A 144,179-nucleotide genomic window follows, 5' to 3' on the forward strand; every position below is an offset into this window, starting at 1 on the left:
AATAACAAAGACAACTTATAAGTATGCAGTCACATACTTTAAAGACAATGCTCTTTTATCTTCATGCTAGCAGATTATAATAGCTACCAGTTCAAATGAAAATGGTATCCAAATTTAAGTTATGCAGAGACACACAAAGCATACATCAAAACCTCATCAGCTAACTTTTTTGCTCTGTCTGAAGATAATTACTAGGCAGGCAAACAATTTTAAGGACCAGATGTTTGGATTCCTTTTATTAATTTCTCATCATACTGTACATAACTGGAAAGAATTCTAAACACAAAATTTAAGTCAGCTAAAGTTTCAGCAATCAACAACTTCATAATCATTGCTATATCTGTTACGGAAACAAAGCTGTAACTTTACTTACTCAAAAGGGATGAAAGTGATAGTTTACATAAATTCCTATCAATTATGGAATGCATTTCAACTCTGGAGGTTTTGTGATGACCATATCTTTTTTGGTAGCTACACAAGATTTTGTCTGGTTTTCCATGAAAATGAAGCATATGTGGTTGCACACTACTTGCCTATCCGCCCTGTTCTAATTACTTTTAAATCCATGGAGCAACCACATCTAAATTAGCGGAGAAACACATTAAAAAGTTTTTTTGTTTGTTTGTTTGTTTTTACAATTTTTACGGAGACAGACAGTAAATAGAAGGACATTCAGGTTACTGTCCATCTGAAGGAAACGTGTACAATTTTCATTCATTTGCACTTTGTTTAGTAAGCAGCTGCTGGCCAATCAGGTGATGCATGTACCCAGCACATCAGCTAAATTACTTGTCAACTCCAATAGTGCATGCACAGCTCCAGGTATAAACCGTTTTCTGCTTAGTGTAAGCATTACAGGACAGAAAGGCATGAGAAGCACAGAAAACAGGAGAAACAAGGCTCTGCTAAACCAAGTAGTATTTTCTAATTACATAATGAGGTATTCATGGCTCAAAATAAATATTCTTGTACATAATTTACCTGGTTTGGGGAGTTTGGGGTAGGTTTTTCTTGGAGGAGGGGAGAGGAGCTGAATTTTTAAGTAACACAGCTCTGATATTGTCATGGCTCTGGTTCTCTCAGAAAGCAACCACACACAACACTTGGAATAGATTGGACATCTTGCTAATGACAAGCTTGCAGATGCTGCTCAGCAAACCTCAGAATTAGACACAAGTTGTATGATTCACCCTACAGATACTTATATACTTTAAATTCAATCAATATGAAAATCATTACAGTAAGGCAATTCCAGCAAAGTTTCCTGAAAACAGTAATGTTGATCTGACAAAGCTGGAAAAGACATTTGAAATTGCAAAACTGGTGATCTGCCACATATATATTTTTTCGCACAGTTATCAACTGTGGTATGACTTTTCTGTTTTAAGTTTTCAAACCTACTTGCACTTAAGACTGCTAAATTGCAAATGGGCATTCCTGTCCTGCATGATGCCACCAACTATAATATAACTTCTGGTCTAAAATATCTAATCAAAAATTAATCTTCAAGAGGGGGTAATGGGTGCCATCAATTGATTTAAAAATATAGCTCCTCCAGTGTGCAATGTTTCCTAATACTCAGCTTTTCAGACACACACCTCTCTTCAGATTCTGCCAGCTATTAACCATTAGATTTAATAATAATCCTCATTACTGCTGCTAATGCAGTTTAAACAAATGTAAAAAGCTTCAGATTATCTTTCACTTCAAAAACCTAAGATGTCAAATGCAAACTTGTAGACCTTGCTGAAAGCTGACAATATGCATGCAAAAAAAGCAGTTAATCTCTTTTCCAATAAATAAATAAACATATTCCTGTTGTCTCCATTTGTGAGAAACAGATGACATACTCAGTTCAGAGTGTGACAGCAATAACAAGCTCTTTAACTGTCACTCTTCTAAGAAGACCTAAGATTCTTAAGTGATTTCTAATGCAGATAGAAGGGCTCAGGGAACACAGAACACAAATCTATCGCAAACTAGGCTTCACAAAACAGCATGTAATTATTGTGTTCTAATTAGATGCTGAAAGACATACAACTGTCCACAATTAATTCTTATTCCTGAAATGTTTTAGAGAACATTACAACTAAGAAATAAGTTCGAAAAGACCACAACTTGCCAAAAAATGCAAAAGTAATGCTAGGTATCCTAGCATTATCCATTATATGATCTGCATTATATGTACTGAAAACTGAAAAATTTATATTGTATAATCCTCGGAATTAATTTTAAACAGTCAATACCTTATGAACATAATTCATTACAATACTAGTAACTAATTAGTTACTAGTAATTAGCTAGTCTAGTAACAAAACTAGACAACTAGTAGTTTTAATAAACTAGTGTACTAGGTCTGGCTGGAATGTTAACTTTCCCGGCAGCAGCCCATACAGTGCCGTACTCTGTACTTGTAGCTGGAACAGCAGTGTTACCACACCAGTGTTGTGTCTACTGCTGAGCAGCAGTGGCACAGCATTGGGCCTTTCTCTAACCCTCCTAGGGGGTGGGCAAAAAAGTGAGGAGAGAAACATCACTAGGGCAGCTGACCTAAACCAATCAAAGGGATATTCCATACCATGTGGTGTCACAGTCAGCAATAAAAGGTGGAAACAGGAAGAAGAGGGGAGGGGTGGGCTCTCGTTGAGAAGACGTCGGTCCTTCTCTCGAACACCGGCTGCGTGCGTTGAGGCCTTGCTTCAAGGACGTGGTCAATCATCGCTCATTTGTGGGAAATAGAGAGTAATTTCTTTCCTCTGCACTTCCATATAGCTTTCATTTATTTTGTTTGCTTGTTTTCCTCCCTTTTTCCCCTTTTCCCTTTTACTTCCCCTTAGTTAAATTGTTTAGTTCATGGTAGTCTTTATTTAATTATTATAATTATTTCCCTTTAATTAAATTATCCTTATCTCAACCCATGAGTTGTTCTTTGCTTTACTTCTCCCCCTCCTCATCTAAAGGAGGGGGAGTGAGAGAGCAGTTGTGGGGTTTAGCTGCCCAGCACGGTAAAACCACCACAACTAGCCATTAACTTGTACATATAAGGGAAATAAAAGAAGAGTATATTACATAGTTTAAAGAATCATAACATTTTTCAGTTAGCACTAGCTTCTCTTTAATAACACATTATTCCATGAGCAAGGAAAAAATACAGGATAGGTTTCATGAAGTTTAAAACTAAAAATGATTCTCAGCAGAAAAACAGACATTGTTGAAAACTATACAAGTCTAAGAACCTTGGAGGGGGAAGGTATAAAAAAAAAAAAAAAAGAGGAATTCAGTATTTTACATTACACTGAACATAAAATTGGGAGAATATAGCCAATGCTTGTGACAATCTGTGCAGTAGTCCCATTTTCACAGATAAATTACACATCTGAGGCTGGATGTCTTGGCACTGTGATACTAATGCATGCAGAACATGATTACTTTTTCCTATATCGTTTACTAAACCTGCTAATTAATCTAGAGAGCCTCACCCAAGCATCAAACCCACAGATTAACTGAGATGGAAAGCAGTCAATTTACTTCTTCAACTAAGCAGGTGCAGAAATAAGGGAAAATAAATTTCCACTTCTCATTAGCTCAGATATTCTGTTCAATCCTGAGTGCTAAATCTCAGTAATTTTGACAACTGAGAGACGCAACATGTGGAAACAGACTCATCTAAAGGAACTTCCAGTACAAAAACCCCTTCCTTCAAAGAAGAAGTGCTTTACATTTGCGAATACCTTTAACCATAGTAGTTATCCCTCTGCCTCGACCTGATGTCCGTGCCCCTGTCCCTTTTCTTATGTGTCCCTTGCCTTATTTTGCTCATTTGCACATAAAGGTATCTTTTTGGTTTAAGATTTTGGTGGTGGTAGCTTTTGTTTGATTGGTTGGTTGTTTTTCCCCCCTCTCAGAGCTGAACTGGAGTTGGATGGGAAAGGGCTTGTTTACTTCTTTCTAGCTGGAGTTACTCTCTATGCTGACTCACTTTGTGGCTGGAAAAAATCCACTGAGAGCACAGAAGGAGTACCAAGCCAGAAGCAATGACAAGACAAAGCTGCCCCCTTTCAGCAGCAGCTTGCACTCAACCTTAAACACCATCATTCATCCCAAAGATTTCACAAATGCCCATTTCATCAATAGTGACTGAACTATATGGCAGTCAGCATTTCCTACCCAAAGAACACCACTACTGCATGGTTTGACAGATTTTGAAATATGAGGTCACTTAAAAGACTTGGATCTCCTCCTCTCTACTCAGATTATATCAACAATTTGAAAATTCAAATAAGATAGATCTATTTAACCATATACAAGGAAAGCATGATAATGCTAGTTTGAACAGTGATTTCTGATAAACAGCTTAGTACCACTTTACCTATTGTTCTCAAGTCAAAAGTGTCCGCAGAAGTGACTGAAGGGATCCATCAGTGAACAATAAAGGCACAAAAACCCACTGTAGCACAAGCTACTGAAGTGTTCTGAAGTGATCAAGAACTCTGCAGCTTTCACTGATACATTTTGTCATCTTTAGTTTTGTGTGTATGACCATAGCTCTTTGAACTGCATACACCTCATGAGCTACATTTATTTAGTTTTCATTTCACATTATGGACAGCGTGCAGGGAATTAATCTGTTACCAGCAAGATCTCTGCATTTATTGAGGCATCTGGGAAGAATATTCAGAACAACAAAAGGATGTGATGAAAGGATGGAATCACAGTTCAGTAACTTGAATGATATCCTGGTAAAATGGAATTGTATTTCTTCCTCCGACACAGATTTTATGTGATATTTACCAAGTCATTTAAACCTAATGTTTCACAACTGACCACTAAATGCATCTGCAGACATCTAATCTGAAGCACCTGATGTCCAACAAGCAGAAAAGCAGAATCTCTAATTTGCAACAGAAACCATCCTCAGTAACAGCTGAGTTATCAGTAAATAAAGAGTCAGATATGAAATACCAGAATACACTCAACTCTAGGCAGGCACTATTAAAAAATACCATTAACGCTAATATTGAACCATCTTTTGATGATTTATAGAAAAATAAGGCCAAATTATTTTCTCTTTTTTACAATATAAATTAAGTAAAGCCTTCAAAGACATCAGATAAACGATACACATCTTGTAAAAAAATAATTTTAAAAAGTTTGTATCACAGAATAGTTCTTCTGCAATAAATTAAGTGACATAGGCAATAAAGCTGTATTTCCAAGTATTCAAAGTAATTACTTTCCGTCTTGTAACTGCACATGACAGAGACCATGTAAAAACTGTATATAATAATTAAAAGTGCCATAACATGTACAAGGGGAATGAATAAAAATCCTTTCATGGCATGTCTCAGATGTGAACCCACCCCATCCAACCTGTACCACGCTCCTTGCTCTTTTCATCAGGTTAAAATCTTTAGTATAGGTTAAATGAGATAGGAATGAGAGGCTATTATCATCTTCACAGTTCACCGCACCACAAAAGACAAATTTAACACCTTGCTTTCACTGTGATCTGCTAACAGCAGTACAAAGGGTAACTATTCCTGGGTCTAAAAAAAATTTCCTGTAGAAGTTACTGATTTTCCCCCCACACCCAGCCTTATCTCCATTTCTTTTTCCCTCCTTTCAAAATTTGACTCTTTTGACACTCTAGACTTCACCAGGCCTCTGCCTTCCCTTAGTTCTTCAATCACATGTCCCAAGCCAGACCCTTTTGTTCCCTCATCCAGTTGCATTTATTTTTTATACCGTTTTCCCTGAACTACTCTTGCTTCATGGCTGTTTCCCACATTGTTTCCCCATCCCCTCTTCATTTCATGGCTCACTCCCATCCCACAGTAGCTAAGACTGACCTTCCCAATTTCCTAAATTCTGGCAGTGTTCTTCTACTCCTCATTATCTTGGTTCAGCATGAGATTTTTGAGAACATCAGCACGAAGAGTTTCTTTGTCCCTTGGTTGTAATACACATTTCTAGTATAATTTATAAGTAATGAGAAACAACTGCGGGGAATTAAAAAACAATTCCTTCAGTCGGGGTTTCCAGAGGTAATAATAGCTACTGCGTTTCAGACCAATGATCCATCTAGAAAAAGACTTTTATCCCTAAGCAAATGCCTAAGAACGGGTAAGAATAGGAAGTAATATATATACATGCTTATTCTACTACATTCTTTACCTTCAATTATTTTCAGCTGAGAGAATTTCTTGAACTTTCTTGTACTTCTGTGAACTTTTTCCTATGCTAACAAATTCTTTTCGACACAGAGGAACCCAAAGTGCCACATAATACATAATGCCACATTTCCTGAACTTAAATACTTTACCTTGCGTTCTCCCTTCCCTGGCCCCATTTTGCTGCTTTCAAGCTATGGGCCTGGAAGGCTGACTGCTGCACAGGAAGAGAGGAAGGAACCTCACCTCTTCCATGGAGTGGTATTCAGAACTCAATCCCTATCACATGATCTGTCACTGGGAGGCAGAAAGACCACCCAGCATGGAGCAAGTTAAAGCTTGGTGATTCTAATTGCCAATGGTGTATTCCCGCTCCCAGGACAATATTTACTGAATTCATCTGTCTGCCTGAAATAAAAACTTTTGAGAACACACAGAATAGTTTCTGAAAAGCCGTTTCACAGAGATTACTAAAGAGTACTCCTAACAACACTATTACCTCTCACCAAGCCTTAAGGTTTCATGCTAAAAGTCACAAGGATTTAAGCATTAGAAGATCACTTTTTTTTTCCCCTGGCATCATGAAATACCTCTCTCTCAAACAGCTCAGTATTTTGGTGAAATTCAGAGTTTTGAAATAGATATCTGGCATAAAAGACTAGAAACAACTCTATTATCACTATGAAAATAATATGCAACTTAAAACAAGAATAATTATTTAAAGTGCCAGGCACAATTAAATATAAATGCCATAGCTTGTATAAACTATAAAGCACTGAGAAAATTAAAGTACCAGTTTCCAAAACACTTAAATTGCTGATGAAAGCAATCTCAGCAGCAAGAAGGAAGTGAACCAATTACACTGCCCAGAATTAAAGGGATGAATAGTTTTATGACAGCCACCACTGACACTAAGATATAAACCTCACTGCCTGCTATGACTTGAGTTTGAGAAGGAACTCATTAAATGAAAGACAAGATTAAACTGGATAAAAATGTGTTCTACAGAGGGCAACTCTGTATTTTAAAAAGGTTACATGAGAAAATTCCTTTTTCCTTAAGATTATGTTGTGTATTTCAAGAAAGGCATTAAATTAGTCTAGCTAGGGTGATTCTAAAGCAGAAGTGAAGGCACAGTAAAGAATTCATTTCAATGCTATTTTAATACAATTTATTTAGTTTTGGTTTACCAAAGAATGTAAGAATGCATTTATATTTGCAAATATACCTCATAACTGGCAAAGGGTATTTACATACTCTGTGGCATTCTTAAACATTTCTGAAAATAAACCATGAACATATTTTGGTATATTCAGACCTAGTGCAGACACAAACAGAATCCTGAATCATCACTTAAAACCCTCCCACAGACACTGTATCTAAGGCTTTTGCTTGCTTTAGACCAGAGGAAAGAAAATAAAAAAGCAGTGCCAAGCAGTATGCTAATACAGTACTAGCTTCTAGAACTGAATTCTCCTGATAATACTGTTACTCTGATTTCAATGGGTAGAAAAGTAAGTGGAAAAAAGGTGCAATTGTGATTTACTTTATGCAAACAGTTGCGTTGATCTCACTGGGACTATTTTATGAGCACGTACGTGTACAGCTGTTTATACAACCACTGTAAATAAGAGTTCTACAATCATGCTTAAAGCACTTCCCTGTACTTTTGCAGAAGCATTGTTCAGAGATGTGGTAGTAAGCTAAAGCATTCACCAAAAGCAAAAGGAAGGAATCATCAATAGAAGAGATGCAGGTTAACTATCCAATTTTGATAGTACCATTATAAATGCTCTGTAATTACATGCAATAAAGTCCACTTTAGAGATGGCTTGGATAGTGTGAAAGAACAGTACTAAATTTTATTTGCAGCAAATTAGGCCCTGGACTGTTCATATTTTGACAGTATTTTGCACGGTCAGAATTTAAAATACATCAAATGTTCTGTGCTACAGCTTTCAGAGGCACAGAAAAACTCAGCCTGGCTAAAAAGGAGCAGTGAGCAACATAATACTTATCATACTCATCAGTATTGTACTATCATAGTGCTGAGCAATACAAGCATCCACTGAATTGCATTGCTAGTGAATTAACTAGACGAGCAAACACAGCAGATACGCCAGCCACTACAAACAAAACATATGTAAACCTGCACAAAATTAGAGTTTACTACATCTGACCTGGCATATTAAAGGGAATTATAAAAAGTATATAAAAACAACAAAATTTTATTCCCAAGGCTTTTTCATCAAAAACAATGAAATACTGTGTAGTGTCACTGCATGCATTGGTAGATTTTATCACCTACAATAGCCCACACCCTAAGTGGCTCCCTCTTTGCATTTAAGAGAGGGATCACTTCTGCCAGTAGGACTCACTACCACTCAAATTGTCTTAAAAAAATAAATAAATAAAAACATGCAAAACCCTATTCTTGCATTTTTGTGTTGAAGTACAATTTTCTGTCCCTCTTGGGATGGGCACGCCATCTCTTACCAATCAGGATAAGTCAGCTTTTTTTTTTTTTTTTTTTTTTAATATAATCAGAATTAAATATAGTAATTTGGGAAAGTTTGCAAAAGGCTATCCATTCAGAAAAAAACATAAAAGTGCATTCAAATTATCTGCGTATCACTATACTATCATCTGTATTACAGATGAACATGTCTGTCATGTAATTCATCTTCCAGTAATTTTATCTCAGTATTTATAAAACCACTACTACAGGGAAACAAAATGCTGTTTGTACGTACAAAGCACAGCATAATGTTTCTTTTGATAAAGATGTCTTAAAAATTCAAAACAAGCCATCACCAGCTTGACTGAAACATATTTTTTCTAAAATCAAAAATACAGTAAGACGACAAAGAGTGGATCTGGTTAAGGATAACTAGCCTCAAAGCACCAAGACACAGCTTTGATAACCTTCTTCTCCCACCTAGTGGCAAGAAGCAAAAAAGCCAAGGTCTTTGGGAGTTCAATCGTAAGATGTTTCCAGATACCAACTCTATAAAAATTCACAGACATGACAAGGAGAGCTAAGTCACATAGATTTGTGGCTTTCATGTTTAAGTTCTTAAGTATTAGGCATACCATACAAGGAGTTTAGAAATACACTTAAAAGATAAAATTATTGAAACAAGTCAAAGTTCTCTTTACGGGTATATTTATCATTCACCAAGCTCAGTATTTTTGTTTGCCAGGTCCTTCAGTCTGATCGTTTCCTAAGTAAGAGGTTGTAACTATCTAACTCTTTATTTTAACTTACAATGCCCAGAAATGTTTTATCAGAAAGTCTCATTATCAACAAAGCAAACTTTAAAATTGCACTGCAACATCCAAGTAATGTGTGCTTTGTCTTGAACTACTATTAAACAGGAGATATTTCTATTTTTTCTTACAAACAGCAAGACAAACAAAACACAGTTCCTTGTGCTTATTTTATATAAACATTCCTTTTCCTAAGCTTCTTACCTCAAACTAACACCAGCATATAACCTGCGAAATCTAGGCTCACCTCTGTAACCCCTTAAGTTCTACACACATTACCTATTTCCTAATTAAAGTCTAAAGGCAAGAGCCTGCACATACTACAGCTAAAGTTAACCATGCACCAACTTCTTCAAGGTTTGGGTGCTACAAATACAGGATAAGGGCTATGAGATGTTCTCTTTTTGCTCAATTTGGAGAAGCTGTAGTGAAGAATTGCCTCCAGCTGTTCATATCCACACACCTTGCAAAACACCTGTATCACTTGAGATTCTGCTCCTCTGCCTGGTTCAGCTAAAATTTGCTATTGGATTTAAAACTTTTGGTAGTGAAGTAGATGGAGATAACACTGCCAGAAAGGCAAGAAGGTAGCAATACCCCAACAGCCTAGTTTCCTTAGAAATTCTGGCTAAATACATCAAAATACGTATTTTAACTTAAAATTGTCATGACATCATTTTCACATGTGAAACTGTCATATTTGAGAAGTTTATCTAAAGTCTTTGCAGAGCTAAAACAACAAAATCAAACACCATGCAGCCAAGTAGGCATTCCCCATTTCTAAAGTAATAAAATTCCTGAATCTTAGACTCAGTATGCCACAGGATGTAACGAGCACAAAGCCAAACATTACCCACAGGAAATACATCAGACAGGTTGATTTCTTTTAAGAAACTGATGACTCAAAAGTGCTCACACAGCTGAAGTGTTTAAATCAATTTCAAAGTGAAATGGATTTGTGGATGGAGTACTTGCATAATCTATGCTTTCCATCATGCAGCTCTCCCTTTTAGCAAATTCATAGAATACATACAGTAGACCCAGTGTGACAATTTAGAATTTATCTGTACATATCAGATTCCTGATAGGAGTATGACATACATGAAACACCACAATGCTGAATGACTCTCACCACATACACATGTATATAGACACACTGAGATGGACTGAGTTGAATCACCACTTCTATACCAGGACTAACGATCAGGTACTTAAATGAAACTTGTGCAGAACACCATTTTGTCTTTCATTCATGTTTGCATGTCAGAAAAAAAAAAAAAAAAAAAAAAAGAGGAAGTTCAGGAAAGACAAGCTAGCAGTACCAGGCTCCACAGCATAAAACAAGGACTGTTTAAAAAACAGAGGAAGAAAGCCATGAACGAGCTGCCCATCTCAATGCACCCTAATATCCATCCCTGCAAAGACCTAGGAGATGCAAGATAGACTGGCAAGTATTGTACTGTCCATTGATAAGCTGTTAATTGCTACGTGCAGACTTTACATAAGACACTGCTTACATCTAACATATGCCTGATGTTGACATACTCTCCTCCAGTAAATATAGGATATATCTAACTTTAAACCTTTATTAGCAAGTCAGTGCACAAGTCTGATCTCTGCACCCCACAAACCCATTTGGAAGCCCGATGAAAGGCAGCAATTACAGTTCAAACAGACTCTTAAAGCTTTGAAACCTACAGGTGAACCTCCTGACAGCACTGGTGAGTAACATGTGCCTTAAATAAAGCCTGTGTGGTGATACCCATTTTCAGAAGCTTCTAGCATTATATTGTCTACTGCAGGGTTATTTTACTTCTAATTATTTACAGAAAGCAATCTATTCCCAAAATTTATAATCCGATAGTTGCATCTAAAATCAAAATTGAAGCTGTCAGAAGTGGGATTGAATGAAATGAAACCATTGAATAGTTTGATTTATTGTCTTACATACAGAATGCCATTCACCACAAGAAAACAGCCTTTGAGATAAAAAGCAGGAAACTGGTTTTAAACCTCTGTACACAATTTTGACAAATTATTTGAAGTCTAAAAGCATAGTGATTTTTGTTTGTTTGCTTTTGACTGAAGTTTCAAAAAGTGGTCTTCAGATGCTGACATCTCAAACATGTTTTTAATCAACATTTATTGGAGTACTCAAAATTTCAGACTATGATGTCATTCTTTAAAAAACTGAATATCAGTTGAAGGTAGAAAAGCCAAACAATTGAACGTACAATACTTCTAATTTACAACAGATGGCACTTTATAGCAAGGAATCTATAGTGTCTAATTAAAAGGACTGAAAGAACTGGATAGCTGAGTACGTTGGAGCACACTGAAATGCCAAAATCTGCATATGACAAAACTTAATCCTCAAATTTTAAAGTACAGTTCTACAAAAATGAAAGTACAAACAAGGAATCAAAAGCCAAACAAAAGAGCTCTAAAGAAACATTCCAATTCACAGAAATTAATCACAGATTTTCTTCATAAATGCAGGATATTCCCATCTTCTTTTCTTCAAGTAGAATTTCTAGATAGATTTGGATTTAAAAAGAGCACAGAAAACATGACCAGACTATGGCTACTACTGAATTCATGCTCAGAAAAGAACAGAGAACCCATTCCACTAATATACCTCACTGTGATAAGTGTCTGGTCTGTGTAGACATGAAATAGTGCAGGCTTGTGCAAAATATTACAGGCATTTTGACATCTAAATACAGATACAGGATTTTCAAAGGATGGGTTAAATAAGAAAGCTTGGAAACATTGCTGCCTATGAGTTACAACACAAGTTACACTTTATTATCTCAATGTTATCTGAAGAGAAGGTACTTACTAATGAGATTCACAAAAGGCAAACAGAGAATGACAACATGTAAAGAAGCCCATGAGGAGTTAATAATTATTTTCAGTTAATTAATCATTGGTTTTAGAAAAGAACGTCCAACTCTTTCACTGAGAGGACAAAAGGCAATGGACCCAAGTTGCTAAATGGAAAACACCTACACGTTTTCATTACATAGCTCATTGAGTATTGATAAAGGCTACCCAGATCCTGTTTGCAGAATTTTGATCTATGGAGTTAAGTAAAACTCAGCCCTGAGCAAACTGGCTTCAAGGACAGCTCTGCTTTGAGCAGGATGTTAGACTACATGAACCCAAGTCCCTTCCTGGAACTTGGAGGATTCTCAACTGTCCAGAAGAAAAAGCCGAACAAATGGTGGAGACCAAACACCACATCTCATGCATTAACTTCTGAAAGATCATCCTTCAATGATGCCATCATATGACACAGTCATATTCTCTCAGACTCCCAGAACAATCCTCACCCAGAGAACGTGACCAGCTTTCACCCTATGACGATGACACTTGAAAAGGATACAGGAAGCCTTCTTTCCAATAAAGGGATGAGAACTATGTCTTGGTGTAAATCTTCATTCTGAACTAAACCAAAGAGAATTTTGATTTTAAAGTCACCTACTTTTCAGGTGTGTGATCAGTTAGTGGAAAAGCTTCCCATTTTCTAAGGAACAGCTATGATGCCAGATAAGAAAGGAACATTTGTAAATCTTGTGAGAGTTCGCGAATTAGAACTTAAAATCTAACAGTATTCAGTACTGTTAAAATATTCTACCAGCATGGAGAAGTTTAAGCACTCCAAATTCATTCTCATCACTTAGCCTCTTCCAGGGCTAAGTGGCAAGCAAACAGTACTTGTTAGTCTGATATTTTTCATATGTCTGAGCTGAATCCTTAAGGTGACATGAAAAGGCCAGGCTTCTGTAGGCACACAATTATACCGAGGTTTTACTAAACACTGCCTTCCCCAGAAACTTTGCTTGGAGTGCATAAAACCTTTTGTAAATCTATCCACTGTACCTAACTAGCACTAGAAATTCCAAATGGAATTTGAGCCAGAGAAGTCTGCTAATAAAGCAGCAGATAGAGTTCCCCCTTTAGCAATATGTAAAGGAAAACTGCAAGTATAGGAAAGGGGCTGGCTAGTATTACACCTCCACAGCATCTTGCAGCGTGAGTACCAGGCTAAGAATCACCGTGACAGGTATGTTCTCTTCTGCTCCCAAAGGAAGCATTCTTTCTCCTGATCGCAACACAAAATTCAGGCATACAAGCTTTACATTTAGCAGCCAAGAAAAACAAGACAGTGAAAATCCTGTGGTTACTGCATTTCTGCTGTAAATGGATTCCAAGCCAGATAACTTGTCATGTCAGTCTTAGAGCACTCATGGAAACACAGTTGTAATTTTTGCACAATTTTCCCTTCATTGAAGGGGCAGATTCATCTCTGTTGTGCAGATGAAAAGCTCCATATGCAGATGAACTGAAACACAAGCAGTTGCGCATTTCACATACTTAGAATTAACTAACTGGTCCAGATACTTTACAGTCAATTTCAAGATTGATCAATGCTTTTAGTGTCAAGAAAAGCTTTACTAATCTTACATGTATATTTACAAACTCTGTTCAAAATGAACTTGTTTTCATACACCTTCATCCAACCGTAGTGCTATTGAAAACACAGGTCTCGATCCATTTTGCTAATTGGCGTGAGACTTCCAAATATCTGACTCAGGCTGCTTCCAGTCTTCTCCCATTAGTCTCTTCAGATTCAATTCTTTGAAAAATTCCAAACGATGACTGTAGAGAAAGGAAGAAAAAAAAGTTTTATATTATGCATCTTAAAAGTATCCTCAACAAGTTGAACTGATCTTTTTTTCAATGCTTCCTTGCACAGGAATGTAACCACTACTGTTTCTTGTACTGGAAACAGGACAAAATCCTCAGCTATGAACAAAATTCAGTTTGTGCTGTGGTACTTAAGTGCTCACCTTTAAATTATTTCAACTTATATTGCCTGGAACTCCAGTCAGATCAAGAACAAAATTATATCCTGTTTTATGACTTATCTGCACTCCAGACAAATATTGTTTACTACTCTTGACCAATTCAAGAGTCATATCACAAGGATATCCTCTCCTTACAATAAAAAGGAAGACAGAACAATGTAATAAAGCTAGTCTTACAGGAAAAAAAAATTTACTGTCTCATTTGCTTTTAAACATTATGAATTGCTTTTTGCTAAGAAGCTCTCCTTTAGGCTGCCACACAAAAACAATTCAGATGACAAATAAGCTAATTTCTAATTAATACTTATATTAAAAAATTGCCAAACAGTAAACAGTACATCTGACACTATTAATCATTTAAGTAGGTAAATGAAATTCTCTAAACAGGTAGCATCAATTTGACGTGTAAAGACAAACTAAGAGTGATGAAAACAACCTCTTTACATTAAAGCATCTGCTACCGATGTCTGAAAAAGTCTGGATTTTTCTTTTTTGAAAAGGTACTCTAGAAATAATCCCTTCCTGAAAAGTATCACAAGCGTTCTCCAGTATTGACTAACAAGTTTGCATAAGAACTATAGCAGTCCTCTAGACCTAGCTCCCTTACACAGACTGTCCACAAGTAGCAGCCTGTATAAAGTCATTTCAGCCTCACAGTTAGGAAATGAGCAGGCCCACAGCACAATTTAAATATCAAGATATTCTATTTTTTCTGTTGATACTGGGTATCCTTTTACTATACTTCTCAATTTCGTCTGCCTTTTCAAATTTTCCATAATATGGAGCCATCTGTAGACATGAGGCTGTTTAGAACAGTAGGGGAGAAGCAAAAGAGATTCACTTGAGATGTATCTGGTACAATTAACACTAACTGTCATTTCAGGAGGTGCTGTAGGCAAAGAAAAACCTGAAAAACCCATCTATGATTTAGCCAAGGAAGGTGATAACAGATGTGAATGGTGTCGAATGCATCATTTGCTATGCGCCCAGGGGATAACATAGAAATCAAGCACTAATTACAGCTATCTGGCAGTTCTTTGCACTAAGTACAGTGCCAATGGATGTGGGGCTAAGCAGTATAATTCAAATAGCACTGGCACTCAGTCTGAAAACTAAATTAGGTTTGTTGTACGAGTATTGGAAGAAGAATGCAACTATGTTACAAGAGAACTAATTTTATTCTTACAAATCTGGTTTCTGTCCTTCTTGAAGTTCACATCGAGGCACAGGATGAAGTGCTTCATATTTTCTCTGGTCTCCTGAGCCATGAATTGCAAATGCGTTAAACTTGTTAGTGCACGGTGGAAAATAATTCCAAGGAAGATGAGCTTTACCCTCCCATTTGGTTTCCATTCTGGTCACCTCAAATTCCAAGGGAAGTTCTTCCTATTAAAGGCAGAAAAAAGAGCTAGTTAACTTCTAATCAGCCAACATGCACCTAAAAGTTACTTTCTGTACATTATGAATGCACTTGACCACTTACTTTCCATACTCTTCTTTTGCCAGAAAGCAGCAACAATAAGTGTTGTCCATGACTGTCAAAAATCAGAGTCACAATTTTCTTAAAATGATGCCAAGTTATTAGTGCATATTTCTGCCACAAATTTGTACATCCTCCATATTGAAGTAGTTTCTGCACCCAGAGTTTTCCTCATGCATACATTCCACAAGCATTACAGCCAGAAATGCAGATTAGTATTCACAACTTTTTCCAGCATGCTGTACTTACGGACAAAGTTCAACTTCTAAATACTGTTCAGTTCTGTCATTCAAGAAAAATGCCTCTACAACTTTAAAAAAAAAGACACAGGCTGTCAATGCTTTATATTAGTTACTGATTTTATAGCATCCCAAGACTTTCACATCCCATTAAAACATTCGTTTTCATAATGGCTTTTGGCCTATGCCATTCTAGAAAAAAAAATCTTGTGCATCAGAAAAATGGCAGTTCTACTAAGTAGCATCAGCTCTCAGCACAGTAAGCATAGCACCAGCACAGACATTTCACCCAATATGCTTGCTGCAAACACTGTTAAGACAGAGATCGTGGCCAATCACACTCACAGCAGACACTCACCCTAAGGCACTTAAGGGTCAGAATCTTGTATTTGCTGGTAGCCTGAGGATTCAGAGCACCATACACAGCAGAACACCAAAAAGAGGAACTCAAAGAAAAGCACACAAACCATAATTAAAAAGCCTGCTCAGAAATATTAAGAAAGTAGTAGCTTTCAAAACACTCTGCTCAGTAAATAGCTGATCCTGTGGACAAGGAATTACTTGGTTTCAGATACACCTGAACACTAGGTGTGACTACTGAATCACTTTTTAGGACCATTAGTTAGAACTATAATGGTCTTTCTCACAGTAAAGATATGTTATCATAAAGCTTTAGTTAAAGTTAGAACTAGATATGATTTATTATGCTGTTTTACATTAGCCTACTTGGTATAATAGATATCGAAATGATGCTATTAATTTTCCAGTAGAGCTTAAATCAGATTATTTCAATAATCCGAAAGCAGAGAACTGTTAGAAGCATTAAGTTGCTATATTATTCAAAGCAACAGGTAAAAATGAAAGTATTGACAGGAAAGAAGAGAGAAAACAGCATTCCTGTAGGAATATTTCCCATTCTATTTGGGTGCAATTTTCAATAATATTATGAGCTCTACTTTCTTTGTTTCATACCTTCCTGTTCCTGAAATTGACTTTGGAAAAGTAAGCAATTAATAGACGAATGTTTTACCTATTGTTCTCTACTACTTAAAGAGAAAGTAGAACCTATATTTAGCATTTCAAATCTATTTACATACTGCAAATGTATATTTATATATGTATATAATGTATTTTTATATTTATGTACACGTAAGGTATATTTATATATACATCTCATAAAATTATTTTAATACTAAAATATGTCAAGCCTTAATTGTTCCACAAGTTATATCAGTAACCCAAAAGCCAAGTTTGAACATCCATACTACTGACATCAGGAAAAGTAAACCTCACTATTCTTGATACCCATCCTGTTTGCTGTAGTCCGTTTCCTTTATGTCCACCAAGTGACATAAACGTAACATTTTCTTCTTTTCCTAGTCATCTATATTGTTGCACTACTATAAAAACAGCCTTACTGTCAACAGTGTTTGTCATGAAAATAATTCACCACCTAGATAGAGAGCATCCCTCTTAATACATTTGGGGGTAGTTTATGGCTAGATACAGCATGACATTTACAGTTACTTAAGGAACTTCCTTAAGGGAGGATGAAGGTTACAAGGAAGTTCTTCACCAGCATTCTTTCCCAGAGCCCTCAAGATAAAACAGGAAGGAATTTTACTTTACATTTCCTATCTGGAACTTTAAAAACAGTACCGTGATCAAAGAAACTGAACTGAATTAGTAGATGCCACACATTCAACACTTCAAATTAGATCAGTTTTTAAAAACAGCCATCAGAGAAGCTTAAACAACAGCCAGGCATATTAAATACAGATGAACATCAGCATGTACACAAATCAGATAATTGCAGCAAAACAGTTACACTTACCCTCATAGTCCCACAAGTTTCTGAAGGGCTTCCCTGGTTCTCCAAGTGGTGCTGGAGGATCATTAAAGAAGGGAGCATTGACTACCATTAGCAGCCCTCTGTCATATGACTTCAGCCCAATTGTTACTGGCTTGTGGCTCACAGGTAAATCATCCCACGTGTGTTCAATTGTGAATTCCATTTTAATATTCTGCATTAGACAAATGAGAAAGGAAGTTTCCATTAAAGAGCCCAGATACCATTTCAGCACCAACTGTACTGGCCCCTTGGCTAAAAAAAATAAAAATAAAAACTTGCAAGTTAAGCATAAATGAAGCAGGACCAAGAGAAGAGAACTGATTGTTTTCCGTCCTATTTACGAATGAATAAAGATGGTCACTTGAACAAGTCAGTTTTAAAACTATTATTTTACTGAATTCTTCTATACAGCAATTTATGTATGACAAGTCAAAGTCTGTATAGTGTTAGCTAGATTCCTCAACTCAAGGCCCAAACAACTTTAGGGTAGCAAGACAAATCCACGCCTCCTCAAACGTCTCTGTTTGCCTCTTGTACTACAAAAGCAGCTTCCATATGTCAGCTGTGTAACCCAGACTCTCTACAGCTAGAGCTTTTGCCAGCAGCCCTGCCGTTACACAGATCAGCACAGATACAGACTGCTTAGAGAAACTCACCCCCATCCCGACGACTACGTGTACGCACACCCTCCTTAGGGCCACTCAGTTCTAGGACAAGCACGTGGCATCCCCTTGGAGGGCAGACTCCAAAACAGACTGGGGAGGAACTGCTCTTACACTCACCTATAGCCATACTTCTGCAATGCCAGATTATTCTGAAAGGGAGAACCATTTGTGCAGGCAGAAGTTAGAATATTCTGCATGAGCCCTTACCAACATAAGAACAAGTTACAGGCAAAAAAATAATGAAGCTGCATCAGTCATTTTGTCAATAACAAGACAGCTGCATCTGTTACAATCCCCAAATCATGTTTCCAGACAACAGAAGAGCTGAAATAGTTTAGCTTTATAAAGCAGTAACATGAATGCTTTTCATAGGCTTTTATACTTCCATGGTTACAAATGACTTTTAGAAGTTTTGCCAAGCTTAAGACATTTCACTGCCTACCTAAACACCTTCCAAAACCATCAAATATTTATCTAGAGAACAGATAAACAAAGCAGGCATAACTACATGCTGTTAGATGATTTTGTAATTTAAAAAAAAAACAGATTGACAAAAAAAATCTTCAGTGAATCTGAAATGCAAGACAAAAAATCTGCTGCAGTTTTGCTTGGCGGTCATTGAAAACCAGCCAAAGCAAAGGATTTCAAGAAAAACTGCAAGCACATTTTATCAAACAAGATCTGCAGAGCAGCAGAGAACGCTACACTCCAACGTTTCTTCCTTAGAAACAATTGCATGAGTCTCAAGAACAACCTTAATCTACAAGCAAAAGAATAAATGGAGCAGTTTCCAAGAAGTTTATGGCCCCTTATTCTTCTCCTCCACAGTATCAAGAGCTTCCTCACATTTCCACAAGAGTTCCACAACAGAACCCACTGAACTACTTTGAGCACTACTTTAACTATGGTGTCTGAAAGGAAAATTAGACACAACAGATGTAGCACCATACTATTTGTACATGTAGGACAGACAGATGACTTTACTATAAAAAATAAAAATAACTCCTGCAGTGACAGTTTATTGGGTAGAAACGTACAAATTGTAAGAATGATCCACGTTACCATACACAGACTTAGTGAAGTTGGTTACTAGTACGCTTCTCAATTATAACAAAGATAGCAATACAGCACAATGGTATGGAGCAATGGGGGTGTTTAAAGTAAAGAGGACCTTCAATCTACCTTTAATGCTATACATGCCCAGGAGGCTCAGCCAAACACCAGCACACCATACAGAAGAAGCTCTTAGCCACCTGCAAGTGCTCCCACTGCACGCCCCCAAGCTGCACGCAGCTCGCTGCACCCGGTTCAGGCACTCGCACCTGAGCTCCCCCAGCGCTCCGGGTTCCCTAACTGCCCTGCTGGGCCAAGGAAGCCGTGAAGGAGAGGGCAACTTCCACCAGCCGCCACCCCGTAGCTGGGCACGAGCCTCCCGCAGGAGCCCACCGAGGGGCTGCCCCGCACCCTCAGGCACCTACTGCGACCCTAACGGCCGAGGCTCCCCGGCCAACCGCCCTCCCCTCACGCCAACCGCCGCCGCGCGCGCACCCAACGGCCGCCAACGGCCGCCCCTCAGCGCCTCGCCGGCGCGTGCGCAGCCGTTAGCGCAGCGCCCCGCCCGCTGCAACCGCCGCTTCCTTCGCTACGGGCTCCGGCTGCCGGGGGAACGGCGTCGGTGAGGGGCTCGGGAGCGGGGACTCCGCCGTCTCCGAGGCTGCGGTGACGGCCCTGACCGCCGGCATGGCCGCGGAGCTCGGCGGCGGCGGGGAGCCAGGTGAGGCGGTCGGCCCCGGGGCTGCCCCCGGCCGCTGGAGGGAGGCGGCCCCTGGGAGCCTGGGGCGGTTCTTGTGTGGGGAGGGAAGGAGGGAAGGCTTCAGTCCGTGGGTGTAACAGCAGGAGGGTGTTTTCTGTGGCGTCTGCGGCGAGAAACAACGGTATGAAAACTTTTATGGCTAGCAGAGGACTAACCATTATAAGGATGTAATGAGGGTAATAGCCAGGCACGGGAATTTTTAGGATCGTGCCTCTTTATGTACGAAAATGTTACTCTGCTTAAGCGACACCTGGAAGGCAAAAAAACTGCCTTCTGATGACATGTGTGTTACAGACTGAAAGCTATACCTGTAAGTATGTGTTCTGTATGGTTTGGGTAATTTTAATGGGAGCGTAAAGCGAGTGGATCAGAGCATACTTAGACTGCTGAACACCAAAATAGTGACTGGCAAAAGATGCTTCTGCAGAGTTTATATTTCTAAAAATAGGGAGTTGATGTGTTGTCCCAAGAATGTTGCTCACCCCGCCATTGTAGTCTGTGTGGTGGGGAAATCGGGTAGCGTGAATGGACAGGATCACAGTGCAAGAAGTGCTGTGACCATGCAGCACACAGCTCAAGTTTTCAGTGGATACTGAACTTGTTAGGACAGTTTTGGATGGGCAGAGGTGGAGGGACAACTCGTGATTCAAAGGACCTCAACAGCAGAAAAGCTTTTGTCTGTACCACCAGTAACCTTGCCTCAGAAGCCTCTATATCTCTTGAGTTTTGCTCAAACATTTGTTATACTGTGACGTGAACAAATGGTTTAGGTTCAAAAGTCGTGAATTTCCTTTTTTATGTATTTGATGTGTTTGGGTGTAGTTTCTTATTTTATAATTGTGTGAGTCCAAATGGAGCTTAGACAATATACACCATGAAGTGACAAGAGTTGCCTTTTCTCTCAAGGATACCTCTCAGAAAAAATGCATCCTGCAAAGATGCTGAAAAAATTTTAAGTTATTTTGCATAGCAGTTGAGATACAAGCTATTTGAGGCCTGTTCTAAGTCGGATGTGTTTATTGATGTTCTACTTTTTTCATAGATGATGTCCAACTTCTAAAGTGTTGAATGTGTGTAATACACGGGGATTCTATAAGCACTATTAAATTCAGCTTTATAGCATAAATACTTGTTGCATTGTAGCTGTAACGGAAGTTCTCATAATGAAATGCTGTTCCCTGATACTAATCAGTTATAAATTCAGTTTTGGCTGAATTCATTTTGAAGTATCAGCAGCCAATCTTACATGTGATAGTTATCCATTCCATTCCATATTTTTGTGATAAGCTGCTAGGTACGTCTTTTATCTGAATGAACTTTATGATTACTATTGAAGGTGAATACTTCTGCAATTGGTGTCTAAGGTCTATCCTCCTTTTGCACCTATGTTCGTGTTCTGAGATTGCTTTGGCTGGTGAGGCCAGCTACTCTTCCAGGTCCTGTTTGTTGACATCCCCTTTATAGTCTGTTCTCTTTTTTTTTTTTTTCTGTAGATTCCTGTAGCATATTAGAACCACAAAAAAACATTGCAATGCATATCAAGAATAACAGGCAAGAAATTTTAAGTCAAAACAGTTGTATTGTCTTCCTGAGACCCTTTTTTTTTTTTTTTTTTTCCCCTCTGTCCATTTCAGTTACAAAGGTTTAAATCAGATTCTCATGGTTTGGCCAGATGGAAGAACACTATAAATGAATGGGAAGAGCTGCTGTTTTCCCTTTCCAACCTTTTGCTGATTCTTCCATTTGCAGCCTAAGTAGTCTTTGAAATCCCAGTAGTCAAAGTTAGATTAGTAGAGAAGAGCGATGCCTTAGTTGATGTTTATTTCTAAAAATGCAGATGCTTGCAGTCTGCATGTCTTTCTTGCTTGGCTTTCTTTTGGATATATGTGAGTGCTCAGATTCATGTATCAATGAAGTTCTTGTGACCTAAATTTGTTGAATATTTTTGTCTGTTATTTATGTGAATGCTTTTTTGAACGTTTATGGGTCCAGTTCCCAGCAACAGGTTAATTTTATATCATCCAGCTAATTGAATTGGCTCTGGTGTGATTCCTTGCATTTAGTCCTCATGAATCGTTAAGATGTTGTGTATGTTTATGGCTTTTCTAGGCAAAAAAAATAAAATAATTTCTAGGAGGTCATGATATGAAAGACGTCAAATTAATTATTTCTTGTTAGTCTTTGTATTTTTTTGAACTCCTACTTTCCTGAAAATAAATGCACTAAGTAGAATTTTATAAAGCATATTGTGTGCCTTCAAAGCACTACACCATAAAACATTTCTGACTACCAGTCAGGTTTATCTAGATAAACGTTCATGTTGTATGATCTTCTAACTTCTATTGTATTTTTCAGATCAGAGGCTAAATGTGGCATTTGAACAGTATGAAATGGATGAAATTTTGAGCAGCAATGCTGAGCAGGTATGTGAACTGAGGTATTGTGGTGGTTTTACCACAGGTATAGAAGTAGTTTAAAAAAAAAAAAATCTCAGTTTTAAGATATACGTCTTTGCATACCTAGAACATAGTCCACTTCGGTGTCACTTTGCCTTGAGCCCATTGCACATCTGCAGAGTTGCTTCTAGTTTTCAAAGCAGCAGCAGAATAAAACTGTCATAACAGCTATGAATTTTGCTATTTTTAGTGCATTTTAAAGTTTATCATATGCAGGAGAACACATCCCTGCAAAGACACTTCATTTCTGCAGAGTAGACTTTTTCACTTCTATAGGCTTTTTTGTCTCATGTGAAGATAGCATTTTGTGGTGAGTACCATAAGCCTGTCTGAAAATTTGTGCAGAACTTAGGGCATCAGCACTTTTCTGATGCTGGGATGCATGGAAATGAACTTGGCACTTGCACAGACTTGTAAGGGTTCTTTTAAGAAAGAGCTGATTCCCCATCAGATGTTGTTATGCTTTACATCAGAGCATCTCCAGGAAAAAAAAATCAATTGTATTTTTTTTAAATTGGGCCAGAGTTCAAGGATTTTTTAATGTAAACCTAAAAGCGATTGTATGGGATAATGTATATGCTTTCAGTACAGACAGAATAAACAGCTTTGTGTTGCATATTAAAAAATAAATAAATAATAGCTGCATGCGGTCATGTACAAGTACTAACATAAGATATTCAATTACAGAAAAATGTCTTTGGAGGTGATGGTATATCCGGATCCAGGATAATGGACCAAAGGTAACTGACTCCAAACAAGCGAGAATACTACTTCAAAAAAAAAAAAAATTGCTTTTAAAAGCGTTAATATCCAGTTGGGCCTAGTTTTATGTACGCTTACTTGCTCACAGCTCTGAGGACTTGTAAGGGGAAGTCTGCAAAAGTGTTCCTGTAACAGTTGTGTTTAAATAAATCTTCTGTTTATTCAGAGATTTAAATATGACTTTTCTTGCACAGTTTATAAAATAAAGAACAGGAGATGAGGAATAATCTAATGTAAATTTTAAGACAATAAAGTGCAGGTGAGGTTGCATGAAGTTAGGTAACAGGTGTTAACAGGTGTCTGTTAAACAAGTCAGGTGGGTATTTTTTAAAATGTTTGCTTGAGAAGGTGACTAACAGTGCACAAATAAGCTTTTCTATATGGGCACTAGTAAATTGTTTAATGGTCATTATCCTCTTCATGCTGTTACAAACTACCCTTTATGGTTGAGTTTTAAGGCTTTATCACTAATAAAGTTTTTTTCAGAGAATTACTGTAGTCTACAAAAATACTGGGAAGGAAGGAAGTATGCAAGTAAAACTGCATTTTTTTACATTATCTTATACGTCCTTTACTGCTGTATGTGAAAGCGGTAAGAAAGTCTAGTTTCTAATCTTTGGAGTTTTTTATCTGTGCATGAAATACTAATGCATTACAGCTCATTTACAATATTGTGTATTCTAATTCTCTCATACAGTAAGTCTGTGGTTAATTATCATACTTTAAAAGTAATTAAACTTGTTCTCTTGATGCTGGTGAATGTTGGTCTTGGAAGTAAACTGTTTTGTTCTGTTCTCTAGGTTAAGAATTCTGTAAAACTAGTTGATTATCAAAACGATGTTTCTGCATTTACAAAATGGTTTCTGAGCATGTTTTTCCAATTTGCAGCTTATCACCTCTAATTGTAGAGTATGATAAACACCTGGAAGAGATGAGGGAGCAGCTGCGGATTTATGAGGTATGTATATTGCCAACATTTTGCACTCTTTTAGTGCTTTACTGTATTAATATGTAGGCTACTATTTTTTGTCAGTTGAGGAAAGCATGCCTGCATCATGCTTCACAAAGTCCCAAGATCACAGCCTGTATCAAATGAATTAATAGAACTTTCTATGAAAAAGCTGGGAGGTTGTCCAAATTATGCCATTACTGTGTTTGTGGAAGTGGTGGTGCGAAACACAACATGCGTGTTTTTGTCTCTGGACATTCTGATATGATTGCATGGAATTTTCCTCGGTGACACTGAGACGAGGCAGATATTTCCATCTTTCCCTACAGGTCTGATCTTGGCCGTACAGTCCAGCTCGGTCTTGCAACTAGATGCACTCATACTTCTATGTTCTTAGTTGTTCAAACTCAAATAATTGAAATGTTTGATATCATGGAGAGTGGGGGAGAGGGAACTGTCTCTCTTCCTTTCAAACCGCAAGCAAATGAAACCAGTACTTCCTATGATTCCTGAAAAGTAAAGTGGTGTGCTTAATAATTAAATTTGCGGAGCAGAGATCAATTCTTACTTGTGATCTACATGCAAAAGCTACACTACAGTTTTGTTTCAGTGCACTTAATCTTATGTCCATAGTAGAGCATCCACAAATAGTCTTCAAACTTGGTTGATTGCAGAAGGCAATATAAGCCCTATGCTTCTGTGCACTCCTTCTGTTACAAAGCCGTTGATTCAGCTATTAACAAACTGACATTATTCCTTACATAGTTCCTAAACTTTTTTATTAACTCATCCTGTACACAGTAAGTATTTAATCAACTGTATCCCTAAAAGAACAGTATTTAATTAAAAATATATCTGTAAGAGCTATAGGAATTCCCAAAGCTAAGTTTAATGGTCATAACAACTTAGAACTCAGGTGTTAACTTTTAAACAGGATTTAGCAGCTGTTAAATTTATGTGGCATCTTGTGACTTTTGTTACAGAAGGAAATCTTACTTTCAATTACTTCATTATGTTGAATTATGTAGTCTGTGTTTTACAGTATCATTCAGAAAAAACATAAGAGCGAGTTGCTGAAGTTTGACGCTTAAGAGCTTACTTGTGCATGTTTTTGTATTAGGCACAGATGGGTGAGATGAGACGAAAATGTGAGCAAGTCACCAAGGAAAATGAAAGGTAAATAAGTGTACTGACTTGTTATTGCTGTTGTTCTTGATTTCTTAATCTTTTTTTTTCCTAAGACTTTGAAATCTTGTGAAGCCACTTAACAATTCAAGATTTCATGCTCGTGTACTTAATGTTAGTTGTTAAGTGCTTAATATATATCACAGAATCACAGAATTTTCTAGGTTGGAAGAGACCTCAAGGTCATCGAGTCCAACCTCCAACCTAACGCTAACAGCCCTCCACTAAACCATATCCCTAAGCTCTACATCTAAGCGTCTTTTGAAGACTTCCAGGGATGGTGACTCCACCACTTCCCTGGGCAGCCTGTTCCAATGCCTCACAACCCTTTCAGTGAAGAAGTTCTTCCTAACATCTAACCTAAAACTCCCCTGGCTCAACTTAAGACCATTCCCCCTCGTCCTGTCACCAGGCACGTGGGAGAACAGGCCAACCCCCACCTCGCTACAGCCTCCCTTGAGGTACCTAAAAAGAGCGATAAGGTCACCCCTGAGCCTCCTCTTCTCCAGGCTGAACAAGCCCAGCTCCATCCAGCCGCTCCTCGTAGGACTTGTTCTCCAGGCCCCTCACCAGCTTTGTCGCCCTTCTCTGCACCCGCTCAAGCACCTCGATGTCCTTCTTGTAGCGAGGGGCCCAAAACTGAACACAGTACTCAAGGTGCGGCCTCACCAGAGCTGAGTACAGGGGGACGATCACCTCCCTAGCCCTGCTGGTCACGCTGTTCCTGATACAAGCCAGGATGCCGTTGGCCTTCTTGGCCCACCTGAGCACCACTGCTGGCTCATATTCAGCCGACTATCCACCATCACTCCCAGGTCCTTCTCTGCCTGGCCACCCACCAGATTAGGAGGTTCAGCCATATCTGTGTAAAAGAACTAGATATAAAGCTATTTTAAAACTGTTCATTGTTTTTATAGAACAATATCTTAACAGATTTAATGTCAGATGTAGCATTATGTACAGATTAAAGGTACATAACTGTCGTGGTTTAACCGGCGCCAGCAGCTAAACACCACAGCCGTTTGCTTACCTCCCCCTCCCTCTCTGGGAGGGGGAGAGAAATGGAAAATGAAGCCCATGAGTGAGATAAAGACAGTTTAATAGACAGGAAAATAATAATAATAATAGTACTACTAATAATAATGTGTACAAAACAAGTGATGCACAATGCAATTGCTCACCACCCCGCTGACCGATGCCCAGCCTAACCCCGAGCAGTCCAGCCCCCTCCCCCGGCTAGCCACCCTATATATTTTTTAGCATGACATCAGATGGTATGGAATACCCCTTGGCTAGTTTGGGTCACCTGTCCTGGTCTGTCCCCTCCAGCTCTTGCGCACCCCCAGCCTGCCTGTTGGCAGGACAGAGCAAAAGGCTGAGATGTCCTTGGCTTGGTATAAGCACTGCTCTGCAACAATTTAAAACATCGGGTGTGTATCAGCACTCTTCTCATTCCCAAGCCAAAACACAGCATTCCACCAGCTACTAGGAAGAAAATCAACTCTGTATCTAACAGAAACCAGACAAGAACTTAGTGATTTAAAAAAAAAAAAATGTTAAAGAATATTTTGCTTAACTTGTTACTTTGAATTTCAGGCTTCATGCAGAGTTGAAAGAGGTTCTTGAGACACACTGGAGGCTCTTCCTTTCATGCCTCTGGGAAACTGATCTTCCTGCAGATGAAGGAATAGTGAGAAACCTTCAAGAACAACTACAACTGGCAAATCAAGTGCGTGAGACAAAACGTTTGTACTGCTTTATTTCTCTTGTGCCTTAGCAGATTAGAAGATGGTTTATTCTTGGTTCACAATTTGTTTATAACACTTCTTGAAACTATTTTGAGGCCTCTTGATTTTACATAGCTTAAAAAGGTATTTATAGTATGGACAGCAAAACCTGAAGGAAGTTTCTTTCTAGCTTCATACACCTAGGAAGTTTTTATGTTAATTTGCCTCTAATGTTACCTAGTTTACTTGATCTTTATGTTGATTTCCTGACCAGGAGATGAATAAAATATATTTTTCAATTCAAGTTACTGTGGTAGGTTGTCATTTTGATTTAAAGAAAAAAACATTGTAATGTGAAATGAAGAGGCAAGTTTATGTGGAATATAGAAAGTAACAAATCCAAAAAGATAAGCAAAATCTCATGAACTTGTTGTAGTGATATGTCAGTCCTGTTGCATTGGACTAAATTGAAGCTAAATTGACAGCTGAATTTTTGCATTTGACTATTGATATACCATAGTCCTAGAGTAAATACTTGTAAAAGTTTGTGTTTGACAGTTTCAGAACTTTAGTAGAACTGCTTTTCTGGAGAGAGCTACAAAATTGTGCAAAACTTCCAATTCTCATCTATGTATAATTTGAACTCACAAACATCTTTTTCTACCTCTGAATTTGTTGTTTTGTCTTTGTGGTTGTAATGTGTACAAAGTACAAAAAGACATTTCAAAAGAAAAGTTACGTCTTTTCTTTTTGGGGAATGGTAGATAAAAGTAAATGTACTGTAATAAGACGGTATTTATGTAGACATTTGTTCCGCAATTTCTTAGGAAAAAGAACATGCAATAGAGCTCTGGCAGACTGTATCACAGGAGCTTGATCGCCTTCGGCAGCAGTACCAGGAACACATGACTGAAACACAAATCCACGTGGCTGAAAGACAAAAGCAGAAAGTAATTTTCATTTATATTTTTGTTAATTTTGGAATGTCATTGTAAACTGTGAAGATTTGGGGTCTGTGTGTAGTCAAAATGAGGTTGGGTGGTTATATCATACTGTTTTCTGTAACAGTCATGTCAAATGTTGAATGGTCAGATGTGGTCGCTGATGCATCAAATAATTGCTAACACGTTGTGGATACATGTCTGCTACTGTGAAATGTTTATAGTACCATCATAGCCTGTGTGGCCCATTAGAAGCACTACACATGTACGCTTTCATTTAACTGAGTGAAATTCAGATACATTTTTCAGTAGTAAATCTAATTTGCTAGATTACCAGGTCAACAGCTAGAAGTAATCAAATCACTAATTTACAAAGTATATTGAATTTCCTGTAACGTGCATAAATTTTCAAAAATGTTTTTACTTGACTGATTGTCACATCCTTATGATGGTAAACACAAGAAGCTCAATCCTTTTTTTTAGGATCAGCTGACTAGCTTCCACCAGCTGACTCAGCAGCTGCAGGCTGCCAATGAGAAAATAGAGTTGGTAAGTAAAACCTGAGCAGTGACTTACTGAATTTATTCTTTCTATGGGAGCCTTGAAGCGCAAACTGAAAGCAAAATATCAATGTCCCTCATAGATATGTGCTTGGATAGACCTTGTGCCATTCAGATTTGCACACTTGTCTAGGAACAAGTCAAAAATCAAGAAGTAATGGCTTTTAAATCAAGAAGTAATATTTTTTTTTTCCTGAATTCTGAATTTCCTTAAAATTCTTTATTTAAATACTTAAATTCTTTGTTGTGCAATCATTTGGAAGCTGTGGGCTGAAAAAAATGTAGTGCTTCAGTCAAGCCCCTACTGATATTGAGTACTATACTGCAGATTGCCATAGAACTGTATCTTGCAAGCAGTTCTGTTTACTCGCCATTTCAGTAGTTTTAATAAAAGCAAAATAACGCACTCAGGAATTTTTACCTTATACAGTCAGTGACTAACAAAATCAACTTTCTTTAAGGTTGATAGCCGTATTATAGTTATTGAGGGGTTGCTGTCAAACAGTCTCAAGGAAATACAATGAGCCAAAACAGTTCAGGTGAGGATTTAGAATTTGCAGACTGATCCGCCATTATAAGTGAAGCAGTAGGAGGTAACAAAAAATAGAATGACTGAATGCTTAAAATCATAATATTGGAAAAATGATGCAGAGAAGAGTGAAATACAGGTGTTCTTTGAAGAAGACAATGTTAAGGTAAAGGTTATCCGTTTGCTTGTGTTCTCCACACAGTTTGACAAGGTCTGTTATGAATGTCAAGAAATGAAGAAGCATGCCCTTTCTAAGCTACCAAACTGAAAAATGAGGAGTGGAGAGCAGAAGTAACTAGTTGTGTTTTTTATCATGGTTAAACATCTGTGTTGCATAGATGTGTTCAGGTTTGAGTTTTTCAGCGTATTTATAAATGTTCTGGAAATGGGATCCAGTAATGAAACAACAGTGCTCACTACTAATGTTAAAGAATTTAAGGTAACGAAAACTGAAATAGGATACAGAAATTTGCAGTTAGACATGATATCAAATACATGAATACATTTTGTCAGACATTTCATTAATAATTATATAAGCAGAATAACCCATGAGAGCAAAATGGAGCTTTCACATAGGGTACTTAGTATTAGTCCTGAAATAATTGTTAACACTGAGAATACATATTTTACAAGTATGAGGGTTCTGAAAACAATTCTCAGCAACAGTCAAGAAAGCAAGAAGAATGTTAGCATTGGGGTTGGGTACTGTGCTGAAGTCCACAGTACAGTAGCGTCTTGAATGCTACCTATATTCAAGTTGTGGTCATCTCTTATCTCAGAAGGGGAATGTAAGATCTAGGAAAGGCTAGTTGGATAACAAACACTAAATTATTCTCAGATGAGAGGACACCTGAAAGAAAGAGGATGAGATTTCTAGCACTCTGGGTGGCATAGAAAGTTGAGGGATAAACAGTTGCTTTCTGCCTCAGGACAAGAGGGCATTCAATACAAAGTAGTGTGGTTTTTTTTGTTTGTTTGTTTTGTTTTGTTTTTGTTTTTAATCAGGCAGCCTATTTAAAACAAAGGAATTCTTTCCAGCAATATGTGGTCTACTGTGGTACTCATTTATCTAGGGTATTCTAGGTACCTAAAGCAACTAGATGGGAAATGTAGATGGTAGATCTAAGTTATTACAGTCTTCATCTCTGGAAGTTCTTATACTACCAACAGGGGAAAGAAATGGAGGATGGGGTAACATCGCTCTTCATTTGCCTTTCTATAGTACGCTACCTAAAGCCCGGCACCTTGAAGACCAGCCAGTGTTACATAGACTTTATCAGCTATTCTTACAGCATTCTATTCTGTAGAAATGTCCTGTAACTCCAAATATATGAGACTTTCAACAAAATGGGAACATGCTATAAATCTCTCCTTGTTTTGCAGAGCAATCAACAGTTTCTACAAACTGTAACGGAACAGAATGTGGAACTAGAGCAGCTACAAAAGCAACTGAGGTATAAAACAGGCAATTAAAAATATTTTTTCCTATAGCCTTTTTTAGCTTACTGCTTTATTATGGGCCTCTTTTTGTCCTGTAACACCATTTGTACAACATCCCGTTATATAGGTGGCTACTCATCACAATCCTGAAATTTGAATATTCAAAGTAGCTTTAGATTTTAACAACTGAAATTTCACCAAGAGCTCTAAATCATAGGCTATGTGGACGTTAGAGGTAAGAGAAGCTTTATTTGTCTTAATGGTTATTTTTAAGTTTCTTCTGCACAGCACATTTAGGACCAGGACCTGTTCACACATGCAGTTACCTTGGTCAGTGAAGATATTTTTGAAGGGGATCTTACCACCTCTTTTTTTATTAGCTATAATTTTTCAGTGGGAAAAACTATTTTCAGAAAATGATGTAATTTAAGGAAGGAAAATGTGGCAGAAATCAAAAATTAAGGTGGTATTCAAGGTATTTGCTGAAATAAAGTGTTTATCAACTCTGTTATCACTTGTCATGCTATCTTAAAAGAGAAAATACATACCTCCATTCTTGGACATTACTCGCACAGGCTAATATTACTCTTTTGGTACCCATTCATCTGGAGATCAGTCTTGCATTGACATGGTTGCATTGACTCATGTAATAAGTGTGTGAAAGCAATTAGCTGAACTTACTTTAGACATTCAATAAACACTTGCAACATTGGCTTTTTATGTATTTCTAACACTTCCAAAGGTTTGATTCAAAAAAAAAAATTGGGGTGCAGTGAAGCATTCAGTTGGGGTGTTTGTCAAATTCAAAGGTGTCATGATTTCCTTTGCTCTTACCCTTACTTCCTTTTTAAAAAAGGAAACTGCTCTTTTTTTGAAACTCCCTGGGACTGACTTAAAACTAATGGATCACCTTGATCTGAACTTTTACCTATGTTTGCACTAAATATGTGTATTTTTGTAGTTGCTGTTACTTACAAACAGCAGTGAAGTTTATATATAATGGGGGAAATTGTATATATTTATGTATATTCCTTACTTTCACAAGGGTAGGCTCCTATTTCCTGGGCTTGAGTAGACTAGTCACCTTCATTCATCTGGGACACATTCCTGATTAAAAGTCTTTGCTGGTGAAGGCAGTTCAACGCATGGCTTAAGTCAAAATAGTTCATTACATGTTATTAATCAGTGAACTGATAAAGTAAAGTGTGTGCACAGATACTCCCTTTGTAAGAAACACATGTCCACTTACCTGACTGCATCTCTCTCCTGTTGGAGGTGTGATTGCTGCTGCATTGTGTGTACTTATGCAGCGTCTTCAAGTCCACTAATTGTATGCTTCTGAGAAAGCACCCCAAGAATTCCCATACGAACACAGCAGATACATTGGTCCCCATTTATTTCTTGCTGTGTTGTCGGTCTGCCAGTTGGGTGCAGGCTGTTCCTGGTGTCTGGTGGTGTGGCTGCTCTCCACCAGTGGAGTGACTCCAGGCAGTGTCAAACACAGCTCAGCTGCTGGTCTATTGCTGTCTTGTCACTCCCGCTGCAATCACAAATCTTTATGCATCTTTGGAAGCTTTCTCCAGGTTCTGAGAGTTTCTTGGTAACTCCCTGATTACTGATTAAAGTGGCTGGGGACCATCACGCACAAACTTTGTCATATTTATTCTCCCCATAGTGTTACCAATTTGGTGCAAACGGGACTTCAGAGTAATTTTGAGTTTCTTGTCATGGGCACTGATTAGACTGTCATTCCATGCAGATCAGCTCAGAGTTCCAAAAAACAGTACTTCATATTCACAAAGCTAATGACAGCAGCTCTATATAGCTGTAAAAGAAGTACTGCAGTGATTCTCAAAGAAGTCTAGAACACTTTTCACCAGCTGTTGCTTCTCTACCAGGAAGTCACATGCATGTAGTTTGCTTGGGTTACAAAGCATATATTGCTGACAATTTGTTGCTTCCTTCAGACATTTTTAATAGATTTGCAGTGATTTACAGTAATAGAGTAACAAATCTGGAGAGATTTAAAAACAAAAACTTACATGTGGAACAATTTCTATTTGTTTCATATGATCTAGACTGGGTGCAGTTTTGGACCTTTTGATGTTGCTAAGCCTAAAAGCATGTCTTGGTAAATTTTAAATATATTAGGATTGATCTAACAAAGTATACAATCTGTTTTATGTAACCATAAAACACTTTAAACATGCTCGTGACGGATTATCATCCTATTTCTAATATGTGCACCTAAGGGAAGACTGCTAGATTAAGTTTTGGAAGGTAACCAGGGGAAAAGAAAACAAAATGAAGAGTTCTGCTGGAGTTTATTTTCCAGAGGATAAAAGCTTTTATTCTTTAGATCAGAATAAAAAATTGACCCGAATTAAAAAAAAAATAAAAAAAAAAATAAAATAAAATAAAAAAAGAAATCTGGTGAAAACTTCTTGAGAAGTATTTAAGAACAGAGTTATTTCTACTCATTAATATTTAAATAATAACAAATCTACATTTATGCAACTATTAAAGGGCCATAATCAGCCATACATTATAAGCAACATAATATTTGATGTATTTGTGGAGAGAATTGAGGATTAAACAGATTGACTTCTTTAAATGCTAGAATTTTTATTACAATATTTTACGTATTTAACGTGTAATATTTTAATATAATATTTTAAAGTTCCATTGTATATAATCAGTTGTTTAGCTCACCATATTATTGTTCTTGTGAATTAACTCCTAATGGCTGTCTCTGGAGAGGGGATACTCTGGTGATACTGGATACTCATTTGTCAGATGGTCTGCTCCAGTGCAGTGAAATTCTGAATTTAGCTGCGAGTATCAAAAATGTTTTGAGATATATGCTGTTGAAATGTTTTTAAAAGTCTGAAGATAATGCATATAAACATATAAACTTTGAATTGCTCAAAGCTGCATTTCAGTATATTAACAGAAAGGTAAAAGCTTGCCAAGGTTGTATCAAAGATAAATTGCACAATGAAAAATCAAAGTTGCATCTTTAGAATCAATTTGTCACTTCTTAAATGCACATCCCAGAATTTGATCTGAAGCAGAGTTTGGTTATTAAAATGCATTTTAAGTATTTAAGCTGTTTTGAATTTTATGATCTCTTTTTTTATATATATTTATTTTCTCCCTATGTTGGGTTTAGAGTTCTTTGGTTTTTTTTTGCAACACTTTTTAAATATTTTGGGGGGAAGCAACTAAATGCTCTCATAAATTTAATAGCGCCTTTTCTAGAAGGCACCCCCTTTTCATATGGGGTAAGGTTTGGACCTGCAGTGAGGGCCAGAAGTCTAGGAATAATGTTTTTTTCTTTGTTTTTTGATTTCTTAAGAAATGAGCTTTTCTGATGTATTAAACTGAAACTGTTGTAGAGTTGGTAGGATTATGTGTATGTTGGTTTACATTTTCACTTAGGCATAGTATGCTTCTTCCTTTTATGCCATTAAACAAAAATGTTACTTCCTTAAGGAATTTTTGCTTGAAGTTTATTCTAAAAAAATATTCATTATTTCCTGGCTTCTTTCATGACTGTTAGTGCTCTAGTTTGCACTAGTCTATATGTTTGCTTTTTTTTTTTTTTTTTAAGCTTTATCATATTTTCAGTCACTGGTCTTTAAATTTACCCTAATACTGAGCCAGAATAATTGGGTTACACACCCATGTGAGGGACTCTGTACGTCTTTCTTTTCCCAAGTCAGAGGAGTAGAAGCATTGCTCATTTCAATGAGCTTTTCTACTGTGTTTAAAGTCTGATTCACTAACTAGCCCATTTTTTTTCTCCTTTTCTGTTTTAGCTGTTGTCAGACCTCTTCAAATTATAATGCATATCAATTATGTTATTTAGAAATGGTTAACATTTTTTTAAAATTCTTTGTACAAATTGATTTAAAAAGTGAAATCTAATTCTGAAAATTATTTCAGTGTTAAGTATTTGAGGCCAATTATACTTAAGTTACTGAGTCGCTCCAAGTTTTTGATTGCCTAGTCCTCCCAAATATTTATTCAACGTACCTTCCTGATGAATTTGGTCTTTCTCTCTCATTGTGCCACATGCTTAGGGGAAACCTCTTCTGCCATGTTAAAGTATTATGGAATCTGACTGCCCTTCACAACTATTTCAACAAAGATGTAACAGAGTTCTTTTTTTGCCCCTGTAATAATTGAAGTGTAATTCATAGACTCTTTTCTTTATACAGGCAAGCCAAAATAGATGGACGGACAGCAAGTGCTAAGATTGATGAAATGACCAGATTGACAGAGAAGCTTCAAGGCCAATTGGAGAGAAAGGTATTCTAGAGAAAAGAACAATTTTAAATTACAACTGAAAATGTTAGTCAGTTACCAAGTTGCTGGTGTTAAATTAATGGCAAGTTGTTCCCTGACTTGTTTTTTATTAATATACCTTTGTTTTGTTAAATGAAGTTCAGATGATACCTGGAAAATATATTTATTCTTTCTAGGAAGAAGATGTGTTATCTGCCCAGCAAAGAGAAGCAGCATCTGACAAACGCTTGCAGCAAATGCAGTCTAGTATAAAACAATTAGAAACAAGGTAAAGACATCTCACTGGATGTTACTAACAGGGTATTCACAAGTGAGATAAAATGTAGTTTTTATCAGTCTCTGGCTTTTGTATTTCTAAGTCTGTTTTCTCAAAATACAGGTGTTTTATGTTTGGCTGCTCTCTACCTTATTTGTTCTATTCTATAACCTTGCAGAACAGCTTCTGTCTTCAATATGTTTAAAATGTTAAAACACAGCACTGATTTTATTGACAGTCATGGAGAAAAAACAAGACACGTATTTTTCACTCTAGTGCATAAATTCTAGTTACTCAACTCTCATTAGTGTTAGGTGGAGTTTTGAAGAAAAAAATGCACATTAGAATTTGATTTATTTTTTTTAATGTAAAGAAGCTGTTTTTGAGGTGAATACAGATCTTCTGACCATGGTCTGGCTTCAGGTCTTAGTTCATCACTCCTCATACAAAAAAAAAAGAAAAAAAAAATTAATAACATTGCTAAAGCATTCCAATAAATGCAAATTACAAAAATTGCTTGAGTGATCAGGAATAGAATTTTAATTCCAGTACTGTCTACTGGAAGATATAAGATCCAATCAGTTTCTTCTGTGCATTCCCCCTTACCTTCACTCTCCAAGGATATCAAGTGTAGCTATATTACATGGAGCTGAGGACAGTAATTTTGATTAAAATACTGTAAGCAATTTTAGAATGACAAATGACTTGATAGGTAAGAAGAATTCACAAATTTCTTATTGGAATAATTGTGTGACTGTTCATTTTCCGTTCTTGCTCACAGCTCTGTTCATAGCCCTGTGAACTCTTCAGTAACTCTGGAAAACAAATAATTAGTGGGGAACCATGTGTCTATATGGCCAAGTACAGCCTTGAATAGTTCTACAGATTTGTTTGGCTACCTCTACTTACTGAGTTTTACTTGTCTAAGTGTTTCAGAGGCTCTTCAATTCATTTTAGAATGTGTTAAGGAATTAGCTAGTATTATTAGTTTCTATGGGCTTTTGGTTCTCCAAAAATTGCATTTTAATAGAGTGGCTCTCTTTCTTTGTGTGTGTTACTGTAAACACGTTAGAAAGTAAACCACCATGATTGCCTGAAAAGGCAGCCCAAGTGTTTCCAAAGCGCTCGCTATGTGTATTTGGAACTATGCACTCTATTGAATAAGCTGCACTTCGGAACTTTCAGACATTTTTTGAGGATACCTCTGAGACTCTCTTGCCCTTTCTCATGCCTGCCAATACTGACAATCATAATTAAACAATAAGAATTTCTGAGCTGTTGCAAAATTACCAGTGTTTTCATTGTTCTAATGGTATAGCTGCAACTTCATTGCCCACATCCAATTATTCCATTTCCTCCGCAGAGGAGAACTTTATTCCTTCTTGGGCTGTTCTATTCTGTTTTAATATAGAACATTTTCAATGATGTATCCCAGGATAGCAACATACTTCTAAGGATTTTCTGAGAGTACGTATCTGAGTTAACTCCTTCAATTCTGCTTCTTTCTAAGATGTGACAAATGTCCCCAAAACAAGCAGAAAAACAGGAATGCAGTATTGACTATTTTTATTTTATTTTACTTTCTACAAGCTTAGTTTGAAAGAATTGAAGTGTCTTAATTAAGCATTGTATTGTTAAATGAGTAAAATTATAACTGTCTTTTAGATTACATGTTACTGTCCAAGATGCCGAACAGCTGAGAACAGAAAGAACAGCCCTGGAAAAACAAATTAGAGAGCTTCAGACAAAGTACACTAATTTAGAAAGGGAGAAGTATGATGCAGTTGCAAAAGTCCAAGATTGCATACAGCTCTTAGAAGAAGCTAACCTACAAAAAAGTCAGGTAAGGTAATGGGTGAAAGTATTTCTTACATACTAGAAAATTGAATCACTAGCAGTTGTGAAGAACCAATCTTATTGAATACCTAGATAGGGCTGTCAGAGTAGTTACAAGATTATATTACTTGTTAATGGTTAGGAAAGAAAAGCTGAAACTATAGGGATTTTTTTTTTATATGGTAGACATAAGTCAGCAAGAGTGAGCTTTATGTTTAGATCTTAAATATTCAGAAGAAATCTGAAAAAGTTTCTGAGTAATGAGTCAGCGAAGCCGGCAGCCAGTAAAAAAAACTGCAAAGGCGTTTGAGTGTGTATGCTGGAATGGCAGATGAAATTCAGATATTCTGTACAGCATGCTGAACTTACTGTTTTGCAGTCAGAAAAGGGTCTTCTGAACACATTTATGTGATCCTTAGTGTAACTCAATACAATTAATAGAATGTTCAGAATGAGATTTTTAAAAATGCTTTTAAACATAGTGCACCTTAACATGCAGTTTTGATCAGTATATTTCAAGTAAGATGGGAGAAATAGGAAAGTGCAGGATTCAACAATGACAGCAAGACATGTCAGAGAGGCTGTAACAAAAAAAAATTGATTCAACTGTTACAGGATAACGTTTATGCCAAAAGTATAGATATGAAAACAGTCACATTGAAAATAGAAGAATCCACCAAAACTTCTAGAGGTAGACTCTAATCCAGCAGGTTTAGAAGCATCTATTGATCAAAAAAAAAAAAAAAAAAAAAAGTCATCCTCTTTTCCCAGTTTTTAAATTTTCCAAAGTATCAGCTGTTTGCCCTTTAGGATAATAGGGTAGAGGGACTGATAAACTGTTGTTTAATATGGGTGCTTCTTTGTTTTCATGCTAAACTTCAGCTCAAATCAGGCTTTTAGCAATCTAATGAATAGTGTTTGCTGGCGAGACAGAACTTTAATGCATATAATAGACTTTACACAATGAAGTCCAGATTAGTTAATGACCATAGGAACATATGGAGACTTTATTCTGTTTGGGCTAACATGTTGAACAGTCAAGCAGTTAAGGAGATAAACATTCCCTTTTAGTCTGAAGTTGCTTTTCAAACTTGAGGAGCCTCCTGAGAATCTAACTTAACTTTATATTTTTACCTTTTGTAATACAAGAGTTAATGTTGTCTTTTTTGCTCATGCTGATTTCGTTTCTGTAACAAACAAGGAAGATCCTGTCTGAAAGGAGGAGTAACTGTTTAAAGAGATCCTGCTACCTTCTTGCCTGCTTCCAGAAGAGTTAAATCTTGCCAAGACTTATGGGTCCTGGTTGTTACTGTGGTGCCCAGTAACTTGTGTGTTTCTTTTTGCCGCACAAAAGAGGGTTCTTTTCTTGTTACAGTCTTTCTTCCCATATATTTATAGTAACTTAGGATACACTTTGGGTGGCATCTTCCTGACATACTAATTCCTTTTCATATTCATTCAAAACTTAGTGCATCATACTTGCTACAGGCCCTGATCTTCTACAGTTCCCTTCACCTCTTAGGCTCATATTCAAAAAGGAAGGGAAAAAATGAAGTTTTATGTCCTCCTTTGCTGGCTACCTTTGGACTTATTAGTTCCTTTTTCCTAGTAAGACATTTGTATCCTTAACAGCATTTCCCTGGAGCCTGAGTACGAAGAAAAGGTAGAAATTAATTCATTTTTTCAGAGTTTAAAAATGAGAAATCACTCTTTCATTTGAAAATTACTGGTAAGAAGTGTAAATCACATTTATAGTCTGCTACATATTGGTACATCAAAGCAGTGTTTTTCCCACCATTTTTGACAGAAAAAAATGGCCCAGTAGAATTTATTGTGATGCAATTATGAATCTGAGAGATTTAATGAACTTCTACAGATAAGTAAGTGGCTCACTACAAGTTTAGTGTAATGTTCTTTCTAGGAAGAAAAAACTTGAATTTGCAGGCACTTGTTAATTTATTGCACTGGCTAAAGCTGGGAAGTTTATGAATTAACAGAATAAAAAATGCAGCCTAATATGTACATTTAGTTAACTGTGTGTCTTATACTGTTGCCATGGAGGTTTCTCCCTGATCTGTAAGAGATTATGGGAGGCAGTAAAGGGTTGTCACGGTGCTCCTTTTTTTATGTTAACATTGTAAAGTACACAAAGCTAAGATTACAAAATGAGATCAGAAGAATTCTAAGAGTACTTTGAGAAACAAATCACAAATTGAATGGGAGCAGTAAAAGATAATATGACATATGATGCACCATGTTACTGATTGTAGTGAGTAACCTTCTACAGGCTGAATTTGTATCAACATTGTATTAGCAATGCTTTTCATGTCTTTCTCCCTTTACATTGACATGTTCTTAATGTGCCACCTAGGATATTTTTCATCTATCCCATCAAGAGATCTGTATTACCTTCCATAATCTTTCCAGACCAATATCTTGTGTTCTACCTTAACATTACTATCTTCATCTTCCTCTGGAAAGGCTCCTTAATAGACTTTTTTTCTGTGATTCTCACCATCCTTTTGTGCTGAAGAGCTGTTCAGTTGATAGTTATCCACTGTGAAATGGATTGCATATGCATTCATTAATTGCTTGTGAATTTTCATTCATTTAGTTTTCTAGAAGATGAGTAATTTAGTGTATCAACAAAAAATGCTCAGATGTGTGTAGGAATATGTGTGTGTGTATTCAGGTTCTTAACTGAGAATTCAGGTATGCAGATTCTTAACAGATCTTTCTATGTGACATTTCTGTTTGTGTTCTTGATGGATCTTGTCAACGGCTCCAAATGCAAGCCAAAAAGTTCTTTTGAACAGTGGTTATGTGTGGTTTCTTCTCTCACTGCTAGATATTATGTCATGACTGAAATATTTTCAGTAGTATTTCAAGTTTCGTTTTGTTTTTTCTAGGCACTGTTTGGGGAGAAACAAAAGGAAGAGGAAATTGAAAAGTTGAAAAATGAAATGTCTCAGCTTGCAGAAGACACTGCTACAAGAATTAGGAAGGCAGTAAGTTCTGATATTTAGAAAGAATCAACTGTGAACTTATAGAGTTAAATCTGACATAATTATGTTTTATGAATATGCATATTATGCGTGATCAAATCAGCTGTTTTCTACAAGTATTTTGGTAATGTAGGTAGCAGGGGCAGCATACTGACAGGACTGTACTCTTCAGCTTTATCATCTAGATAAGTACTCTTCCAACCCAAATGATACTGGTTTATCTCTCATGAACCAAAAGTGTTCCTGTCAATGCACATGCTGGTATAGAGAAGGTGAGGATGTAAAGATTGGCATCTATTTCAGAAATTCTATTAGCATGTTAACAGACACTAACATCTGTTAGTTGTATTGGTATCAATGTATTTAGTTTATGAATATATGGCCTCATCTAGGAAGTTCACAGAATCACAGAATTTCTAGGTTGGAAGAGACTTCAAGATCATCGAGTCCAACCTCTGACCTAACGCTAACAGTCCCCACTAAACCATATCCCTAAGCTCTACATCTAAACATCTTTTAAAGACTTCCAGGGATGGTGACTCCACCACTTCCCTGGGCAGCCTGTTCCAATGTCTAACAACCCTTTCAGTAAAGAAGTTCTTCCTAACATCCAAACTAAAACTCCCCTGGCGCAACTTTAGCCCATTCCCCCTCGTCTTGTCACCGGGCACGTGGGAGAATAGACCAACCCCCACCTCGCTACAGCCTCCTTTAAGGTATCTGTAAAGAGCAAGTTACTGATGCTTATCAGTACAGTCAGATGATAGAAACTGTTGAGAGTTATACTGTCACTTTTTTGGCATCTCGGTACTTCAGAATATTCCTCTAGGCGAATAAGACTTCTACCAAGTACAGTTAATAGTAGAAGACTCAATATCACAGTTCGCTTCAAAACCAGCATTCGGTAGAGAAATGACTCTGAAGATTTTACAGTCTGTGTCCTTATGATTTTTATTCTTTTTATGAGTGGCTGAAAAATTGAAGCTCTTTTGATAACAGACTGTTCACAAAATTAGTTTTCTTTATGTTGTTTCCCATCTGTGATTAAAATGCGTTTACCTGGAAGTTCTCAACAATTACCCACATGTCAAATAGACATGCTTTATTTTAAGGCAAACTCCAGAGGAAACAGAAGCTTGTTATATAAATATGTTAACAGTGTCTTTTATTTCAAGTAGGCAACAGTGTAAATCAATTACCTGGTTTGTAAGTTTTCAGTGGTGCCATTGATTGTGCTTCCTTTCACTGTCTTCACTATGACACAATGCATATGTTTATTGTTTAGGGATGAAAGGATTCTTTTTATTTCCACTCCTTTAATTTCTAGAGGTTTCAGAAACATACTATGTAAATTTTTGAAGCCTTTAAAATGAGGATGAAAGTGGTTTGTGCATTCCACTTGTTAAGTACCCAAAAGAACCACGAAAATTACATGGATTACTTAAAACTGCAGTATTTAACGTCATGCATGGTTTCAAGAAGGTGTGAGAGCTAAAGAGCAGGTAGGATAACCACTCAATCTAGTTATGACAACGCTTTACTCATAAGAATTTTGAAATTTAGAAATGTCTTTGTTCTTATTTTGACATAATCCCAGGAAAAGTGAATCTATCAAAAGCATTAAAAGTAAAATTTGAGAATATGCGTTGTCATGTTTCTCCAGGAGTTAACAAATATTTTTGAAAATACATGTTAAACAAGTTGCAGATATCTTGCACCTAGAGGACAGCAGCTTTCTGGCAGTCTTAACGATTTGTTTTGTAAGGCCTTGTTGTGATGTCTTTCTGCTTTTTTTCTAAACACCCTCAGTTAAAGTAATATGGATTGATAATAAGCATTCTTCTAACATTGATATAGAAAGATTTATCAGTTGTTTCAGTCTCATTATTTTTATATGTAAGCATCACGTATACACAATATATATTTCAGGCAGCTGCCTCAATTTTTGTCAGGGGAGGTTTGGATTGTACATCAGGAAGAATTTCTTCACGGAAAGGGTGGTTAGGCCTTGAATAGGTTACTGAGGGAGGTGGTAGAGTCACCATCCCCTGATGTATTGAAGAGACATGGGCATGGCACTTAGAGATGTTGTTTAGTAGTGGACTAAAGGATGGACAGTTGGAACTGATGATCTCAAAGGTCTTTTACAACCTAAATAATTCTGTGATTCTCTATGTAAAAACAGGATGGAAAAATAGTTCACAGGATTTTTTTATTTCTTTTTTTTGGTTTTGATCACAGGTAGACTCTGCAAAGAAACAATATAACGTACAGATTTCTCGACTAACAGAAGAACTTTCAGCTCTCCAAATGGTATGGTCTTGACTTACAAAAGTATTTCTGATAGCAAAACATTTGAGACTTTTTTGTTGCTTATCAAGTTAAACACTAAATTCAAGTAGAAGTAAATCAATTAAAATCCAACATCTCATGATATTATTAGCTGTTTAGTGAAGAGAGATAATTCTTTCTTTTATACAAAGGTATCAGAGCTTTGATATTCTTATTTCTAGAATGGTGTTTATCTTTAGTATTACTTAGAAGTTACTAGTGATTGGTTCTCCATTTCCCCTCCCCTCCCCACAAAAAAAAAAAAAAGGATCATGACTGTTTTTATCTTTTTTTTGTGTTGTTTATGTTGCATACATTGGTCGATAATGGTAGGTTTGGGATACTTTTATTTTAGATTTTACTAGAAATACTTTGTTTGTAGTGTTGTCTGGAAGGGTTTGTGTATTTTTATTTTTTTTTTTTTTATGGCCAGCAGTAATATTCTAAATTGCACAAGAAACTGTTGTTTCATCCCCAACAATCAAATAATTTGTGTGCATATATGGTGTACTAATAGACACAAATACCATGTGATTCCTGTTTTGGAGAGGATCTTGGTGTAGATTTTGTAGTACTGGTGCACCACTTGCACCTAACAAAATACTTGTCTTTATCAATAACAACTTTCCTACAGCGCACACTGCTCATTTCTTCTACTGTACCTGTCTAGATTTGTCATATGGCCAATGCAGAGAAATACAGGCAAATAAACGGATAGAGAGAATAGAATTGATACTATTTTTAGTTCTCTCCAGATACGTAGGTAGTGAGCTGGAGTCTGTGCTGAGTCTCTCAGGAAATTCATCTGTGAAGGAATGGCTCAGGGAACAGGAATAAGGTGGACTTTGCTGAACCAGAATGAGCTATCATAGGTGCTATTATATGTCTAATAGGACCTATTATAGTCATGGATCTGTACAGGTTTTCACAGTTTGTCTGATCAGAGGCAGTTTAGTCCTGCTGTGTAACCATTTCCTCGCTACCAGTATAGAGTACCTTCACAGCTCTTTTGTACAGTTTAGTTTGTGTAAAGGACAAGAAGCAAAAAAGGTAGATGATAGCACAGTGCACGGAATAGTTATGATTTATGAGTAATTATCTAGGACTATGGTTTATTATAGTAGTACTTTACCCCTTGCATGTGCATAGTCATTAATACAACATTCAGTGCCTTTAATGTTGCTTAACAAAAGTGACTGTGTGTAGTGTCTCAACAGTCAGTGCAGCGATTCGAATGTAGGTATAAAGGATACTTTGCTTTGAAAATTCATCTTTAATGTGCAGATTTACTTTATGTGTATACAGTCATATTTTACTTTTACTGAGAATCTTGCCTGGCTTTGCATGAAATAATAGGGTTCTGCAAATCTACCCATTTCTTTGTGTAAGTTTATTCCTTGATTATTCTTGTTCTTATCATAGGTCACAAGCCTCTTTACAGTGAGATTCTGTGCTCTGGAAAATACTTCCCATGTGGTGGCATTTCTTAAGTATCCCTGTTTCTTTCAGGGATAAATAAAGCAAGGAAAGCTGATTATTGCATATCTGTAGTTGCATATGTAGCAATAAAGTATACAAAAGTTGATAAAGTATACTAAGAGAAAGTGCATCACAATCATCATATTCATGAATCAACTTGGAACTTGTAACAACTGCTGTGGGGGACTAAAAGAGTTTGGTTTTTATGCAGCTTTTTAAGGATTAAATTTATTTCTAAAAAGTTTCATTTGGCATGTTGTAGTCTATGTAGTGAATGACCAATCCTATAGAGAAAATAATGAACAGGTAAATACAATTGAATGCATACATACCTACAGCAAAAAATTACATTTGCAATGGTGGGTATTTGTCTTTGGCACTTCTTGAATTTTTATTGTGAGTTATTTCTGATTAGATGTACTTAAAGTGACTTATTTTAAAACAGGAATGTGGTGAAAAACAGAGTCAAATTGAACGAGCCATTAGAGAAAAGCGAACAGTGGAAGAAGAACTTGAAAAAGTAAGGCAATTTTATGCATTTTTACATCATGTTTAAGATCTCTCTTCAGTAGGAAAAGATGTGTTAATTTTTTATGTTTCATGTTTTTCAAATATATTGGAATGAAGGACAGTTCTGTGACCCTTAAGTTTCTTACTTGTTGAGTAGTTTTTCTTAACTGTAAATACTCATGTCAGCATTCTAAGCTATTAATCTAGAAATCATTTTAAAGCTGTAATTCTAAACTGAAAAAGAGTATTCTTTGAAAAATGTAAAAAGTAAAGGGAGAGGTACTTGAAAGAATCTTGGTACATAGTGCAGTTAAACTTAAGCTCAGTATACAAATGGATGAAAAAACTTTGAAAACCTTTTTGTTTTTTTTTTCTAAGTAGCAGCAACACTAAAATTCGATGAAATTCAGTTTTGTTTTAAATCTGAAAAATAGGGCATAATGAGGAGTAGCATTGTTGTCATTACTACGCTGTCAATCACCCGTGCAAGGTAAAGTTGATCTTACATGGAATTTTATTCTTCAGATTTACAGGGAAGACAGAGTACATGAATCTGACAATAGAAGACTAGAGCAACTGCATCAGAAGTACCTACTTGCAGAAACTACAAAAGGTGACCTTCAGCTGAGTCTACAGACAACACAAAATAAACTGAAACAGCTGGAAATGAAGTAAGTCATGGATGTTACAGAGACAGGAATGGAAAATAATGGAAATTATTTCTGACTAGCTGTTGATAGTGTGTTAGGTCTTTGTCACATTTTCCATCAGTAGCAGGAATAGTATCAAGTTGCCATAATTCTGAAGCAAGGGTAATTATGAATCACTATAAAAGTATTAAGGGGAATAACAGACTATAGGATGAAAAGTTTTCTTTGCAAGACTAGAATTGCAAGCAGCTTTTTTTCTTTTTACAAAATGATAAAAATTGGAGTACATTATTTGAAATCCTGACATATTTCTTAATACTGTTTGTAGGAAAAGTTATGCTCTGAAATATTTGGGCAGAATTTATTACTTTATAAATTCATCTGCAATGTGGTATCTTCTAGTGCATGTGTAACACTCCATGTTTATGTAGCATACTGCATTTCAGGTCTGTGTTCAGAGAGCTAACGGATATTATCGTAATTCCAGTAATGTAATGGTAAACGACATGGTATAGTACACGTTTTTAGATCAGGTTGTTCTCAGAATAAAAAGTGTAGGATTCTCTGTAAGTTATTTATGATCTTCAATGATCATAAATTCTCTCTCTTCTCCAGAGCAATCATTTGGGAATCTAGAAATGTGTTTAAAATGAGAATCTACTGTTCCACGTTGCCATTTTACTGAGATTGCTAGAATGTTAGATTGCTGTTATGAATTCCCTAGACTTGATAAAATACTACGCTGACTTGCACATAGTCCTAGGTGTAAAGGCCATTAAACATTCTGAGCTGATACAAGCTTTCAGGAAGAAACAGGGAGATGTATATACTGGCTCAGACCAAAATCTGTCCCAAATTTATGTATGTTCATGAGCACTGTCCAAATTAAATCATCTAAGGGAAACACTGATCACTAGTATAAGGTGACAGTGATACTTCACTGGAATGTTCTGACAGCATTCTGATAGTGATGGGCTGCTTAAAAATGTCCAAAGGTGACATCATATATTTATATGTTTAATTATCACTCTTACTGTTACATGGATTACTTGAATCTTTCATCTACAATATAGTGTGATAGTGAGTTCTATACCTGAAACATAACTGCATGAAGAACTTCCTTTTTCTGCCTTCACTTTGCTTCCTGATAGCCTCCTTTAACAGCAATAGAGGCAGTGTCCTACTAGACCAATTGCTCTATTAAGATTTTGTTGCTGTCTACAAACTTAGTGTCCCCTATCTTCGCACCATTGCAACTGCAGCAAAGTAGCATTATGAAACTGTAAAATGGATTCTCTTCTTGCGTTCAAACAAGACTTCTCTTTCAGCTCTGAGGAAGAGAAATCTCGTTGCCAGGAAATTATCTGTAATTTGCAAAGCATTCTGGATTCAGAAAGAGAGAAGAGTGGTTTTGTCAGTGAACAAAGGTTAAAACTTCAGCAAGAGAACGAACAATTGCAAAAAGAAATGGAAGGCTTGAGAAAACTAGCCGTAGAGGCTCAAAAAAAAGCTAAAATAAAGGTATGGTTTATGTGCTGTTTTTATTTTAATATAGGACTGATATTTACTTAATAAGGCAGCGTGTAAGGGAGTGAAAGTTTCAATGATGCTTCCTCTTTTCTGCTTACAAGTAATTTTGTTGTAGTGCTGTATCGTATGTCCTCATGATCTTGTGAGTAATTCAGCCTTGGCTAATTAGGTTGTATTTTAATGTGTTATTTTCAGCTTGGTAAGAGGATCCCAAATATTCTATGCTTTCATAAGGTAAATATTCCAAATAGTAACATATTTACCTTCAAGTGATTTTACCCATTCCAATTCCAGATCTTTATCTACTGTCTTCAATGTTAGGAATGTATTGACTCTCAGTACAGTGTTCCTCTGCTTGCATATCTACCATCTTATCAAAGCAGTGTGTAGCTAACAAATTTATTAATGGTATGGTTGTCAAACATTAGTTCTGTTTTTTTCTGGACAGAGAGTATTTTTCTGTGTGAATATTTGCAAGCAAGATACTTAGCTGAAAGACATGTTCTTTTTGAATATGTTTCATTTAATGTACCTGAACAGACTGCATGTGGGATAATGTATTAATAACTAATCTCAGCAGGTTCATTGTACCTTTAGCTTCTGAAGGGAATAACAGCTTTGATTTGACATGCTTTCTAAATATATAGAGCTGATGCGTTCCCCGCTGCTCTTAACTCTGAGTATAAGGATACTGAAGGGATCTAAGAATCTACAGCAATGAAGCAGACTTGAGTAAACAGTTGTAGTTAATTATGAATGAGGGCCATCTCAAATCCTGGTACCGCTTTGTACCTCAAGATTAAAAAAAAGTAATCAAATTAAAAAAAGAAATCTTATTCCAACTCTAGAACCTTTTAGTAAAGCGTGACAGGTAGCAGTTATAAAACAAATACTAGATCTTCATATGTCCCTAATCAGACCAAATTCCATTATAGTCAGTCACAGATAAGATTTGTTATTTGCCTCCCTTTTCCTCTAATGTGCAAAAGATTCTGGTTGCAGTTCAGAAAGTTCTAACACATTTTGGCTAGATGAGAAGAAAAAATATGTTCTGTGGAGAAAACACAAGGGAGAGTGATAAAGTTTATTTACAAAAATAAGCATACACAGCTCATTATCCTTTATTGTCAGTTGTACTATTTGCTTAAATTGGCTTTGGGAACATGCATCTATTTGAGTATATAATTACAAGTTTAATTATTGTATGTTACATGCTTTCAGCAAATGCTTATAAATTTAGCTCAAGAGTTTTTTAAAAAAAGAAGGAAGTGAGAGACTTGGTTGTATCCTATTGATATTTTTTCCAGATAAGCACAATGGAGCATGAGCATGCTGTGAAAAAACACGGATATGAAGCTCGACTGAAGGAATTGGAAGACACCAGTCAAAAGTCTACTGCTGAACTTAGACGTTTGTTGGTAGCTCAGCAAAAAGCAACAAATCGATGGAAAGAAGAAACAAAAAGTCTTAGTGAAACTGCAGAAGCCAGGATCAGTAAGCTAAAGTAAGTGCAAATTTGTTGTTCCAGCAACTGTTACAGTTCTGGTAACCATTTGCTATGACAGTATGATGGTGGAAAGCAATGAAGGGCAAACCATCTAGAATAGATGATGTGCTTGTAGCAAATAAAAGAAAAAATTGTTGTCTTTAGAACATTTTAACTTAACCCTTTGTGAAGTTAGCAGCTAATCACTGAAGTTGAAATTTCACATCTCGTTGATGTGTATGAATTTTGTAATGACAAAAAGTAAATGGAATATGTTCTTTTTAATTTTCTCTTTCAGAATATAGCATTCTCAGTGTAGAAAAATAGCTTTGTATTATGAAAACTCCTATATTTATCACTATTCAGAGCAGTCTTCATCAAATCAGTTGTGGAATGAGTCTCTAGACTTGTAAAATAAGTTGAAAAAAGCATATTGGGAGACATATCTGATGTTCTCATCCAAGCACTTGGTTGTCATTAATGAGGATACAAATGAGTTTTTTGATTACCTTAAGCAAAAATATGATATAAACTTTACTTTTCTCTTAATTCATACAGGTTGACAGGTAACTGGCTCATGCTTTTATTCCCAGCACAAAATATAAGAACATTTTCAATCTTGAGAGGCCATGACAAGGGCATCTCACACAGCAGACACATACTACATATCATTTCTAGAGGCTGGGCAATACAAACATGTATGGTGCCTGTGAGCCTATATACGAACAGGCAGCAGTTGGCTTAGAAAAATAAGAAGGTGAGTTATTGGAAATGAGTGAGTAGTGAAGGAAGCATCCCAGTGAAAAATAAGCTATTCTCAAGTCATGTTTGAAATAAATTCTACAAGCTTTTCTTTGTTTTAAACGCATACTGCTGTAGGTAGTGTTTGCTTCTACTTGTATACACAATATCCATTAAGATACATTACCAGTCAGTTTATGAAATAAGCAAATGTGACATCTGCTTTCATTTTGGTTTTCCTTTTCACTGTAAGGACACATTGCAAAGTGTTAAAATTTAAATTAATTTATCCATGCACAGTGGTTTTCTAGTGTATTCCTTTTTTGATACTGCCTTCCTCCATCTAAGCTTCCTTGTGCATTTTTGGCTGGCAGGTAGCAGACAAACTGTGGCAAATTACGAGCTAACACACAATCATTCACCCTCGCTGGCCAGGTAGGTGGTGTTTGTGGGGTATAGGAGGCGTATGGGAGGCCACATTTTCAACAGTCTTTCTCAAGAGGCAAAGATGTATGTTTGCTTTATTTGATGCCTAAGCTCAGGAGACTCTGTCAGTCAGATCAAGTTTCCTATAAAGTAGAGATTAATTAGCCTCATATTTTTATAGATCTTCTAAGTTTGTCTTCAAGATCTCCCTCTTTTCAAAATTGGTTGAAAACTGGAGGAAATTGAGACTGGTGCATCATTACTTCTAAACCAGGAAGCCTGATTTCATAAGTCTTGTTTCTTTAAATGGTTTGAGAAGATTATAATGTTATATGTACCTTTTAGAGAGGACATTCAGTGGTCTTTAGAAGAAAAATCTGGGGCATGCAGCTTTGTTAATTTGAGAACTTTGAAATTACCTTTTTAACTTCAGCCATGTCAAGTTCCGGATGCACTCAAGTATATTTCTTTGTTCAGATTGATTTTAGAAGTTGCTTACTATTATGTTAACAAGGAAGCAAAGATTTTGCCATATTAAAATTGGAAACCTATGAATTCTAGCTTTTATTTCCTTTGGTGTAATCTGTAAATTTTTCATGTTCCATTCTAATGGTTTGCAACTTGTCAGCTTCAACCATAATGTTTCCAATATCCTTGTTGCAATTTTAAGTCAGATTTTTTAAGCATAGTTTGACATTTCTTAGTTGTCAGAATGCTTGTGGTGAAAGTAGAATTAGAACCAGGTTTCCCAACATGAGCAAGGAAATGTAACTTTCTGTTGTAGACTACATCTGCAGATTTACCATACCACTACTCTAACTTGTTTTTCGAACTTCTGGGAGAAGAATGTGAATTTGGTCTCCAGTGAATTTTGCAAATAGCAGTGTCATATGTAGTATGTACAGTTCATCCCTTAGAAACTATTTTCTTATGTTTTTAAAGTGACCCACTGTCTATTATGACAAGTTGTTCCTATCCTCTGTTCAAATAGAGGAATACTTATTGATGACCTTTCTGATTTAATTGAAGCTTCACTGGTCAACCTAGAAGCCCTTTTATTTTTAAAGTACTCCTTTTATAGTGGTTATAACAATTTTTGTAGTCATCTATGATGACTAGTTCAGTTTAAACTTTTTCAGATAGACCAAAAGCATGCTAAGTCCAATTAGAGCTAACACTTTGGCCTATTTTTCTAGATAAAAAAAGTCCTACGTAGTCCCTCTTGTCATTTTCACCTCTCCTAAGTAAGCAGGTTTTTTTTATGTTTTCAGTCCAGATATAGGCTGGATTTATTTCGCCTTTAAATATTCTGCATTTTGTGAAGATTACTAAACAGTGTTTGTTGTTTTTTTTAAAGCAAAAAGTGTCTTTCAGAAGAAATCATCACAGTGTTCATTGTGTCTGCAAGACACCAGGAGCTCTGCATATTAACTGACAGTCTTAGTGATACAGCTTCACTTTATGGCTGCATCTTTGTAATGCTTTTTTGACATCTATTTTAAATGCAGTAACTAGAGAAGAAAAATATTTTGTAGTGTTTCATGGTAAGGTAAATTTAAGCTGTTAAATTTGTAGTTTATTTGCTGTACATGAAACTAGAAAACTGCCATAGCTGAGCATCTATTTTCCTAACTGAGATTCAGAATATAATTCAGCAATTTCCAATTAAAAGGGAAAAATTGTGAACTTCCAAAGCAATTAAAATTGTCTGTGAAACAGCTGCTTTCCTTCATGAAGCTTTAATGCAAAGTGTTAAAATGTTGCAATAGTGGCCCAAAAGCTTTAGACCTTATTTATCTGCAGCAAAATGCTGACATAGAAAATATAACAGACAAGAGAGGAAGTCTGTTTTGTGAATCTGTATGAAAAATAGATATTAAATTTTCAAAATGCCCCTGTTTATGCCTGTGTGGTATCATCTGGGAAACCCCTGCATTAATTTATCATTCTGTATCAGCAAATGCTGCCTGATCTGCAGAATAGAAAAAAAAGTTCATCTCATTATAAACTAAGTCTACCCTAAGCCCATCTGGTTCTCTGTCACTTTAGTAGGCATTTTGATGCAAAGTCTAAAAGCAAAGTCAGTTACATTTTAAGACGATTTTGTTGGTGATGCTTTTACATTTTTGTATAATCAAGAATCAGAGTTTTTTATTGGAAAAGATTTGCTCTGCCTAAGAAGGAGGCTGGCAACAGTGACAAGTTAATTCTCTGATAAAAGGTTGTAATTTAAAATTAAATAAGGAATTTCATCTAAATCTGTGCAGTGATGTTCTGATATTATGTTGACAAGTAGCTATGAGAGTACCTATAAATAAATATTATCTAGGAAATTTAAAACCAGTTTATTTTTTATATATGTTATGTGCATTACCAGATACTTAATTATACAGCATAGAATGCAGTTGGTATGAAAACTAGCTCCTGAGCTGCACAGTAGAAGTTACTCAATGCAAAATCAAAGCTCATATTCTAAATTAATAATTATTTATTTTAATCTTACCGCAGTAACTCTTGAATAAGCATTTTGTGTGCAAGTGCAGAATGGCAAATCACATCTTACCTTGTAGTGAACTAAAATAAAATTGCTGAGTTACTTAAAGAGCAAAACAGTTTTGCAGCCAATGCACTGATAGATTTATCATCAAGACCACTAACTAGTAGTGATACTTGCTAAACACAGCCTATTGAATTACAGGTTCTGTTTTGAATGTCCTCTTGAAGCTAATGCAGGGAGTCATACCAGGAAGTTTTATATCAGACTCCAAGTGAAAGGATGATGTTCACCCAGCTTTCCTATATACATGTCTTACTAAGTTTGTGTTTTTGAGAGGGTTAGTTAAGCTGTGAACTTTTAAGAAAAACTTAATATTTTCTTTAGAAATTTCATCTGTCTTGATTGGGCAGCAAGGGTATGAGCTTAGATAAAGATACTAACATAGACTTTTTGGGTTTCAGCATAGAACTCCCTAAGCATGTCATGTTTATTTAATATATTTTGAGAGCAGTATGAGTCAAACCTTGGCAATTAATGAAGTTAATGTTTTATGTATCGGATTCATGTAAATGTATGGGCAAATACAGAGATTGTGTTGGTGACATAAAATTTCAGTTTTTAACAAGAATTACTACTCTTACAGCATAGTAATGTGCTTTACAAGTGCATGTTTTTCATGAAGTTATAAACTTCCTTAGAAAGTCAAGCCCGTGTCTACTGGGGAGGCACATTACATAAAAGTGCTTAACAGTGCATTCACCAGAAGTTTGCTGTTAGTGCAGCTCTCGAGCCCTAACAGGCATTGAGTCAGCGTCCCATTTAGTGTAGGTGTTTCCCATTCCTCTGCGTTAAATTCATGATCTGTTGCTTGTTTTGGTCTCTCCTCATTACTTTCATTTTCCATGTGAAAGTGTCTGAAACATTTTGGCTTCTTTACTAACTTCCTGGCAACAGCTGCTTGCTTTTCCATATTCTATGCTGCTTGTTTGTTGTCTTTCAGTGTGTTGTGTTTTATTTGCGAAGTATAATATATATACATAAAGGAAACATTAAATAAATGTTTTTAAGAAACAAAGCAACATCAGAGAACATTAGTTGACTTTTAATTTTTTTTAATTGAAAAGTAAATTTTCAAGCTCCAATAGTAGAGCAAAGTGATTTTTTAAATAGCACGAGAATCTAGTAACTCAGTGAAAAAAATGTAGATAAAAATGTTAGTAAGTCAATACTTTTAAGCTTCGCTGAAAATTACTCAGTGCTTTCTTGGGCACTTGGGTCTCGGTGTAAGTTAAACACATAATCGTTGCCTGTGAAACTGAATTTGGAATAAAAACAGTGCTGAAACACTAGGCAATGAATTGAATACTTGTAGACTACATTCCACCATTTTATTCAGAAAAGTACAATATATTCTTCATATATGAGACAAAATTGTCTTCCTTCTAAGCATCTTAAGATGCTGTACATTTTTAGAAGGATTTACTGGTAATAGACCTTACCTTCATCTCATTATAAGGGCAAAGAACCAGGATTACTTTGATATACATGTGCCAAAAGGCAATCTTGAAGGTAACTAGGAAGGTCAGTGCTTCTTGCAGCATAGGTCATACTTCCAAATAAAAACGCTACTCTTGGCAGCATGACTTGTGACTAGTCTTTACCCTTTTTATTCCTGCAAAGCATCTAGTCTTTCAGACTATGAAATGAAGCTGTTCTGTGTCTTGATTGCATCAATTTTAGATGTACTATGAGTTTTAATGACATTTACTAAAGTGAACTTAAACTACAGTGAGATTATGAAAAGGACGGCAGCTATGTACAATTATAGAATAGTCATTCCAGTAATTACTGTTAAAAGTTTTAAAAAAGAAAGTGGTACAGTGTTCATACTTAAAGATAAGTTGTCCAAAGGCTTTTGCTGATGAATTTTTGTTTGTTTTTTTCTATATATATGTATGTTTAAAAAAAAAAAATTGTCTATGTCTTTATATATTTATGTATATATAAATACATATAAAAATCTCTCACCTTCAGAGTACTGGGGCTGCGTTTTAGATTTGTGACCAGAACCATGTTGATAATGCAGTGATGCTTCAGCTATTGACAAACAATGCTTATGCAGTGCGAAAGCCTCTGTTTCTCATGCTGCCACCCCAGTGAGTATGCTGGAGGTGGGCAAGAAGTAGAGAGGGGAGGTAGTTGGGAAAGCTGGCCAAACTGGCCAAGGCGATAAACCATTCATAATAATCTAATTCTCAGAAATTAAACTGGATGAAGGATTTTCCAAAGTAGGTGGGTGTTCCTCTTTTGGTGGTGAGTGATTGCTTTTGCTTTTTTTCCTTTCAGTTGCTAAACTCTTTTACCTGAATCCATGACATTTTTCAGTTCCCTTCTAACCCTGTCCCTCATTCTGCTGGAGTCCATGTATGTAGGATTTTGTAAGAAACAGAGACAGCTTTTTTTGTTTTTCATCACAGGATGTAGAGCTTACAGTTTTACATCTGTAGAACACAACTCCAAGATCACTGTCAGTTTGGCCATATCTTGGGGGGAAAGGTACTGGCTAGAACTGTTCTTATTACCCTACAGCATTGTGAATAAGGCTATATGGTTCTTCATATTTAATCTGAGAAGAATAAATGGCAGCAAAGTTAGAAAATGAAGCCACCAATACCAAGATAATGTTATGAAATTTATGAATGGAAGGAAACAAACCTCAGTAAGAAGAGAACGCAGGCTAGATCGAGAAGGTGTAAGAGAGAAAGTTCTGACAACAGAATTTAAGCAAAAACAGGGTAATCAAATCTGTAAGCAGTTACTAAAAGAAAATGCAAATGAAAGTCAGTACACAAATTTTAAAGGGGGGTGGGAGGGAAAATTATTCATTCATTGTTTAAAGTCCAGTGCTGGGCCTTGAGTGGGCTGTATTTACGCTAATGAGGTTAAACAAGGAAAGAAAGAGGTCATAAGACAAGCTGTAATAGATGGTTAATCCCTTGTAATTCACCTATTGGTATTTTTCATTCTTTTTAAGTTCTAACCCTGAGAATGAGGAAAAAAGAATTGGGGTAAACTGAAATTTGGCAGATAAGCAGTGGCTACATGTACTCACTAAGCAGAATCCTCACCAGTGGTCAATACAAGGAGCACGTACTTGTTGAACATAATTCTGTTCTGGACCAGAGGTCAGAACAAGATTCACAGAGAAAATTGAAATGTCATATTCAGTCAAACGACTGTATTATCAATAGAATGACCTTCAGTGCAGTGTAACATGAAAACTGCAGATGGTAAGAATATGGATCTTGTAACTTGAAAACTTTACAGGAAATTTACACTTCTGTCAACTTTGCAGTGAATTGCAGTGAATCTTTGGTCTCAGACTCGTGATTGTTTAGTTAAGGTACAAATAAGTCTGATTAGGGGTGGTAACATATATATAATTCTGTTCTCTTCTTAGAAAACTCTTAGAAACTTAGAAAAGAAAACTCTTCTTAGAAGAGAATAAACTGAATCTAAGAGAACAATCAGCACATAAGATAGTTTATAAACATTGGCTTAAATAATAGGGTAAGTACTTCAAAAATGGTTGCCTTGTAAAAAATCATTTAAGTTAATTCAAAAATCTTAACTCTCCTCAAAGGAAAGTGTTAAATTTAAATACTAATACGTAGTATGAAAAAATAGCACATTTGTAACGTTAGCTATCTGCCACTATTGTCTAGTAGTAAGGTATATCATTTTGGGAAAAAAAAAAAAAAAACACATTTGTTGTAAAATTAACTAGAATTATAATCATCACTACTTAAAATGGAATTCTTGCCATATTGTTTCTAAATTTAAATAATGTGCTTAGCTTAAGTCATAACTTTCTTCTTACCTTATTGCAGCTATTTTGTGTGTCTTTGTTCCAATTTCTGTTTCTGAAACATTTCTGTATTATAGTTAAGAGTTTCTGACTCATCTGTAGCTGTGTGTCTTTATCGGAGTTCTCAGATTTATCTTTTCTATATTTGAAAAGAATCTACCTCTGAGGAACCTTTTTTCTTTTTTTTGGTCTGTGTATGAAGTGTTGGCCAGAGCCACTTTCTCCTTCTCCCCATATCCTGTACAGTACACAGAGTGAATTGCACAGCATCTTGAGATGAAGAAGTTTCCTCCATTTCCAAAACATTATTCTTGGCTGCACTTCTGTAATGTTTGGCAGCCATAACTGCTTATTTTAAGATGTTCATTAAAGAAAAAAATTAACAGGATGAGAGACAGCTGCAGGTACTGGCAGTATACAAAATTCATAATTAGTAAGACTAACTGAAGCATATTATAGTATAACTCAACCAAAAAAACATCTGGCACGTGCTATATTTGTCATATGAGAGCTCCGCAGAATGTACTTGCTACAGCTGGTGAATTTATCACCCGTCTGCCAAAATACTAAAAGCTCACCTTTTGTTTCCTACTCACTTAACAAAGACAATATGCCATAGAGACTGATTTAATTATTCAGCAGTTGGAGTTAACACTGAATTTTAATATTAAAATCTCATAATATGTATTAGGGGGAGGGTTAACAATCAGAACAAATCAACTGTCTGTCCTGACAGCTGTCATATTTCCTTATATTTACAAGGTTAAACTGTTTGCTTCCAAAACATGTTCAGTGTGATGTAATTACAAAATAATTTCTTGATATACAGCTGTACCTGAGCATACAAACTCCATTTATGGTCTGTGCTGCTAAGAATGCTAATTCCACACCACAGAACAAAGAGAGGAGACTGATTGTTTTCACTAGTAAGAATTCTTAGTATTGAAAATTAATTTTTAGGTACTCTCCTTAAGCTGACGAAGCATAGAGATGGTTTGTCACAATTTGATAGTTCTGTATTGTCAAAGCCTTTTTTATTAGTATAGTTAAATTTGACCATAAGCAGTTCACACATTGTAAGCTGTAGCGTTTGAATAGTTTATTTTGAAAAGGTATGTATGAAAAAATGTGAATTGTGTGAAATTTTTGTATTGCTAACAAAATGGCTTATAAAAAATGAACTTTAAGACAGTTTTCAAAAAACAGCTGTTCGTTAGGACTTGTATACTGAAAATGGCTCGTTTTGGTGCATAATATTAATTGAATTATTAATATTAATTGCATTATTAATTAATAATTATTATTTTATCTTCACTACTATACAAAGTTAGGATCAGTAAAACTCGTGGTGTAATAGTAAAAAGACCACTTTGAAGAAGGGAACGTATTCCTTATGAAATGTTGCATTGTTGTCTGTCACACAAAGCACAGAAGGATTTGAGTTTTGTACTTCAAAGTATTTTCAAAAATGTCCATATTGAAGTCTGATTATAAAACACTCATTAGAATTTTAATCTAAGAATTAAATGCACTGGGCAAATTCATAGTGTATTTGATAATATGCCTGTAAAATAAGATAAACAGCAGGAAAGCCCTGTAAATTGTTGAATGCTTGTGACAAAGTTCTTTTAATTCTAACTAACACATTTAATTCCTCTGCCATTACAGTTGTGAATACACATTCTGTTTGTAGTGCTTTTGAAATTAATGTGTTAAGAGTAACGCTGTAATTAAAAATATGCCACAAGCCCATACAATGCAAGAAACAGCCTTTGAGATCATGTTCTGATAACTGATGCACTACTTTGTGTTAATCAGCATCTTTCTTCTGATTAATAGAAGTGAGCTGAGTCAACAAAAACTTCGTACCCAGGAGCTCATTTCTCAGCTGGAAATGGCAAATGAAAAGGTAATTGAGGTAAGATATTGGCCGATAATGACCACTCCTTTCAGTTACAACAGAATGCAGATACACTAGGATCTTAACAGAAACCCATTTAGATGAGTTATGTTTCTATTTTTGTTTGTTTGTTTGTTTGTTTGTTTTAAAAAAAAGGATTTTTGACAGGAGTAGACATAGCTTGAAAACACCATTGTTTCTGCTGACTGTTGTGTTCAAATGACAGGAAGACAAATTAACTTTACTCTCAAATTATTAGGAAAGGTAGAGAGATTATCTCTCATGGTTACTAATCTGGTAATTTTATACAGTTCAGGAAATGTTTGTGAAGAAACTTAGGCCTACGTCTGCATATCTCTAAAAAGGAGGATGCATTGTGTTATGGATAATGTAGCATATGCAGAGAGATCAGTTTTTCAGCATACTATATGTATAGTAGAATGTACACTTTATGTGTACATATGCATACAGATAAAAGCATTATTCATTAAAAATTAAGGCCATGGCTGTTTTGGAATGTGCATTGTTCAATAATTAACGGTCACTTTAGAAAACAGCTACCCTGTCAGTCTGCTTCATAAATCTGGGATAATATCCAGTTCTGGCTAGGATGAATCCTTGTGTGTTGTTTTTTGTAGTGCTGTATTATTTGGAGGAGAAAAATGGAGTTAAGGTGGGAATAGATTTTTGAAACTAATGTTAAAGAATGGTAAAGAAAGGCTTTATACATACCGTTTGATGAAGGGAACAGAAGGCAGCTGTAGCAAGATTAATACCATATGCATATTATTTTTTCCCTTTGAATATAGCTAAAATATTTATATTGTAAGATAGTGTAAATTAAATTATCTGGATTGAAATGCCAGCTTTGTGTCTTACTTCAAATGGTGAAATGAATAAAACTTCCTCTTAAGATTGCTGTGATTGGAAAAGTGATAGAATGTCATATTTGAGCTGGAAACTGTCTGTAATGTGTCAAAAGTGTGTCTTGAGTGTTATTATATGTGGTAAACAGCTCCACTTAAATTCCTCTTGCTTTAAGCTTTTCACTGCAATAGGTATGGATCCAGTAAAGAGAACTTCACATTTGTAACAAGGTACTTCGTTTCCACAGGATGAAAAATTAATGATAGAGTATCGAGAATACATCAATAGACTTCAAAAGCGACTAAGCCAGGCAGAACAGAGGGCAGCGACTGCATCACAAAAGGTACAAAACTATAACAGTTCTCTAACTACAAAAATCTCATTGAATATTGCAAAAATACTCACTTCATGTTATTCCCAAGGCAGAGGTGATCTTCTGTATTCAGTATTACTAAAGTAATTTGAACAGCAATCTTGTATTTTGAATGTGTCATCACAAAACTGATGCATGTTTGATTAAATGCTGCTTTCTGAGAGGATGCTTAACTGATGATGTAGATTTGTTTATGGAAACAAATTTTACACTTGTGGTTCAGTGTGTGAATGAAGGTAGATTGTTTCCATATTCTGCTATATAGAAATGGCAGCAAGTTTAAAAAAAAAAAAAAAAAAAAACTCCTTAAATAATTTCTGCTCTTGTTTACATAAGCAGGCTTGTTTTTGTAGCTTGGTGTAACCTGCTGCAGCAGCTGGAAGTGATGGCTTCATGAAACACAGAAGTACCTATCTCCTGGCGAGTCTCTGTCTGAGAACAGAGCACTGCTTTGAAACAAAGCATGTCTTAGTTGCTGGGTAGAGAACAGCATTTATAAAAATGTTAAGCAGCACAGCTGTTTTGTGGGTATTTTTGTTTGGTGTGTTTTTTTGGCCAGCTTCCTGCTCCTAATTCATTGCATGGCTGCATGAATAGCGTGGGGAAATTTTGTGCAGTGAGTGCAGGACAGAACTGATGGTGTGGACCTGTTCATCAGACTGCAACCTTGCGAACCTGGCATATTGTGTGAACTCCAGAGGTTGTTAATTTCTTGTCTGCTCATCTGCATTTTCATTAGTCCAGTAGCAATAACCCCAAGGACTGTTGGAAAAGTACACACCCCTGCAGTTGTCATAAGTTACATATAATAGATATAATTAAGTCCTGTGATGTCAAAAGTACTGAAAGTTACGCAGACAGCATAAGAAATAACTTGGTTTTCTCCAGGCCATGGCAAGGGGGGAAGGCAGGGATGGTGCATGTAGCTCACTACCATAGTAAATATGCCTAGTATGTGTTTCAGTGGTCTGAAAGCTTCAGACATGTTGTGTCTATTAGAGCTATTCGTATTCCTAAGACCTCTTTGTGCACCATTGTAATTACTTAATGAGCTGAATTTTTGCAGCCTTCTTTTCCAGTTCCCTTACAACTCCATTCCAACTTTGACCAGTATTCTTCAGTATTTTTGGACATAAGGGATACTGGGGGGAAAGGTGGAAAGTTACTGCTTATCTTCTGAGAAAATTTAGGCTATAGTTGTTTCAACCTTTTGCTACCTATAATTATATTCTCTGATGGACATCCCTTCAGCATTCTCTCCCCCTGCTATTTGAGCTGCATGTCTTGAAGCAAATCCTATGGAGGTCTCTCTATCGCATTCACTTGTTTGCCAAGCATATCTGTTGCTCAAGTTTTGCCTATTAAAACATGATCCTTTTGCCTCCTACTTGTATTTAGTGACTTAGGAAACACTATTTGCTTTTTAATGTGGGTGACCCTGCATGAGTTGCAGAGAGGAAATGTTTGGTTAATCTAAATTGTCCAGTTAAGATAAATAGGGTTTTTTGTGTGTGTGTGTGTGTTTTTTGTGTTTGTTTTTTTTTTTTTTTTTGGTGTTGTTTTTTTTGTTTGTTTGTTTGTTTTCCAACAACAGTGAAAAAAACGAGCATCGCTGTCATAACATAAGTTATGTTTCCTGGCTGGAAATGCTCCCTGCCACAACAAGGTCTATATCCAGTTGTAAATAATTTGCTCTGGAAGACCAATTTTTATTTTTTTTTTAAACTTCTCTTTGTTACATGGATCTATTTATTTAGCTCTAATAGTTCTGATATGCTCTCTGCCTTAAAAAAAAAAAAAAAAAAAAAAAAAAAAAAAAAAAAAAAAAAAACATGGTCATACACCTTTCAAGGGAATACGTTCCTGGACTTAGTTACCCATATAGGAAGAGGTCCTGCTGCTCCAGAAAACATTGGTAACTAACAGTTCTGCACCAGTGTCCCAGAAAGATAACAAAGATTTGACAAGATGTTTATCAGCTGTATTGTTGTTCAGATCTTGCTGATAGTCTTTAGAACTGCCTTGCCCCTCCTCAGGCTTGTCAGAGGTTACTGCTGGCAGGACTTCATGTAGTGACTGAAGTGTCAGTGAAGCTCCAACAACTGCTTGTTGCAGAAGCAAGTTAGCTAGAGAAAATCTGCTCATGTTTGTGAAGCATCATGGAATTGACTTGGCTGTGTGATTCACTGACCAGTTTGGTAAAACAGTTTATGCTGACTGATGTTAAATCAGTAACTCTTTCAAAGTAGTGATAATTACTTTCCTTACAAATTGTGTGCTTTGAGAGATGGATCTGGTATGGATGGCATCATCGTTTCTCCTTTCACTGCTATAGGTTGAGGTAACTGATACGTAGTTGTTTCAGTTTTCCCATGAGAGATTTTGAAAGGATTTGAAAAAATGCTAGACATCCATGTGGCATATATGTGTGTCTTCAGTAGGGCCTGCAGCAATTACAGCCACAGTTCCTGTATGCTAATAACCGTTCTCTTCACATGTTTTAAGCCTTTCAGTAAAATTAGAAATGTAAACCGGATGATCAGGTGCATGTCAGTAAAGTACTACAGCATGAAAATATTTAGTAGTGGCACAATTGGTATATAATACCAATCAAAGGCATATCATGATGGATGTCCAGCAGGTCTGGGACCTGAATGTGATACCATCAGAAGAAGGAAATCTATGAGAAATAGCAGCACTGATTTTTCCACTCAAAGGGAACAGACTCATAGTATATTTGTGTATGCAAGCAAAATACTGCTAATGAAATTAAATGTAGTGTTATATTTATTCTGCTGAGATTTTGTCAGTACACTGAATTTCTACAGGGGAAGAAGGCTACCTTGGAAGGTAACTAACCCCTACGTATTGTAGGGTGTTACTATAAAGGTAAGGGACTTACCATAAAGGACTAGGACTGGCGTGGTGGTTGGTTTGATTTAGGACTGTACTTAAAGGGGTGGTTCCATGTTGGTTCCCCTCTCCCTGAAGAAACAAAGCTTGTGCCATATATAGAGCGCCACAAACCTATTTTCAGAGACACAGTACAAACCAGAAATGTTTGTTGATGTAGGTTAAAGTCTAATACTCCAGTTTCCCACCTTTTTTCTTTCTTTTGATGTTTTCAACATTATTTCAAGTCACTGTTGCACTGTCATGGTGTGCATTCGCACAAAATGCTGACTTGGCCTTTCTGAAGAACAGGCAGGGGGAGGCAAGGCAGGAGGGGCTTCTTAAAGGTATTAAGGAGATGAAAGTAAGGCACAAGTAGGATTGTCAGATGGGTTTTTGGCTCACTGCTGGATTGTAGGCTGGAGCTTTTTGCCTTCTAAGCCAAAGGCGACTGTTTCTCAGTGGTGCGTTATTGTGCACTATAGTTTGTGTGGTACTTTTATAGGAGAGATGATTATGAAGAAATAATATATTAAATTATCAGTGGTTATTCAATGACTATGAATCTTAGCTTATTATTAAATAATAGTAATGCAGTGAAAAAGCATTAAAAATGCAAGATAATGTTTGCATAGACTGAAAATGCACGTATTCTATATAAATACCTTTAAGCATACTACCTAATCTTTCATCATCTGTAATTCTTTGAGATCTGAAATAAGATGCAAGCAGTAATCATCTACAAAATGCATAATAAATTCTTCTGTTTACCCCAAATACCAACTTAACTAAGCTTGTTCCCTCTCCATGAAATTTTCCATATTGAATGTGTACTGTTACTTAGATCTTAAAAAAATTTATAGGAAGCTATCTGTTTGTTCTTAATTACAGCTTAGCATCATAACTTCACAGAAGAAAAAAGCTGCTTCGCTAAAGGAACTGGAAAACATTTAAAAAGATGTATTGTGTCATTCACACCATGTTGGAGTTAAGAAGATTGCTGGAGAAATCTTATATTGGAGCATTAAAAGCAAATGCATAGCAAGGCTTGTAAAAGTTTGTATAAACATTTTCTGTTTTACTCAGGTAAGAAGGAAGGGTGGATGAAGATTCTGCCTCTGCATGAGTAGTAAACATAGGGAGAAGACTGCAAAATGATGTAATTAAAGTTCTTTAATGTAGCAGATGGAACAATCTGATACAGTGCTGTGGCATATTGGTCAGTTTTGGTCTTAAAAAAAAAAAAATACCAGCTATATCCAGCTACAGAACTGTTTACAGGCAATAGACGTTATTACACGGAAGTTCTTAAGCAGCTTTGTTGACATACTGTTAATACCAGTTTTTTGGTAGTGCAGTAACTTGGGAACATTTTGAAAATCTTTTACAAGGTGTAGTAAGACACCAATTACATCATGAATGTCAAACAGTTGCTGTTTTTATGGTAGGTGTTGTAACTGGGAAATGCCTCCGTTGCCTTCCATTTTTACGAATTCACTTCAGTTTGTTGTGATGTCCCTGGGAAACAGTTAATAAATAAAGTTATTTATTTATGATTATTCTTACAGATAGTTTTTAAGGACCGTAATTTTTCTTCAGTTGTGCTTTTTTTTTTTTTTTTTTTCCCTCTCCCCTAGTTACAACTTTTCAATCGTTCCTTGCTTTTGTGTTGACATGCTGTCTTGGGTGGTATATGTCTGGGAACCTTAGTTCTCTGGTACTTGAATTTGTACAAGGGTGGTCATCCAGCTTTTACACACTCTTACATAGTGTGTTTGAATTCTACAGATGCCAGTATGTGGCAATCCTCTTGTGTTCAAGTTTTTCTTTGATAGATGAGAAATTTCATAAATATTATCCTCAAATTCTAGCTGAACTATTTTCTTTCAGCGTGTATTATAAACGTGATACATGTAACTAATTTTGAAGTGCTGTCATTTTGAACTAAATTTAATTTCTTGTCATCCCTTTTAAATGTGAAGAGTGTAGTTCTGTTTTATGGCTTCTAATTCAGTTGATCAATAATGCTTACCCTGCTTATCTAGTGCTTGCTGAAACGCATTGTTTTGGGATAACGAAGACCATGTGTCTGTCATAGTGGATCTTCATTGCATTTGTGTTTTAGAGGACAGATGGGGTTGATTGCCATGTGGAAGTATGTTTGTGGCATCTCCAGAAAAGCATGCTAGTCTGTTAAAGTAGCGCCTGTAAGATGGAAGCACCTCAAGGAAAATTCTGATTACCTCAGAGGAAGTTATTACTTCTAGAGTTGCACACACTTCTTTGCTCATGCTTTTGCAGTCTGATATAGGCCTGCATCCACCATAATCTGTAGTTTTGCTAAGACTTCAAAGATTTTTAAAGCAAATGGATTATATTGTCATGAAACTCCAGACAGTTGTTGCAGCGGGATTTTCATCAACCACATATATGATATAGAGGGAGGTAAGTACCAGGCACCTTAACTTTCATTTGTGTAATGTGCGTCTGAAATGCTGACAGACAACCTGGAAGATTTTGTGTGAGCTATGAATCCCAGTCACTCCTTAAAGGATGCTCTGTGAGGTGAAACCTGGCTGAAATTGGCAGATAATTCTGTGGTTTTAAGCAACAGTATTTTTGTTCCTTTGTTTCTGGAGGCACAAGACTTCATTAGCTTTTAATGGTGGCTAGTATTCACTTTAGCTTTTGATGAAGCTCTTGTGTAATGGTTATTTGCTGGAGTATGAATTACAACAACACAAGCATGTGAGAGTAAAGTGAAGGGGCATCAGAGCAGTCATGGCAGATGAAACTGGAAAGAATCAGATTCTCTCTTTGATCTGTCTGCCTAGTTCTCTGAGCAACTAAAAATTGGCCAGGTAGGAAGGGGCGTGTGGTCTAAGTTTAGCTCATCATCCACCCCCTCCACTTCATTCAGTTTGGCTTCCTCAGGGGTCTTCTGGCACACCGCCCACAACGGCTGCTCAGAGCTGAAACAGTTGAGATTTTTCAGCTTAGGTAAGTTTTGTCTTTCCTAGTGATACCAGGTTATTTAATGGAGTCAAAGAGTGGTCTTTGCAAACGTGTCTTGGCTGTTTTACATTTATGTATTTCTTTTTATACATCTTTGAAGAGTCTGGGCTTCCCCTGCCTTCCTTTCCCACCCTAACGCTAGTTCATGAGTGTTTTAAAGATGCTGTAGTGTGATGCTGTGCTTCCCATTACATAAGAAGTGCTACAGCAACTAACATCTTGCATTGCTGAGTACAGGCACTTGGTGGGGTGTCTGTCCATTCAGCCTGCTTATCTTGCAGAGTTAACAGGTAAGAAACCTGACTTACCCTTCCAGTGGAACATGAAGGAAGATTTTGGACTTCGGAAGGACATTGTATATCAAAGAATTGAAATTCTTGGAGGTAAGTAACATGTCTTTGAAGATATCAAGAAAAAGTAAGTATGCAATTTGCTGTTGATTGGGTGGGCACAGCTGTCAGTAATGAAGCCGTATACTATTCCTAAACAAAGTATTTTCTCTTGCAACCTTAGCATGCATTTTGATACCTGTAATGATCCAAATTAAATGCCTCTTGTAACCGTGAAAGTTGTTGAAATCATTGCAGTTAAGTGTTTATGTGAAAACCCAAACAAAGTCATTATTGTAAACCACTGTTGCAAACATATTGCAAAAATTTACAGCATTTATTCACATACAGACAAAAAGGCACAATTCTACTGAATATTTTAACAAAAAATACAGCTGTTTTCAACTAGGTCTTTATAAATACTTCAAAAAAGGGGTAAAATAAATACAGGATTGGGCCATGTAATATAAAATAGTCATCTCTACATATACTTTTTATTTCTATCTGTTTCTCTTCATGCACCTTTTTTAATTAATTTCAGCTGAATGGACACCAAAGCTAGGCACATAGTGAAAAATCTTCTGTACAAGGTTTTACAAATGTAATGACAAATTTTTCGATTTTCTGAAATTAAGATTTGTACACAACACGTATAACCCTTCATTTAGATTTGTGTGAGTTCATAACCTAACAAATGGCATTCCAGGCAACTTTACAAAAAGTTCAACTAGCCTACAGTTTGACATAATACACCAATCATAATCAAAGATTTCTTGGTCAGTCTGCACAAGGAAAGGTAATGCTCAGAAACAGAAATTAAGCAAATGGTCTATCCCAATAGAACAGAGGGCGTGGGTTTGTATTGTCACTGCTGCTTACGACACCTCTTTGTTGAGCGCTAAGCATGGGAGACAAAACTATCCTACAGATCTGGTCACACTGCAGTCATCTTACAGCTTTTTGTAATTGGGGTGGGGGAAAAGAGCTTTTTTGGTTTTGGTTCAGCATAACTTGAAACGTTAGAAAGCTTATTAACCTAAACATCAGGGAGCAGAACAGGTAAGGCATTAATTCTGCACAATGTTAGCATTCATAATAGTGCAAATTAACAAGATACCTCTTTCAAATTGGTGTGAGGTTAAATGTTTACTTAGAATCAAAATTTAGATTATTCCATCTATGGCTTGACAAACAATTCCTTACATGGTCGTGAGCTTCTTACAGAAAATAGCAATGCCTGCCTTGAAAATGTTGCTGTATGTCGAGTAGAACTACCTGCACTTACCTGTTGTCTGTCTGTTGCTGATCAGGTAAGTGCTTTCATTTGATCACATCCCAAGAGCAACTACATCATTTCACGTTCACCTGTGCCCTGTTTAATTTTAACCTGTGTGAGTCGTGAGGTCAATCCAACTTCATGGATCCAGCAATGGTATTTTAGAAGTATACCATGTTAAACAAAATACCCTTTTCTCACCGTCACCCCAAACACTATCAAAAGGTCAAGACTTAAAACTTTTAAAACACAAATGACAGAGATACGTTCTGTCAAAATGTGTAAGTAAGCGGTAACTTGCATAGCAAGATGGGGTGTTAATAAGCCTTTTTTTGATTGAATCCTCTGGAAGACTCATTTATGGCAGAGTTCTACTGATTTTAGAATTTTCCCTGCTCAAGATGGAAGGGTCTAACATTAAAATGTAAGTGAACGTGGTAAGGGCAGGCTAGGAGTGAAAAATAATGGGATTTTGTTCTTTACGCCTGTATTTCTGTAGCACGTTGCCTGCTTAAACTTCCTTTTAACCAGTACATACCTGACTTAAATCTATGCAGAATTCCAAATTGACAGGCTTCTAACAATCCAGTTACATGTGCACTCAGTACAAAAAGTACAATAATGAACTATTAATATTATTGCTCATAGCTTACTAGTTATTGCCATTTGCAATTATTTAAAAAAAAGTATGCATATGAGTTCCCTCTTCCATCAAATCTAGTCCAGAATAGAATACTTTTTTTCTTCATTTGACTGTAAAGAGCTAATCACAATTTATTGCCTTTCCATTTTATTTAAAAATATATATTTATGTCCATTTTAAAGTAACCCTTTAGTGTCATAAGCTTGGCTTTCCCAGTACATACCATTATTAGTGCATACGTGGTGGGCTTTGGGAAATCCTAATGACTAGTGCCTTAGAATAATTTTTCTAAAATTGTCAATGTATTCCAGGAGGCAGGTGACTGACTAATGCTGCGGGTTATGCCAGAGGGCCCAGGAACCCACAAGCCTGCCCCCTTTCTCAGAACTAAGCTACACACTCAGCCTGAGTACCTTGAAGCGGTTGCAGTGTATGTGCAGCTGCAGCCCTGACCTGCCCCTTCCTTTTTCTCCAGTGTAACACCCCAGTTACGTCTGGTTATCTCGCAGACCCAGTTGCACCTAGACTGGAGCTTGCGGAGGGTTTTTGGCTGCTACCTGTTCTCAAACTGAGTGCAACAAAAACATTCTGCAAATGGAGGACAAAGACCTACCACAATCCAAGGCAGTGACCATTTTTAAGGGGGTGTAGCAGTGCAATATGGTTAAATAAATAACCATCTTTGATTCAATACACACACTAGGTAAATTAAGAGCTTGTGCTTTCTGGAAAGCAGGGGAAGGTAAGAGAATTGTAACAGTGCTGTTTTGCTAAAGGGATGAATGCAGCCTACTTCCCCCTACCCACCCTAGCCCCCTAAATGTTTCTGTGAGTTACTTTAGTGTTCATCATCCTGGTTTAGTAGTGATGTCATTTCTCTGCTTGCCCGGAAAGGTTGCAAATAAAGGAGATAGAAACTTGTCACAGAATGAGCTGGGGAGCAAACAAATCCAGCTTTAAGAGTATGTAAACATGTTTATACAGCTTGGGAATAATGGGTTATCAATCTGTCAGTCCGTAGTCACGTCTAAGAACTCTCCCCTCTCACACCAATAAATAAAGTGAAGTTGGCTTGTAGGCAGTGACTCTACTGACCATGGTGCCACGCTGCCCCGTCAGGATGCCAAGATGCTTCTCCTAATAATGTCCGTTCTCCTGCTGATAGAGCTGTTTGGACTGAGCCTCTGCTGTCTGCATTTTTTTTCAGCCACTTCAGTTTCTGAGTCGCTCATTTCTGCATCGGGGACGTACCCATCATTCTCGCTGTCAGGCTTTAGCTTGCTTTTTGCCCTGTCCTTCGGTGAACTCTGCCCACGCCCAGGTAGGGGGTAGCTGGAGTTCTGGCGGCATGTCTCCTCTGGGCTCTCGCCTGCTGCTGCCTCTCCCCCTTCTTTGGAATTCGGAATCCGCCCCAGTTTTTCACTGGGCTGGGTGGGCGTCGTAGGCACTTTAACTACTGTCTGATTAGAGTTTACTTTGACAAGACCCCCATTGCATTTAGGCACTATATCTCTCCGTGTGCCAGGTGCTGACCTACCACTGGAGTGGTTCACAGCCCTTTTGTTTTCTGATTGCCTCTGAGAGAGTTCTGTGGGTCTCAGTGGTTTGTGGTTGTGTTTGGAAGTTTTTTCCTTTAGTTCTGCCTTGATTACCTCGCATTGTGGACGATTGTCTCTTCTTTTTCTGTGGTCTGGCATAACTATGCCGTTTTTCTGCTGTGCTGATACAATCCGTGTTTCTGCAAAGGTCTTGTCAAAATTTAAAAAGCTACCTGGAGCCGCACCACCTTCCCTCTGGTTGGGCTGCCTCAGCATGGACTTGCTGTTGCTCCCAGAGCTATTTCTTACTCTGTCTCTCTTGTGTGGTTTTTTCAAAGAGTGCGTTAGAGATGTGCCCATTTGTTTCCTGAAGAATGCAGAATGCCATTTTAAATCCTCTATCTTAGGGGCGTCGGGACCCAAAGATGGACTATTGAACAACACCACGTTTTCCATTGACGCGAATGAGGAAGGCACACCTAAATGTAAACACACTGGGTTAGTCAAGCAGTCCATGTCTGGGCAAACGTAACTTTTGATTTGTACTTATTTAACTCCATTCTTCAATATAAGTGGGTGTTTGGCTGCCTACCCAGCATCTTTACACCATGACTGTGTGGCTATTTCCCGGTTTCCTAGTTAATACGGTAATTTTGAAGTTGCTCCTCTAGGAGAAAAGACTACTGTCAGTGAGATTAAGCAGAAGGAAGTACGTTGTTGCAAAGAAACATGTACTAAATACTAATGCCGTGGCACTGATAAAGCACAAACCTACTAGACAGCATATGGCACTTGAATGTAAGTCACGGTCTCTCTGTCGTAGAAGGAGCCATTAAGGACTTGCAGCAGACAGGACCTGAAGCAGCAAGCTGCTCCATGCCCATCGGTAAGAGCGCAAACGTACGGGTTTCTATAGCAGCGTGCCCACCATTAGCGCTAGGCAAATTCTCATTTTTTAATTCCAGTCTGCCAATGCCTGGTGGACTATACGAGATTTTAATGAGAATAAATGAGGTCCTGCTTGTCCTTCAAAATTAGTCATTAGTCTCTAGCCAAATCTTTCAATGCTTGTGCCTGTGGTGGTGTGTGTAAAAGATAAATGCTGAAGCATACCTGAAACTCTTTCTTGTTCCAACTGCTTTGCGTAGATGTTAAATATCTGTTCTTGAACTTTGCAAACAGATCTCTTGATTTTCTCCCTTCGGGTCACCATGTAAGTGAGATTACGCACCTAGAAGGCATCAAGTTGATGAGTTTTAAAGGAATTGTGTTTCTATAATGCTGTAACTCAGTGGTTCAAATAAATTCAGCTTAAGTACGATACACCATTTTAACAAGGTATGTTGAAGAAGGATAAATTTAAATATATATATATATATATATTACAAGACAATCTTAAATACCATTTAATTGACAGCTTAGGCTGTCGGATTTTGGAGGCTCACAGTGCAGAAGTAAATTCTATGAACAGTTATATCGTATGTATATATGTACATGTGTATATATACACACACATACAAATCTAGAGAAATGCTGAAAATGCTTAAATATGCTCAGTACTATATAGCCCAGCACCACTTGTTCCCTGTTGTTTGAGACCCAACAAGAAATACTTAATGTAGTATGAAAAATGTGGAGGCCTATTCACTGGTACCATTCTTATATTGACCCTGCCATTGTATGGTAATTGTTAAAAGTGAGGGCAGGCCAGTCCATCCATGCCATAGCACCAGGGAGGTGGCAGGGACTGAAAACAGCAAATGTTTATGTTGACAGGGGCTAGTTTTTCAGAAGAGAACTACATCTCTGGTCTTAAAATTGTGACTTTCTAATCTAGCAGTAGTGTAAGAATTTACTTTCACAGCTGTCACTCTCAGAGCTTAACGTAGTGATGGGGATCACTGAGGAGTTTATGGGATTGTTTTCAAGGCTCCTCTCTCAATTTAGCGTAGCCCACACACGGTAAAGGAGTGCTGTTGATCAGAGCCTTATGGGCTGATCTCAAATTCGCTGAGGAGGAGACTCACTTTAATGTGTGTTGAGGGTCTCCTGTATTAGGCTCCCAGTCCTGGCCCAGAGAGCACTTCAGATATTCAGTAGCTGTCATTACTTTGTGGATTTGAACTGGAAGGCATTCGTCTAGCCTGTTGCCCTTCCTGGTACAGTTCACAGCCTTTTGTTCTCTTCCTTGTCTGATCCGAGCCGCAGAACAAAGACACATCTTTGTCCACAAAATTACCTGTTTATTAGGTGAACTGGATGACACCATTTAGAAATGTTTCTAGATGGGTGACACTGTCACTAATGTAATTCATAATGAAGTCTAACAGACAACCTGAAGAAGAGCAAAAAAAATAGGCCCCTTTTTTTTTTTTTTAGCATCTGAGTTCTCTTTGATGTATGTATCAGTGAGGATAATAGAGTAGTAAAATATTAAAAGTGGTGCTAGAACGATGTATCCTGTTTTGACACCATACTTTAGAACAGAAAGGATACATACAGAATCGTTTAAGATCCAGAGAACACTGTGATAAACTCCACTTGTTTAACTGATCAAGGGAAGAATAAAAAGATCTTGAACATGCTGAACAGAAAACAAAATACAGAAGGTAGCAGCAGTCTAACACAGGGAGAGAAGGATCACAGGCCGGAAGTTGAAACCAGAGGAAAAAAATATTTAAAAACCTCCAAGAGCAACTCATTAGAAGAACAATTAGCCACTTGGATCCTTTACAAAGGATGCAGCAGATAGATCTATTAGCACCTGCTGCCCAGACTGAAAGACAAGATACAATTCTGGAAGAGGTTCTTGTTCACCACCAACCCTGTTAAGGCAGGACTTTGTGAGTCAGGTTCTATTGGTGGCCTGCATGAGCTGGACACTGGATATACATGAAAAACTAAACAAACTGTAGTACGCTTCCTGGCTCTTACATTCCTTAGTGTCTCTAGTATTTTTGTTGTTGTTGTTTGTTTGTTTGTTTGTTTGTTTAAAAAAAAAAGAGGAATTCAGGTGATTTCAGGATCAGATGTGGTTAGAACACCCTACTGATCCTATTCAACTGTTTTAGCTATCAACCAAAATCAAACAAATCTGAACCTAATTAACTGGAACAGCTACCAAACCTACTACATACAGATAGTCCAATGAAATACCGTCCTACCATGCTGTGCCAACAGGAAACACACTTGCCTCCAAATCAAGGTAAGTTCAGACCCTTCCCTTCTTGTGCACAAGGCAAAAGGAGCAGAGAAAGCCCTAAGGGCATCTGGGGGTTGCAGTACATTCCACAGCCATCGGTGTTAGTAAAAAAAAAAAAAAAAAAGCCTCAGTGCACAATCCAGTTATAAGGGGACAGCATACTGCAAACCAAGAGCCAAGGGCCCTGTGAACTAACCCTCTGGCTGAAAAAGGTAATTGACATAACCAAGTATTGGCTCTGAAATTTAAACAGAAATAGCATTAACCATCTTGTACCAAGCTGACAATACCACCTCGAGTTGCACGGGGTGCCTGCATGCAGTGGCAATAACCGAGCATGTTGTTTAGAAACAGCTAACGAAGCCCAGCACACCTTGCACAAGCACAGGCAGTGCAGTGGCTTACCCGCTCCAGATCCTGCCGGAGGTGTGTGAAGAGCTGCAGCCTTCTGAACAGAACGTCCTGCTCTCGTTTGGCCAGATTGTCCTCTTCATCCTTCTTTGGGGTAATCAAAGGCTTATTGAAGTTGGCTTTTCTTTTCAGCTTCCAGTACTCGTAAAGGAATCCCACCGGCTCCTCGGGCAGCCGCAGCACGTTAGCCACTTCCGAAGACTCAACAAAAGTATAGAACTCGTCCTCCAGCTGCTGGAGCTTTTGCTTGCGGAGGCTGACTCTGTGGGCCTCCTCCTGGTTTTGATCCATGCTGTGGAAAGGGTCAATGTGGGCAGGAAGAGAGCTGTCCTGAATCCCGTTCCCATTCTCTTGGCCGGGGCTCTCGCTGAAGGTCTCATCATCTGCTTTCTTGGTGGAGCTGTGCTTGGGACAGTACGACTTGAATTTCACCTCATCATTCTCTGCCAGTATCGTCTTCATCTCCAAGCCACGGTCAAACGCACAGGTGACATGAAAGGCTGTTCTGCAGTTCTTCACTGAACACTGCACAAATTAGAGGAAAATTCATCAAATACAAATACTAAGAAGCCACAGTGCCTAAAACTATTTAAGCGGCCAGGACTGCTTTGGAAGAGCAACCCCATTACCAGGCTCTGCTTCTAAGCTGCATGTACTTTCTTGCTCTCTTTTAATTAGGTTTACAATTTAGTGCTTTCAGGCCCAGGCAAACGGACCAAGTGGCCCAGTGGGACAGGAGTGGTTAGCCCCTCCCTAGCCCAACCACACTATTCAATAACCAGCAAACCCGCAAGCAGAGCCACTCACTTAAAGCAGCGTTACACAAAGCAAAGTGTTCCTCCTTTGACTGTGCCAGCATGAGACGGGGGAAAAAAAAACACCTCAGTGGCTGCAGGCCAGTCTGATACTTTAATTGAAAGTCTTTCCCAGCACCTGGACGCATGCATGCTACCCAAAAGGCCTCAACTGACTAGGTATTTCTTTTCCTGTTATGGAAAGCTTATGATGTCAAATATTATATCACTGTCAATCCCTACTTTGCTTGCTCACAGCCTTCACTTCACCTGGGGGATGGGAAGAATTGAAAGTTCAGGGTTTTTTTCCACTTTTCTTCGTTCCCAGTCAACCAGCTGTTCACTGGAGTGATGGGCACCAGGTCAGATGACTTAGCACTACATTTCAGTTACACTTTCTCTTGCAAAATGCTGCTCTAGCTATTGCCAGCTGTAAACTGAAAGGTTTAGATACACACATACACACACTTAACTCACACCTCTGTCTGCCTCCAGTGAAAAGAATCTGAAGTTTAAATGAATGTTACTGATATTAACTAGGAGGAAACGAAACTATGCTTACCACAACTCATCTAACCTTAAAGAGAAGTGCACCGCACTAAGATGTTTATGCAGTACTTTGTGAAGAAGCCAAGTATCTTTCCCTGGATTTTCCTGCTGAGGTTGACTCAGCAGCCAGCAGGCATATGGAAGGTACACTAAACTGCAGAAGTTTCAAATGAATATTCTTTAATTAAAAATCAACATATAAAAGGAATTAAAAAAAATAAAAAGCATCTTTTGTCCTTTCCTCTCTCTAACCAACAGGGCAAAAGCTGTACCAAACCATACAGAAGAATACTCCAGCTATGAGAGTAGCTTTCAGTGTGGCTCATGTTTTATTGGGAGGAGGGGGGCAAGTGTGCATCATCAGAATGAAAGCTGCTGAACTTGGGAGACTCTGCAGTCTTGTTTTTCCAAGCGTATTCCAGCTGGTCTCTGCCCAGCCTGATACATACTTCCAGCTGCTGGCTTTTCTAATTACTGTGAACATTTCATAACATCTCTGGAGGATCAAGAATTGCTCTCTCTTAGTTCATCCTGTTAATGCTATTCCTTCATAGTGCAGTGACTTTGTAAAATGATGTTCTCTGCCATGTAAGATTTCACAATACAAACCTAAATACTTCTCATTGCTAGCTTTAATGATACTAAGATTTACACAATTCCTGCAAGGAGGTACTACATTTACAAGTTTACATACTGTGGACAGATTTCTCCACTTCAAAACGTACTTTTTTAAATACATTCCTTGAATAGAAATGGACTGATTTCACTGTAACTACTGCTGCATTGCTGTTTTACAACTTTTTCTGGCTACTTCATCAAATGGCTCAAAATAGAGGAAAAAAGGAAATGAATAAAATCTGATCTCTAAGAGGAATAGGATTTTAGCCATCTTTGTGCCTTACCATCACAGTTACTGTAACATTAGGCTCACCACAAAATAGTAAGAGTTCTACTTCAGGCTGCTTACTTGTTAAATAGGCAGCAGTACTGTCCTGTCTGGCTCAGGGAACTTTATGATGATCATTTCCTTAAGTATTTGAAACATTTTGAAGGTGAGCAAGCATTATTGCAAATTCTAACCTACATTTTATTACGTTTTTCTACATGGTTGTAACACTTTGCTGTAAGTGGCTCACCTCTCCCTTTCTCTCATCCACTTCTTCCCAAGTAAGTTAAACTTTTGTCTGATCTCTCAGGAAAGGAAAGCGGATAGATCCTCTTCAAAAAAATGTAGGCTTTAAGAACATGTTTTCTCAATCTCTAGATTCTACAATTGTTTTCAAAATTATCACTTCACATTTCAAAGCTTTTTTTTTTTTTTTTTTTTTTTTTTTTTTTTTTTAACTGTAAAGGATCTGCAAATGCTTTACAGTTAATAATCCAATGTAATTATGCACATGAAACCACACTGCCCAATCTGAAATGCTCTGGTACAGATCAGTTCAGTGTATTTAACAGTGACAACAATTCACAGGCTACAGTGAGACAGGCTGTGGCCATGTCCAATTGAAACTACAGAGAGAATTTCAGAACTATGCAGTGAGCCAAACTGGCACTGGCCCAAGAATGTGAGTTGTTGGTACAAAACAACTGCCTTTATAGCATTGGCTTTATAGCTTATATATTGCCTATGGACATCATTCTTTTTGGAAATGCAAAGACCAGACTTTCATTTTTCTTCGATTCTGCCCCATATAACTGTTGCAGGCAATCATCACCACTGAGCTCAGGTGAGTATCAGAAGTCAGAAGGATAATGTGGCTCTGCTTCTGTAGCAACATGAGCTGGGAAACTGACACCCAGGAGATTGGTTGGTTTGTTTTTCCACAGAAACAACAAGAGCTCCAGATCTACCCACAACCAATGGAGGAAATGGGGCTCAATCCCTCAACTTGTGGCTTGCCTGAATCTTGGGGCAGACCAGTCCAGCAATGTTTCTTTCTCGGTGCTCAAAAAGCCTGTTATTAACTGATCAGATATTCTCCTCAGTAAATTAAAAAAGCTGAAGCAACATTAAGATGAATAAAATAGATCCAGAAAAAAGGCAAAGGCCTGTAGTTTCACTGCCTTCTTTGTAATAAAAACAGAGCTTGAAATCACTCTAATCCCAACTATACTGACAGCCAAAACAGTCCAATGTTTAGTACCTAAAATCAGAAATTCAAAACCAACTAGCTTCATCATCGAAGTGAAGGTGTTTGCTTCCACTGACTTTAGTAAAATCTTGGCATGCTCAGCACCTTTAAAATTTCAGTTGTTAGAAGCAATTATACAACTCCTACTGAAGTATCTACCTCATCTTAGAAGTCACTGAATAGGGGCTAACATAGGTTTCAGCACAGAAGCTTTCAGCATCCAAGTTTTGATTGTGCATGTGGTACATACATCACAGAAATATATTTTCTCCTTCTACTCAACAGCATTTAAGTTTTATTTCAGGTGTACTAATAAACGTATCTATGTATCTACAGATTATAACGTTTTATGGGATGACCTATTTTTATTGAAATTTTACTAGAAGGAATGAGCACACTAACTTTCAAAAGCACTTTGTATGCAATTAAGTCCATAGTAGCAAACATTAAATCCAAGAAACTTTACTGAGAATACATGTGCCTATCTACAAAATCCCAACAAAACAAAACAGAGAGATACTCATACTATTAACTTACCTGTATAGAAGCCCCAACTTTTTCATTACAAAGGCTGCACACCAATGCCCATCTACTGCTGGGAATGTGAGACACTTTTGTAATGGGCTCCATTTTCTCTGGACTTCCAATGCTCACCTAAGAGAAAAAATATTAAAAACCAGAGCAATTATTACACCTTTAAATGAAACGGGAAATAATCTTATCAAAGAAATCCAATTCCCTGCATGCATATGCAAAATTTGCGTATTCCAAGTTCCTCAGTTTGTAAGGAACTAAAAGAATCACAATTTGTTTTTAAAAAGCAGTTCCTCATTGAATGATCAAACTAGTTTCTAGGTGACCCCCCATCAGTTTAAAGTTATTGCAAAAAATAACCATTTTGATTATAAAGGCCATAGGAATTCTCATTGTCACATCCAAACTTCCCCCTTCTTCACCTTTAATGTTTGGTGTACAAAATGAAACAGTACTTTGTGTGCTCATTAAATGAGCTTTGCCATCAGTCATCCCTTCCGAGGCCTAATTTTGATTGACAAAGCTTAATGTAATTACTTTCTTTACAGATGATGCATTATCCTGCCAGACCTTACATTGAACATCTTTTATACTGACTTCCTAGGAAGCACCACATATACACATGCAAGTCGCTGTAGCAACACACGCTAGGCTGAGCAGTGTTCTTATCAGATTCCCTCTCTCCCAGAACCACAGCAGCACTCAACAGAGGGACACTCCTGGCAGATCCGTGCCTACCTCTGGAATCCACAGAGCACAGCTGACGTGAACCCACTTGGTGCCGCTCCGGGTCGGCTTCATGGCGCCACCCTTCTTGGGACACAGCAAGCACTTGGGCTGAACACCGAGCGCGCAGGTCCTGCAGAGCCAACTGCCCTCCGGCACCTTCAGGATCCCATAACATGCCTGTACTCCCGTTCACAGGAAAGAGAAAGCGGACAGAGGAGATGACATGCATTTCTGTTACTTCTTAGCTGTGATCACAGGTAGCCTTTCAGAACTCTCAAAACATCGTTAATGGAATTTATAACACTATAGAAACATTAGCTTGCGGAGCAAGCTAAATTGTAAGGTAAATTACCTTACAGCTTTCATAGATGTTATTTCACTTGTACAAATACATTTAAGTAACGCGTGCAAGACAATGCTGCTCTTGCTTATCAGACAACACAGCTTTCTGAACAGTGAATGACAAAGCAAACTTAAGTTGGGAAGGAACAACAAGCTCACAGGAAGGCATCTTCCATAGCAGGAAGCAGCCAAGAAAACAGATACACCAAAACTGGATCTGTAATTCCACGCTAAAAAGGCTTTTTAATTGCTACACAATAGCGCTTCATTAGCTCAGCTCGGGTCAGTAGGTGCATAGAAAGAGTAAGAAGAAAGCAAGAGAAGTGACCAGGTGAGAATGTACAACAAGGTACACGTTTTGGGGAGGCTACTCCTTACCTTCTAACTTCCTTGTTGTTTGTGTGTATTGTAACAACACCATTTCTTAATCCTCTTAGTATGACATTTCTACAGTCACATGTAATAACTGTCTTTCTCAATTTTATCATTTCTGAATTCATCCCACTGCTCAATAGAGAACTTTGCACCAACTTAATAGATCAGTGTCTGTCAATGGAAAAATCCAACCTATCATCTTTAGCAGTTTAGAAAAGTTTCTGTTGCTACCCCTGCACTCCCCTGCTGTGCCCTGGCCGCCATACCTGATGCACACAAATATTGCATTTGTCACAAAACACCATTTCGTTGCCATCTTCTCCATCTGGAGACTGACAGACATCACAGACAACATCTTCATCATATTCAATCCCAAGTCCTTCTTCTGTCTCGATAGCATGGTTCATGTTGTCATAGCACCGTTGTTCGAACTCCTCTATGACCCTTTCCATTGTGTACTCGTCCAGCTCAGACATCCCTGGGAAACAGGATTTGTTATTTATTGAAAGGGAACAACCACCACCACTACACACAACTCCAGATATTTATTTATTTATTTTTTTTTTAACAACACCAGAGTATATACAGCCCAACTCCCCCCACCACAAACACACATATTTCACCCCTAGACAATCGTGCCTGTTCCAGCACGAACTAGGGAAACTGCAAAAAATGACAAGAAGTTGTATAACTATATTAAATTAATAGAAGCACAGTATTCAAACCTATCTTTCAAAATCCTCAAAGAAACTCATAAACTGATTTTGGCTTCCTGGTCTTGTTCTCATTTTTCCTTCTTGGATGACAACATCTATGGCTTTTGCTTTTGCTGCAATTTTGCAACCCAGATATTCTATTTCTAGTAAAAGATTTGACAGAGTTTTGAACAGAAAGTGAAGGAAAAACAAAATCAATGACAAAATCTGGTATGATATTTGTACCAAATTAGCAGTTTCTAACAACAGCTTTTTTCTTTTTTTTTTTTTTTCCTCCTATTATTTCTTAAGTTCCATCCCAGCAGGGTGCAACCCCAAATGAGGTCCCCATCAGATCTTGCTACACCAATAGATTTGTTTGAAAAAGTGAAAACCAGAGGTGTAATAAATGCAGCATCAAATCGGGGAACCGGTCTCTGCAGTGTCCATCAGAAAACTATTAGTGACTACAGCTCCATTATGTTATGCAATATAATTAACAAATCTGAATTATGAAGTGATAATTATAATCCCAAGAAAGTATCTGCCAGAAAAGCAGAAGGAAAAATAAAGTGCACAGTGCTTCCCCCATCTTCCATCTCTCACTTGCCATGAGCATGAGTTGGATGCAATGCTTCCACGTTGGTACTACACCAACCCTTACCACAACATTACGACACAAACCCTTGTGAAACCAAGAAAGCCATGCTACTACACCAGTCATTTTCCCCTTGTAAAGTCAGTTTAACGCAAGAATTTCCATATTCTTAGATTACTACACTGAAGCATAGGCTTAGGATGACACCCTACTTTTGCCTAACTCCTAATACCTAATATTCACTGTGACATACAGAAGATGGCAACCTCATGATATGCATTTGAACAAGAAAACTCTTCCTTTGGCTCTCTCTGTGAGTAACTGAGCCACAAATTCCACAAAATGCTGAAGAAAAAACCTCCCTAAATCCCAGATCAGAGGAGAAACACTCTACAAAAGTGTTTCCACCTTCAGGGAACAGGACCTTACCACAGAGATCGATGCATTCCTTACTACCCAAACAGAGCAGCTGAGGTAGCAGGAGGAAACACCCAAAACCATGCTGATGAACAGAGCAAACGTTGCCCTGCAGCCCCAAAATGCTATGCTGGCAAAGCACACTATGGCAAGAGTTACAACAGCTTGCAAGTAAATTCTAACCTCGTGACTGCTATCGCTTTATAAAAATCCTTTAGAGAGATGTCACCCACTGTCTGTTGATAAGGATTTAAAAAATGGGAGTGAAGGAGCTGTGGCTTCATTTCAAATGTTGCGTTCTGGCTTTTAAAGAAAGATTATACATTTTCAACACCTGAAGCACTGCAGCAGATATCAAAGAAAACATTGGGAATTCATAGCTGCAGGGACACCGTAAGGCAAGCCCTCCAACTGCAGATCAGGAAGCATTTCACTTTTTAATGGAGAAAAATACACAGAACTACATGAATAGTCTGATGAGCTCTTAAGGGCCTTGATGGCAAAATTGGAATTTTGTGAGAACTCCCTTATAAAGCAGAAAGTAGCAGAGAACACGACCACGTTGCCATATTCTGACCTGGTCTAAGCAAACACAACTGAGCAGTTACAAAAGCATACACATTAGGGCTTAATCACATCAGATCTGGCCTCCCACAGAAACCCCAAGGTGATTAGTCTCTTCAGATCTCTATCACCTCTTCCCACTGCTGACCCCTTGCAAAAATTCTTCTTAAGCTTACCAGCTTTAAAAAAAAAAAAAAATACAAACAACAAAATGCTCATTGCTCACCCATTTCTTTGAATTCTTCGTTGGCAAGTTGCAGCCATGCTACATCCACATCATTGAGATCATAGCGACACACGCTGTCTGCTAAGGTCCGAATGTCGACATAGCCCAGCTCTGGAGGCTCGGAGCCTGACGAAGCAATGTACTTCCTGGGGCGTGTAAACGTGACAGCTTTTGTCTCAGACACAATCCTAAAACAGACAAATGCACACTAGGTATGCTGGGCTGCTGAAAAACTTGTTTCTAGAGAACTCAAAATGCCTCATGCTAAGTGGCTAACAGGCACAAGCAATCTTCAAAGCATATCTTGCACAACTGAGATGGGAACAAAAACCAGTACATTGCATTTTCATACAGGATTTGCAATATTATGATAAATTAATTGGAATTATCTAGAAACCCTTTTCATTTCCAGAATTATAAATAAAATGAAAAAAATGGAGGACAGAACTCTGGCTACTCTTACCTGAATGTCATACTCGTTTAAAACTAGAGTTAGACAGTCTGTCTTTAGGTAGTGATGGCTGCCATATACACAGGTGTTAAACTGTTTTATGACTTTTTTTAAATCCATCTGCTTAACTACCATAGCAAGGTCAAGAAAATTCAAGAATTAAAGTTTTGTTTCTTACAGTGCATTGCTTTTGAATGTTTGGGAGGGTTTTTTGCTACAGCATCACCATCTTTGTGAAATTCAGAAGCCCTTTCCCACAGAGAATCAGAAATTTGCAATTGCTTGGCCTTCACTTACCCAAACAGATCCAACCTCTGGCATCCTAGGTCTGCATTTCCTCTTTCACAATGCCTAATCCCGTACTGCGCCAAACCTTTGCGCAAATATTAATCAGTAGCCACTGAAACTACCTCTCCCCCCTCTCAGGGTCTGAAGGCTCCAGGCGGCCAACCAGAACAACACAAAAGCGCATCTGAGCTGCAGGCCAGGATTTTGTTCAAGCACAGGTATTGGTTCAGGAGACAGTGAACTACCTACAGCACATAACCTGGTCTAGGTCAGATTCTTGCATTACTGCAACTTTGCGGCACCAGGAACCGTGGGCAGAAATGCCCAGTAGGCGAAGGACAGCAGTCATTCTCCCAGTGAGCTGAAGATTCACCTCCAAAGAGCCAGACAGCTGTGTCAGTTCAGCTGCTGTGCAGGACTCTCAGCAGAGGATGCTGCACCTTCTCTTAGGTAGCTGCACAGGCTAAAATTCAGTGCGAGTGCAACGCAGTTCCTGGTGTAACACTGATACCTCCAGGAGCAACAGGGCCACGCTGCCAAATGACTCCTTCCTGCAGCGCCAGTCCCAGCACTAGCACTGGTGATTTTTTTGTGCTCCAATCCCACGCGGGCAGAGATGGCACCACCCCACGCAGACAGGGCTTTCTCTTGGGAACAGCCAAAGCTCCATGAGAAGGAGGACATCCTCTGCCCTGTTTTGCTCCCAACTGTGCCCCCCCCCCCCCCCTAAAAAAAAAAAAAAAAAAAGAAAAAAAAAAAAAAGAAAGATCTCCTGACCTGTCATTACTGCATCTGCACAACCAGATCTCTGTAAACCAGTCTCCTGCACAGCCCTAAACCTTCCCCTCACCTAGGTTATTTCAGACAAAATCTGAACCTGAGACATAATGGACAAGGGCCAAATGCTGAATTTTCAGCTTCTGTGGTGCAGAAGGGAACTGTGTAAGAATGAGAAGGTGAACGATTTTGGCAGGCTAACTGCACTGCCTGAATTGATCCTGGTCATACTGCACAGTATTAAAATATTACAGACTACTACATCTCACAGACGTTTTATTTTAAACAGGGGGCACTGCTTGCTGAATCTTCTGTACCATCAATTCCTTCCCAAGTACTTCTCTGTGTGGAAATTACAACCTCTGGGCTGCATGCTGCACACACTGTCTATACACCACTGTAGTGGCACAGAAGAAATAAACACAGGTAGTTTGGCTTTACAAACAACACCTTACTCTCGTTATTTTTGAGACAGAAGTAAATAAAAAATATATAAAAAAGAGCTGCAATGCTCCGAAAAGGAGGTTCAACTAGGCAAATCACCTGTCTGAGGCTACACTCACACTGAAGCACCACATGGACTCACTCCTTTCCCCACCCTGCTGGGCTGTGTTTTCCTTTTATGCTACACCAGCTGCTACTGCTGCTGACCCAACTCAGGGTAACCTCATCCTCCCCTCCCAACGTTAAGCATGGAACTGTTTGAGCACTCCAGCATAACTCTGGCATCTTGCGAGGGGACAAACAGGGTAAGAATCAGGCATCAGGAGGCCACTGAGCAGCAGGTACTCAGCAGTAAAAACCTCACAAGACAGCTCAGCGCCTAAAAAAAAATAGCAGTGCCTCCTGTGCTGACATCCACACCTTTGGGTGCCCTCCTTCCCCATCCCCTTTAATTTCTTGATTTTGGAGCACATTCACAAGCGTGACTCTCTCCTAAAGAGCACGTGGAGCTGACAGGGCCACCCAGCTACCTCCCCAGACTTAAGGCAGACACAGGTCGGGGAATACCTGGGAGGGTCTCCCCCTGCTCCCAGGTCTCCTGGCCCTCCTGCAGACTTCAAAGAACACAGCAAGGAGGAGACAACGTGAATGCACCTGTGCAGAGGGGGGGGGGGGGCATTTATACAGGCTGTGGGTGAGGGCAGCGTGGAGCAGGGTACAAGCTCCATGGTCAAACAGCACGCTCCTGTGCCCTGCAGTGCCCAGCAGACAGGGAAACACCGAGCTGCCTCCCTGAGGAGAGCACCAGCTCTGATCCCTCTGAAGGCGAAGGAGTAAAGGGTTTACCTGCCATGCAGGTCAGTTCTGCACTGTACAGGCCTGGTGGGGCTGTGCAGCTGTCTACAGGTTTCTGCACAGAACACAGGAAGCACAAACAAACCCTCCTGCAAACCCCCTGCAACATTAAAGCTGCCAGACACAGAGCTAACGGAAGCACTGTCACATAAGCCAGAGTTTTTTGCTGTGTATCAGCGCTTGGGCTGTTGTGGCCCCTTCAGCACTGCTGTGTCACGTGGCAATGCCGTACGCACCAGCCTGCACTCACTCAAAGAGATCTAGCATGTTTAAGTGGCAATCATCCTTCTCACTTTCTCCAACTCCTGTCCCAACTAAGCATGAAACAGATAGATGGGCTGCAGTGCGCTCCTGCCCTTACAGCTGGATTGTTTAATTTGAAACAGAAAACAACATCTAAGTGTAACAAACAAGGGAAGGAAAATAATGGTTTCTTGGATAAGAGCTGGAAAATCTCACATTAATGTGTTCAGTTACACACACATCAGGATGGTTCTTAAAACAGCTAAAACGTTGTACAAACAGTTTTCTGAGTTAGTAAATCAAATGAAAAAAAATCATAAAACCAAAATAAATGCTGTATTTTCTCTAGCTCTTAAATCTGGCTTGTCGAATTGTTCTCTGAAAAGAACCTATGGCTTGGAACTGCGCACAAAGACGAGGTCTCTCCCAGCAATACTGAGTGAGGTCAAGTCTGGGCTTAAAAATGCAATGGAAGGGATTTTTAAAGCTCTGTCATTAAACTCCATCCTAACATAACGCCAGAAATGACTCTCTGATACTCACTCGTATGTCAACACACAGGCAGAACAGGCCTGACTCTTGACCCCTCTGACCATTCAAAAAGCTGAGGCATGTTGCTCTCTCTGAGAACCAGGACCTTTCTAGCTAGACACTGCAGAATAAAGCTCAAGAAGCCAAGGCAACGTAGACAAAAGCTGCTAGCATAAATGTATATTTGTTTACATTCCTCCAAACTATACCTGGCTACTGGTTCTGGGATGGTCCCTGGGCTAACTGGCACCTGCACTCCCTTTTCCCACTCCTGCCTCCAGGGGTCTGCCAGCACATAGTATTCATCAGGGTTCAGCTGGAAGGAGTCATGTAACTTCATGGCAGTGATCAGGTCCGTTCTGAACACCTGCAAAGAGAGCGACCAAGAGAGAAAAATAGAGACACTGACATTTGATATTTACACTCTATGATTCACAGCTCCAGGGTAACCATGGAGCACAGAGCATAACAAGGTCACTGTATCAACAGTGAACTAACCCAGCCCACTGCAGGACAGAAGTTTAGCTTCATCGCAGAGAAAGGGGTGGCAGAAGGTGCAAACGCTGATACGATGACTTCCAGCTAGCTCCTCTATGAGCCCTGATGCTCCCCCCACGCCGGAGAGACGGTGCTAAATGATGCTACCCCATTTTACCTTCCTCTTGGCTGTAATAAAAGCTGCAGGAGCTTTGAGTCTTCTTAGAACAACAGCATGAGGAAGACTCAATTTTGCTCCAACATTATTATCTTTTAATTATTGGAGCTCTGACTAATCCAAAGGCATTCTACAAATTCCCTGTGGTAGAAATCAAGGCGTGACTCCACCACGACCAGACGCAAGAGGAAATTCTACCAAGATGACTCTTTGTGCAAGTATTTTAAAAAAATAACCCAGAAGACAAATAAAATAAGCCCCAAACTTGAATTCTGGTGGCAGCTTGATGTTCGGCACATGTGCTTGTTATTCTATCAGCTACCAACACTGCTGCACCATACCTTAATTTTACTCTGCCTTCGCAAAAGCATCCACCTCTAAAACCAGCATGATCTTGGCAACTTCTGGGTTAGCAGTCACCGACAAGCAGCGATGCTGTCTTCCACAAGCCACCGAACGAAATAAAAGGGATCCACTCTCATAGCGGGCATGCTGTGCTACTGTTGTGGCAGCTTCGGCCTGGTTTGCCGCTGCCTGTCAGCACTTCAGAAAGCAAAGGGTGGTATCACAGGCAGCAGAAGTGCACGCCTGCACTTGTCTGCACATCTTCCAGCTCTCCCCACCCTGCTCTCCCTGCAAGGCAGGGCTGCTGTGAACTGCAGCAACTGCACCTTACCTCTGCAACTCTGCACATTTTAACTATTTGATGCCCCTTTCAAAGGAAGGGATTAAAAAGCAACCAAGTGACTAAAAATGAGCACCACTAGCACAAGAAGAAGGCAGGCAAAACTTGCAAGAAAAGCTTCCCTGCAGACTGCTCAGTTCAGGTTAAGCAAATTCGCCATCTATCCAGCCCCTTACTGCACTTACAAAAGAAAAGGCAGGCTACCAGGAAAGTGCTCCTAGGCTCTTATGCAGCTGCTAACGGGGCAAAGTGCCACAACCTCCTGTCCCCCAGCCAGTCCCAAGCCACTGGCCACATTGGCTCTTTTCCGTTAGTTCCAGCCAACAGCTGCGTATGGCTGGGGAAGAAGCTCAGCCACACGTGCTAATTAGGGAGGCCTCCCAAGGGCAGCAATTTCTATCATACGCTATTCACGCACCCAAAATTTCAATAGATCGTGTAAGATTTTTAGGATAACAACGTACCTGATAGTTAATAATACTTCTGAGACTGTTTAAGTGTGATTTGCCTTACAGCACAATGTATCTTGACACCTTTCCTCCTTCCTAACACTCATACTCCCCACTTCTGTCTCAGAATGTTTCTGTTTCCACTCTGGTTTTGTCATATAAAATAGGATAAAATTATGACATTTTTCTCAGTACTTGTCTTGACATGATCAAAAAAATGCTATCCTTAAAAAATAAAGAACAATATTACCATATGAAGGAAGAGGTGAGGGCAGGTAATGAAATATAATGAAGTGTTTTAAGCGAACCAATTACAAGTCCTATGAGGCTGCAGTCAAGAAATGAAAAATAATCTACAAAGTAAATTGTCTCACAAAACTAACAAGCACAGCTGGCCAGAGGATCCTGCACTTCTAAGTGATTTGAATTAAAGCAATCAAACGTCAAATGAAAACAAGACTAAGAATATAAAATGGGATGCAAAACTTGCTCAATCTGAGAGGCAAAGTAACTCGGGCACTCAGATAAACTTGTCTCTCATAGGAGATCTCTCATAGGAGAGCTAACGTGGTACTTGACAGCCAAGAAACTCCTTCCCAGGGCAGTGGCCCCGTAACACCATTCTTTCTGCTCTAATTTCTGATGCAATCAGACTGCCTGGAGCAAAGCAGAGCTTACAGAAGTGCTGGCTCTCAGAAGCGCAGAGCACTTCAAAGCTAAGGGGTGAAATCCTGGCCAGACTAAAGTCAATGGGAATTTTGCCACCAACTTCAGTGAGACCAGGATTTCACCCAGGGAGTTTAGCAAGTGACACTTTTCCACCAGCACGCTTAGCGTAGCGTCAGAGGAGTGTGCTGCGGCAAGCAGCAGAGGCAATGCAAATAGAGGGAGGGAGAGGGCTAAATGCCTGTGAAACTGAGCTAACATATATGAAAAAGTATATGAAGAAAGTATACAAAAACCCATCCAGGCTGAAAAAGCAAGAACAGCACAAAACTGGAAAGACATTGACAACAAATGCAAGGAAGGGGAGAGGAGAAAACTGAAGTACATTAAAAAAAAAACAACAGCAAGATCTGTAGTTTCTTTCTTGATAGTCTTTCACGAAGTAGTTCTCAAAACTGCATCTAAGTTTATTTATAGGGGATGTAAAAAAGATAGCTAAGGAAAGCAAGCCTACTTTCAACAAGAATAAATTCACTAGAGCTCTGCACACTCACCTAAAAAAAAATAAAAAGCTTTTAACAGCCAACAACCAAAAAAAGAAAAAGATTGAAAGCCAACAGTACTAGGTGTAGTTCTAACACACTGAGCAATGAATGGGAGTCTTCCTGTGAAAACTCTTCTCTGTGACTTCAATACACTGTCATCAGGGAGATTAACAAAGCACAGTTTTTCTCAGCATCCACCACTCACTAATGCATCAGAAGTACATTTATCAGGCAAGTAAGCTGACTCAAGAAATTCTACCTCCTGAATCTAATGCTTTCTTTGCAGCCTTTTCAGAGTTGGCAGTATAATACCTGCCTGAAGGTATGGAGATTCAGCATGAATACTTCCAAAGAATTGGATCTCATTTATGTGTTATACTAATAGTTGATCCATCCTAGAAAGTTCAAAGCCATTTACATCTCCCTTGGTATGATTTCCTCAAAGCACTATGGAAGACAGAACTGTCAGAAAGCCGATTCCTCATTTGACAGGCACATTAACAAAGATCACAGACCAAGACCCAATATCTAGTATGAAATAAATGCACCTAAGATAAATTTTCACTGTTCGCAAGACAAGCTACAAATAAATTCTGATTCCCAAAATATTACAAGAAAGACTGCACAGCTATGTTGGATGGATGTCAGACTATGCCAAAATTCACTGACAGAAACTGGTGCTGGCAGTGGCTGTGTCAACAGCTGAACTCTGTGATCTCCTGGCCAAAAATAAAAAGGCAGAGGAGGGGACACTAGGTGCCAGCTAAAACAGAGCGAAAAGGAAAGAAAATGCACTTCAGGAGAAATGGATCCATTACCAGAACACGTACATGTTTGGCATTTGATAGATGCAACAGAATGCAAATCAAATTCCAGAAATACCTCAGAAGGTTTTCGATCTTCATGCCTAGAACACGAAGTCCTCCGACGTCGAGATCTGGAATGCTGGGACCAGGTGGACAGACCTAGAATACAGAAACGATCAGTTGTGGACACTGCTGCCAGATCCCTACAAAAGCCTTGCCTCCCTCAGCACACCCAAGTAGGCCTACTGACTTAAGTAAGATTGCATGAGTAGGGTAAGCCAGAGAAGGCCTTGTCTGACAAACCTGGAAAAGACTTTCAAAATGAACTAGAAAATAGAGGCTGCTCAGTCTTCAGCTACTGTGATCATTTTTCTGTTTCGTTTCTAATTCTCTGCTGAGGTACAGACTGGCTGTGCTGCACCAACTGCCTTCCACTGAGCATTTGAACAAAACTATCTCCTAACATCCTTCCCCCTGAGCACCAATAATCCACTTTCTGCAGATTAATAGCTGACCAGGTTGTCTGTTGATAGCCTAAAATGTAAAATTTGAACCTCATGTACTGACGTCCTAAATACCTGCACTGGTTACACAGTTCTAACTAGAGCAAGCTTTTTCAAAATCGAGCAACCTGCCATACCAAATCAGTACAGCCACCAAAATAAGCTGCCATCTCTCTTCCTAAGGAAACCTCAGTGTGGTTGTATGATTTTTGTCTGCACAATTACTCATTACGTTCCGAACAAATTATACCTTTTTGCCTTGAAACTTTGTGACAGAGCCTCTGTCAGCTTTCACAAATATTTTAACAGGAGAAAAGGAAAAAGAGAAAGGAGGAAACTACACTCCACAGATGAGGCAGCGCTTTGACACCAAGCACACGATGCCTGTGCAAATCAACTCATTCTAATTCAATAGGATTTACAGGTATGGCAGGTATTTTCCACTGTCAGCCACACAGCAGTAACAAAAACAAACAAACAAACAAAACTGCCAATAAATCCTTCTCTGGTGGAGAGATGAAAGATGTACCGATATCTATTATGATGGGGAAGCTAGGGAGCTACACAGCAACCTCTGAAGGCTGAACACAGACTTTGCAACTCTGGGCATTAATTGCAGAGAAATAAAACAGAACCAATACAAAAGCCTGCCTACACCACTCATCTCTTCACTGCCTGTGCACACAGATGCTAGGAGTAAGCAGTGTAGTCTATAAGAGAAACATCTCACATCACCTAGCTGAAACCTCTTGGGGATCAGCAAGAGCTCTTCAAAAATACACTGCGCAGGATGGTCTATGTTCTCCATTAAAAACACAAAAGTAAGATTCAAAGTAAAGGAGCTATCCAAGACTTTCATTTGGAAGACACCACTAAGTCATCTTCGGAATTCATTACATTGCTTTAGTCTTCTCAGTTGGTAAAACATTAAGGAATCTGCCCCATTGCAAACCACTCCGGAACAGAGCAACAAACAACAGACATTACACAGAACATGCACAACAAACCTGGAGCAAGGTACACAGCAAACTGCTAAATAATTTATCTTCTGAGGTTAGAATATATTTTAAAAACAAAACAAAAAAGAAGAATAAGAATATTTCAAGTAAATTTCAGTATTTTAACATGAAAATTGATTTGAAAGTTGTTTTTTTTTATGAGTCATGGGTGTTTCGCCTAAGCTCCTCTGTTTGACAATTCTAATTTTCAATTTCCATAAAGAGAGAGATAGAGAAAGAGAGAGAGGAGTAGCCGACTACCATTTATTAACCTGTGTGGAAAAACAAATTCCTAAGAATTTCTAAGATCCTTTAATTACCATTCCATTACGATGTTCTGGAGAAAACTACAGAAAACCATGAGCAGTAGCGTAAATCCATAAATCCCTGCTTCTGAGGATCCTATCAGCCTGTACATAAATTCAGCAAGACCAGGAGGACTAAGTGAAATCAATCAAAATGTGTCAGAGAGATACAGCAAAAATTCACAACTGAAAACAACAGATTCTTCCTGTAATACAACAATTTAATTATTAACCTTTTCACATTCACACATGTGATTCCTTCCACCACCAGACTCAGCAGAGGACATACACCACATACTAATTAGCACAGATTACACCACACGGGTTAGCATTCTGGTTTTGTGGGTTCTGATGCTTTTCTCCATCTGCAGGACTAAAATCTGATTTTAGCAATAACTATCTGTCACCGAGGTATTCTGCTAGTTAGACCCCTGCACCAGCGAGTCATACACTTCAAAACTGATAATTCCGCTGTGGATCTGACTTACTGTTGAGCTTGGGAAAGAAAGCCCAATGCATATGAGCTACAGATTAAGAGTGACAGGCAGCATTGGCAAAGCGTTGTCTTGTTCTCAATTTGTGGGAGCACAGCTGGTGACTCTGGAAGCTTTGGTACAGCTGTTCCCAAGCAATGTACGCATCTGGCAAAATTAGAGCAAGAGCAGTAGGAGGTGCTTCTGGGTCTTTACCTGTGTGCTTTAATTCAGCTCTGGTGACAACATACGATAAACTGAAGGCAAGTAAACAAGCCTTTTCCGCCTTTGTTTTGTTTTGTTCCCCACCATGCAGGTACTGAGGTGGATTTCCAGCCATCTTTCATGGCATACAGAAGCTGCAAAGGTGAGAAGTAAAATAATCCTTACTGTACCTTCCATCTCCACTTCCTTCCTGTGCTGTCTGCAGATGCCACACATCAGAACAGAGCCTTAAATGTGTATTTCTTTAGGCCACCGAATTAATTAACCACCTAATGCAACATGAAGGGGCAAATTTTAACCACTTCTGAATTTCCCGGTTTTTCATTTTAAATTACCTTTTTTTATTATTTTTTATTTTTTTTTATTTTTTTTTAAAGGGCTACGTGAAAGCATACTATGTAAAATTTCCATATGTAAGGGACAACTCAAATGCAGCCAGCCTTCCTCAGGATATATTATAATGAGTATTTTTTCCATGTTAACTAGCTTCCTACACCAACTAAGGGAAGAAGTGTTTTTTACATAGGTCTGTAGTAACTGTTTTCTTAACATAAAACTAGTGAACGCACAGAACACATGGTATTTTAGTACATTACTGAAGAGACTGTTGTATTTTTCTAAGCAGTGTAAACTGACTGTACATAATACTATGAGGAAAAGGTGGAAAAAACTTCTCATGGGACTGAGATTTTGCTACTGGCTGAAATACGCAGTATAGCTAACAGGTGACCTTCGGCACGGGCTTCACTTCAATAGGGAAAACATTTACTCACTGAACAAACAGAACCCAGCTACATGGCACGCATTCACATATTCAAACCACCACCACTTAAACACAAAAGTGCAAGAAATTAATGGAGCCAGACAAATTATTGTAAAAATACCCAGCCCATAACAGTATTAAATTTAACTACTTATGAAAACTAAAAAGAGGAGCTTCAACTCTTCTTACATTAAACTTAATGGCAAAATATCACTGCTTTCCACTGTGCCAAGACCATGTCACTGAGCTGCCCAAAGCTGCTGTCATTAATAAGCAACGGACCAACTGAGTACATCAATAAAAGAGCAGGAGGAAAATGAAGGATGTGATTTGTCTTTTAAGCATTCTGTCCATATTTTGATACTTAATCCAGAAGAGGGACCTCACTGAAAGGAAAAGTTAACAGGCAATTGCAGCTACTTCAGTGATTAATGATCTGATTTTTGTGTCTAAGTACATGAAATACGAACCACTCCTGGATTATGTGGAAAGAAGAATCTGCTATGGTCAAAACACAGGGTTCAAAATAGTTCTTCTGTACTGTAAAAGCACATGAACCTAACAGAGTATTTTAGAAAGATTCCAGACGCTTTTCAACAAGATTACTCCTTCCAGTAAGCAGCCAATTCAACAGTTTCCTGCATACTAGCTATAGTCTAAAACTAAATTAGGATCACCAAGACTATAAAAAATGCTAAGGCTCAAGACAGAGTTAAACCTAGTTTTAATAAAATAACCGAAGTCTGAATCCCTGGGATTCTGAAGATGTAAAACCTTGTAAGGTAACATTAAACCTCATGGGAAAAATGAGTCCTACAGCAGGCGGAAGATAAATGAGTTGTTGGAGAGCCCACACCACCAAAAGCTGTGTGAGTAACACTGAATATGAAAAACGTTAAACTCCAAAGCACAGAGCTAAATAAACACATCTAGAATGTGCGATGCTATCAGCATTGGAAACCAAACACAACAGGTACCTTAGTAAGTGCCTATCCTTTTACACAGTTCCGAAAGGTAAGGATGAACATAGTAGCCTAGCTAGTGTCATTGCTCCACACCAAGACCATCCTGTTTCTTTCAATTAAGATCGTTCTGGATGGCCTACGTGCTCATATCCCTTTTTAAAGGTTTTCATCACTGAGAGCAAAGAGATGAGAATCATACTCCTAAGTGCTGCTCAGTTTTGCCTTCACTTTTATTCACTCGAAGACAAAAAAAAATTGCAAATATAAAAACACAAATGACTAATGAGATACAATTCACAGCAAGAGAGGCAAAGCTCCAACATAGTCCCACTGCTGCAAAGAACACTTTTAAGCCACAACCAGGAAAACTTTCTATTCACCAAGGGTATTACATATACACCTTACACTATAAAACCTGTGTTTTTATAATACCACTACAGGGTTTATAAAACACACACACCCTATGATCATAAAAGAAAACAATCAAGGGGTATGAATTCTATTTCAGTACTTCTGAAGAGCGCACACTTCCCAGAAGGGAAACAAAACAAACAAAAAATCAATTCCAACTGTATCAATATGTTAAATGATCTGTCAAAAACATGTTTTGATTCCGAAAAGGCCCATCAAAAAAGAAAACTCCTTGGGACCAATAAAACAATTCTAGCCCTCAGGGAATTCTACCCCACAGCTAATACACTTCTCAGCACGAGCAGAAAAGGCTCAGCTATTATGTATCATGCACAAGGCTGTTGTAAAGCCACCTGCAAGGCACCCGGCTGCGTCCCCGGAGAATTACCTGCTGCTACAGCCTCTGCACACTTCAAAGCCTCGGATCAGTGGGCGTCTGAAAGCTTCTCCCACTGTAAACACACTCCTGCTACACCATTACACCAGGCAGCACAACAGACCAAAACATCTCTGACGTGGATATATGTCTGGCTGTCTCTTCTGCTTAACGCTGGCATTTCCAGATGCCTATACTCTTCTCTTCCTCAGCTCAGAGACAAAGTAGGTGCTGCTGCCAACGCTGTCAGACAGATCTGCAGCCCGAAGAGAAAATAGAGATGCTCGGAGTCTCCCCGTTTAAAGCCTGGCTCACAGCTCTTTAAAGTAAGGATTCACATCATTTAGACATAACTCCACGTGTCCAGACCCACGTTCTAGCACAAAGAAAACAGAAACAGACTGATGGCAGTTTTCCTGTATATTACATATAGAAAGTGCTGTCTCTGCAGAAGTCTTGGGGCCTCATCGTCAAGAAAGAAGAACGTATGGGAACACAGCCCACAACATTTCATGCAGCCTATGTCTTCTTCTCATGTTTCTCTTACTGGAGGATTTGCCCATCTATCTTCCTTATCTCTATACAGTAGCGTACTATTATGCAATAATCTAATTTGGATCAAAACAGAAAAAGCACCTGCCTTTTATCTCATCAATCCTGACGCTACTCAAAAATTAGCGTTATTTGACAACCACCCAACTGCAGCTGCCGACCTATGCATGGATCCATACGATCTCTGCCGTGCTTTACAGCAGCACTGCTCACTTGACACATACAACGAACAGCCTTTGCAGCATCCTGCCCCAGCAGTTCAATACATGTTCCTCCCATCATTGCTCTTCTCAGTAGTTTCTTCTCATTTGAGTTTTATAATCTCCAAGAACACAGACGGGACCACACAGAGACACACCTCACACTTCCATCAGTCAGGAATTACTTTTTTAAAAACACAAGGCAAAGTGCCACTCTAACTCCCTAACGCAAAACTCCGGTTTGATGATTCCTGTTACAGTGTTGTTTTACCCTAACTACGTATGGAGTTTTATCTCAGGTTTTACTACGGATTATCATGGTCTATTTCAGCATCTCCTAAGGTCGTGTTCATAGGCTGATGCCATTATGTTGTTACGCCTGACGATTCAGGTGGAGTTGGGTACACTCAGAATTAGCAGTCCTGTACAGAAACACTCTTCTCCAAAAGTGATGATTATGTGATGCCCCTTCCCCATCTGCAATGGCCTATAAGCACAGCTAAGTCTTCCAAATTGCTCTGAAGGAGTGCCCAGAAGTGTAACTTCACCAAAAATCACCCTGCCACAGCGAGCCTAGCCTTTAACTAAGACACAGGTTGTGACCATTTGTCACCACTCCAAATGTCACAGCCCTTTCTCAAAAGCACAGCAGCGACCACTGAACTTGCTGCTCTGTCCAAATCCGAGCACTACCACTACGTTACAGCCGTTCCTTAAACACCCTCCTCATCCACAACCCATTCAACTGAAAAACAAGGGATGTTGTGTTCACTTTCTTTTCGTGAAGTGCTGCACAGCATTTCATGCTCTGCTAAGTAATTGCCACCTTTCAAGCCAGCAGTGACCACAATTCTGTGGTAAAAATTACGTACACAGCTAAGGTTATGTACTCAGCAACTCCTGCACGGCACTTGGGGATCCATCTCAAACACAACAGGAGTCCAGTGGGATGAAAAGCCCTTTCTAAGATCTCTGTCATTCAGTCAAAGCAATGGATATTGGCAAGATGTTTACACTTAAAGTAACATTTGTTTAGCAAAGATAGACTAGGGGGCCATCTAAATTACAAAACTTCTGCTATCTGTAAGTATTAAATCTTTCATTTCTTAGAAGTGATGTGAAACGTTGTCAAGCCTAGAAATATTTTTCATCTGAAAGCCTCTTCAGTTTTTCTTTCAGACACTCTGCATTTAGAAGTATGATGAATTGATAAACCCTCCAAGAATAAAAACAAAAGGCAGCGCGGGAGCAAGCAAAGCAAAAAATCATGCTGAATTCCTTGCTCATGGAAAAGAGGAACCAAACTCCCACTGACATCAAGGTGGGCCAGGATTTCACCCAAGCTCCCTATAATTCAACTGCCTGAATTTCAAATCTCATCTCAAACGTGATCCATCCAAGTGTCCCAGCAGTCTGTGCAGAAGGGATGCCCTGAAATTATAAATGGAAACTACAACGCTGGACAACTTGATCACACCAGGAAACAAAGCAAAATGGATTATTCAGCACAAACCACATTTGAGGATTTACAGACAAATGAGGCTAAAATGTCAGGTCAAACACTGAGAAGGGAAAACAAAACAGTTTCAGTATCTAACACTTAATTAGAATAAGACCTGGAACCATAAAGAGGAGGAGCTTTTGAAATGGAGAAGCAAGCTAAAATACAAAGCAACAGAAATTACTTTAAAAATATCAAAGCCCTGACCAGCCACGCAGATAATAAGGACATAATTGAGTTTGAGGTAAACATTACTAATTTACTTAATACAGGTTTTGAAGAAGATGTGTACATCATCAGGCTTTTATGATGGGCCTGGCTAATATTAACGTCTATTATAGTTGCTGTAATACATTATCTGGAAAGGGATGGAAACTAGCAAGCTGTCTGTAGTCAAAAAAGAAAAAAAAGGACTATTTTGAGCTGCCAATAATCTTAAAACCTTCACCAAGCCCCTCCCAATCCCATTCCTCTGTATTTAGACAAAAGTTCAAAATCCAGAACTATGCCTGCAGCCATTTTTTGTTCAATTATATTTCATGGATAAAATGTTCAAAAGTGACCTATAATTTCAGAAAACGAAATCTCGGAGAACACACTGAGATATCCAGGGCCTGACTGCAGAACTGAGGTGCACAACTTTAACTGACACCTTTTGCTCACTGCTCCAGTTGTGCTATTTTGGTCTCAGGTCTAAATGTAGATGTAGAAGTCTGCTTTTAAGGGGACACAGCTCAATGATTTGCAGTAGTTAGGTTGAAGGACATAAGCTAAACACGTTGGAGGACTTGGAGACTGCATTTTGCATTGGAAAGAATCAAGTCAGAGGACAAAAAAGAAGTGATGAGAAAAGCAAGGGTGCTGTCTTTAAGCTGCAAGACTTTTAGAATGCTGTAAATAACATAAACCTATCCACACTGAAATACCTTACATAAGAAAATGCTCCAAGACCGTAACCATGTTGGTTAAGCTTCCCTCTGGTTTGATTTATTTCACTCCTAAATACTAACAATTCACCCTTCTTTCATATGACAAAAATAGAGCATTTTTTCTTCCTCTGAAAAACTACAGATATGCTTAAATCTTCAGTATAATATATTTTTAGTGCCTGCGGGTTGAAGTTTGTTTTCTTGTAGGTACAAGGAACCTGATTCAGTACAGTGACGTAGTGGAAAAAGAGCTCTGTATGTTTACTTTCTTTTGTAGATAAATTCCATTATTAGTAGTATAGTTACTATTGCCTTATAAATATTCAGGTTCCTGAGTTCAACAAAATAAAATGTGTATTTCTGCATGTCAAAGCATCTTCCAGGTGGCACTAGTCTACCCCAAACAAGCATCATCATTCAGGCTGCTACAACAACACATAACCTGTGATGCTCGTGATGAATCCAAGATGCCTGATCACACAGTCTACTAGGGCACTGTGTGAAAACTCAACTTCAGAACTGAAGAAATCCAACTGCTGGAGGTCCCAATCCTTACCTTGCAAGATGAGGGAGAGCAGTGCTGAACTTTAAGCCAAAAGACAATCGAGTTCAGTGTGACAGGAACGAAAGAAGCAAACTGGAGGGTCAAGAGGTGCTACTGACTGAAGGGAAGCACATGTCTGGCAACAGGACTCCAACTAAGTGTTGATTAAAGTTGCAACTTCTCAATTTGAAGGCGGCTGTTTGAAGTGCTCTGAATAGCCTATTTAACTGTTTTATTTCTCTGCAATCTCTGAGAAAGAAAAACAGCTAGCAGGAAAGTTACGGCTTCAAAAAAGGAGCCCAAAATTTCAGAGAAATTTTTGCCTTTGATTTTTTTTTTTAGGCAACAAAATTTGCTTACCTTCCATTGCACTAGCATCAGTACAGTGAATTAGAGATACTACTGACAGAGTAGCAATGGATCTCTACACAGAAATTAACTTAGTCAGATTAACCAGTAATTCCACTGAAGACAAGAAAAAATAAAATGAAAGTAAAATCTGTAAGACAAGAGCCTAAAACATGAGAAGTGGAAGGAAAGGGCCTGCATGTGAGAAATTGTTCTCATGGAAGTGTGAAAGCCAAAAAGCCTTGGAGAAGCTGACTCTACAGTAAGTATTATCTTCTGATAACATTTCTTCTGATTGCTAACTTTTACCTTTATCAATATGTAAGTAGTAACAGAATGAATATATATGCAGGAACCTGTATCTGAATTTGCCCACCAATTTCACAGTAAAAGGGCAAACAACAGAATCAGGACAAGAAAAAAAGAAAAAAGTGTAATGAAAGGGAAGTGGTATATGTTTCAAACAATACTTGAAAACACTTTTAAAATGTCACTGACTTTTGCCATGCAATTTATTCAACAGAAAGTTATTCATATTCATGAGGCTTTAAATTAGAGATATCATAAAAGGCCAAGTACTTTTTTTTCTTATCTCATTTTCTTAGATCTTGAACTACGGAACAGATGAAAATAAAGGTTTTTAGAAAACATAACTCTCTATGTGTCAACAGCTCTATTCCAGACAGTCACATATCAAATGATATTACAAACAAGTATTATAATCAGTAACAGATCAGTCAACTATATTTATTTCAGAATTTCAACTCCAAGATTATCTGCTTCATATTGTATTTGGAAAAGCCTGAAACACAGGGCACACGAAGGGATCAAAGAGAAAGAAAAAAAAAAAGGAGAGTGAAAATAACTATTATTAGCAAAATAAGACACTATTACAAAAACCTGTTAGAGAGGGAATGAGAAAATGGTAGCGCAAAATTCTAATGAATAACATCGTATTTGCTGCTACTTGTCTATTTCACAAGTAGAAACACAGCTTTGTTTTGGAGTACACTTCCCCTTTGAGGAAATACACCAATTTAAATTCTTATCACCCCAAGTAAATAGTCTAACCAAGAAAAAACACGGTAGGTTTTTGTTCTTCTGTGTGTTGTTTTCTCTTTTTTCCCCCAAATTTCCCAACTGCAGGCAGTTCTCCAAATCCAGGCCAAGTCCTACACATCTTTGATAGTTTTTATTCAATCCTTCTTTGGATGAACTCCTAATCAGCTTGCTAGTTTTCACCTCTGCCAATCCTTTTACCACTCCTTCATTTCAGCTACGGTTTGCCTAAGGTTAGCTTAGGGTGCAGATCTGGCTGTAAGAGCCACCTGAGCAGACTCCCACGCAGCACAGATGCTCCTCAGAAATGCATACAGGTGAAGCAGTCACCTGTGCAGGGCCACGTTCCTTTAGGTACTTTTGAAGGATTTGCTAGAAGATCTCCCCAGTCATCTCCTGTAACATTTCAGACCGAAGTCTCACAAGAGACTTCAGAATTTGAAGATGTGCCACTACATTGGTCAAATTAAAGCTGAAAATATCTCTGACACCTGACTAGGCTGCTCTGTTGTCAATTACAATTAACTTGCTTGTTTGGGTAGATAAAACACCGTGGTACATTCCCCAATCTGCCATTTTATCTCTTCTTCCCCCTCCCCCCCCTTTTTTTTTTTTAAAAATAAAGTTTATTAATCCCTGGAACCCAAACACAAGAGAGAGATCACACAAAGCTCAGTGTTAGTTACATCAGTACAGTAACAGTTAAAAATGTGTATGCGAATCAGTGATGCACTCAATTCAAGTTGTTCAAAGTTATTTCTCAATTCAAGTAAAATAATCTTCAAATAAAAATAAATAAATAAATAACTAAATAAATAAATAATGGTTTTTACAGATCTGCAATAATTTCTGCTGAAGTCTGAAGCAATGTACCGTTCCATTACATAGAAGGGTCTGAGAACACCAGCGCAAAATTTAAAATCCTCACACAAACTTGTATGAAATACTGAGCTGAGGACAATGTTAGCAGATGTCTCCATCCAAGTTCTGTCCTTCTAATGATGAATTATGCTGCTTGCAACTGAAGATGTAAAGAGAGAAAAAGAAGACCAACTTCTCCTGTTTTATCTTATTAATTAACACTGTGAAGTCAATACAGTGGAGAGGGGATCCTGCACCTACCATCCACCTGTGCTCACAACAACAGAACTCAAAACTGGTTCTTCAAATACACATTTCCACCAGTCCAACCAATTCGCAAAGTGCCTCTATCACATAAAACACTGCATTAAAATGTGTTTTCAAACTCATAACCTACTGCACTCTACAACAAAGGAGCACTTACTGCCATTGTCGTCAGACTCCTCACTGCTGCTAGGAAGCCGACGTCGTTTCATGATCTCCACGGGAAACAGCAGGCAGCCTGCAAAGCAATGAGACAGCACTTAACCCAAGATAATAATACACAGTCATCAAGTTGTGTTTCTGATGGCACTCGAGGATTTACAGCACACAAAGGAAAACAAACAACTTTAAACAGCATCTGAAATACGAACAGTGAGTACCTCAAGGCTGCTTAATTAGGCAGTTATCATACAAACAGGTGAACAAAACTGGAGGGTGTCATGAAAATCCCACCGACACTTTCACCTTAAAACAAAAGCATATTTTGTTCTCAGAAGTCTTACAATCACTAAATATCTGCAGTAAATGAGCTTAACTATTCTACCCATTCTGACATTAGATTTGCAATACAATAACATTTTTACTGCTTCTGTAAATATTTACTTTGGCTAATATGCTTTTGGAACAATTTTATTCCTGTGTAAAGTGCCAGATTTACAAAATCAAAGATTAAAGTCTTCCATTTGCATTAAAAAAAAAAAAAAAGAAACATCAGCAGTAGCAAGCCAAGCTTTCCCAGATTAACTAGACATGCATCATCTATGCCCTAGAAGGCAGCACCTTTAATGTAAAACAGTTACTTCTTCCTGCAGGCACATTTCCACTGGCCTGCCTAAACACTTAACTGCTTTTCAGGAATCAGACCAACACTTGATTACACAGAAGCTCCTCCAAGCTGCCAGTGCTGATGAATTCTAGCAATATTGAGTTCAACTGCACACGAACCAGTGATGTAAAGGCAAAAAGTCCCTTATCTTTTTATTGGCTATTCACAGGGTGTTGCTATTTCTGCATGTATTCTTTGTGAAATGAAACTAAATGCAGGAAAAAATAAGGTAGCTGTAAATAGCTAGTCAGCATTTATACATAAAAACGTACTGAAAAAAAAGTGTGAGTTGAAGAGCAGAAAAACCATTACAAGACAAGCGCAAAAAGGCACATCCACTCCAAGTTAAACTGACAAGGACTCTGGATAGCACATCAAACGTCCCCAGTCTTTGCCGACCACTTATCAATCATGCTATCAATAAGGCCTGGGTGTTCTGCTAGCAGCAAAGTCCTACTACGTGCCTTCAGCGTGCAGATTTGAAATCAAGTGCCAAAATACCTTTGCTTCTAGGTGGGTGCAGAAAATCTAACCTCCTCTTTTTCGTGTGAGCTGGGATTTCCCAGAAACCTTTCAGCAAAAATCTTTTCATTGACCCCTTCAGTAAGCTGTTAACTGCTTCTACTATGTTCAATGAGAGCATGACTCACGGTAGTAAACTTGACAAGAACGCTTTCAACTTTAAGAGTAATTCCCAAAGTGATAAGAAAAGCCTAATCAAAGTCTGACTCTATTTCCAAAAATGAAAATCTTCTCTTCAAAAAGCAATCCATGTAAAAATAAGCATCCTGGAGATGATAAAATGAACTTTCTGTCTCAAAGGAGAGCATAAGCAACTGAACCTGAGACTGTTTTTCACTTCCAGAGAACTCTAGTGTGTTTTAAGAGCCCGAGTATTGCAAGATTCCCTCCTTTCTGACATTATCCACACAAACTGGAGGAGGGAGAACGTCTCTCACACACACTGTCTTTCCAGAGTAGGATTTACTACGGCTGCCACTGACACATGTACCAGTTTTGGGCCGCAAACTTTGCTCGCTAAAGGTACACTGAACGGTTCATTTCACAAAGACCTGCTGTTGTCATTTCATGGAAGATCAGATATAATTTCTGATGCTGGAGAATAAGGAATCAGAAAAGGCCACCTCTCACAATGCAGAAAGAATTCTCTCTACGAGAACAGATTTGACGTGGACCGGGACTTTCTGTGCATGACAGACAGAAATGTTGCCAATTAAACACACACACACCACCAGCCCAGACCATCAAAATCACCTGAATACAGTTCTGGTATACATGTAAGTGTGCTAGTTCCAGAGACTTTTCCAGTTTCATGTGGTCACTTATAAAAGACAAAACGAAACAAAAAGAAAAAAAAAAAAAAAAAAACCTTCATATCCAAAACAGGCTAAGACAGAACTGAAAAACAGACCGGTAGCTGTTATAAGGCCAAAACCCAGGGGTAAGTACCTGTTCCTTAAGATACTTTTTCCAGTAGTTCACATTACTTTTCCCATAACCAAAATAAATATTAGTATTTGCTTTGTTCAGTACTGAAGAGCACACCCACTCAGTGTGAAAATACCTCCTAAAAACAAACTAAAGACAATACGGAAGAAAATAAAGAAAAATGAAGTTATTTCAGAAACACAGCTTGTATATTCCTGGTCAAAATCCTCACTTCTTGGTTCATTCCCACATGGTCTGAAAAGTATTACACACCCTAAAGCAAGATTACATCGCTTATATACACTGAGACACACTCATAAGCTTGAGATGAACAAGGAAATTTGAAATTCTGCCCTTCTGCATCTTTTCAGACAAGTGTATTTTGAGTCCACCTTCTCCTAACCATACTTCTGCAAATCCATAAAATAAAGGAAAGGCCAGAAGCCTCTCTTTTGCACCACGTATCTTAATAAATAAATAAATAAAATAATAAAACACTTCTTTTTTATTGTTGTTTAAAGGAGAGAATGGTATTGACCCCTGCCATTTGAAGCTCAGCTAGTCAGCCTCCCACAGCTCCAGGAAGCAAGGGAAGCCAGAAGCGCAGCTACTTCCCCGAAGTACAGAACATCAGCTACAGCAGTTAACTTACCTGCCTGCTCTAGTCAGGTTGCTGAAGTTGGCCACACCAAAAAGCCTGTCCCCTCAAAAATAACACTAACGGAACTACACGATCCAGTGGAGCTTATGTGATATTCTTTTACAGATGCACACGAACCAGGAGTTGTGATGCAGAGATCTCGTGTTCCCTTTGAACCTGAGTTTACAGGGAGATAAATCGCCAAGTGGCACTTGGCTGCTTGGAGCAAGCATCAAACCTCATACACCTAACCCCTTAAAAGTTTTGTTACTACAAGTGATAAGCAGCCTTTTTGACTTCTAAACTAATTTTAAAGCATTCCTTTTAAACAACACACACCAGATGTTCACACCTGAAGTTCAGACTGTATGTTAAAAAGGTAACACTGGAATAGCCCATACAAATTAAAGCCACACAGCCCGAAATGCTGCCGCTCGTAAGGGTACCACAGTGCCTCTGCCCCAAAGGCCACTGGTTTCTGTTAGTTAGCAGTGACCTCCGAGTCACACGAGGACTGCATTAAAAATAAACATGGATTACTGACGGTGGCGGCTAGGTGCAGACCTTCCCTGTTCAACCACACACACACGGCTTCTGCCAGCGTGTTGAGAAGTTACTGGGAATTCAAGCAACTTTTTTCTAACCTTGAAAAGAAGAACTATAGTAACTTTTTCTTCACGGGACATCTGTAACTAAAACCAAGATCTTTTTATACTGAAAAAGGCAGAATGGGAAATCTGACAAACTTTTCAGTAAACTGCCAATTTCATTCCCTTTCCTTTCCTAATCTGGGACTTGTGTGCTACTTCTCTTTGAAATTCTCACCCTTGACAGTCATGAACCTGCTGGTGTTTTTCACCTGCCTATATTCTGACATACACTTAATATACTCTGGTGTAAATATAGTGCACCTGATTCACCTCTGATCTCAATAAAACATAATCTGAAGCAAAAGGTCAGCCACCTCCAACAGGTCAGAAGTAAAGGTGACTCCTCGCGGCTGACTGTAGCACACTGGGTTTAACAGCACAAACTGGCTATGATTGTTATGCGTGCAAGTGGAGAGAATTCACATTGTGAGCAGGATCACATAAAAAGGGTGAACCATTTAAGCCAAGCCTTAGACTCATTCCAATAAAAACTATGCAACGCAGCCTGTGACACTTGCAGGACAGGAAGGGGCCACCCAGGCTATTGAGCTCAATTCCCCAAAATTGAACACAACTGCATAACTGCTGTTTAGCCCAGGAGTTTCCACCAAACATTCGCTCCATCCACACATGCCGCAGAACCGCTTCCCAAGCCCCTTCTCAAAACGAACACTTCTCTGAGGTGAGCATGCACCTCTGAGCGCTGCATCTTCCATCACTAACACGTCCGTCGCTGCTTCTCCCAAACCCCCACACCAGCACCAACAGGGCACGTGCCCACGCAGAGTCCACCTGCAGAGTAAGCTGCAATGCAGCTCAGCAGCCCTGCCCTAGCACAGGCTGCTGCACCACCCAAACCACACAGTCCCCAAGTTTTCAGTCACACACGTGAATTCCCAGTAACCTGGCAATTCCAGTGGGACGAGCAGAGTTGTTTCATTTAAATAAGCAGACGCTGACTGCCATTCCAAATAACAGAGAAGCCCTCAGATGGAGCCCTCAGGTAAGTATTTTTGCTCTGATTCTACCTCTTCCTCTAACAGAGGCACGAGGGAGAGCTCCCAGCACAGCTTGTGACAGCGCTCGCACAGGGCAAAATTTGGATCTGCCTAAGAGGCCAGTTCTAATACAGCTGAGAGCCTTACTAACTTCTGTGTAATGTTTCAGTTTCATCTCCTGGAAAGATCATTCTTTCTTCCCTTTAAAACCATCCTTCCAGAGACCAGGCAATTGAGCAGAGCAACACCCAGCACGCTAGCAGTTATTTCTACTGAGAACTCCGCTGTACTATTTATCCATTTACTGGGGGGGGAAGTGGACTCTGGCAAATGCCAGCCTTCAAACACAGCTTTACAGAAACAGCTGCGATTCTGCTGTCTGTGTTACTACATCTCCGAGGGGGAACAGAGCATCTAAGAGCGCTTCACACCATCACACCACAGCAATAAATGATGCAGATGAGGCAGAGGCTGTGACTTTTTAGACACTGAGCACCCCTAGATGAGCCGGCACAGCAGGGCTGCACTGGTGAGGCTGGCACAGCTTGCAATGGGCTCTGCTGCACCGCCCCGGCAGCTGAAGGCACGATGCTCCCCAGAGACATGGCACCAGTGGCTTTATCCATCCTTGTTCATCACACCAGCTCAGAGAGCCGAGCTCTGGGCTTTACCCATTGACTGGGTGAACACTTTGAGCATACAAAGCTAACTCTGGACTTAGAGGTGAAATTGCTACTCAGCTCATGTTTAAGACAAGATTACAATGCCTGAAATGCTTCCTCTGGCTACTGTATTTCAGAGAGAGCAATAAACCATTTTCAAGATGCCTGTAAAATGCTGCACAAATGAAATGAGTAGATGATAATCCAAAATCAATATCAGCCCACAAAGTAACATTTGGATTTACATACCCCTGTGGTGGTGAGCCACAAACATCTAACTCTACACAAATAACCAGGCGGACAGGCACTTCTGCCCACCTCCCAGCCATGGCTGGGAGTGCAGCGGGTTAGAGTCAGTGGCATGACCCAGTGCAGCAATGCGTTACCAGCACGCACTCCTCATTTCCTACCTCAGCCAGAGATTGATTTAGAAGAACCAACAAGCAACAGAAGCTACGCTGGACGACAATACCAAAATCTTTCCATTTTTCCACCATCACTGAAGTATGGGGATTGCACACATACAAACAAAAGCTGAATCCTTTTCCCTAGCTTCCTGGGAAAAATCCAGACATTATCCCATATAAAATTGCAGATGCACATCCACACATATATACACCCATGTACTGCATATATATACATACACACACACACACACATTTGCATGCAAGACACCACAGAACTTTTTATGCTGCTACTGAGCAAGCATGGACAACACAGACTTCTGTCCCTCAGTTTGACCTCCAGTAGATATATGGTCAAAGAGAAAGATGCGAAGCGTGTCAAAGTCTTTGTCATGCCAGTAATGAAACAGAATCAGACTTTTTAAAATAACTATGTTTGAAAAAGTCTCCTTCTGCAGGTCAAAGATGTTATTCAGCACAATTCTTACCAGAGTATCTTTAAGGGCTGTATAAACATCCGGGTAGAAGGAGTTTGTAATTCAAACTCTGACAGACAATTAACTGTAGCCATGTTAATGGGTGTCACTATAATAAACTACACTGAACAGCTGCAGAGACAGAATGGGAAGAAAGCAGAATTATGACAGATGTACACCCTGAAGACAAACTGAAAAACTGGCTTTTCCTGCAAGTAACCCACTAACTGCAATGACACTAATTACCTCCAGTACACAAGAGATCACTTCAGAATGGTTATTGTACACAGGGAAGCATAACATGGCCTTAATCATATGGACAGTAGATGAAGACACTAGGTTTCTGCTACAGTTCTCTCCTAAATAGCTGGTTTATGGTAACACCTCAGTCTTCATCGACTGACACATGAGACAGGGAGAGAAAAAAACTTTTTCATCTATGCCTACAAGAAAAAAACAGAGCTACACCAAAAATAAGATACACTATTGAACTCCACCTACAACTTCTTAATTCCTTTTCAGCACCAATAAAAGCTTTGATAGCAACAGTTTGTAGTCACAAAGAAGAGTTCGTGTTCCCAACTTACATGAAATACTCCTGCACTATGTAGCACAGGTCATGGCACAAAAAGCCACAGACCTTACATTTAGAGACGAAGCCTCAAGCCTTGCAAAGCAAGAGAAGTACATTTTAAGGCCAGAAGTGTTCTCCACAAGGTCTATTTCTACTAATTTCAGCACACCTATTCAAAACATATCAAGGAAAGGCAGAAGCACAAGGTGGATGTGTTGGCGCAAGATGTTTCAAAGATGCACGTGCTCATTTAGGCACCTGTGCAAAGCCAGCTCATAACCTGACCTCAAGACGTGGCCAGGGGCAGCTTATTCCCAAACTTTGCTGGTGAATGTGACTACTGGAAGCCTTGAGAAGCAGGCTCTGTGGATGAATGCAACCCACCCCCCACCCACCAGTTTGTCTTTTCCACCTAGAAAAAGCTGGCAGCTTGGACAACTCCAGCTGAAAACAGCAGCGCCAAGAAGCAGGGCTAACCACAGGGAGAAAGCATTAGAGGAAACACTGCAAGTTTTTTTATTCTGTGAATTGGGAATGAAACCAGAGAAGCTAGAAGGGAAATCTGCAGCTGTGAGGGGAAAGGGGGGTTTATTATTATTATTTTATTTTAAACATATGTATTACACAGAGCTCAAACACAGGAGTGAATGGTATCTGCAGCCAGAGGGAAAATCCTACCACTAAAACGTACAACCCTCGCTGTTTCAACAATATCCCGCTGAGTGTGAGAAACCTCTCGAAATAGAAGCATAACAAGCGTATTTTGGCGTAACTCGGAGGAAGGCTTCAGCTTTGCAAGCGTGGGCAGCCTCTGATTCCCCCGGCAGACAGCGCCCGCTTCCAAAGGCGATTATTCCCCATCGCGGTACAACCTTCCTGTGAGGAGCAGCAAACGGGACTGCCGCGGTACAATTAAGATGTCCCCGGAACGCGTTGCTGAGCGGCAGCCCGGCCACCGGGCGCTTGAGGGCTGCCGGGGCTGAGGACGGCGCCGGCCGCCAGGTCAACCCGCTCAGCCCGCGGGCACGCCCCGGGGCGCAGCTGCCCGGGGGCCGCCTCAGCACGGGCCGCGCGCCGGCCGTTAACGGCCGCGCCCCGCGCTCCTCGCGCCACCGCCGGCTCCAGCGGGGAGAGGCGGCGGCGGCCCCGGGCTCCGCCTCCCGCCGGGGCAGCGGCCCCGCCCCCGCCGCCCGCTCCCATTCGCGACGGCCCGGCCCGGCCCCCCCCCCCCCCCCCCCCCCCTCCTCCTGCCGCCGCCGGCTCCCTCCGCCGCTCCTCCCCGCCGCCGGCCGCCACCAATCGGCTGGGCGCCGGCTGCAAATCAAACTTGGTGCCCCCGGCCCCGCGCCCTCTCCCCCGCAGCCCCGGCGCTGCCGAGCGCGGCCGAGGCGCCTTCCCCTCCTCCCCGCGGCGGGGGGGGGCCGGGACGGCGGCACGGCGGCGGCTCGGGCTCCCTCTCCGTGCCCGTCTCTCCTCCCACTCCCAGACAGTTCTGGAAACTGTGTATCACCTCTTGTCACAGGGAGGCAGCCAGCAGGCGGTGCAAACAAACAAACACGCTGCGCCTCCGCCCTCCCCGAAATAACGACAGCCCCGCGACGGAGCGGCAGCGAACTGGCGGGCGCCGAGGGGCAGGGAAATAAAAAATAAGTAATAAATAAATTAATTAATAATAATTAAAAAAAAAAAAGAGAGAGAGAGAGCCCCGCGAGCATCCCCTGCGCGGGCAAGGCGCGGCTTTGTCTCCTCGGGGCGAGGGGAGCAAGCGCCGGAGCTGCCCCGCCAAGTTGGTGCGCTGCTGCCCGCCGCTGCCCGCTGCTGCCCGCCGGGACCCGTCCGGGGTGTCCGAGCCGCCCCCGGCACCCCGCGCACGTGGGTGCGTGCCCGGCGCCTGCACCTGCTGCCCGCTGCCCCGGCGGGGCTGGGACCCGCACGCGTGCGGCCACCTGCCACCTGCGCCCCGCCGGGCGGCTCGCGCTGCGTTCCAGCCCCGCGGGGTTTCTGCGCTCCCGAGGCGCTTTCCCTCGCTTCGCCCGAGCGCAGCCCGGCAGCGCGGCCGGGGGGCAGCCCCGGCGCCGAGCCGCAGCCGCCTCGGGCCCCCGCGCTCGCTGCTGCGGGACGCGCGGGCGCCGCGCTGCCAGGCGCTGCCGGCGGCTCCCCCGCCCCTCGCCGGGCGCCGCTGCCATCCGCCCGCCGAGCGGCTCGGGCGCTCCCCGCCGCCCGCGGGGGGCCGCGCACGCCGGCGCCCCGAGGCTTCCCCCGGCGCCCCCGCAGCGCCGCCCGCCCCGCGGCCGGCGGCCCGGCAGCCCCCCTCCGGCCGCCCCCTCCCGGCTCGCAGCGCCCCGGCCCGGCACAAGTTGGTGGTGGGATAGCGGAGCCGCCGCTCGGCCGCCTCCCTCCCCTCGCCCCGCGCCGCGCCGCGCCGAGCCGCGCGGCTCTTGGCGCCATGTTAATGACGTACTCGCTTATTTCCACTAGGCAGCGACCTTCGGCACCGAGCTGCTCTCCCGCCGCCTGCGGAGCGGCGAGGAAAAAGCCATCAAAGATGGCTGAGCCGGCGGCTCCCCCGGCTGGCGCGGGGCGGCGGGCACGGTTACCTGCTGGCGGCGGCGGCGGCGGGGCGGCGGCGCTGAGGGCGGCTGGCGCGGCGCGGCCGGGCTCCCCCTGCGCGGAGGGCTCGGGGCCGCCTCATGAGTTCGGCGCGGCGCCGGCAGCGGGCGCGGAGAGCGGCTCCCGCGCCGCCCGGGCACACGCACACACACACACACACACACACGCACACACACACAGAGCCGGGCACACCGCGCACACACACACACACACACACAGAGGCTCCCTCTGACTGACGTTTGTACTGGGTACGGAGGGAGGACTCCGCGCATCAAACTCGTTTCTGGGTCACTGCTGCCACAGGGGGGAGCTGCTTTAATCCCCTGCCAAAACGGGAAGGCGAGGGAGGGAAGGGGGAAGCCAGCGCCGCGCACCGCCGCCGGGGGGAGGCGGCCCCGGCCCCGGCCCCGGGGGAGCCGCCGTTAACTCTTGGCGGGCCTCGCCTCAGCGCCCCTGCCCCGGGAGAGCCGGCTCGGCTCGGCTCGGCTGGGCCCGGCTCCCGCACAGCCGGCCCGCGGCGCCCCTGAGCCCCGCGCTCCCTGCTGCGGGCACGGAGGCGCCGAGAGTTGCAGGAGGCGGCCGCAGGCAGGGCGAGGAGAGAAGCGCCCCGCCAGCCCCGACTCGGCTGCTTGGGACCGCCGCGGAGAGCCAGCAGCGCCCTGCATGCTGCTAGCGGGCAGCCGGGGGACCTGAAATCGAAATCGGCAGCTCCCCGCCCGCCGCGCACCTGTGCCCCCCTCAGCGCCCGCTGAGCGAGGGAAGCTCCCGCTGCGCCGAGCGCCACCCGGCACGGAGCCGACAACGCGATCGCAGCCGCGGCGTTGGGGCGAGGTGGGGAAAGCGAGCCCCAGAGCAGGCAAAGACAAATGAACGCAGCCTCCGCTGCGAGGCTCCGCTGCCGAGGCATCGCACCTCAGCTCAGCAGAGGAATCCGCTCGTTACTCATCCGTGCAGAGCGAGCCCGTTATCCCGCCGTCTCCCCCACCCACCTACCCCTAATGAAAGGGTGCCTATTTCTGCACATCGTAAAAGTTGGAGATCACAAAAAAAGCATTTCCCTGCCTCGAGATACTTTTTCCACCATGAAAATAAGATAATTATACTGCTTTTCATAGAACAGCCTGGAGCATCTTCAGATTTTTAAGCGGGAACTAGGACTTCAATTCTCCTTGTTTTCATCTACACTAACACTTAAAAAATTAAAAACTATATATATACACACGTATATATATTTTTTTTCTCTGTTCTCTCATGCTGAACTTGGCGCCCAGCCCTGTGAAGACACCTAAGGGACTACCTGTGCCCATCAGCAGTCTAACCACAAGTACCTCCACTGGTATCACTCCTATTTGCAAGGCTCAGGGCCTTAGCCTTTCCCATGCATGGTGCCGTGATCACCCATGCGACAATCGCAGATCTCACCAGCTGGTGCTCTGCCCACCAGTCCTCAGGATGACACTCCTGTCACCTGTCAGCTTTCTCCCCTGAGATTCCAAAAACCTACCTCACGTGCTACTTCTCAATGCTGCCAAGGGAGTCAAAGACCAGAGACTGTTGATCTCTAGTATTTAAGCAGCACGTGCCCGCTGCTGTGCTATGCTACGGTATCTAATCCCTTAGGGGGTTTGTAGGGTTTATGAGTGGTTTTTCACTCAGTGGTTGGCAGGCCCCTTGGGAGCTCAGCTATTGCTACTTGGTATTTACTATACAGACTTATGCACCCCTACTGGATGAATATGAGTTTTGCTTGGTTTTAAGAGGTTCACCCACTGCAAAGCAGCAAGGAATCACTGGAAATGCTGTTTGCCCCACCTTTCTGAATTCTTTCCAAGAAAGTTCAGAGCTGGCTTTTGAGAAAACCTTAAACATGAATGCACTCTAGTTTCTTCAGAGGAATGATAAAAACCTTACTGTCTCAAGCTCCTTGGATTTGAGGCAGTATTTCTATTTTCCTCTGATGGGTTTTCCTTTGCATATACAGCCAAGTTTAAGTTAAGTCTTGTATTTTATGAAACATTTCTCTTGGAAGCCATGCAAGGCCATACATGTAGGAGCAGGACATGAATGTCTGCAGAATGGTGGGCTGTGTTTTAGAATGTAGCCACTAAAAATCTTTTCTGCAGCTCAGCAAGTGTGAGCCTTCCTCACCATAAACCCAGCGAGTCCAGCCTTTATGAGGAAGGTAACACAACTGGAAGACACATGCTTTTTTTGCCTCTCCATATGGTATCACCGAGATTGTTCTGGATTAACACACTCCTAAATCCAAAAAGAAATACTGAAAAAATACAGAGTTTGTAACTAGAATAATATTTTGGAAATTAGTACAAACCATGTTACAATTAAGCAGTGGCACCCTGTGCCATGTTAAAACTACACATATAAAGTTTTGTACCAATATAGCTATGGTCAAACAGAAAAGCATATAACAGAGCATACCAGGGTAAGCCACCAGCACTGTTAAAAAAAAAAAAAAAAAAAAAAAAAAAAAAAAACACTCAAAAAAGGCAACTACATAGCCTGCATTGAGACATTCACTGCAGAAACAGCTTTCATGGCTTTAGGCACTTGATTCCTGCCTGAGGATGTCAGGCACCAGAAGGGACTGCACAAGTGATCTTCACCTGCTTCTCAACAAAATCCGTGTCTAGTGCAACTTGCCAGGGCAGGCAGGCTGCCTACTATAAACAGAGAAGGATGATAAAAGCAAGCCACTCGGGGCAAAGAAAGAATTCCTAATTCTGCATCAAGCCTCTGACCACAAGCTGACTGCAAAGATCAGGAACTAAAAAAGGAGAGAGAACCTCAGAATAGTTTTCTGCTACCTCTTCTGGCTACATTTGAAGATGGGTAACATCCTGCTGGACGTAGACTCTGTAGAAGTTTTATCATGGACATTAACAGGGCCAGAATTTCAGCCTTCATCTCTAACCTGTTCTAATGAAATCTCATACATTTCTTAGACCCCACGCCTTGCTCGGTCATCTTTGTATCAGTATTAATACTCATTCCAGAAGCATTCAGAGCATATATATCAGGCTTGGAGTTAGGCATCATCCTAACACACAGAACTACTAGTCCCTTCTCCATGTTGTTTCACCAGGTATAGTTGCTCCTTGTTAAAATTTAAACTATATAAACGATAAAAAAAAATTAAGTTCTCCCTCTTGACTTATTTCTGGGCAGCTGCACAAAGCCAAGGAAGGAACACGTGGCTGGCTTTTTAGCACTTTCTTACAGGATTTAGTGGAAATCTGTTGCTGCAGCAGTATCTGCTACAATGTTTTCACTTTTTTTTTTTTTTTAATTTGATTAGTATCAGTTACTCCTTTAATGTTTGCAATCTTTTTCCATTAATCCTTGCAGAGTCTCATCCTACACAAAGGCAGAGCTAATGAACTCGAGTTTCTCCCCACTATAAAACTTAGTCCTACTATCAGTTGGAACTCAAACCTTCTTCTTTTGCTCCTTTTAGCCCCCCCCTTTTTTTTTTAAAAAAAAAAAAAAAAAAAAAGAACTTCCATTTTCCCCTTCTTGCCTTTCAAGATTAGAAACCTGAGGGGAAGAACACAGTATGGATCCAAACCAACAGTGTCAATATTTTAACTTGCATTTAATCCTAAAGACAGCTTTCACAACTCCTGGGAGAGATGCATACATTGCAGAGAGGCAAGACATGCACATTTGGGCCATATCCTGTTCAGGTCTGTTTTGTCTTCACTTGGCCTACACGCATGAGTAATAGGAAAAAAAAATCAATTTTGACTCATGCACATGTAAATCTTTATCACTTACAAATTGCTTATGTACAATATTCTTAACCACTGCAGAAATAAAACTTGCTCACATGGCTCATGTATGTACTACAGAGAAACATAATTGCCCCAGTTTTGTCTAATTCAAACACATCATTTATGGCAACATGGCATCTGACCACCACACAAAATCATCCACAAAAATTAATATTTGCTCTTGCTTTTTTTTTTCCTTCTTCATAATGACAAGAGCTGACTTTAGGTGTGTTTGGATTAGAAAGATCAGAAAGACTAGACTTGGGTAGCATGTTATTTCCTTTTACTCTGAAGGTGAGGTTTACATCTACCGTCACTGCAGAGTCAGAGGCCACACTCCAAAGATGTGCTTTTTCCAGCACTCACAAGCCTCATTCTTGTGGTTTACAGTTTCTTGTTTTATTGAAATGTAGCTGTTTGGAGAGGTGACTAGCTGTACATGTATGTGTAAGACCCGGTAAGTACAAGCTGTGCTGTTAAGGGATAAGGAGGGGAACAGATGAAAAATGAGTTCTCAGAACTCAACTTTCTATTGAAAGTGTTATCAAGCAGGGTACTTGTAACTGAGAGACTAGAGTAGTCTTTTTAACGACAAAACTTGAGAAGTAGAGATAATGTTTATTTTATGTGTGGGTAAGCAGGGGCATACGAAGGTTAAATCACTTACATAAGTCACATGTTAAGTCAGCATTAAAACCAAGAATAGAAACCAAAAGTCATGCCTCCCAGTCCAAAGCTTCTAATGATTAAACTACATCCTTTCCTTTGGCCTGCTATATAGCACCTATCAGAGTACAAAGTATACCTCCATGACACTTTGATGTGGTATCTTAAAATACTTTTGCAAATCAGACATGGTCATCGCATGGATATGCAACAGTTCACATTGTGCGTTCATCTCAAAGTGGAGTGGGAGCAGGCACCCTCAGAACATACTGAATTCCAAAATCGAGAAGTACAGCTACTGAAATCAAGTGCTTCCAAATTACTCTAATTGAAAAGTGGAAGCTGACGGAAAACCAGTAGAACAAGAACCTCAAGGGAACAACTTTAAGCAGGCAGTTAACTTGGGAGTCTGAGAGTTAAGCAGGATCAAGTTGATGCATCACCTTTAAAGTAAACAACACAATTTTGTACATGATGAGAGAAGTAATTAGCAGCCCAGGTAATGCCCTCAGTACAGGAAGAATGGATTGTGAAAACCTCAGGCAAATGACAGTTCAGTAGCTACAGATCAAATCTGAGTTAAAGTATACACACGTGCCTACCTGGCAGCTCATCAAGCAACATTACACTGTCTAATCTAAACGAACTTCAGCTTCAATATTAAATTGTGTTTGTGCAGGCAGAAATCAACTAGTGAAAGAAAGGCACTGTGACAAGACGCGTAGAAGAGTTCAAAGGAATCTGATTACAGATTTTCTGATTGCAGTGTTTCTTGATAACTGGTTGCTAGCAGCGGAGTTGTGGTACCAATTCATTGGGGAAGTACTACAAAATCCCCCCCCGCTACCCTCCCAGTAACAACCTAGCAGCAAAATGACTTACAGAAAAAATGACAACTTCAACTCTGGATCCTAAGAGTTGGAAAAAGATTAAACAGGGAAAAAATAAAAATAAAAACAACTGTTGAAATTGCTCCAAGCAGCTTATGATAACATTTCTGGAAGGAGCCTCCCACGTGGTCCTTTTGAGTTCCACTTAGTATTTATGGAATTGCTTCAGCATTACTTCTACCTGTGCTCTCTCCTCAGACAGCCTCCTCCAAATGCTGTGATTCACTGTTCAAGGAGCTTAGAGCTCATTCCAGACCGTGAGAACTGAGGTCTTCTGCAAGGCCTGAGAGATTATACAGCCTCCACAGCAGAAAACTGACCTAAACCAATTGGACATAATGCAGAGGATGTATTCTGTCTATCCTTAATAGGGGCATCTACCTCTGCTCACTTTACCAGCTTATCAGCTTCCCTGCTTGAAACCAATCCCCCATAGGGTGTCATTCACAATTTTGACTGAAGTCAAATTTTCTCCCTGAATAGTTAGAGATCCACTGATTTCAGTGCTTTCAGTTGCAGTAGTCTTGAAACCTACTTCAGGTATTAGTAACTTTATGTGTACATGTATAGTACACAGATAGGAGGTAACAAGGGTGTAAAGCAGACACTGCTTCTAAATAAAGAAAATGCTAGTCAAACAAACAGGCAACTGTTGTTTACTTTAGCTATTTTCCTTCACCAGCAGTATGTTTTAGAAGTCACTCAGTGTTTAACACAGAAAAAATGATTGAGAGAACTAAAGTAATTCTTTCTTTCTTTTTTTTGTGGCAATGTTTGTCGCTGAATTTTTCCACAAGTTTCACTGCTTAAGCAAGCAAAAAAAAAAAAAAGTTTAGTAAGTCTTAATCAGCATAAACGTAATAAAATCTGCCACATATACTTCCATTTCACTATTGAAATACTCGGAGGTTCAACACTACCAAACAGGAGTAGGAATAGGAGGATCAAGGTATCCAGGACAAAAGAACCCTTGCACAACAGGGGAGGTTGAGTCCAGCTCTAGCCTTCCTCCTTCCCTCCCTCCTCCACCTCTCTCTTGCTCAAAAAAAAAAAAAAAAAAAAAAAAGTGGGAGGAGGTATTGGGCTAAACATGGCGTTTCATCTTGAATATCAGTGGGCCACACTGATAAAACTTGCAGCAAACGGCCCTTCCTGACACGCTTTATCTGGTTTGCATACCCAAACACAGTCCGCACTGTTATGCCTCCACTTTGCTAAGAGCTTATCAGAAATACATACTCCGTGTAAAAAATAAAAATAAATAATTATAAATGAAAACACACAAACATAAGAAAACCCACATTACCTTATCAGATGCGGAAAATTATTATCCATTGTATCTATTTTGCAAATAAAGATACTGAAACATAATGGTAAAGAGATACAAATGAAAATGGTCTCTGGCAAAGCACAGAGACTCAGTGTCATGACTCAGCCCTAACATATTACAATAGTGTAATCCTTCAGTGCTATTTGAAGCACACACACTACAAAAGGTCAACTCTTGTTAACAGTGCGTTTACACACTGGATGTGTCTAAAACAAAATTTCTGCTTCTGACTCCAGAAGAGCAACAAGAGTGGTAGGAGGTGGCAGTGTGCGTACACAGAGATGTTCAGAGGAAGAACCTCAACCAGCTGCACAGTAAATTTTCAGTGCACGTAATGCAGACATTCAGGATATAAACAGCCCGAGTCATTTAATACCATTCACAACAGTAATTCTGAAGTTACATTTTTTTTTAAATGGACAAAGGAGTTTATTGCTTATTTAGAAGTTAAGCTTCTTAGCTACTGTTTAAAGCTGCAGCTACCACAAATATATTTAACGAAGCACACAGTGAGGAATGAAGAAAACTTGGGAATCAAATCATTACTCCAGCTCTGTGAACTTTGCTTCACTAAGCAAAAAAAAAAAAAAAAAAAAAAAAACTGCAAACAAAATAGTCTCTGACCTTCCAGAACAACATTAAAAAAAAAAAAAAAAGCCTGATCTGCTTATGTGGGCAGATTTTGGCACAGGGTAAACATCTATGTTTGCTCCTCAAATTGCATAAGTCACAAAAGAATCTTTCTCTCTCTTCTCTCTTCCTTTTGTCCAGGACATGCTTTTAAAGCATTGCACATTTATTTTTCTTTGACAATCTGAGGCAGGTTACTTTCTCCACGTGGAAGTGCAAGCTCTGGTGCAAAGTAACCCCACCAACTGCTTGTCACCTGGTATCTCTGAGGGAGGAACGGCCACATCCTGCAGCGAGCGCACGTACCCTTACGTAACCACCAAAACCGCAGCTCTAGCCCACTTGGCTTCTCAAATATTCAGCCAACCATAGCAGCATCTCTGCCCTCGGCCAAAGCTAAAGGTGAGCCCTCAGTATCTCAGATCTCTTCTGGAAACGGGCCCACCTACTTAAGGGAGCCAGGCAAAGCCTTCAGCCACAGCACGCAAAGGGAAAAGCGTTTACAGAAGATAAATTCAGGAAAACCGGAAAGAATGCCAGCCCCAGAGCGGACAGTCACATGCCAGAGTACAGCCTGTACTGGCACTCCGGTGTAGTGCTTTGGATCAATAACAGCTGTAATAAAGCACATATTGACTGATAGGCTGCACAGATGCACTGAGAGAGCAAAGGACTTTTTTTTTTTTTTTTTTTTTTTTTTTTTGCTCTCCCACACACTGACGCTGAAGCCTCGAGCAACGATCTGGCTCTACCTTTATGTGTTTATCTTTAGTTCATACTTTTCAAAAAGCTGCTTCTGTGGGTTCTTCGGGGTCTTTCCCCTCCCCCCCATTTTAAGGAATTTAAGCACTTTTCATGACTGTCTTAAAAAATGCTACAAGTACTGTGCTCTCAGTAGTGCCTGACACATGCCTCAGATACCATCCTTAGCTTGTTTGCAAGAGTTGGATTTCAGTGGGAAAAAAACAGTGACAGCAAAAACATCCCAAACCTCGTAAAACATAATGAAAGACCAAGATCACCAGCTGGGCAAGCCCTGGCATTTCTTGTGAGCAGAACAGGTAGGTATTGAAAATGTCTACATCTGCCACACACTGTCCCTGGGGAGGGAGCCCCATTAACCAGGTAAGCAGGGTAACCTTCAGAAAGCAATCAATGTCAGCTGTTTTAAATCCTTTAAAGGTGTCAAAGATATTCATACACAAAACTCTATTTTTCCATTTAAAAAATAAAAACGAAATAGACCAGTAAGATCAGGCCACAACATACACACACACACTTATTTTATAGAGGTATTGTAAAGTCAGGAACTCTACGAGCCCAGCAAAGGGAAGACAACACTAACATTTGTTTTATTTTTTCAAACACCCTCTGTGTACCTACAACCATTAAAGCAAAAGCATGAGCTGAAATTCTCTCTTCCCTGGGAATGAGTGCTTGTGCCACTAACTACCAGAAGCTAGGATTTCTCCCTCCCTATATGCCTACGTCTTACAATCATAGAGAATTCTGTACAGCCATTGCTACTTAAGCTTTATGATACTTTCTGATAAACTGAAGTATCAAACACCACACATTGTACTCAGTTTGATCATCTCAACCTGAGCGTCCAACAAGGAACTAGTTGACAGAGAGCTTAAAAGCTGCATGGTATCTCTAGCATATGCACCAAATTAAATCATACTTAGCAGGTGTTTACTACACTAACCCTGTTTACATTTCATAGCACAAAACAGGCACATTCAACTCTGAAAACTTAAGCCAGGACTGAGAGCACTGAGCACAGGAAAAGCCAAAAGTGTGCTGAGTTAGTGAGACGAGGTTCAAAGGATTCTGATGTCCAAGGCTACAAATGTAGCACAGATAATTCCTGCTCCTCTGCCCAGTTCTGGAATAGCCAGAGCTTACTTAGCACGATTGCAACATTCCTTGACGATCTGCAGCTCTCAGTTTTTTGGCATCATCTGAACTGCTTCAGTCTGCATAACGAGGTCACGGCTTCGGCCTCAGCCCAGCGAAGCCAGATGGGATGGTCTAGGGCTACCTACTGGTTAGGTGCTTCCACTTTCTGCAAGGCCGATTTCGCAACGCTGCACTGTGGAGCCAAACGGCCTGCTTGTTCTCATCCAGCTTCATGACTCCTACGTGCTTTTTGTGCAGTGTCTCAGCTTTAATAAAAGGAATGGAGAGCACACAACTTGGCCTGCGTTTGGGGCTAAGTCATTATATACCATATCTTCATGCTTACTAATTTTGTTCCAACTATACTACTTATTTTGTTTTGGTTTTAAACTGCAGGAAAAAAATATCTTAATGGTTGCCTTTTTTTTTTTAAAAAAAAAAAAAAAAAGGTAACTACAGTATTATTTTAGGTCTGAGACTTGCAGAGGACTTTTGCTAGATCTGCTACAGACAGAGGACACTATCTAAATATCTTACATTTTCATATTTTTAACCTTACTTAATAACACCACTAAGGTCATCTTACACTTCCCTAAAAATTACAATTCCCTAAAAAGTTCAGTTTTTTGTAGGCCTTAACACTTAGCTTGCAAAAAAAAAAAAAAAAAAAAAAAATTCTAAGAGATGAAGTTCATTGGTGCATTATACTGCTCAACAGTGATGACAAGTCCCATGAATTTCCTCAGGAAAAAATTTTTGCAAGAAACAAGTGAAGTTGCAATTTTTTTTTCCTGTGTACTAAGGTTACGTCACTGTTATCTCTCGTGTACAGACGACACTAATAACCATGTTGCCTGGACCTCAGCTAAATTATCAGTTTCCTTTAAGTAGCTGGAGGGGAGAAAGACAGCAAGAATTCTGCACAGGAAACTAGGAAGGCTTGGTCTCGGGTCTGTTTTTAAGATCCCTTCAGTTTAACCTCTACACTTTATTCTACAGGTTTTCATAACAAAAATTGCTCATTTGTGTATGCAGACTCAGCATCTGCATGTGCAGCCACACAAACTGGTGGCAATATGTGGGCCTAGCACCTGCCCACACAAAAGCAGTCTGAGGGCAAGTTCTAGCTGTTCAGCCCAAGCAGTGTAAGTGGTCTCCATCCTTTAAGAGACCGCTCTTCCCTTTGGTGAAAACGTGTATTTTAACCCTGAAGTCACAGGTACTCCAGCTGAACCCTCCATGCCTGTGCAGAGGCACCCTCTAAAGACTATCTACCCATCCCACAGGACCCTGTCCACCAGGCAGCATTTAAATGCTCTGGTCCTATTTGTGACCTGAAGCTATGAACCAAGTACAGGCAGTGCCAAGGGCATTCTAAGATTTCTACACTAAAATCTGATGACTTCATTTGAACAGGTAAAACATGATGAGCTCCACGAACTGCTGAGGCATTTAGAGATCACCAGTCCCACAGAGAAAGCACTAGTAAATTGTTTAGCACTGATTTATACAGAAACGTAAAACCTGGTATGCCTTACTACCAAACCCACAAATAGGTTTCTGTCACTTTATGCTTGTTTAATTAATTTCATATATTAAACTGAAGTGAGTCCTGTGGGGCAACCAATAGCTATGTCACCAGCAGTTTGCTTCCTTTCCATTCGGAGAAGCCCTCTCAGTTTTCTTTTACTGACAAAAGATCATAGAAGGATGAAAGCTGTGATCTCACTAGCACAGAGGAAATCAAGACAGACTTCTGTTACATTGGGATTAGTGAGAATTCAAGAGAAGAATTTCACAAGCAAGTTCCTGAGTGAAAAGGAACCCAAATTTTGGGAGATCTTCAAACAGAACACCCCAACTCAGCTTTTCTTTGTGATAGGACCAGAAGAAGCCCACAGCCGGGCATAAAGCATGGGAATATTTGTAAATTCATTTTGAACTTCATATGTGGCACCTTCTAGAAAAAGATGATTTATAAAAACTGACACTTAAATGTGTTTTAACATATCAGATCAACACTAATGACTACTCTTTACTGATTTGCTATGTTTATGTAGAATTTATGTAGAATGTCATTTGAGGCAATTGTAAGCTTGTATTAAATAACTTTTTGGACAAAGCTATTCTATTAATATATTTCCTTCTTGTATAAAGTAATACAAAAAATCTGAGTGTTGATGTTTCAAGAGGTTAAAAAATAGAAATGTTATTTTTAATTAAAACAAAGAATAAAAACATATGTCCAGTATTTTCAATACTATACAGGCTGCTATGAAGTTATCTCCATCCCAGTCAGAGTCAGTATATCCACAAACACTGTTTTATACACATTTTGGTCCAGAGACATCAACTAGACTATTGCCATATATAAAATTAGACATAAGCCTTTGTCAGACTGGGCGTTTATACACCTGAGGTAGTTAACAATTTACTGTGGGTTTTCTTGTTCACTTGTCTTGTTTAAAAGATTCTTTTTTAATTTTTTATTATTTTTTAAAAGAAAGTAATGTAACAACGATTCCTAATGTTATGGAAATTATTGTTCTTTAGTTTCTAATTCTAGACAGGTGTTCAGTCCTTACAGAGTGTTATCCCTACTGTGTCTGCATATACCTTCTTGGTCTTATAGGCAACAGAACGTATAGATGAAATATCTCCACTATAAAATGTATACCCATTTTTGTTTACTAAAAAACCCCACAGATACATCCTAATTATGCAAAATCATCTTGTAATAAACTTCTGATATTTTTGGAGCTCTATTTGAATTTTTAAAATAATTCTTGGCATTAATTTTTCTGTTTCATAAGAGTACAAAGAATTTGAGCCTCATATCTTCCTCTTATACCAAAAAAAAAAAAAAAAAAAAAAAAGAAAAAGAAGAAAGGAAACATATATAAATGGCAATTCTATAGCTATTTTGTGGTAAATGATAAACCACAAAGTGTCCCTTAGTGGATGTGCAGAATGTATAATCCAGAGTTTGGCATGTCCTCATTTCCTGACACTTTTCCTTTTTCATCTATGTAAGAACTGCTGACTGCTACATTTCATGTAGACACACAACCTTATTCTTCACTGCTTTAGGTGCCAGACTTGGGAATGAATAATTATTCTGTTCTAGTATTACAGTAGCAGTTCTGAAAGGAAAAATGTATGAAATATACAAGTTGAAGGTTAATGCCTCTCCCTGTCTTCTTTACCCCAATTTCATAACATAATTATTAGAATCTTCTTGGTATACTCTATGAAATGTTAAATTTGTCCCATGATAGAAGGTCAAAAGTATTTCTTCCATTTTCATTGATGCCAGCATTCATAGTCAAAATTAAAGGTCAAACAAATCAAACAACTTGCATCCCATGCAACTAAAAAGAAAATGGAACGTAAGTTAATGGCCAGAACATCTGAACTCCTTCACTCCATGTCTCCCTGACCCTTGTAGTGTTTTTACCTATATGTTCAAATCTGTGCACTGATTACACTAAACAGCCTTTTCTTGAATTAAAAGAAAGTCACCTGATCAACAGCAAAAACAGTTGATGAACTAAATAGCCCCATTGTTACAGAATGAACATTAAAAGTCTCCAAATATCTAAAGAAGAAAAAAATGACTTAAAGAGCAGGAATCAACTACACAAGTTTTGCAGCTAAAGGCATTAGCTTGAACCCAGAATCTGATGAACTACCCCTTCCTGTAATAGCTAACTAAAGTACCACAGCATTTTACTAATATATTTGTAATCTGCATGGTTGAAATAAATAGCACTTTTCAAAGCATCTCTGCACCAGAAATCACAGGCTAGATCTGGCTGCCAAAACACTAATGATATGTTGCCTCAAAGGTTGCTCTGCCTCAGACAATATAAAGTTTCCACATCAAAATTGTCCACCACTAATTGAGGGGAATCTGTCTTTGCATTCATTTTGATGCTTATTTCCTCTTTTGTTGTTCCTCCTGGAAATACCTTCATGTTGTTTCCATTCCTGGCAGCTGATCCTCCCAGCAGCTGCAACAACAGCAAGAGACGGGAGTCCCTCAGTCTCTCACTGGCCATGCAGAAGCATCACACTGCTGGTGCCCTGGTTACTAAATGGGGCATGGTTAGCTGAGCAAGAGCACCCTCCTTCCGATGGGATTTCTGTGCCAGGGAGCCTTGCTGGTTTTCAGAGAGGGTGAGTATCCTGTGACTGAATGAGATTTGGACTTCTCCAGCCAGCTCTGTGTTATAAACACATCACAGTCTGAAACAGCTGTCTAGACATTCATCAAGCTGTTGGGTTTCGGCCCTCCATATTTGGTCTTCACGTCTTTAGGCTTGCTTGGTTTGGACAGGCTAAGTATTATCCTTCCTTTGGCATCCTTGATACATTTCCTGAGCACTAGCGCACTCTCAGTCACTCTTTCACGTGACTCTGTAATCCAATTGCTCTTCTGAATCAACCAGTACCTCAGAACACCGATTTTCAGCTTATTTCTTCAGGGGCACATGGCTACAGAGGCAAACCAAACCTTAATGGTATGCAACTTAGTATCTGTAAACATCCACTGTAAGGAAGCACAAGCAGTTTGTAGCTTTAGGTTTAAAAATGTCTTATACTAAATACAATTCTCTGAATAGTCTATAGAGTGTCCAAGACTAAAGGTTAAAGTCCTCTAAGAAGTACTCTGTTCTCCCTATTCTACTCAAAGCTTCTTCTCTGAAGCAGAAGGCCTACAAACACCAGCTTTTCCTTACTGCTCAGTACCAGTATAGGTATTTTCAATTCCAAGTCCCTCCAAACACATCTAGCAAAACATCTCTATGACCAGATTTCTTTTTGTGGTATTTCACAGATCAGCTTGAAGTTCCTTCTTCTATGAGGTAAGCTTACACCTGCTAACTTGGCAGAATGGATTTTCTTTTCTGGTCACCACTTCTACCCCATCTGTTAAAGAGAACACCTATTCAAATGTCAGTGACTTATACTAGACCAGACTCCTAATAAACAAAATCCAATGTACAGACTGTTGTCTCTTTTTTTCTTCCAGTCCCAAGATTCATTTCTGTAGGGAAGGCCAATCACTACTCTCAAGTAACAAGGCTACACAGGAAATAAATAAATAAATAAATAAAATCACAAAACAGAAACAACTGTGAAACAAGACCTGTAGAACACTTCACAGAAGTAATGCAGAGCTGGCCTCATTCCTTTCATCATAAAGATGAGATTTCTCTGAGTACATTTTCTCAGTTATTGTGTACTTTGCAATAATTAAAGAGAATTCTGAAAGTAAACGTAGTTTACTACTTTATCAGCAAATAGACATTTACAAGTCTTAAACCTCAGTAAATACTGAGGTTTATACTTCAGAACTACTTCCGTAGTACAGACAATCCACAGAATCAAAGAGAAAGTAGTAAGAATATTTTTATTGTTGTTGTTCAAATTGATTAGCTTTACTACAAAACATTCAGAGAAAAATTACAATCATAATTCTTTAAAAGCATCCATGCCATGGTTTGGGCTGAGACATGAGTAACACTATCTGTATTCTTGTAGTTTAGGAGAAAAGCCACCATATAAAAGCAAACAGCCCGAGATTTTAACCACAAAAGCTTTCCTCTGGAGTTCTATGACACCGGGGAGTGCAATTCAGTCTGCAAGTACAATTCCATTGAAGTCACTGTCAGAAGGAATAGCTCCCCTGTTCCTCAGAGATGTGTTCTCTCAGTATAGCCAGAACCCCTCACATTTATTTTAGTGATGAAATTAATATCTACTACTCTTTTAACTCTGGAAAGACTATTTCACTCCAGTCCCCATCAACAGAATTCCCTAGTAAACTTCTGTCACGTACATCTAATAACATCAGAATCTGGGAGGTAATGCTAAGCATCTGCTTTAAGGACTAACACACCAAACCGCTATGCTGAAGACCTGTATTTTTCAGTATGCTTTATTAATTAAATAAGCTCTAAACTGAGCTTGTAGGCTATCATTTATTAAAATGCTGTTCTGTTGAAACAGCACCAAAACGCTAATATTTAAGCCTATTTTTAGTACTCACACCTCACTTTAAATGCTATTTTTGAGGTTTGTTGAGAATACAGCACAATCTCAACTATGCTTTCATTAGCAAGTGGTGCAGCAGAATCAGAACAAGTCTATTGCACAAAATAGATGTTGCTGAGAGCCAAAAACCAACACTACAGGTTTTTCTGGAGAGAAGGGGAAATACTTTAAATTAGCTGCTGGATTAATGACCTGGACTGAATGACCAGTCTGCAGGACTGACCATTAGCAGTTAGAGCACTTGAAACATGCTCCTGTAGCATGCCTTTTGGGTTCGTTTAATCTAAAAGGAACTCATTTTTCATTCTCAGAGACAATTCAACAACACAAACGAAAATGAAGCAAGCAAGGAGGATGGAAAGATTCATGTCACCAAGGTATCTCTCAGAATTAACACATTAGCATATATGATCAGCAGAAATGGTTGAGACAGAAACCCTTTAATACAAAAGGAAAGGACAGAGAAACAGCAGGTTTCCCATAAGGGTTCTGTCTTTAAATGCTTTCTATGCTTTAGTAATCTGGTACCTTTTCAGGCACATTACAAAGTCAGCAAACTTTGGAGTACCCATCTACAAAGTGCAAACAGGTTGCAGCCCAAACGTGTGTTCAGAATTGAAGTGTATTAAGGAAACTTAAGAAGCACTGTGGTAAGAAAAATAATAGAAGAAAAAGTTGCAGTCAGTGCTCAGACATTTTCTCTTCAAAAGAAAAACATTTGTCCATAGCAATATGGACACAGATGTTTTCAGGTATAGAAATGAAATACAGATGCAGGAGACTAAGTGAGCTTTGCACCAGTATATGGGTCTAGATTGTCTCAAGAATGAGAATCAGATTCTGCTCTTTGTTTCACGTGTGCACCACCACTAAAGCACCAAGGAGTTCTCTAAGCTGCAAGTTCATTCATTGTTATGGCTAGGGAACATAACCTGATGAGTCTGACCATTCAGCATTCATGTCGATGGAAATCAAAGGGTGTAACAAACCAGTTTAATTAAACAGGATTTCTGACATACTGAACCACTGTCATCTCTTCTCTGTAAATTGAACCTAGAGCATCGTAGCTAGAGCCCAGGAGCTCAGATTTCTGTGGTCTGAGGCCAAGTTCTGTAAAGCACAGAGGTATGACCCTGGTTCAACTTTACAGAAAAATTATCAAGCTGTGGGAGCTTAGTGAACTAAAACAATGCAAGATAAGAAGTAATAAGAAGAAGTAAAAAGTAAAAACAAAAACTAAGCTTTATTTATGTATTTATTTGAGTTGGCAGCAATAACTTAAGGACTCGACAAAAACTGCCATGAAAAGGTGTAAGATGCTAAAGAAAAAAAAAAAATTGTCAGCAAGATCAAGGAACAATTTGTTCCAGGAGGCAGTAGTGGCCAATGCCTCACGACCTGACCAGCAAGAAGAATCTCCTCAGATGCTTGCATTAGGAATGGTACACACATTACTGGTTGGCCAAGCAAGATGCAGTTATTACCTATAATGTAATAGACAATAAATGATTTCTGGATATTCATCAGCTGTGTATACTTCCTTGCAGGTCTCTATGAACAGTAAATATATTAATACCTACCAGTATCAATACTGATACCACTAGGCATTGCTACCTATAGACATCAATATCTATCAGTATTGCTACCCATTGATGCCTACTGGTTTCTAAACTTTTTCATTCTTATACTGTTTTTAAACCTATTGAAAAACATCAGTACTGTATGTATTGATGCTGCTCAACTTTGGTAACGATTTCAATACTGATATGCATCAATAGGCATTGAAAGAGAATGATACCTAATGCAAGCAATGGATACCTATCAATGTCAACACCTGTCAATACCAATCACAGTAGCAGTAGGCATCAGTAGCTTTCAGTATCCATAGGCATCTATACCTATCAATTTTAATACTGATGTTAGGCATCAGTACTTACTGATATCAATACCTGTCAGTATAGGTACGCATTGTTACCTATACATTTCTTTACTGATTTTAAAATCAACAGGCATTGATACTGATCAAATTTTATATTTATCTAGCTATGCATTACAACAGCTTTGAAATTCACATCAAAACTGACATCACTACCAATTGATATTGCTGCCTTTCAATAGCAATAGGTTTTAATACCTGTCTTTTTTTATAGCTATGGATAGGAAAGGTACCGATAGGTATTTCAAGACTGATTTCAATGAACATTGATACCTATCAATATATATCCATACCTTTTGACAGACATAGGTACTTATGGATAAGCATCAACAGACATTAATACCAATTGATAGGCATCAGTACTTATGAATTTTGGTATAATTTCAATAAGCTTTTTTTTTTTTTTTTTTTAAATCTTAAATCATAAGTAGCTACCAATGTCAATATCTCTGTATATTGAGAGCCATCAATTCATATAGACACTTACATTGTGGCCCAAGAGCCGTATGAAGCTCCAGCATGTGGGTTCTAGGTGTTATTATTTGGTATGGAGCTTGTTCACCTCTACGATACCTTCTGGAGCAAAGGTGTGGAGGAAAACGCTTATTATTACAAAAGATGTTTTACTAGTATTTCACATTCACCATCAGATGAGTAAAATCCTGTACTGCAAAGGTCAGTGAGCACGTGCAAAATCAAAGGCACAGCTGCAGGGGTCATTTGTCAACAACTGGTCCTTGATATTTATACAGAGGACAAAAATATAATAATTTCCTTATTTCAAAGAATTCTGAGTACTTTGGTATTCCTCCAATTCAAACTGATTTTCTTAGGAGTAAATTCTCTTTAAAACAGGCCAGTTTCCCTCACACACCACTCTAGATAGCCGAGTTTCAGCCTGCAGAGGCGTACTTCCCCCTTGCAGGCTTTGTAGAGCCATTAGTTCTATTTAGAGTTCTCTTTACAGTGTTTGGGCCTCTGATATGCCCACGGTTTTCCTTCTGAAGGCTGACAACACAGACACCCATATCGGCTTCTTTCCTTTCAGCTGCAAACATCGTTTCTCAGTCCCACACATAAGCCTCCGAAACCAGCAGGGTGAGACAGACACATTCCCACACTGCTGCCTAAGAAGCTACGGTGCCACGTAGAAAGACAGTTGGATTTACTCTCATTATTTCTCATTCTCAACATTTTGTCAACTATAGCTTTTGGTTTTAAATTTGCTTATACGTGACTACAGGAAAACCGATAGCTACAAAAAGTATTGCTTGCTCATGTTATCCTAACGGGGATTCGTGTTGCAACCAGGGTATCAGCATGTGTGGTCTCACTGGCACCTCCTGAAGAGGCAACTTTTCAAAGTTCACCTCTTGCCTGCTACAGAAGGCTAGAATCCCCAGACTAATGCTTCTTGCTGCTTGTAAATGTCACCATGGTATCTCATTACCACAACTACTTTAAAAAAGTCTGACATTTAAAAGATACCAACTTGGTGATCACCTCCCAACTACACACACCACTGATTAAGCACCGACTAGCAAGGAAAACCCACTTTTTAGCATTTTTGACAACCGTCCCTCAGCACTTTGGTTTTTCCAAGGCCATTCCCCATGCAAATAGCGACCGTGCCCGACTCCAGTTGCCTTACAAACATTAACAAGATCTCAGCCTTTGGGAGCATAGCTGCCGGCCAGTACTGAATCCGGGAAGTTGAGATGGATATAACAGGCCATATAATAGGCTGTAGCAACGCCTGCCACACCAAACTAGGGAATGAAAACTAAGACTGTTCTCCACCCTTATGTAATGTATACCAGTGTAAATGATATCCCAACACCTGTGCCGTTGCTTCATTACAAAAACAGTCCTGAAGCGTCACAAAGGAATTTAGTAAAAGTAGTTCTCACAAGTTATAGCAGACTCCTTTATGAATATTTAACTACAGAAGCGGGATGATGCACTTTGCAACAAAATGAGTAAAAGACTAAAGGGATCAAAGGAGTGAGAAGACCCTTAGCTTTTAGGTATGTCACATCATGAAGTAACTTGGCCCAAAGCGAGCGGTTCTGTGTATCTGAGGGTGGTGCTAGAACTCCTCACATCTCCATCACATTTGGTTTGGGAGGGTTACTTTGGATCAGAGCCTGGCCTGGGGACAAAGGATCTTCACAAAACACATTGTTCAGTGTTCTGAAGGGAAGTCATCCTCCAGGGCTTCATGCCCTAAACTACAGGTCTCTCTATGAAGCACTGCACTGACTTCTCATTTCTCACAAATTTTCAACACCCACTTTAACATCACTCATGAAAGATCCCATGTGCAAAGAGTCTATTCATACCATTTCCAAGCACCATTGTAGCTTGGAAATGCCCAAAACCACTACCCCACCCTGAGCTGGGACAACATGCCCTTCAAGAAAGCATGGGGAAGAAAGGCCAGGGGAAGAGACTTAATCCTGCAGCTGCAGGGGAATGCTAGAAGGACAGAAAGTGAAACAAAACCTGTCTTCTTATGCTTTTTTCTCTAAGGAAACAAGAGACAGAGCGTGCCTTCTGGGGAATCCTCACTGCCATGATTGCCACTTCCTTCATCAGCCAGAGGTGCCCAGCCTGACACGCAATCAGGCTGGTTGAGGTCATTGTCCTTCAGACACTGAACACCCAGCAGTGACGTTTTTGTACACGTAGTGATGCAGCCAAAGTCCGCTGCCATATTAGCCCCATCCTGCCACAGAACTCCAGGTACTCACATCCCCGAATGGAGCTACTGTGATTGAAGCCTCGTGGTCCCTGCCTATTACTAATCACTGGCTAACCAGATTGCAGAGGTCAGAATAGTCATCTGACTCTGTGAGGCCATATTGTGTTATAAAATCAGGACATCAATGAAAATATCGAAGATATTTGATCTCCACGGGCTCCCATATTTGAGGACTGACAGTCAATGAGAAGCACATCACCGTGTAGGGCATCAGTGTTTGGGATTTGTAACTAAAGCAGTGCTGATAACACACTAGTGTTTTGGCTGTGGCTGAACAGTGCTTGCACAGCAGCATCAAGGCCTCCTCTCCTCATTCTGCATGCCCCCTGCACCAGAAAGTAGGCTGAGGACAGGCAAGAGGCTGGGAGGGGACATGGCCACAACAGCTGCCCCAAACCATCCAAAGGGATATTCCATGCCATGTAGCGTCATGCTTGGCAATAATGCTGTGGTGCTTGGTCTTCCAAAGTAGCCATTACTCAGAGACTAAGTGGACATTATTCTGATGGTAGCAGTGAGTGAGTGCTCTTGCATCACTTGCTTCTCCCCCCACCCCTCTTTCCTTTGCTTATGACACTGCCTCTAACTCAACCCACGATTTTTTTTTTATTTTTTATTTATTTATTTATTATTTTTTTTTTACTTTTTGCTTTTGGTCTTCCTAATCTCTTCCTCATCCCTCTAAGGGAAATGAGCAGGCAGCTGTGTGGATGCTCAACTGGCTGGGGTCAACCACAACAGTCACAAAGCCATATCCTTTTACCATCAAGCTACTAAGAGAAAGGGTAGGTGATGGGAAGCTTGATAAGAGCTGTCAAAGCAGCAGCCTTAGCATGGCAGAAGGAAAATCAATATCAGTTAGGGAAGCAGAGAGCAGAGCCAGCTTTGGGGGCTCTCAGCAAGACTTTCTTTTCCCGTTTTATTGAGACATGAACATCTGTCCCACCCAACCCCCCTTCTCAAATCTTGGGGGGGGGGGGGGGGGGGGGTGGGGGGAGGGCAGGGGGAATTACCCATTTGTCCTTTACCTAGTATTTTTGCTGAAATTCTGTGTTCAGAGAATACAAATGCTCTTCTCATCTTATGGTGGCCCATCACTGTCTTGTTTTTTCTCTCCCCAGTGCCGAGTGCATAATTTTAAGTAAAGGCCAAGAAATAAAAAGGGAAGAAAACCTGAAGCTAAACAGGAAACACGGCAATGATATTCAAGCATCAACATTTTGCTTCCTGGGAAGCCAGCATAGTCTTTGCTAACAAGACAAAGAGGCAAAGGGGCTGGGGGCAATGTGACCCAAACTTACAAAGACAGACCAGTTACAGGCACAGAAGGGTAATGTGGCCAGCACCTAGAAATTTCCAGCAACTAGAAATTAAGCTTTTGTGGTGGTTTTATAGGGCCTGCCCAGGTCAACAGAGGGGCTCTGAGGACTGGGCCTGGACACCACTCAGTGCAGGCCCCTTCTCAGCCCTGGACTGCGCTTCTGCTTCCTCCAGATCCTCCTGCATCCAGCCTGCCCCAGAAAACAGCCTCTGCTGGGTCTGGAGAGACAGAGAAGACCTCCAGCAGAAACTGCTAATATAGACACAGCCTTCATCTTCCCTTTAGTGCTCTAGACCATCAACAGGTATTTGCTCCCTTCTTTATTTATAAAAGGCTCACTGCTTTATTGTATTTATACGGGGAGAACATGGGATTTGAGATCTACAAACTTGCTTGCCTGCCATTCTAAATGAACTGCACCTACTGCCAAGCTAAGAAACGATCCCTCTTTCCCCATCACAACAGGTCTCCAAATACCAATTTTAATCTCATAGGCTAAGCATTACATAGGTACTGAATCTGATATCTAAATTACGGTTTCTGTTGGTCGGTGTCTAAAGGCTAAAAATAACGAGTAGACTCCCTTTGTAGTGGGCAAATATGGTACCCACTCCACTCCAACTGAATCCCAAACCAGTTCGCTGAGTTCCAGTGCTTTCAGAGTAAGGAAAACCTGTAAAAATTGAATTCATTGGGAGAGTTGGGTAGAGCATGTTAGGTTCCTGGTGGTGGTGGTAGTGGTGTTTTTTTGGTTGTTTGTTTGTTTTCATAACCTTTTCATTCAGAGTCAGGGTTGAAGGATACATATTAGGCAGTATGAGTAAACTTGTAAACTCATTGCCTATGCTACACGTATTTTAGATACAACTTGAGATTATTCCACTTTTTTTTCCAAGTCTTCAGCTTCATTACCAAAAAAAGAAAAAAAAAAAAAAAAACAATCACTGTAAAACCCACATCCTCAATTCTGCAGTTAAACTAAGGGCCACGTGCAGTGTCTGACCTATATAGTCACACGGCACATGCACTTCCGTAAGTGTGCTAAAGCTTTTCAAGGGCACAGGTTCTATAAAAAGAGCAAAGAGGGGGCATCCCAAAAGGATTTCCCTGCCAAGTATAAATCTTTCCATAACCACATTATTGGCCACAGCTCTTGTGCATGGCTCAGCTGAGAAAGCCTTTAATTACAAAGCAGTACAGATCCGCTCATGGATTTAGGAGCCTCCGGAAAATGAAAACAGAGAGCTGCATTTCTGCAGCTAATAAGAACACAAAAATTCTTTTCCCAAATAAAGCTGAAAACCTCAGATAGATTTCAGTGTCCTTGAGATACTGTAGCTGCACCCAAGGTCATTTCCAACTGATGTTGGTCTCAAAGGGAGTTCCTTTAACTACTGTTCGCTAGCTTGAAGTCACTCCTACTTTTTATCTCAATAAATCATTGTATTCACACAGTCAACCAGCAGTAGCTGTGGCCTGGAAAGCCCGGTCTCATCACCATATTGGTATCTACTATAATTTAGATAACCAGCACAGATCACTCCAAAATACACTAAGTTAGTCTTGCCGAAATATTTTGTCTAGGATATAGGCATGTGTTCCCTTGAATATGGTAAGTTCATTTTTGATAGACTCTACCATAGCTACAATTACATTCACACCAGTAATTTCAAAGTTTTTTCTGAAAGCCAATGAAAAACTGACCACAGTTTTAATAACCTTTTCCGAGCTTATTTCAAACACAACTTCTTCACTATCTAAGCCAGTCCCAGGAATCCTGAGGGAAGACTGAAGAATCAATGAAATTAACCTCTTGGCCCTCCTGGACTCTCCATCTGCTTATCCGTCCTTAACTTAGGATCAATACATATATTTGCAAATACATTGCTTCCAGCACTGCTTGAAAATTCACTATTATTATTGTACTTGCCTGTTCACCTGCACCACGTTCCTGTTTGTCTTTCCTGTTTAGTAACTTCTTTAAAGGGAAGATTTAGATTCGCAGTCACTAGATGTGAAGACTCCATATGGCAGAACGCAATTTATATTTTGTCTTAAGATATGGCACCTCTGTTCAGCTCCCTCCGTAAAAATGCTTAGGTTACCACATTAAGATATATACATACATATATACATACATATACATATATATATATATATATATATATGCACTAAGGCAAGCCTGTATTATTTACAAACACTCAAAGTGTGTTTTTTCTTCCAGTGATGAGTTTGGAACAAGAGCATGACTCAAAGATAAAGTCTAGCTTACTTTGCAGCCTCTTAAACTTTTGGTGTGAATTGCCACATGCTTTGCAATTCTTTCTTTTTCATTAACAATAGTCTTCGTCAATTAATCTCAAATTTGGGGGGGGGGGGGAGAGGATGGGGGGGGAGAGAAAAAACCTACACAGCAGTTCCAGCTTTTGAAACACTCTATTTAATATTAGAGTTACTTCAAGTACTGTGAGCCATCTGGAGCATTATGGCTCTGTCTTGACTGCCAGAAATGGGTTTCTTTTGTTTATTCACTAGTAGAGACAGCTTCTAGTCTACAGAGGGTCTTTAGTCTTATCACAAAACAAACTAGATAGTCAGCCATGAGTAGACAAGTACAACGAACCCTGTCCTTAAATACCTCATCGAAACAGCTTGCTTCCCTTGGGATTTCACAGTAGGTAGTTCATCTACCACAGGTATACAAAGCCTCAAATCACATTATTGCTGGTGTTGCAATTGGTTTTTCCCTTTCTTTTATTTTTCTGTAAAGATAAAGCCCAGTACTAGGGAACAATTTCTAATGAATTTTCTGGAGAAAAAAAAATAGACTCTATATAGAAAGAAAATGACATCTGCACGCGTATGTATTTCGACATTAAATGTGTGATGCAACCAAGGACTTTTGTCTTTGTTTTCAAGAAGCAAGCATGTAGAACGATATGCTAATACAATACATGATGCAAATACCTTTGTGTATCTGGTATGGGTGTAATACCTTTGTTACTCAAATTTAAATCAAAAGTAAGAACAACAGCTTGTTAAATTATCACTTCTTTCATTATTAGAAAACAAGCACAGAAGAAAACTCTCTCAAAAAATAACAACTACTCACCAAAGAAACAAAAAGCACATTTGAGACAGAGCCTTCTTGGTACCCTTAGCCAGACACAAATGAAGCTGCCTTGTTTTACAAAGTGAGCTGACATCTGTTGGACTGAGACAAGCCGGTCCTGCCCCGATGTGTCCTCATGCTCACAGTGTAACCTGCAGCTAGCAGCATCCTCAAGGGCAGATCTGATAACTGCCTGAGCCCAGGGCAAATCTGTCTCTGCAGTAGAAAAGAAATCATGCCATTTTAAAGCAGATGTATGCTCTTATCATTTGCTTGTAAAGCAATAAAATAACTTGCTCTTGCTTAATTGATCTCCGCTGTTCAGAATAAAAACATTCGCTTTAGATGTGGCCTTTACTGTCGAGCTACTTTAGCACCTCTGTCTCCCTCTTCTTTTCAAGGCTGTAAGAACATTGCTTTTGTGTTATTTTCACACTATGAGGAAGCTTCTGCTGGGAAAGGTAGGAGAAAACAAGTAAACTAAGCCAAAAATCAAAACACCTCTTTTTTCCTTTACTCCTGTCCAGTAACAATCATCTAATCAATCTCTGTAAATTTATTTCCTTTTCTATTTATTCCTCACAACTTTTAATGTAGAAATTACTACATCTAAAGAACTGTGACATTCTCCTGAATTTTAAACTTGCATCCACAGGATAGAAGAGAAGCAGTCCAATGGATTTCTGCCCCAAACCAGAAAGAGGTTAACAGTTACAACCTTACTGGATTTTTTCTCCATCACTAGAGTAGCTGAGGTCACAACCTGCCCTTCTTGTTACGGCTTCTCCTGTCCTGACAACTACCTCGTGTTCAACTCAAAAGCTGTCTACAAAGCAAGATGGCATCAGCATCCCATAATTATACCTTCGATCATTTTTTGACATCATCAGACCATGGCGTTTTAGGAGCTTATTTTTGCCAATTAAATTATGAGAGTCTTAGGGAAATTTGCTTTAAAGTATTTGAGAAAAGCATGCATCTATGAAAGCCAAAGCAACCAACAAACAACGAGCTTTTTGCACCAGACCACCAGCAGCTGAGCACCAGGGCGGGAGTGCTGCTCAGAGAAGGCAGATGTGTGCTCTCTGCTGTGGCTCCCCACTTTGGGAACTTGCTCTCCCCACCCCCTACAAACTAGTTCTAGTTTATTGACTTTCAGGACACACTAAAAGGCCCATTTGTTTCCCCTAGCTGTGAGAGGACTGGGAGGACCCTGGTGAGAGATCATAAAATTGGCTCCATTTTCAGTTACAACAGTAGTGATTTGTATGTTAATAATAGGGAAACCAAGGGAGAGGAGTCTCCAGAGAAGTCTGTACACAGAACTATTCCCAAAGTGTGTCAGAAACAAAGCCAGACACTTAATTTCTAAACATTTAGTTGTAAAGAAAGAAATCGGTGTTTGCGCCTAAATAAAGGCTATTTTCAGAGGGGCAGAGTTCATTTTAAAACCAAAACACTAGCCCAGCTGTCACTTGTACAGAACACATATGATACACACACTATTTTGGATTTGACCAGGTAAGAAGATAAAACAATACCAATAATTGAATTAATTTAGTATGTGTGCTCAATTTAAGAGTACCAAAGGTCTGCATTTGCCTACACAAAGTCTTCCGGTGCTCCATCCTTTTTAAAAGTGGCAGCATGATTTCATTTCATTATTTCAGTCAACACAGAGATCTTTTATCCACTAGGTGCTGAACATGGATTAAATTAACTAAGTGGGAGGGAGGAAGATGAAGCAAAGCATTCTGTTTAAAAGCATTTCTCTGTACCTGTCTGAACATGAGAAATTTTGAATGACTTACCCAGTCAACAACTCCTGCTAATGTTCTAGCCATAAATGGGCAGAACCCTGCAAATTTAGGTGAGAAAACAAAAGCAGAACAGAAAGAATTCCTGACTGTACCATCACTGAAGGAGCACATAAAAACCAGGCAGTGACAGACTACAGCAACTTCCACAGCTCACAGTGGAAGTGGGGGAGCTAGTAGAAGCATCATGGCAGGCAATCTATCACATAACTTGGAATCACAGGCAAATTCACGTATGAATCACTGCACCTCCATGCATAAAAAAAAAAAAAAGCATAAAATAAGATTTAAAAAGCAACTGTATTGATGGAAGAACCCAAGGAAAGTGAAAGCACAAGAAAGGGAGATGTATGATCAACAGCAAAATAAATGTTGCTTTTGAAAACAAAGACTTCCAGAAAATAAATTGTATAAGTTAATTTTGTTTTTTTTTTTTTTTTTTTTTTTTCCCCAGAGTCCTTGGGGTTCATTATTTTAAATATGCTTATTAGCTGGAATGTAGTTGAGAAAATCACGCACATATTATACTCTAGAGAAAGAACAGAATGAGAGGTAATTGCTGCAAACTTTTATCATGGACGAAGGTACAATAAAGACCTTCCCTCAAGGAAGCACATCAGTGAGAGTCTAGGATAAAAGGTGTGGTAGTAAGATAGAGACAGACACTTGTTCTGTCTACAGAAAAAATGGCTAGAACAATTTGCAGCATTTGTTGCATAGCCTTATTCTTGCAGTAGAAAGCCCTTTTTCAGTTAAATCGGAATATAAAAATATCTCATTTAACAATGCCATTTCTCTAGTGGCCTTCTGTTTAGATATGAACGCAGATTATTTCTCCTGCTGGAATTACCCAGAGCTATAATGACAGTATCAAAATTTATCTTCAGGAGATGATGGCTGAACTTATCAAGAAACCACCAGCAAAGAGTTCCTTGCTGAGGGTAGATAAGTTCCACTTCTCCAAACTGCATATTTTATAATCTGCTTATACAGCAGCTCATCCATACAGCTGTCCCTTCATTTTAAATCCACCTGCTGTTTTAGCTGCTTCTAGTGTTGATAGCTGATGTGCAATAAAGTGCTGAACTGGGTCTTTCGGATAAAGATGGGTGAAAAATACACAAGCTACTCACACTATTCTGAAATTAAAGGTAAAGGAAGCCGTTTGCCTTTCTACTTAATTAAATGCTCTTACTTCATACCCTTTCAGAAACCCTGGGACAGCAGCAAAGAGAGGCAAATGATTGTAGTAGGAGCATGATGCAATGCACTGCATATAATGCAACGTAAACTGTATTATATGTATAATGTTGCTAGGCTCATCTCAGTCTGGCAAACATCTCCATGTTAACAGGCACCACTGGTTTCCAGCTGGGCACAAAGGTCAGGCTGAGAACATCCCATTGTAGGATCCATTGTTTTCCTTTGAACTGTGCCTTGTCTGTCAAATTAGTCACTAAAAGAAATGAAACAGTTACTTGGTTAAATGACTGTTTCCCCTGGCTATTAGACAAAATGCATTACATCTCCAGGCATGTGATCAAATGATTGAGAGTTTGACCTAAATTTACTTACTATGCTAAACAACCAAAGGAACAAAAGGAATTACGCCTCGCTGCCTACTGCCAGCTACAAAGAACATCTATCTGTCTGTAACTACAGCTGAAGTGTAGTTCTGTAGTTTTCTGTGCCTGCTTCTTGGAGCAACTGCAGCTCAGGTGACAAAAGATTTCAGGGAGCGGTCATTTTTTGTTTGTTTCCTCCTAAAAGCTTTATCTCACTTGTTTTTGCACTTTTGGGACCCTAAAATTACGTGCTTTAGAGGTGCCTTGACTTCTACAGAGCTAAACTTATGTGGAATTTCCACTTCATTCAGATGCACTTTGAATCCTTGCAAAAGTATCAACCAAAAAATAGTCTTAAAAGCCATCTCAAAACAGCAGAAGTACAAACACATCACAGTCTCACACATTTGATAAAGCAGACTAAAACTACATATAGTTTTTAGAAACAATCTTCCTTGAAGGGGAGGGGGCATTCTGAGTATTTCATAGATTTCCTCACGTCCTGAGCATCTGCTAGAAGCTATTAACATGCAGCCACTTGAAAACAGGTTGAGTTCTTTTATTGTGAGGTCATTTAAAAGAAAGGTGGCAAAATAATACACTCATAGCTAACAAGGCTAGATATTTCCACTCAAAATTCAAATGTTTGGGGCACTCAACTCCCTTTCATTCTTTTCTAAATAGATTTTCACATTCTGGTAACGACAGTTTTTCAGTCCATAACACCCCTGAATGTGGTGCTCATGACCATTTTGGGAAGCAGCAGGGAATAAGAAATATGGCTAAGGGGGTGATCTATACCAACAAAACAGTACTTATGTGGGAAGCAGAAAATGTACGCATGTCTCTCTATTCAGTCTCCTTCAGCTCAAAGTAACCTGCAGTTTTACAGGGAAAAACAAAGAGGACAATGCAACTACAGTGAGTAACAAACTGGGATGCGACTGTTCAGAATAGTCCAAGGACTAACGTGATTAGGAACTGCCTCTTCCAAGAGCAGCACCTGGTTCCAGTCTACATGATCAAAGGGTCTGGCCCATTTTAACAGAAGCATTGGTAGTGTGCTATGGGCAAAGCCAAAGAGAGACATCACCACAAGGCTAAAGGCTTTACCAGGTGACGCTACAAACAGAATAGAAAAAAAGAGAAAGAAAATGGACGTACTGCTTAGGAACACAACACCCATGCTAACACACTCAGATAACTGCGTAAACAGACATAACGCTTGTGAGCACATAAATCGTCGTGCTTGCAAAAGTTATTTTTGTATACAAAGTTTTTTTCCCAGGTGTGGTTTTGCTGCTTAAACTTTGGTCTCTTGCAGCTTTTAAGTTTACTTGTTGCATCCACTGTTGAAGATGTTTTACCTTGACAGAAATATATAAATATTTATACACATTCCTCCCCGTACCTACTCAACATCAACCCTCTCCCAGCTCCAGCTTCCTTTCAACTACTCTCACCACGCTCAATGAATTACAAATATATATAATCTTGATTATTCCTATCATCATTTTCTTTCACAGAAAAAACTGCTATCCAGAGCTTGGCACCAGCTCTTTAAGATTTAAGGGATTATTTATTTATTTACAGTTTTTCTTTGCCTTTCTGTGACATACCCCTTTACAAATATACACGTATTTTTCCCCCAAGATGTAAAAAGAAAGGATTGAGGAAAAAACAGGTTTATTCCAAATACCAGGCACAGCCCAGCTTTATTTCACAAAAAGATCAAGCAACAGGGGATTGAACAAAAGGAAGGGTAAGGGGAAGAGGCACACATCCTGACACACTGACAGTATGTTGACAAACTTCTCTCAGCATCAAAAGGCTTCCTTCTTTTTGCAATTCATTTAAAGCTCTTGCTCAAGGCTTTTGAACAAATGGGCCATTGGCAGTCCCTCAGGGATTAATTTTCAAAAGAATTATAGGCCCCCAAAAGCACTGCTTACAGATAAACATTTACTTCAGTGATTCAAACCAGTCGTGCCCTGCTCCCCCCAGCAGACACACTTTCAGATTCTGGAGAAGATGAGCTTTGGAGTCAAGGCTTTAAAGGTATTTTGAATATACCTCTGGTGGCTCAAAGATGTCTTAATCAAATCTTTTCCCTTCTAGAGAACAACATGATGTAGTGAACATTTATCTGATGTTTCAGATTATTAAACCTGGATAATAACTCCTTGCTGCTGGCACAGTTAAGTTCCTTCCACCTGCCCCAAGCCCCACATTTTCCCCTCCACCCCATCGTGCAAATCCATGCTCTTCATAGATAGCAAATAAAGAACTGCAATCAGAGACAAGGGAGCTGACAGTGACAAACTTCAGGCTATACAAAAGATCTCCTTACAAGCTATGCCAAGCAGTATTACAAGCACAGCCAGCAATCTGAATGAGCAGCCCTCTAGTTCTCACTGCCTGTGCTATACTCCTACCTTCAGCAAAAAATCCTTCAGGGCAGCAAGAACAGCAGTAAACCTGTCATCAACAGCCACAGTACTGTCACATCAGCTACTCTCCCGTGTCAGCTACAATCTTTAACTCAGCTGTTTGCCTCTTTGGGGACAACTTTCCTTGGCTGTCAGGAAATAGAACATGTACATTGGTCCTTCATAAGCATATACAAGTGCTCCAGGGCACAAATAAACAAAACAGGCTCGTTCTTTGAACAATCATGTTGATTTTTAAAAAGAAGCCAAAAGATGCTTCTGTGATTAGTCCTATATACGAACTAGCATGGTAGAACTTACATGTAGATCTGTCACATGGAATATGCCACTGTCACTCATTTCCTTTCCGTATACCAGAGCTGGAAAACAGATTGCTTTTACCACGTGCTTGATACAGAACTGTGCTTCCAAACCACATAGCCAAAGTCCTGGAATCACAGTCAAACAACTGGCTAACGCCCTACAAACCTACAGATCATTACCATAGGCACTGGTGTCTAGAAGCACAAAAAAAGATCTCTTCCTTCATGTCTCATCATCTTTTGCGGTCCTGACAACTACCACAACAAGGGGAATGTATCTGTTAAACAATCCTAGATGCCATCCATTCGGTAACAGCTCATTTTAAAGCATCTGACAAGACAAACTTCATAAAAGTGACTTTTTGGTACAGCCAAAACGTTTATACCCCAGTCAGCCAAGCCAATCTGTTGTGGTGGCAAACTAATGGCATTCTGCCACTGAAATTACCGGAGCTTACTCCACTCCAGAGCAGAGCTCTGGCCACTTGAAATACAGCTGCTAAAACACATCACAGGGAATGGAGCAGAGAAGTAACAGCAGTATCAGAAATGTACTTGGGAGCATGGTTCACAGGCAGAAGAAACCAGGAGTGTAAACCTCTTCCAGTTACAGTGCTCTGTAGTACTGAAGTCCACAGGAAATTATTTCTGAGCATATGTTGGAAGGCTTGATTACCTAAGTACACTCAGAAATCCAACTTAATCTAACGGAGTACTTAAACCATTAAATCCTTTTACCGGCTCTCTCGTTCAGAAATACGATGGATTTAACGTGGTTTATCTTGAATTGATTTTCAAGATCCACTACTTAGAAGGGTAGACTTCTCATCAACAATACACCCCCTTCCTTAAATCTTTTACGTAGTAAATCTGAGAGGAGGCAAGGTATGACCGAGACTACAACGGCACTGTGTACCCAAATATAAAGCACTTAAAAATAGCTACAAACAAGTGCTGCTGTTTGCTTCCCAAAACAACAGAGGCACGCATATGCTCCCCACCATGCACGCTGTCTTTCCATAGCATAGCAAATCAAAATCAAAGGCTCAGTTTCTCATGCCTCATGGGTATCAAAGCTAATGACAAGTCCAGAGACCCAACAGCAACAACCTAAGATGGTGCTTCAATGCCCATGTGTGCCAGGCAGGACACTGCGCTCCTGCCTGCAGGGAAGTGATGGCTGTAAGGGAACACTGTATGAACGTATCCAAGTGATTACTGCACACCCTGTAGTGAGCTGCTTGATTCAAAAGGGTTGTGTCAGACCAGTCATGGTAGCTGGCTGATTTATTTCACCTGTCTCAACAGAAGAGGCTTATGTAATAAAAGAGACCAGAAGTAAACCTGAAAAGACAGTTAGTTAAACAGGGCCCTGTAAGAAAAATACTAACTTGAGACTGTGTGAGTCAGAATAGGAGGCTGAAGAAGATGCAATGAGATGGAGGTAAACTAAGCTGTATAAAAGGTGAGCTTCCACAATTCAGAAAAGATAACTTTGCATATCCAGTGCTGAAAAATGAAAAAGCACTTATTTTGACTGTAGAGTAAGTATCATCATAAGCTCTACACCAAAGTAGTTTTTCAGGTAAAAAACAAACAAACAAAAAACCCCCACACACACTTACTAAAGATTGCCTCTTCCACAATATATAGCAGTTTACTCATGAATGAACTCAAGCAGGTGTTCTGGGAGAAAATAAAAATGGTAAGAGGAAATCCCCTGCTGTCTTTTTTTTTGTCTCACTCAAACATGTTTCTGTAACAACTTCAAATTATACAATCTGAATAATACACTATGCTGTTTTATATGAATTTCAAGACTGAGAGCAAACAGTTGATAAAACAGGCAACTTTAGGTAAGTGTTTTTCAAGTTTTCTTGCCTCCTCCCACGATCATACTTGAGGTGATGAGTTACACTTAGATGAAAGTCTCCATTTTGATGCCCCCTACAGAGAAATTCTCTATCCCCACCCACCCCACCAAAACAAACAAACAAAGAAATAAATAAAATCAAGATCCTTCTCTGAATAAGCAAGCATGGCATGATTACCGCAGGAACAACTAGATGCAGAAGGATGCAGAAATGACCAGGGAGGAGTGGAAATGGGGACGGACCTTTCTGTAGCAGCTTGGTGGTGAAGATCACTAAGCTGCCCTGCACAGCTGCATAAGTCAGAAACAGGCACCTCCACAGGACCATCCCCCAGTCCACCTACAGCCATGAGAAATGTTGCCAGAAAACTGACTTTTTTCACTCCACTGGGTGGCAGGGGGCAAGGGGAGTTGGGAAGAATCAAAATTAATACATTGGTTTCAATTCTAAGAATTTAGTTCTTAGAGAAAATAAAAATGAAACCAAGAATCTTCTGGTCTTCTTCAGATTCTGTTCAAGTTTCTCTCTGCACACCACAACATCTCAATATACCAAGCATGAACTTATGAAACAGTTCTGTTGGGCCAAAATAGGGCATTTTTGTTATAAGTAACTGAAATGAGAAATTCTTTTAGCTCAACATACAGAAAAGTTGTAGGAAATAATTGATGCATGCCTGAAAAACATCTATACAAGAATCTGTAAGAAAGTCTTTCTGCTCTGTTAGAAGTATGAACAGAGCTCTGAACTTACAGAAATTCTTTCTTTAAAGATATTCACCATGTCAAAGCTCCACATCTGGAGCTCTTGATCAACTAAATGAAAATCAGCATCTAAATGCTAAGAGTACAGTAAGAATACTATAGGTCAAATACTTGGTTACCTACTGCCAGAAACAGTCATCTGCTTTCATGTTGTATTACAAGTGGCTGAAAGCTGACAAAACTGAGGATTCTGCTCCAGTGGATTAGAAATGGGAATAGAATCCAAGACAAAATTATCTAAGGATTCCAGTAGTTCTGTTGGGTGTTTTTTTGTTTTGTTTTGTTTTAATTGTGAACTACAAACCTTTAATCCTTAGGAATAAGCCATTTCTTTGTTGGGAAAAATTCAGATGATAGCTAGTATCTCACTGCATGCCAAGTCTTGGCCTCTTATGGTACAAACTGGATCAAGGAAAAATGCCTTGTTTTATTTGTCTGTCAACAACTCATCACTGCTTTTATTTTCAGTCTCTTGATTTTCATTTGGCATAGATGTTTTGATTTGTACAAAGATACAGCTTTTATTGATCCAAGATGTTCACATCTGTAGCATGATTTAATAGGATTATGCCACAATGGACGATATTTAGGAAATATGGCAATCTAAAAAATTCCTTCTAGTACCAAGTAAATATATGAATCTGAAACATTTAGTTTTGTGATGTAAAAATATGTTTAAAGTATTAAATCATGGACAGACCGTGATAAAAAGCAATGAGAGGCATGAACTGTGTTTCAAAATATAATTCTTCAATAAAAATAAAGCTAATTAGTTAACTGCACTCATCCTTGATATACAATTTCACAGACACACATACTTGGCTAATGTACCTATCAAGAAATTCAAAGACCATTTTGTAAAAGGAAGCAAACTGATAGATCTGGAAAACAAGGTATTTAGCCACAGAACAGATGTACAGAAGAAACAGAATTAGTACAGGCTCTCATATGCTTCAATGGGGGCATGAAAAAAGCCCTTTTGTATACAGAGTCACAGGCCCAACTCACAGACAAGTTTATTGGTTTTGTATCCTGTCAGGAAAAGTGAGCAACTGTCCAATTACCTGTTTCTATGTTGCGGAAACATTATCTCACATAATTACTTTAATATGCACCAAACAGCACATGACTTTGGTATACATAAAGTACTGATCCAGTGCACACTCTTTGAAGTTCTCAGATTTGAAAGAGCAAAGAGAACAGGACCATCATCTTTCTCAACTCCAAAGTAACCTTTCAGTTGAGAGAAGTCACTACAAATAATCACTGCAATCCTCACCTACCAAAACTCTTGAAGACACTCGGCACTTCAGAAAAGCTGGAGAATTTGGGGTTCAGAGATGAAAGGAAAGCAGAGTTGACAGCCAAGTGGTGACACTGGCTGGAGAAAGAGCCAATGCTGTATGTCACATACTACCACAAAGCTATAATGGACATATTCTGTGAACAATGTATATAATAAAACTGGAGCCTGTTAACTGGTAATTGGTAACATTTGTAGCTCTGCATCATCAAGAGACATGCTTGAAGAAGGTGAAGGCCTATCTAGCATTAATCAGCCAAACACCCAAGAAACCGTTTTATCATCAGGAAAGCAGATCTTTCTTGAATTATTGATTCAGAACATCTTTTATATCTGAAGAGTCACATGCATTTATTACCTTCACAGAAGTAAAATACACAACTTCATCACATACAAACTCCTCCTCTCTTCCCTAAACAAAACAAAAATCTGGAGTAGAAAAATTTTCCTAACAAAAAACCTTAACCGAGCCAACTTCTCTGATTTTCAATTCTCAGCTCCAGTAGTCCAAGGGAAAGGAAGTTGAGGCTTTGACCCCAAAAGCCAGATTCTTAATTAGCCCAAACCTCAAAGTTCCAAATTCACCCTACATGAATCACTGCTTCCTACTGCTGAAGGAAATTTACTGTATGTCATCAGCACAGCATCCCTTCCTACAAATGAAGGGAGAACAAAGGGAAAATGGATTTTGACTACGGTTCTGCACTATCATTTTTTGTTCGTAGTTAGTCTTCAGAAGTAGAAACATTAGCTTTGACTGACATAATCAACACCTAGTCAGGTTTTTCTGCTGCAAGATGAATTAGGCTGCTTTGATATACTCTTCCCACACAAAGCTGCATATTTCCTTTTTGCTTGATAGAGAAATTGGAATTGGCTAACATTAGGCACTTAAATGACAATTAACTTCAGCAATGTTAAGAATGCCTCCATTCAGTTATTCGCATTATTGAGATTGAAGGGTTTTTTGTGACATAATTGTTGCTGTTCCAGATAAGTTATAACTTAAAAGAAAAAAAAAAAAAAAGTGTTTTCTATTCTCTCTTCCTTATTCTTAAAGCTGAATTGAAGCAAAATTTCAGTGAAAGATTAATGCAACTCTGGAGGAGATACATTCCTAACAAACAGGAAAATTTTAGTGTTAATTACCAGCATGAATTGAAATAATGTTCCTCCTTCAGAGGTTTCTATTCTGAGCTTTCAGTCTAAAAGGAGGAAACTTGCCTTTCGTTTTACCTTATATATTATACTAATTAATTTTCATTAAACAAAGTGGGAGATGGTATTTCCACAGCCTTCCCTCTGCTTGTTTTAGGTCTCCTTGCACAGATTTGAATTCAGAGACAGGTGCCTTGGAAAACATTAGGAAGGGAAGGTATGAAGTAGACACTTGTTGTTTGGGGATCTGGGACTGATCCAGTAGCACACTCTAATTATGATTCCTTTAATATCTACTAAAAAAGTGGAAAGTGCTTCAGAGATGTAAGAAAAATGCTCTC

The 144,179-nt window shown here is 39.3% G+C and overlaps 3 protein-coding genes across 7 annotated transcripts; 1 reads left to right on the forward strand and 2 right to left on the reverse strand.

Moving 5' to 3' along the window:
- Nucleotides 1-11,359: 11,359 nt before the first annotated feature.
- C4H4orf33 (chromosome 4 C4orf33 homolog) lies at nt 11,360-20,189 on the reverse strand. Of its 2 annotated transcripts, XM_032186764.1 has the most exons (6): nt 20,071-20,189; nt 17,868-18,057; nt 16,044-16,104; nt 15,798-15,849; nt 15,501-15,700; nt 11,360-14,105 (listed from the first exon to the last, which is right to left on the reverse strand). In XM_032186764.1, the coding sequence occupies exons 2-6, from the start codon at nt 18,046-18,048 to the stop codon at nt 14,006-14,008; spliced, it is 594 nt and encodes a 197-aa protein (XP_032042655.1). In that variant the 5' UTR covers nt 18,049-18,057; nt 20,071-20,189; the 3' UTR covers nt 11,360-14,005. The 2 variants fall into 2 exon arrangements, with proteins under 2 accessions (XP_032042655.1, XP_032042654.1); XM_032186763.1 differs by lacking the exon at nt 20,071-20,189 and having other exon boundaries at nt 17,868-18,063.
- Nucleotides 20,190-20,210: 21 nt separating this feature from the next.
- SCLT1 (sodium channel and clathrin linker 1) lies at nt 20,211-63,460 on the forward strand. Of its 4 annotated transcripts, none has more exons than XM_032186759.1 (21): nt 20,211-20,324; nt 22,719-22,786; nt 23,507-23,559; nt 24,470-24,539; nt 25,651-25,706; nt 27,312-27,444; nt 28,270-28,392; nt 28,867-28,932; nt 30,856-30,926; nt 35,136-35,226; nt 35,400-35,491; nt 37,145-37,322; nt 40,225-40,323; nt 42,562-42,633; nt 44,576-44,650; nt 45,166-45,311; nt 46,619-46,811; nt 48,128-48,324; nt 57,678-57,756; nt 58,853-58,948; nt 62,762-63,460. In XM_032186759.1, the coding sequence occupies exons 1-21, from the start codon at nt 20,291-20,293 to the stop codon at nt 62,822-62,824; spliced, it is 2,055 nt and encodes a 684-aa protein (XP_032042650.1). In that variant the 5' UTR covers nt 20,211-20,290; the 3' UTR covers nt 62,825-63,460. The 4 variants fall into 4 exon arrangements, with proteins under 4 accessions (XP_032042650.1, XP_032042652.1, XP_032042653.1 ...); XM_032186761.1 differs by having other exon boundaries at nt 57,678-57,747; XM_032186762.1 differs by lacking the exon at nt 20,211-20,324 and adding an exon at nt 20,432-20,484.
- Nucleotides 63,461-65,288: 1,828 nt separating this feature from the next.
- On the reverse strand, nt 65,289-99,130 carry JADE1 (jade family PHD finger 1). The gene is made up of 10 exons (XM_032186644.1): nt 99,075-99,130; nt 87,714-87,796; nt 84,041-84,198; nt 80,243-80,430; nt 78,009-78,220; nt 77,035-77,202; nt 76,300-76,416; nt 72,279-72,809; nt 69,785-69,902; nt 65,289-69,150 (listed from the first exon to the last, which is right to left on the reverse strand). Exons 1-10 carry the CDS (start codon nt 99,124-99,126, stop codon nt 68,249-68,251), a joined length of 2,529 nt encoding a protein of 842 aa, XP_032042535.1. The 5' UTR covers nt 99,127-99,130; the 3' UTR covers nt 65,289-68,248.
- Nucleotides 99,131-144,179: the final 45,049 nt, after the last annotated feature.

Source organism: Aythya fuligula, chromosome 4 (assembly GCF_009819795.1).
Source record: "Aythya fuligula isolate bAytFul2 chromosome 4, bAytFul2.pri, whole genome shotgun sequence".
Lineage (NCBI taxonomy): Eukaryota > Metazoa > Chordata > Aves > Anseriformes > Anatidae > Aythya > Aythya fuligula.

Coding starts and splice junctions, on each gene's coding strand:
- C4H4orf33 (XM_032186763.1), bottom strand. CDS start 18,063: ATGCAGAATATTAAAATGGAATTCACAATTGAACACACGTGGGATGAT. Junction 16,105..17,867: donor AAACTTGTGGGACTATGAGG/GTAAGTGTAACT, acceptor TTTTTTTTAAAG/TTGTAGAGGCATTTTTCTTG. Junction 15,701..15,797: donor GCAAAAGAAGAGTATGGAAA/GTAAGTGGTCAA, acceptor TGCCTTTAATAG/GAAGAACTTCCCTTGGAATT.
- SCLT1 (XM_032186759.1), top strand. CDS start 20,291: ATGGCCGCGGAGCTCGGCGGCGGCGGGGAGCCAG. Junction 25,707..27,311: donor GTCACCAAGGAAAATGAAAG/GTAAATAAGTGT, acceptor TTTGAATTTCAG/GCTTCATGCAGAGTTGAAAG. Junction 46,812..48,127: donor AAAAAAAAGCTAAAATAAAG/GTATGGTTTATG, acceptor TATTTTTTCCAG/ATAAGCACAATGGAGCATGA.
- JADE1 (XM_032186644.1), bottom strand. CDS start 99,126: ATGAAACGACGTCGGCTTCCTAGCAGCAGTGAGGAGTCTGACGACAAT. Junction 84,199..87,713: donor AAGATCGAAAACCTTCTGAG/GTATTTCTGGAA, acceptor CTCTCTTTGCAG/GTGTTCAGAACGGACCTGAT. Junction 69,903..72,278: donor TCCGGCAGGATCTGGAGCGG/GTAAGCCACTGC, acceptor GATGCCTTCTAG/GTGCGTAATCTCACTTACAT.